Source organism: Peromyscus maniculatus, chromosome 11, assembly GCF_049852395.1.
Source record: "Peromyscus maniculatus bairdii isolate BWxNUB_F1_BW_parent chromosome 11, HU_Pman_BW_mat_3.1, whole genome shotgun sequence".
Taxonomy (NCBI): Eukaryota; Metazoa; Chordata; class Mammalia; order Rodentia; family Cricetidae; genus Peromyscus; species Peromyscus maniculatus.
In genome coordinates, this window is record NC_134862.1 from 94,120,853 (window position 1) to 94,264,297 (window position 143,445).

A 143,445-nucleotide genomic window follows, 5' to 3' on the forward strand; every position below is an offset into this window, starting at 1 on the left:
AAATCAAGAGAACTTCAGGACCAGATTAATCCAAACTGGCCTGTTAGGGAAGTTTGGCAGATAGCTAATTTTGATCTTTAGGTCAGATAAACTGCTTCCTTTAGCATTTGACAGGGAACTTCAGCAGAAGTGACCCCTTTTGACTTTGAACCAGATCTATTGGGGTCTAGTGCCAGAACTTAGTTCAAAATAATGGAATCCTGTAATTATATTTAGTAACTCCCTGTCTTTGGTTAAAATTTCTCAAGTCTCTAAGGGGCTAAGAGGAACATTGAGAGTTTATAGATCAGACAAACGAAAAGAGGGGATGAGTGTGCATAGCTGGTAGAGCGGGCAATCTTAATCAAACCAGTGCTCAGAGTGATCATGATCGCAAGCCGGGTTCTGTAAGAATTCCTAAAATCATTGCTGTCATTAGAGGAGCACAATCTTGTTGGTATGGGATGATTGCTTTTGCTCCAGGCTGTCCTCTCAACAGGAATGGGTGGGGTGAATTGAGGCTCCTCTGTGTTTGGGAGTGGTTTTGGTCCCATGGTCTTAACATCCCTGGAATTCAAGGTAATTATAGAAGAGTATGACTCGGGGAAGGGGGGGGGAGTCAAAGGCAGAAATAAAGCCAGAAGGGAACCAAATGATGCCTGCATTCATTCCACTGTAGTAATAGGTACCATGACAACTCTGCAGAATGGCTGTATATAAATGTAGCCATCTTTGGTACGGTTCAGAGGCAGGGACCCAAAGAAATAACTACCCTATAGTTGCATGAAAAGCTTAAGTCTCCCCAATGAAAACATGGACATGTTTGCTGAGATAACTGGAAAGTATGGGTAGATAGGTACTGGTTTCTGAAATCAGTCCTGCTCCTTGGACTTGGACTTGAATCCTTGGAAAATGCCCAAGGCAAACACACGCCATCACAGAGAATTTGGATTAGAAAATTCTCTGAAAGATGCTTACTTAATACACTCCAAAACAGGACGAATTAGGGCAGCCGTGGGGGGTTGGTTTTGCATCTGAGCAATCTAGTCAGGGCTCTATCCTTAAGATACTAGACATATCTCTCGGCCCAGAAGTATTTCTTGGAGCCCTTTGTAAGTCTTTTAACCATTACTGTAGTTAATTTTGTTGGTTTATTCATTCGAGACAGAATTTTTATCTTTTAAAAGGGTTGATCTGACATGTCCTATATAGGACAGGCTGGCTTGGAACCTGAGATCGATCTCCTGTCTTAGTAAACACATTTGGTTTAACCATTATTTTTAAATATGCAAAGAACTCTTTAGTTTAAAAAACCCACAGCATTTTTTTTTTTTTAGATTTTTTTAGATACTGTTTATGGAGTAACTCAAATGACCTTGAACTGAACTCAAACTCGTGGTAATCATCTTGCCTCAGACACTTATCCTTGTTTATAGATAACTCTACAGGGTTCGTTTGTCCATTTGCTAGTTTTCCTGTATGCTAAGTGTTCTACCGTTGGAATACATTCCTAGTACCGAATAATTTATTTTTAGTTGAGATAGGGCCTTGAACTCTACGTATGGACCTTGCCTCAACCCTGTCATCACCAGGTGAATTATCCTTTAACTTCTGTTGGTAGTCTGAAGACCTTCACAGAGGGAGCCTTCACTTGCTCCTAAAATGAATTTATGGAGTTTTATGGAGTTTATGATGAGATTTTTTAAAATATACCTTTAAGCATAGGGGTTAAGAGAGGGTGCTCTAAGAGAAGCGCCCACAGCAGTCACACTTCATCTTTACAATAACAGTGACGTTATTGTTTTTCAAGGGTTACTAAGGAACTTGGTCACGGGGTGTTCCTGAATTGTACTTTTATTTTCACTGTAAAAACAAGTTAACAGTATTTTGAGATTCGCAGAAGACCATATCTAAGCTCATATACGCTCAGTTCTCGAGCCTGAATTGTTATTTTAACATTCTTATTTGAAAATACTTCTATATAAAAGAAATACTGTCGACGTTGGCAGCCTTCACTACAAAGTGTTAACTGGGGAATTCTTGATTCTCAGGGGAGAGAAGCCCAGCGGGAGGATCCTTTTTCTCCCCTTGTCCCCATCCTAGGTACTGGGATTAGGTATGCACCACACGCCCTGTTTCCAAATTATTCCAGAAAATATTTTCTTTTGGCGAAAAATGAAGAAACGGAAGCTGCCCTGTCCTGTCACTGGTCGACTTTGTGTGTGTGTTTCTGTTTTTCGCACACAAGTGTCCACCAGTAACACAGTCTGGGACATGTGACACTGACCCGGGACAAACTGATCTCATGCCCCCGCTCCCCTCGCTTGACAACGTGTCGTAAAGCCCGGCGCTTTCCAACAGCGGCGTGGCACCCGACGTGGGCCCTGAGCGGCTGCCAAAGAGCGACGGGAAGACCCCTGGCGCCCGCGGTTGAAGGCGGAGCCGGCGCACTGTGATGACGAGCAGTATCGCGCGCCCAGACGGCAGGGTTCGCGGGCCGGGGGCTAAACGAAGGCTTCCACGGAGTGGGCGCGCTGTGATGACGCACACAGTAGCGTGCCTGTGACCCCCGCGGTCGTGGCGGAGGAGTGGGGGCGGAGCGAAAGCCGGCTTTGCGGGCGCATGTTTATGACGTGGCGCGGCGTGCGCACTGACACCGGCGGTGGCGGCCTGGGGGCGGGGCGAAGGCTGTGGCGGCTTCGAGCGCGGGCCCACGTTGCATCTCCTCGCTTCCAGTCGCGCCCCGAGGTTCGTGCGCCGGGAAGGCAGCTTGACCGGGTAGCCCCGCAGCCCCTGGGAGATGGCGGCCCTGTGCCTCACGGTGAACGCTGGAGACCCTCCGCTGGGTAAGGGCCGCGCCGCCGTCACCGCCACCGCCGCCGCCGCCGTGCGCGGGTTGCATCAGCCGTCGGGTGCGGGGCAGGTGCAGCGGCGGTCACGCCGCGGGGAGACTCTCGTCCCGGGACGGGCCTGAACCCCGCCTGGCCCCGGCCTCTGTCCACGCAGGGCGTCGTCTCCCGTAGTCCCGCCGTCCCGGGTGGACGTGGAGGGACAGGACGAGAGCCCTGGCGGGGAGGGTCCCTAGCGGCTTTGGAAGTGGAACTGAAAACTGCCTGTCCTGTTAACGTCCTTTTTAGCATCCTCTCCTTATTGTCGTCTGGAACCTCCCACCCCTTCCCTACCTCCCAGAGAAGACCTGAATTCACTTGCCCCACTTTCCCATACGTTGTCGAGTTGAAGTTTTAACCGAGGCAGTATTTGCTTCTGGTTGAAGGCAGTAATTACGGAGAGCCGTAGGAACGCGGCGGACTGATGCTGTCGGGTGGCTTACTACTCACCCCGTGGACGTAGTAAAGGCTGGAGTAAATGTCATCTTAGGTTCCATTCGGAATTGATTTTTTCAAAGCGGCCAACGCCATTGCTTTATAGTTTAGGATTTCTGCCTTTTCATTACTTGGGGAAATTATACAAACTCATTTAACCATGATGTGTGCAGTGTAGACGCGGAAGTACTTTTTAATGTTGAAGAAGCCCAGCCCTTTAAATACAGTTGGCCATATGGGGGGCTGATGAAATTTCTTACATGCTCAACTTTGACAAGCGTTCTGAGCCTGTTGGAATGAAAGTACATTTATTTATGGATTAATGTACTGAGATAGAGCTCAGGGCGTTTTGTATTTTAGGCAAGCACTCTGCCGCTGAGCTACGTTCTCCAGCCCTAAAAATAGAATGTAGTAACCATTTGAAATGTTTTAAAATGATAGTATTTTAGCATATTAGTTCCGGTCCCTTTACACTAACCCAACAGAAATCCATGTAGGCAAGCACTCTGCCGCTGAATTACGTTCCCCAACCCTAAAAATGGAATGTAGTAACCATTTGAAATGTTTTAAAATGATAATATTTTAGCATATTAGTTCTGGTCCCTTTACACTAACCTAACAGAAATCCATGAGCTCTAAAAGAAGTATATTTGATTCTTGGTTTGTGGCACTAGACAGTGTTGGCCTCATCGTTAATCCTGGATCCCTGAGTTCAATCCTGGCTGCTGGTTATGGTGAAACTTGACAGGTTCCTTGTTCTGTTTTATCCTGTAAGGAAGGAGGAAACCTATCCAGTACCGGTTGCCAGTATTAAGTGAGACTACAGGAAAATTCTTTCACATTTTAGATGTTCAGTACATAGATAAGCCACAGTGTTTTGTTTTATTTGTAAACTAACACTGCCTGGAAAATCACTGCGGGGGCACACTAAGTCTGTGTCCTTAGAACTCAGAACCACATTCTGCTGGTATTCTGGAAGAGAGTCTTAAATTTTGTTTTCATTTTGAACTCTAGGCCCATTAGTAAATGTACATTATTTTCTGCTTGCACCTCCTTCTCTTTATTTTAAATTCTTATGACTCTTTCAAATCAGATAAATCTTATCTTTTTTTTGTTTTGTTTTGTTTTTGTTTTTGTTTCTCTGTAGCTTTGGAGCCTGTCCTGGAACTCGCTCTGTAGCCCAGGTTGGCCTCGAACTCAGAGATCCGCCTGCCTCTGCCTCCCGAGTGCTAGGATAAAAGGCGTGTGCCACCACCGCTCGGCTTGATAAATCTTATCTTTAAGCAATAAAATTAGATTAAATAGCTAGGAAAAAACATTGCATTGTAAGGATTTTTGAACAGTTTATTTTTATGTGCATTGGTGTTTTGCCTGCATGTATATCTGTATGAGAGTAGTGGGTCCCTTGGAACTGGAGTTACAGACAGTTGTGAGCTGCCATGTGGGTGCTGGGACATGAACCTGCTCTGGAAGAGGAGCCAGTGTTCTTAACCACTAAGCCATCTCTCCATCCCCAAATTGTGAGGATTTTATGTCTTTGACATGACATTTTTGTGTGTATTAAAGTACTTTCAAACTTCAAGATGCACTCACAGAACAGAATGTTCCCCACATTCTACTTAAGAGCATACAACATATTTGATGCTTCTACACCCAGAATACTTCATAATGCATCTTCTACAAGTATTTGATCTCTCTACCTAACTTATTACAGGAACCGTACATTGATAGAATTCTTCTCCCTAATGCACAGAGACTCCATTACTGTTCTGAAGCTAATTGCTCCAATAGGACCCAACAACTAGGAGTGACCATACTTTGCTTCTTAATGTCCTGTTTGCCCAGTTTCTTTCAATGTGGAATGATTTATTAGCCTCCCCTTGGTTTTAATAGCTTTAACTTCTGAAGATGACAAACCTCTTATGTTTCCTTTAATTGGGTTGTCAGATGTTTCCCTTTGGGTGGATTCAGGCTATCCATCCTGGGCAGGGCTGGTGTAACATTCCTGCTCTACATTGCAGCCCATCAGTTGGTATGTGAATTTAATTTTCCCGTTCTAGTCTTGATCACCTAACATGTTGTTTGCCAGTTTTCCCTGATGTAGCGCTTTCCCTTTCAACCAAAGGCATTTTAATGGAGAGAACGCAGTGCCATGCAAACATTTCTCTTTTCCTGAACACCTCATTGGTTTCAACTTCTGCTGGTGCATCCTGCCTAACTTGGTTATTAAGATGTGCCTCAAATGGTGACCTTCCAACTAGACATTTTCTTTTGTATGTATTAGCATTTTTCTCGTGTTAAATTCATAACAGAATGTATGTGAAATATTTTATTTTCTGTTTAAAATTAAATTTGAAAATTGGTTTGGAACGCGCATATATTAAAGTTCACTAATATTAATTGTATGTTTTAATATACAATGGCATATATGTATAGACATATGTGGAATTTAAATCCCCATAACAATAATGCCAAATATTTTCATTATAGGAAATTCTCTCTCTTTCTCTGGCATCTAGTGCCAGTGACCTGATTTTTGTTATTTTGTTTTTGCTTTTAGGATTTTGTATATATTGAGTCATACCATATATATATATATATATATATATATATATATATATATATATATATATTTATACACAGGGTAGTGCTCTTGTGATTCATGGTGTCACCTGTAACAGTAGTTCATTCTTTTTATATGCTAGACAGGATTCCATTATAGGTATGTTAAAAATGTATCTCATTTACTTGGATTACACCGAAAGTATATGTTACCTTTTGAGAAATCTCTTGCTGTCTTAGTCTGCTTTGTGCAACTATAAGACAGTACCACAGACAGGGTAATTTGTAATGGCCAGGAATTTACTGGCTCACAACTCTGGATGATGGAAAGTCCAAGACCAATGGGCCAGTTGTAGTGGTGATCTTGCTGTCATAGATCCTTGAAGAAAGGGGGAAAATGCTTGAGGCGACACAAATCTTCATTGTATTAGTCCTTTCCTAGAAGGCTCAACTCCCCTTCCAACCCTTTCCTGATTATTGAACCTAGGACCTCAAGCATGTTCAACAAGCCTTTTACTACTGAGCTGTATCTCCAATTTTGTTCTTTAGGTTTCAGAAATGATCTTGTATATCCCAGGCTGGTATTGAACTACTGATGCTCCTGCCTCAGCTTCCAGAGTGTTTGGAATACAGGCATCATGCTTGACTCTATAGGACCCATTTCTTAATACTGTGACCATGACAACTACATTTTAACAGAGGTCAGACATGCAAACTGTAGTCAGACTTACAGGGTGAGACACACAAACCAGTGCACTTGCTTTCTCTTATAATAAGCCTTGCAAGATTACTGTGCTTTCCTTGATAGGGCCCTGCTCCCAGTGGAACATAGTATTTACATAGAAATGAGTGTCTGTGCTAGCTGTCCATCTTAATAACCAATTACAGGACAGAGGACTGGTGAGTTTACTTACTGTGTTAGGTGCTGAAGGACAGACAGCATTACCAGGGGTTTTAGAATTTGAGTGCTGAGCCATTTGACCGGCATCCAAATGCTGACTGCTGTGTTTAGCCAAGGGCACTGGGCTGGCTGCTTAACTCTGCCAGCCTCAGCTTCCTCCCTGTAAATGGGTATCTACTTCTTGAGGTTGCTAAAGAGATTAAAAGTGTGACAGTCAAGCATTCAGCATAATGCATAACATAGAGTATCCAAACACAGAGCCACTAGTCTACCCTCTTCCCTCCTCTAGGGGAGGAAAGGATGACTTGGGTGTTGCTGGCTGGAAGCTGAGCAGTTACAAGTGATTGGACTGAACTAGCAGCAGATTCTGACTAAACAGCTACTTTTCTAAGCACCAAACTTCAACTTCACTGCAGGGGTGGGGGAGTGTGGGGATGGGAGGCGGGGTGGGTGTCACACCTGATAGGACTTAATATTGGATTGTTGATTTATCCTTACTGCTCTGTGACTCAGGGTATAAATACTACCTTGTCTTTGAAGAGAAATAAATCTTTCATGCTGTCATTTTTAGAAGCTCTGCTGGCAGTGGAACATGTGAAAGGTGATGTCAGCATTTCTGTGGAAGAAGGGAAAGAGAATCTTCTTCGTGTTTCTGAGTAAGTGCTTATTTATATATCTGTTCAGTTCTGAACAGCATTTAAAATGTGCAGCTCTGAATTTTCTGGGCTTATTTTGCTTGCTAGTTAGGTGGATTGTTCCTAGAAAGATGTTTCATGGTGTGTGTGTGTGTGTGTGTGTGTGTGTGTGTGTGTGTGTGTGTGTATGCATGCATGTGCATGCTCCTGTAAGTGCATGCTTGTGGAGGCTAAAGTCCTCCTCCCCCAGCATCCTGAGTGCTGGAATTACAGGTCTGCACTGCCCTGCCAGGCTGATGACTGTCCTGAAAGTAAAAGGGGGAATTGGGATAAAGCTGAGTGGTAAGAGTGTGTCATACTTTGTGTGAGGCCCTCCCCAGCACCACAGATCGATCGATCAATCAATCAATCAATCAAACAAACAAACAAACGAATAAATGAATAAATAAGTAAAGACTTTTTTTAAATACCAGGTTAGACCTTGAGGCCCTCAGAAGTCCTTGCAGTTCTCACCAGGAGACTAAAGATCTCAGGTTGGTCCTGTCAGCTGAGCTGTATCAGTGGTACTCTTCATTTAGTGAACATAATGTCAGAGTCCACATAGTTATTTCTTCCTTGGGTTGATGAGATTACCCAAAGACTTCATGGTTTATTTATTAGAGAAGAGATTTCCATTTATTTGGGGATGAGGTCAGGTGGGCAGGAGTGAGACAGGATCTCTCTAAGTATCCCGGGCTGACCTTGAACTCTCAGCAGTCCTGTTACCACAGCCTGCCGAGGGCTGAGGTGAGCATGAGCCTCCACATAGTGTTTTACTAGACTAGGGCAGTGGGGCTGGCCTGGCAGGAAAGGCTGCATGGGTAGCTGTGTTTCTGGAGCCTGCTTTCAGCCAGTCCTTCTCCAGCCAAGCTTTCTCTCATGTTCAAAATTTTAAATCTGCTTACTGTTCAGTTTTTAACCACTGAAGATTCTGTTTCTCTGGGTCTTATAAATTTTTTGGATTTGTACTTTCTGAAATTTTCTTGCTATTACTTTCTTTTTTCTTTTTTCTTTATATTTTGTGTCTTATAAAGAATTATTTTTTTCCTTTTTTTTTTTTTTTTTTTTTTTTTTGGTATTTTGAGACAGAGTTTCTTTGTGTAACAAGCCCTGGGTGTCTGTAGACTAGGCTGGCTTCGAACTCACAGAGCCTCCCTACCTCTGCCTCCCTATTGCTGGGATCAAAGGCATGTGCCTGTAAAGAATTTATTTTTGTCGAACAGTTGTGATAGGGCTCGCTCACTCACTCACTCACTCACTCACTCACTCACTCACTCACTCACTTTGTTGTTTTCTGCTAGTGATTTCCTTTTTTTTTTTTTTTTTAATCATGTTGGGTTTGCCCAGGCTGGCCTTGAACTGAATCCAAGCAGTACTCCTGCCTGAGTTTTCTGAGTAGCTAGTCTGTAGGGGCACACCACCATACCACTGTCGCCTTTGATGGCATTTTGGTGGGGTTAGATGTGCTTTCTTCTCTTGAAAGTTGATAAAATCAGGTTTCTTATAGTGGTATATATCCTTGGCTTCTTTGCATTCACTTATTTTAAATTACTTGACTCTTCTAAATCCCAGTTACATTTTCATCACCACTGATAAGACGTAGACACTGCTAAATTCTGATAAGAAATTGACAAGATGTAAGTGAGGGGGGCAGGTACAGTGGTGCAGGTTCATAGGCGCAGTGCTCTCTAGACTGGGGGAGCAGGAGCTGGAGTTCAAGGCTAGCCCAGGATATGTGAGACCCTATCTCAAAAAACAAAGCAGCCTGTGAGGTGGCTCAGTGGCTAAAAAGTGTTGCCAAGCCTGATGTACTAAGTTCAAGTCTCAGGACCTATGTTTTAGAAGCCGAGAAACAACTCCTGCAGGTTGTCCTCTGACTTCCATATGCAAGCCATGGCATGCTTGTACTCAAAATGAATGTGTAAATTAAAATAAACTTGTACTCCAATGTATAAAATATAAAATAAATAAAATAATTAAAAGTAATAAACAAAAACTTAAAGGATGAAGTGTCATATAGAAAATCCGCTCTAAAGTAAATTAAATTCTGGTGGATATTTTAGAACAGATTAAAATTTGAAAGAAATATTTTTTACTATGGTAGATGTCTTAGTTAAGCTTTCTATTGCTGTGAAGAGACACCATGACCACAGCAACTCTTCTAAAGGACAACATTTGATTGTGGTGGCTTTTACACTTCTGGGGTTCAGTCCAGTATCATCATGGTGGGACATGGTGGCGTGTAGGCAGATGTCGTTGGTGCTGGAGAAGTAGTCGAGTGGACGTCCTACATCTTGCAGGCAACAGGAAGTCGTCTCCATGTCACACTGAGGGAAGCTTGAGCAAAGGAGACCTCAGAGCCTGCCCACATGGTGACACACTTCCTCCATCAAGCTGCACCTCCTAATAGTGCCACCCACTATGAGATTATGGGGGCCAATTACATTCAAACCAGCACAGTAGAAAAAAGAACATGGTAAATACGTTAGGGTTTCCATTTTCGCATTCCTTTGTGACTCGTAAGACTTTTGCCGAAGACTTTTGCTGAAGCAACTATAGTAATGATTTGATGCTTTAATTCCAGGAACGTGGTGTTCACTGACATAAACTCAATACTGCGTTACTTGGCTAGAGTTGCAACTACGTCTGGGCTGTATGGTACTAATCTGATGGAACACACTGAGGTAAGCAAGGGGTGTGTCTTTTCTCGGGCATGTTTGGTCTTGTGCGTTCTGATGTTTGGGAACAGTGTTGTCCTACCGTGTATTGACATGTGACATTAGTCCTTATAAGGGTTTGAACAGGTTCAAGGTTTAATCATAGGTCCAAGGTAAGCAATGTTTCTGGTTGGTTTGCTTTTTAAAACAGAGACCTAGTCTTTCAATGGAGTCCAGGCTAGCCTGTCAACTTGCTGTGTCCTGTGCTGGCCTAGGACTTGTGACTCACCTGCCCCAGACTCCTGAATGTATTACAGCTGTGTACCCTCACACTTAGTTTCCTTGCACGTTTATTTCCAGACAAATAAGCTGGAAGTGTAGTTTGGGTAGACTTCTTAGTTGGCATGCATGGGGAACAAACTTTCAGCTCTTCAGGTTCACTATCTCCCTCCAAACTGAGTGTATTTTTGGGTCACGTCATGCTCTCTTCACCTTTCTGGTCTCCTAGGATTTCATAGTTGGATTTTACTGTCTAGCTCATGCCACTCACCTTTCACATTACACGTAAGACAGCAGGCCAGGAAGATCGCCATTGCCCAGGCTCACACACGTTTGGGAGCAATAACAGACCAGCTTTCAGTGCCTCTGTGTGGATGTGGTTTTTCTCTGGTGTGTGTTCACACAGTTCAAAAATAAATAATGCTTCTTCTTTTTAGTCTTTTCAGATAAGGTCTCACTGTATAGCCCAGGCTGGTGTCCAGACTTGATCCTCTTGCCCTGCTGGGTTACAGTCATATGTCAACACGCCGGCCAGAAACTGGATTTAATGATTGACTTTTAAATTTCCTCAGTTGTATTAATTTGTCTGTGTAGGTAGTTTTAGATTAGTTAGCCCCTCTGTCAGTTATCAAGTATTTTTCTTGTTCTTTCCTGGTGTGACCCTCCATGTACCTGGAAAAAAAAGGAAGAACAAAAAAGAAATCATAGGAAAGTAACTGCAGAGATGACATTTATTTAAGTGGCATTGTTAGAGCCCAGATAACCAGAATTGTTAGACCCTAGATAACCAGAATTGAACCATGTAATGATAAATTGTACAATTCCAGGTAAGAAAAGTTCTGTTCTAGCTGAAGAAGCCAAGAATATTTTGTTGCTCCATTAACTAGCATTCTTTGTGTGGTCATTTTGCTTTAAAGCCTGAACTCTGGACTACATTCTTTTGTGTTCACAGATTGATCATTGGTTGGAGTTTAGTGCCACAAAGCTGTCTTCGTGTGATGCGCTGACTTCTGCAGTTAACGAGCTTAATCATTGCCTGTCTTTGAGAACATACCTAGTTGGAAATTCCTTGACCTTAGCAGACTTATGTGTGTGGGCCACCCTCAAAGGTATCTATAACTCTTCTTAAGATACTAGGGCTTTAGGGGGTTTATTTTGTTTTGTTTTCAGGACAGGGTTCCACTGTGTTAACTCTAGCTGTCTTGGAACTCTCTCTATAGACCCGGTTGACCTTGAACTCACAGAGATCTACCTGCTCCTACCTCTACTGTGCTGGGAATTACAGGCATGTGCCACCACCACCTGTAACACAAATTCTAATAGGTGTTTTAATAAAAATCCCAGAGCCAGATATTGGGGTAAATGCTGCAAGATCAGAGAGACAAAAGAATAAGCCACTGCCACGTCTCACCTCATCAGTTCCATGAATCCTCTGACTGAAATCCTCTGAGTCCTCACCTGAAAGGTCTCCAGCCTAAAATCTTAAGCCAAAAAGCTGTAGTTCCTGTCTTCTCACATTTTATATACCTTTCTCCGCCCAGCCATGTCACTTCCTTCTTAGTGCTGGGATTCAAGGTGTGTGCCATCACTGCCTGAGTGTTTTTCTCCTAGACTGAGTCAGTCTCATGTAGTCCAGGGTGGCTTTGAACTCACAGAGATCCAGACGGATCTCTGCCTCCCTAGTGCTAGGATTAAAGATGTGTGCTACCACTGCCTAACCTCTATGTTTAATCTAGTGGCTTGTTCTGTCCTCTGATCTTCAGGCAAATTTTATTAGGATACATAATATCACCACAACCACCTGGCTTTTTTTTTTTTTTTTTTTTTTTTTAAATAGGGATTTTGTTGTTCAGGGTTTGATATTTGAGATGGCGTTGGTTTTAAACTCTTAGGCTCAATCAACTTCCTGCCTCAGTCTGCCAAATGACTACAGGGATGCATCACTGTGCCGAAGTAGCGTTCTTTTTTTTGGTCCTTTAATACTTTGCTAGATGAAAAGTGACTGCATTTCTGCCTTTATGTATGTGTGTATAGGCAGTAACTGAGGACTTCCTTCCCGAGGGGTGGTTAATGTGGCTTCCCTGCTTTTGGTCACAGAGGTTCAGTGTCCTCTGTTGGCCCTGGCAGTCATCTTTCTCTCTCCCTGACTCTCTTGTCTCTCTTGTTGTCTTTCCCGGTAAAGAGACCCTCGTCCTAGTTAGCACTCCTGGTTAGCACTCCTGGTTAGCACTCCTAGTTAGCACTCCTAGTTAGCACTCCTACCTCAGGGGCTGCCTCGTCCCCGGTCTTGTTTCGCTCGGTGGGGATGTGAGGGCAGGTTAGTGAGGAATTTGGAGTATTAGTCCCTTTTTTCCTCTCATGAGGAATTTGGAGTGTTAGTCTTTTGGTGGGTCCCTTTTTTCCTCTCATATAATTAACTTGCAGCAGATGTGATGATGTCCTTACCAACCTGGGAAATAGTTAACTTGAAAATCAAAACAGGAAAACCTTCCTGAGGTAGAATTGATATATGAAATCCATACTTTATAGTTTGAAATGTTTGACATAATTTGTAGCTATAGTATTTTTACCACAGTGAATGTACAGACACTCAGAGTGCAGCAGTCCCAAACTCCAGTGTCTTACAGTGGTGCTGAGGCAGAGTGGGCAAGGTGCACCTAGAGGGGGGTGGGGGGGTTTGAACCCTCACTCAGTCGTGCACTTGAGAGTTCATGGAGCCAGATACAGAAGTAGTTTTGGAGTAGAGTTGCATAGGTTTTCATGACATGAGATCACTGAAGTCACAAGGCCAAAAGAGAGAGTCAGCCTTTAAAAATGTAATTTTGACTGGGCAGTGATGGTGCATGCCTTTAATCCCAGCACTCAGGAGGCAGAGGCAGATGGATCTCTGTAAGTTTGAGGCCAGCCTGGTGTACATCGTGAGTTCCAGAACAGCTAGAGCTACACAGAGGAACCCTGTCTTAACCCCCACCCCCACCCCCAAAAAAGCAGTTTTGATTGTGTAGCTTATGTCTGACTAGTGATTGTATAGAGAGCTATAATTTTTACAAGTTTACAATATGAAAAAACATGGATCACTGAAGATTACTTAAGATGATCTAGGTAGAAGGCCTTTTTTTTTTTTTTTTAATGGTTTTTCAAGACAGGGTTTGTCTGTGTAGCTTTGGAGCCTGTCCTAGAACTCAGTCTGTAGACCAGGCTGGCCTCGAACTCACAGAGATCCACCTGGCTCTGCCTCCCGAGTGCTGGGATGGTAGGGGTGCACCACTCACCTAGCCTGATCTATAAAGTATGCATTTCGTGACTCTACAAGATATGCTACACTTAGGGTTCCATTGCAGAAGACAGCTCTAAGCTAATCACTTTCACGTCAGTTAACTGTGATGGGAACTCTGCCTTAGAATTCGTCAGTTTAGTAAAGATTTAAAAATTGTGTTCACCAATAGGAAATGCTGCATGGCAGGAGCAGTTGGAGCAGAACAAGACTCTGGTCCATGTTAAACGCTGGTTTGGCTTTCTTGAAGCCCAGCAGGCCTTCCGCTCAGTCGGTACCAAGTGGGATGTTTCGGAACACAAAGCTAGAGTGGTAAGTCTTTGCGTTTTGTTTGTATTCATTTTTTTTATTTGTGTTTGTAGGTGCACATGAGCTATGGTGTGCTTGTCGAGGTCGGGTCCCCTCCCACCTGTGGGTCCAGGGACTCACCTCCTAACTTCAAGCTGGTGGCAGGTGCTTTTACCTGCTGAGACATCTCATGGTCTCTAAAAAATTTTTTTATGCTGATGTTTCAGTCTAACTGAGACTATACCTGAAAAGATTATTATTCTCACAGAAAGCTCATTTTCTGGGGATTGGAGTACAGGTCAGTGGCAGGGTATTTGCCTGGCATGGTCAGGGCCTGGTGTTGGATCCATGGCACTGCTTAAAAAAAAAAAATCAAAAAAGGTTATTTCTATTAAAAAAAAAAAGATCTTAGATTCTGTTTTTGTTTAGTCTTTGTATACCTTTAACTGTTGAACTCCATAAAGCCCTGAACTTTATGTCTATGAGATTATGTCCCGGTGCATGTTCTTCCATATGATGGAAATCATATTTTATCATTTTGTGGTGCTGGGGATTTGGCCAGCTATTAAGAGACGCCACAATCACCTGTTTTACAGCTGTTCTTCCTCCTTCATCTTCAGTCTTCACTGATTTTGAGACACTGAGTTGAATCCAGGTTTTGAAGAGCCTCTGTGAATCTGCAGAGGATGTCTTCCCCCCTTTTCAGTGTCTCTGCTCACCAGTGTTTGGTTATTCATGTTCTGCACTAGAGTTTGAGTCTTTACAGTGGACGGATGGTCCAGTCATCGTTGTGCTTATGACCAGGGTTTGTAAATGAATGTATTCCTAAACATTTAGCCATGAAGTGTCTGCGGTTTTGTTTTTTAGGCACCAGACAGAAAACAAGATGTTGGCAAATTCGTGGAGCTTCCAGGTGCAGAGATGGGGAAGGTGACAGTCAGATTCCCTCCAGAGGCCAGCGGGTAAGGAGCCGCCTCCTGCTCGCATGCAGTACATGCTTAGTGGAGGAGCTCTGCCCTCCAAGGACTTACAGCGCTGTGCTCATCCAGAGGATTTGGTTGGGGGGGAGTAAATCCAAAAAGCCTCAGTTTAATTCTTTACAACTTGTGTTAATTTGTAGTTTAATTATTTACAGCTTTGTTAATTTGTAGTTTTAGTTCATTATGGCAGTAGGAGAGACAACATCTAAATTTTGTTTTAGAACTTTAAAAGCAAATAAGAAAATACCCATAAGTAGAAAATTTTAACTATAAGAAAGTGTCCATATGCTTAGGTTTTGCTTGTATTATGAGACTTTTACAGCCTTTTTTCAGGAAGGATTTGTATTTATACTTACTCAGTCCTTTCTATTTATAGTATATGTTACAGTAACATTTATTTTTCTAAAATAAAGGTAGGGAGATTTTGGAAAACCTGTTTAGTTCTTTCCATAAATTTACAGGTTTCCCAAACCTATTAACCCTTGACACACACAGAAAATAGTATTTGACTCACTCGTAAGCGCCCACAGGTCCCACCCTACATTCCATCATGCTGAGAAGAGTCTTCTCTGTCATTCTGTTCTCTCTGAAGCTCCCTAGTCAGGCAGGTGATGATAGAATCCTCCCAAAGGTACTAATTACAGAGGTGAATCTCCCCATAGCGGCCTCCCTCAGGAGTTTAGTCCTAGGACAGCACCGCACATCATTTTATAAGTAAGATATTTGTGCTTCCTGAATTTAATTTCAGACCTTGCATTTTGTAGTTGAATTTTTTTGCCTTACTGGCATATCACATGTCTTCTTTCTGTTTTCTGTTTAATAGTTCTCTACTTGTCATTAGTAGCAGTTTGAAATGTTACATTTTGGGATGGTGGGGTGATAGTGAGACCAAGTCTGATATAGCCAAAGTTCACTTTGAACTCATTATGTAGCAAAGCTGGCTTTGAACTCCTAATCTTACTTCTGAATGCTGGGATTACAGGTATATGCCTCCACCCCAGGCAGAATTCTACATTTTATTTTGACTTTTCTAAGTTTGTCAGTTAAGATTTTGAACCGAGTGCTAGGTAGAAGAAAAAGAAAGGGCCTACAGAGACGGCTCTGTGGTTCAGAGCCTTGCCTGCTTTGCTAGAGGACTGCGGTTCACTCCCCAGCGCCTGCGTGGCAGCTCACAACTGCCTGGCACTCCAGCTCCAGGAGAGCTCTAATGTCCTCTGCTGGCTCTGCAGGTACCAGGCACATAGCCGTACACATACTTGTGGACATACACATCTGTATGTTCACCGTGTGCACGCAGATACCCAAGGCATTGAGGGTGCCAGAAATTGAACTTGGGTCCTCTGCAAGAGCAGCAAGTATCTTAACCACAGAGCCATCTCCAGCTCCTAAAATTAATTTTTTTAAAAAATGAAAGAAATGAAAGAGAAATATTAATTAAAAAATGTACAGACTTGATCAATGAATGATTGATTGATACTTGACAAAGTGAAATTTGTCACAAATAACACCTTACATGGTTTTTCCATGTACATTTTGATCCCTGATATTTTGTTACTGTGCCCTGTGAGAAGTCACAGTTGTCCTTTTGAATACCGACCTTAATGGCTTGGTAACAGGTACTTTAAAAATAATATTTGTAGCTATGCCATTTATCCTTTTTTCCCCCCACCACTGTCATTTATTAAAATGGTGAGTTTCTCTTTTTTTTTTTTTTTTTGGTTATTCGAGACAGGGTTTCTCTGTGTAGCTTTGCGCCTCTCCTGGAGCTCACTCTGTAGCCCAGGCTGGCCTCAAACTCACAGAGATCCGCCTGGCTCTGCCTCCCAAGTGCTGGGATTAAAGGCGTGAGCCACCACCGCCCGGCTGAGTTTCTCTTATTTGGGTGTTCATAATAGTATAACTTCAGAGGCCATGCTCTAATACAGTGCAGGAATTGGAGTATAACCCAGCAGCCAGTCTTGCTTAGCATTCTTACTTTGATCGCATCCCCACATGCTGTGCAAAAACTGTTTGATTTCTTTTTGTGTGTGCATGAAAACCAGAAGGCTTGACTTTGCCTCCTTGCCTTTTTTGTTTGTTTCTGATGTTTTACTTAGGCCACCCTCAGACTGTTTTTTATCTTAACTATGTAGCTGAGGGTGACCTCAAATTCCTGATTCTCTAGAGTGATGGGTTTATGTGCATGTGCCACTGTACTCATTTTGAGCAATGCTGGAATTGAACTCAGGGCTTCATGCACGCTAGGCAGGCACTCTACCAACTGAGCTACACTCCTAGCCCTTTTCTAGTGTCTTGAGAGGGGGTTTTACTATGTGTGCTCTGGCTGAGTTGGCATTTACAAGGCTAGTGTTGGACTCAGCATTTCTCCTGCGTCAGCCTCCAAGTGTTGGCATTTCAGGTGTGTTTCATCACACTTATGTGTACCTGTTACATGCAGATACTACCAGATGTTTCACATATAGTAGCCCATAAAGCTGTAACTCTTTGAGCAAAGGCACTGTTACTCTTTTATATGTGGTTTCAGAAACTGACTCACACTGTGTGTTAGTAATGTGCCAGACTTAAATCTCTGCCATCTGTTTCTAGAGTTCTAGTAACTAAAAATTATACCCACCCCCTGTGTGTGTGTGTGTGTGTGTGTGTGTGTGTGTGTGTTTGAGAGAGAGAGAGAGAGAGAGAGAGAGAGAGAGAGAGAGAGAGAGAGAGAGAGAGAGAGAGAAGGAAGAGGGGGCGGGCGGTATGGCAGAATGTAATGTGTATCACTGCCAAGTATGTATTGTAAATCTATTTTTAGAGCTGACTTGATGTCAGTTTTCTCTTGAGAAGGTTAACCTTAGGACTATTTTAAGAGTCCTGGTTGTTTCTTGAGATTTGTATTCTTAGGACTGCATACATGTTTTCCAAGTCAGACATATCTTTAAAGCATAAGAGTTTTTTCCTGTCTATCCTCAAGTGTTGTGAATAAAGCTAAGCACATTAACTAATAAAATTAAGAACATTACATTTATTTGCTTATTTGTCATATAGGCATGTATATATAGGCACACATATGCCACATGTGGGGGTCAGTTGACAGCTTAGGAGTCCATTGTCTTCCACCATTGGAGGCCCAAAAATTGTACTGAGGTTGTCAGGCTTGGTAGCAGGTGTGTTTACCAATGATCCATCTCTCCAGCCCAATATTTCTCTTCTGGACAATGGTTATAGCAGTGTTCCTGAATGCAGCACACTCATGACATTTTCACAGTGTCTCAGTTTCTCTGTGCAGCCTTGGCTACCTTGAAACTCACTTGTAGACCAGGCTGGCCTTGAACTCAGGCACTGGGATTAAAGGTGTGCACCACCATGCCCAGTTTATTTTATTTTTTAGGTTATTTTTTATCTTATGTGTATAGGTGCTTTTCTTGCATATATATCTGTGCACTACATGTATTCTCCTGGTGCCTGTGGATGCTAGAAGAGAGTGTCAGATCCCTTGGAACTGGAGTTGCAGACAGTTGTGAGCCACCTTGTGGGTGCTGGGAACACACTTGGGTCCTCTGGAAGATTAGCCAAGTGCTCTTAACCACTGATCCATCTCTCCAGCCCAGACAAAAATAGCCCTCTATTTTAAACAAGTTTGCTTGTTTGTTTGTTTTGATTTTTTTCGAGACAGGGTTTCTCTGTGTAGTTTTGGTGCCTGTCCTGAATCTAGCTCTGTAGACCAGGCTGGCTTCGAACTCAGAGATCCGCCTGGCTCTGCCTCTTGAGTGCTGGGTTAAAGGCATGCACCACCACCACCAGGCACAAGTTTATTTTTATAGTAATTTTAGATTTATAGAAAGTTGCAAAAATAGGATAGAAAGTCATATGTGTTGCATTCAGTTTTTCTTAGTGTTACTCACTTAACTATGTATTTGGGGGTTCCCTTTGTTTTTTGCTGATACATAAATTTTTTATTTTCTGTGATATCACCCAAGATACCCAAACAGTTCTTTGGTTTATATAGAAAGTTGAATCACCAATCTAAGTGCTATGTGAGTAAATGTCTAAAGAAAACGGCTTGACTTAGATCTGGGGATACAGTTGAGTGAGAATGCCTCTTTGACATTGGCAAAGCGCTGGGTTCAATATCTAGCACCACAGAAAGGTTTTGTTTGTTTGCTTGTTTTCAATTTAAAAAATAGTGCAGTGTCATAAATAAGGGTTTGTGTTTTCTTCTCCCGTATTGGTATATTAGTTGAGATCAAAGATGTGCTTCCAAACTAGGTAACTATCATAAAACATTACTTACTGTAGCTACTACAGAAACTAATAAACATCTGTGAGAGCTATTTAAACTTGCTTTGTAAGTGTTTAGCCTTGCCTTATGCCTTGTTTTCTTCCTAGTTGACAATATCTTTAGCAGTAGGATCTCAGATCCTTAGGTCAGGGTTATGTAGTCCGGGCTGTCCTGGAACATGTGATCCTCCTGTGTGCCGCCAGTGCCTCACCGCTGCATTGATGGACGAGGTCATTGCTATGCAGTACCTGTCAGCAGTGATTTTTTTTTCCCTCATTGTCAGCTGCCCATGGGAACAAACAGTATTTTCCTAGATTCTGGTTTGTAGAGTTTGGTGCTAGATTGGACCTTTGAGATCATTTAGTTAAAATGTTTTCATTGGCATCTGAGAAAATCAAAACCAAGGACAGTAATCAAAACTCACCACTTTTTCTCTGTCGCAGTAATTTTCATGTTCTCTGACATAGCCATCACCGTGACTGGCTGTCTTGGGTGCTTCTCTCTGAGTGTGAGGGTTTGTTCCCAGCAGCCGCAAAGCAGAGAGGTGGGCTACTGGGCTGTGCCGATAATGGTTTCAGAACTTTTCCTGCAAATGACCATGCCTCTTGGAGAAAGAAGATTGTTCTTAGGGTTGTTATAGTTGTATACCTTGCTCTGAGAGTTTACGCAAGGAGTTGTACCCTTTGGTTACACTGTCCATGTTCAAGTCTGTTGTTTGTCAGTCACATTTTCTGTTACAGCAGCTGTTGGTGGAAAGTAAAATGACTGGGGACTATTGTATCGGACGTCTTGTTTAGTTCTTACCTCCTCGAAGAGGTTGAGGGTAAGAATCTAGTTGAAGCCTGTTAATGAGTTTCTCTGTGAAATGTTTTTGTTTTAGTTACTTACACATTGGGCATGCAAAAGCTGCTCTTCTGAACCAGCACTACCAGGTTAACTTTAAAGGGAAACTGATCATGAGATTTGATGACACAAACCCAGAAAAGGAAAAGGAAGATTTTGAGAAGGTAATTTAAAGTGTAGTGATGGCCTTGTTCTCAGAAAAGTGGATGGAAATTAGAGTGTGGTCTGATACCTTCATGGTATGGGAATAAACTTGGTCTCATAGCGGCCTTTTCCCTCCTCATCTGTCTCTTTCATGCCTGAGACCTAAGCCAAAAACAACTGAGCTCCCATACCAAAAAACCGGAGTTAATTTTCTCTTTCTCCAGTTATCGTAGAGTTTACTTGAATACTGCATTTTCCTTTGAATACCAATTTAACTGGAAGCAGGTTTCCTCTTTTGTCACTGTCTTAAGTTTATGAATGGAATTAAAACTGCACAGGTATTGTAAGGTGTGGTTTTCTAGCCTCGTGGCACCTTTGTTCTGAAGGGCTTGCGATGTGTGCACTGAGGGACCAGTGGCCAGAGTCACAGTTCCAGCTCTCAGTAACAGAGCTCCCTTGAGATCCGCTTTCGCAGCTGGAAATCTGGAAGCCAGTGCACTGATTAGCTTTTCTTTTTTGATCTGACATCGTGCATCATCCACAATCATTTTCAGGCTAGTTAAGACTGATAGTGTTTTATTATATTTGCCCAAAATAAAAATCATGGGTTGAAAATGTGTGAGAAAATGTCTGATACACTGATGGTTTCTTTGATTCCTACTGCAGGTTATCTTGGAAGATGTCGCGATGCTGCATATTCAACCAGATCAGTTTACTTATACTTCAGATCATTTTGAAACTATAATGAAATATGCAGAGAAATTAATTCAAGAAGGGAAGGCTTATGTGGATGACACTCCTGCAGAACAGATGAAAGTGGAACGGGAGCAAAGGGCAGAGTCTAAACACAGGCAAAACTGTAAGGCACAGTTGGTGTCAGGTTTTAATTGATACGTTTTATTTTTTTTTAATGAAAGATGTTCCTTAAGACACATTTACAGCTGTTTTTCCCTCTAATTCTTCTGCCCTTCTATGTTTGTCTGATGTAGTCTTCGTGAGTGCGCGCGCGCATGCGTGTGTGTGTGCGCGTGTGTGCGCGTGTGCTTGTGTGTGTGTGTGTGTGTGTGGCCTCGTGCCTTGGCCTCCTGGTGTAGGATTGTCCGATGTGTCGTTGTGCCCTGCTTGCATTCCTCCTCCTTTTTTGGCCTGGGGAGTCTAATCTAGGGCCTGTACTTGCTAGGCCACTGAGCTTACTCCTAGTTCCTGGCCTAGCTGCTTACAACCTTGTCTGCATTAGAACTGTGTGCAGAGTCCTCACTCTAACACCTCATTTCTGTATGCAGTCTTTTGCATTTATTTCAGTTGGAGGATTTTTTTTTCTGTAGCATTTATAGTTACTTTAATTTAAATGCCCGTTAGTCCTAAAATGTTTAGTAATGCTTCGAGCACCACAGCATGCAGGTGTGTGTGTGGTCCATATGATGTAAGTTCATTATCATCTGTATTGGTGCAGAATCACCTGACTGAAGTCTGTGCTTCTTTTAATTATTTCTACACTGCTGTGATCATGTCTGACAGAAGCAGCTTAGGGCCATGGGGCTAGGCAGCCAGAAGCTTAAGAGGGTACAGTCAGCTGTTAGAGAGCAGCACTCTGTCGTTGTTGCTGGGAGCTTACAGTATGGCTTATTTATGTGCTGGTGACTTGGGAAGCATCGAGTGGGATCAGAATTGATGCTGAACTATTGCACTCAAAGATATAACCCTAATCTTGTACCGAAAGTTCTATAACCTCCCCAAACTGTGCCAGAAGCTGGGGATCAGGTGTTCACACAAGGAGCCCATGGGAGACATTTCACATTCCAACAGTCACAACCAAATAGAAAGGCTGCCATGTAGCCCAGTCTGGTGTTGAACTTGCTGTCCTGCCTCAGCGTTCCTGTGCTGGGATGACAGGTTGTATAGAGTGTGTAGATCACTGTCTTCGGTCTAAGAGACTACCTTACCTTTCTTATTTGTGACTTGTCCCTGAGCTTACAAATCAAACTTTTGTTTTGGGTGTTGGTTTTTTGTGTGTGTTTGTTTTTTCAAGACAGGGTTTCTCTGTAGCTCTTACTGTCCTGGAACTTGGTCTGTAGACCAGGCTGGCCTCAAACTCAGAAATTCCCTGCCTCTGCTTCCTGATTGGTGGGATTAAAGTGGTGTGCACCATCACCACCTGGCACAAATCAAGGTAATTTTATTCACTGCAATATGTTGTTGGAACTTCCACACTGTCTTTATATCTAAACCATCTCGTTTGAGAAGCATAGTAAGTTTAAGTTGTTATAGTAAACTTTTTTTTTAACTGCAATTTCAAAGGGAGTTAACTGGATTTTGAGAATTATATGTATTTATTTTGATTGTAAGTGAACCGTGTTATAGCTTTAGAAGTTTCCACAGGAATGTACTCTTTAGCAATTCTTTCTTATCCTGATGGAACAAGCTTTTGATATTCTGAAGCAGGTAGAGCTGGAGCCACTTAGTGTATAGAGTCCTTTTTGCTGCCAAATCCCTTTGTGTCTTGTACCACTGTCTGTTTCCTGTGATCGCTCATTTTCATGGAGCCAAGCATTTCTTGTGCCACACTGGGGAGCCTAAAGGGACTTTGAAGGAGCCCAAAGGCCAGGCCATCTGTCCCTTGCCATGATGCAGCAAAGGAAAAGAGTGATTCTACTTTAAAGATACAGTGTCAGACTTGGAAGTGGGAGAAGGGCTGACCAGTTAGTTGTGCCTTGATGGGAAATGGGGCACAGCAGGTGCGAAGGAAGGCTTCCTCTCACGCTGGGTTAGTGACATTTATTGCCTTTGTCTTTTCTGCAACATTCATAGAGTCTATTTCCTGAAGGTAGTGAAGTTTGTTGTTGGCCTGTTTGTTTCTGAAATTGAGTTTCACTGAGTAGCCCTACCTGGTCTTCATGTTCCTTCCTCCTACCCAGCCTCCTCAGTGCTGGGGACTGACTACCACCACCATGTTCTACCGCACCCAGCTATTAATGTTACAGTGTTTTTAAACTAATGGAATGTGTGTGCAATAAAAAAAAAAACCCTTGTAACAGTCAGATCAATAAGAATACACCTGTTATATTACAGCTGTTGAGAAGAATCTACAAATGTGGGAAGAAATGAAAAAAGGGAGCCCGTTTGGTCAGTCCTGTTGCCTACGAGCCAAAATTGACATGAGTAGTAACAATGGGTGCATGAGGGACCCAACCCTTTACCGATGCAAAATCCAGCCCCACCCAAGAACCGGGAGTAAATACAAGTAAGTTCAACGCTTTGCCCTGTCGGGTGGCCTGGCTTGGCTTTGCTCCCATGTGGACATGGAGAGGAGTGGGGCGGAGCAGCGGGGCCAGCACCTTTGCTCTGCGTAGGTGAGTGGCTGAGTGACCTTCTCTGGAGGAGTGCTGTGCAGCCTTGCAGGGGTGATCTTCTCAGCTCTCTGAGAACATTTCATCTAGGACAGTCCTCGACACTTTGTGAGGTTTGTGATCTTCCTGTCTGTCTTGATGAAGTGTGTAGGTATATCTTCGGATAACGATGTTTCTCTTCTGTACATTTTTTTTCTGAGCATAAATTGACACAGTAATGATAGTACAAAAATTTACAGGAATATAAACAAACCAAGAAAAGAGCATGTGTGTTTTAAAGTTTTAATTATTTTCCCTTGGGGGTGTTTACAGATTATCACATTTTTTTTTCCTTTTATTTTACAATACCATTCAGTTCTACATATCAGCCACGGATTCCCTTGTTCTCCCCCCTCCTGCCCCCCTCCTCTTCCCCCCAGCCCACTCCCCATCCCCACCTCCTCCAGGGCAAAGCCTCCCCCAAGGACTGAGATTGACCTGGTAGACTCAGTCTAGGCAGGTCCAGTCCTCTCCTCCCAGGTTGAGCCAAGCATCCCTGCATAAGCCCCAGGTTTCAAACAGCTAACTCATGCAATGAGCACAGGATCTGGTACCACTGCCTAGATGCCTCCCAAACAGATCAAGCCAATCAACTGTCTCACCCATTCAGAGGGCCTGATCCAGTTGGGGGCCCCTCAGCCATTGGTTCATAGTTCATGTGTTTCCATTCGTTTGGCTATTTGTCCCTGTGCTTTATCCAACCTTGGTTTCAACAATTCTCGCTCATATAAACCCTCCTCTTTCTCGCTAATTAGACCCCCGGCCCTCCACCCAGGGCCTAGCCGTGGATCTCTGCATCCAGATTCCTCAGTCCTTAGATGGGGTTTCTGGCACAACTATTAGGGTGTTTGGCCATCCCATCACCAGAGTAGGTCAGTTCCGGCTGTCTCTCGACCATTGATAGCAGTCTATTGTGGGGATATCTTTGTGGATTTCTGTGGGCCTCTTTAGCACTTTGTTTTCTTCCTTTTCTCATGTGGTCTTCACTTTGTTCTGTAAAATATATGTTCTCTTTCTTTTCCTTTTAATAAACTTTATTATAAAAAACTTGCACCACACCCAAATTCTGTACAACTTAATGCACCTCTATAGTTAGAATAGCCATTCTGAAGTTTGTGAAGCTTCACACTGAACTTTATACTTTCACTATTAAATATATTTGTACGTACCTGTTCACCACCAAAAATGAAAGATCTATGATAGGATTAGAACTAGGAAAACAATTAGCTTTATATCCTTTTTATAACTTGTGTCCATTACCTGCATTCAGTCCTTCCTCATCCGCTATTAGAAACTCATTCTTGTTTTCTTTTCCACATGTACCCATGTGAACATTTGTTTACACATATACATCTATTACTACTATTATTCAAGTTCTTCATATGAGAGGGAATATGTAATACATTCTAAGTCAATCCCTTTTCCTGCAATTTTTTTTATTATATCTTTTCTTTAGAGCTGAATAGTATTTCATTTTTTGTGTATACACTAAATTCATACTATTCATTCATCTGTTGATGGAGCTGATGGATGACTAGGTTAATTCCAATTATTTGATAGAGTGAGTAAAGTAGCAGTAAGCGTGGGGTATACACACACGTGTAAATGAGTGCGTGCCCAGGAGTGAAACAGCTGGGTCACATGGTAGTCCTATTTTTAATTTTTTGAAAAATCTCCGAACTGATTTCCACAACGGCTGTATAAATTTGCACTCCACCAGCAGTGAGTAAGGGTCCCTTTCTCTCTACGTCCTCTCCAACATTGGTTGTCAGATTTCATGATACTAGTCACTTGGTTTGGGATAAGGTGGTATCCTAAAGTAGTCTTAATTTGTGTTTCCCCTGTGGTAGGAATATTGAACACTTTTAAAAGTAGTTATTGACTTGTTTTATAAAAACTATTCAGTTCGTTTACTTATTTCTTGATTGGTGAGTTTATTTCCTTCGTATTTAATTTCTGCAATTTTTTTGTAAACTCTGGGTGTTAGCCTCTTGTCTGAAGTGCACTGAAGTGTAGCCAATGAAGATTTTCTCTTTGTGCATTGGGTTTTTGGTTTTGGTTTTGGGTGTTTGTTTGTTTGTTTTTTTTTTTTTTTTAAGAAAGGGTCTTATTTTTGTAATGTAAGCTCACAGTGATTCTCCTGCCTCAGCCCTGAGTGTTGGGATTATAATCATGAGCCATCTTGCTTTTGTTTTTCTTACGCTCTGAAGAAAGCCACTGCATATGAAACCACTGTACCTTCTGCAGATTGGCAGATGTGACTGACAGCTGGTTAGTGGTTTTTTTTTTTTTTTTTTTTTTGGGTTGTTGTTTTTTGTTCTTTTTGCAGGGGGAGTTGAGACAAGGACTCATTATATAGCTTAGTCTGACCTTGAACTCATGATCCTCCTGCCTCATCTCGGGTATTGGGAGTATAGATTTGCATTACCCTGCCTGGTATAATTTACATCTTGAGCTGAATCTTAAAAATTAGAAGGCATAATGTACTCATATATTTTAATAATTCAAGTGCTCCCTCCCCCTGCTCTTTGATGGTGCTGCCATAAACCTAGGACCTTACATCTACTAGGCAAGGGCCCTACCAGCTGATGCAGGGAATGTGTCCTGCTGGAGTCGAGCTGGGCAGAAGTTCAGTGATGCAGTGCTGACGTCACGTTCAGAAGATCCTGGGTTCAGTCCCCAGCACTGGTTAAAACAGAAGTTCCATCTTCAAGGAAATGTTCTGTTGCCTGCCTGTCTGCCCTCATCCCTTCCTTCTACCAGAGTTCATTCCTTCTTTCTTTGGAGCAGTGTCTGTCGCACTTTGTAGTCCAGACTGGCCCTAACGGTATATATTTGCTGTTACAGAAGTACTATGGAATTTGCCAAACTAATACTGAACTATGTATTAAATTAAATTTGTTGACTTATTCCAGTGCTTGGGAGGTGGAGGACTGCCATTAGCACAAGGCTAGCCTGGACTGTATAGTGATTTCTAGGTCAAGCAGGGCTGTATAGTGAGACTGTCTCAAAAAATAAAACGAGTGGGGCAGGAGAGATGGCCCAGAGGTTAAGAGCACTGAAAGTTCTTCTAGAGGACTTGGATTCCCAGCAGCCCACGACAGCTCACTCCAGTTCCAGAGGATCCGCCACTCCCTTCTGGCCTTAGCAGGCACTGCACTTAAACAGTGCACAGACATACATGTAGGTAAAATCCTGAAAACACATAACATAAAACTAATGTTAAAAAATATTTATTTTCTACCTCATAATACTCAAAGTATATCAAAACATTGTTAGCTGTTTTGTTTTTGTTGTTTTTCTTGGTTTGTGTGTGTGTGTGTGTGTGTGTGTGTGTGTGTGTGTGTGTGTGTGTGTGTGTTTAAATGGTGCGTTTTATGCAGCACAGGTTGGCCTGGAGTCAGTAGTGTGTGTGTGTGTGTGTGTGTGTGTGTGTGTGTGTGTGTGTGTGTGTGTGTGTTTAAATGGTGCGTTTTATGCAGCACAGGTTGGCCTGGAGTCAGTAATGATCTTTCTGCTTTCATTTTCCCAAAGGTTGGTATTACAAGCCTGAACCACCATTTTCAGGAAAAACAAAACAAAACAAACCACTCTTAGTATATAAGGAATTATATTTTAAATGAGTATGATTGCTAATGTTTACGATGGGGAAGATACAATCGTCTATGTTTATTCAAAAAAACATTCTCTTTTTTTCCCTTTAGTGTTTATCCAACATATGACTTTGCCTGCCCTATAGTGGACAGCATTGAAGGGGTTACTCATGCCTTGAGGACAACAGAATACCATGACAGAGATGAGCAGTTTTATTGGATTATTGAAGCTTTAGGCATAAGAAAACCATACATCTGGGAATACAGTCGCTTAAACCTCAACAACACAGTGCTGTCTAAAAGAAAACTCACGTGGTTTGTCAATGAAGGACTAGTAGATGGATGGTATGTCTGATATCACCTAGAGTTGACAGAGCAGTAAGGCTTTGGTGTAGCAGAGATTTTTTTTTAATTTTAACTACTTGTAGGTGTCAGGTTTGACTAGGAAGTAGTGTAGTGGATAGACCTGTAGGCCTATAAGATTCCTAATTCATCTCTGTTTCAGACAGTGCCTTAGGGTCTCCTCCCTTGATTTAGATGTTGTAAACATGGGTTGCCTGCAGTAGACCATGTAAGAAAATGAGAAGTGCACTGGGCCACACAGAGTGGCTGTAACTCTGTCATCACCCCACAGCCTCCACTCAGAAGTGACTTGAGGCAAGGGTGAAGTGGTCTCAGCTTCAGGGTTTAGCACTCACCTTATTTGCAGAACATGTTCCTGAGAGAATCAGAAAATTTCTGTAGATAGGAGTAACTTCCATGGGATTTTTGTAAGAAAGGTTAGTGGAAAATGAGAATCACCTTGTAGTCATGTACTTATATAAATGGTGCCCATATATCTGGATTTTCATGGTTATAAATCTAAAAACACTATTTTGCCTGAATTAAGAAGAATTTGTGGGCCGGGTGGTGGTGGCGCACACCTTTAATCCCAGCACTCAGGAGGCAGAGGCAGGTGGATCTTTGTGAGTTCGAGGCCAGCCTAGTCTACAGAGCGAGATCCAGGAAAGGCACAAAGCTACACAGAGAAACCCTGTCTCAAAAAACAAAAAAAAAAAAAAAAAAAAAAAAAACAAAAAACAAAAAAAAAAAAAAAAAAAGAAGAAGAATTTGTGTGTTAGCTTATACTATCAGCATAATGGTGGCCAGGAACAAACATCTATAATCTGTCACTCAAGAAATGGAGGCAGGAGAATCCTGAGTTCAATCAAAGCTAGCCTCTTTAAAAAGTAAAAAACAAAAATGATGACTAAGATTATGTATTATGTACTATAATTATGTATTAGATATATTCTGGAAAAATTCAATTTTATTATACAGCTGAATTTGATAAAAGGCAGGCTCATCTTGGGCATTATCTTTGTTTAAAAGTATAATTGTACTGACATTTTCAAATCCCTGCCAAATATCAAAACTTCCATGTATATTCTTGTATATACATTCATAAATAGTTGACATGATTCTATATCTTGCCTGGTTTTATTTGAGACAGAGTATCACTATATAGCACAGGTTGGCCTAAATCTTGCTGTATAGACCAGGCTAGCTGTGAACTCACAGAGATCACTGGCCTCTGCTTCCCAAGTGCTGCAGTTAAAGGTGTGCACCATCACACTCTGTCAAGCATTAACAAGGGACTATCAGCTATTTGATTTGAAATGGCATTTCTATAGCTAAGGCTGCCCTTGAACTCACTATGTACCTCAGGCTAACCTTAAATGTGTGATTCCTCCTGCCTCAACCTTGCAGGTGCTGCTATTACAGGCCTGTGCTACCACACTTCATTCTGAATATAATTTGTTATGCATTAGGAGTCTTCTCTCTGTAGTCAAGTGATATAAACGTGTGTTAACAATGTGTGTATTTCCCAGGGATGACCCTCGGTTTCCTACAGTACGAGGAGTTCTGAGAAGAGGGATGACAGTCGAGGGGCTGAAGCAGTTCATCGCTGCTCAGGCAAGTTAAGGTTTCTTTCCAGCTCCTCCGGATTTCCAAACATTCCTATTAATATTCCTTTTGTTGTTATCCCTGTTGTTCTGTTTTGTGTGTGTGTGTGTGTGTGTGTGTGTGTGTGTGTGTGTGTGTTGTGGTTCACTGTGAGATTTGTTCTTTTTGAGATAAGGTTTCACTCTGTAGCTCATGGTGACCTTGAACTTCTGGTGACCTTCCTGCCTTAGTTTCCTTAGTGTTGGGACTACAGATACATAATCGCATGCCATCAAGGATGGTCCCCCTCTCCCCCACACTGTCTACCCCTGGTGGCTTGGTAATTGCTCTGTAACCGGGTTGACCTTAAGTCTGTAGAGGTCTTCTTGCCTCTGTCTCCCAAGTGCTAGGCTTAGGGGCACATGCCACTGTGTCTACCTAAGAGTAAACCTTTTCTGAAGGGAGTAAGTTAACATTTTATAATAATAAAAGATTGGGACAAAAGTATTTCCATGCAGTAGGAGGGCAAGTGTCAACTCTGGCCAGCCTACACAATGGCTTCCAACAAGAAACTGCTGTTAAGGCTACACACCAAGGCTGAAATTTCAGTGGAAGTAATTGTGCAAGTATTTATTGTTCTGTTTGTTATTCTAAGCATGCTTGACTTTGAAGCAGTCTTCTCCTTAGTATTTGTTTATTTTTTTAGCTTATATTTAGCATATGTATGTGTGCATGCACATGAAGATCAGAGGACACCCTTTAGGACATTGTTTTCTCCTTCTACCATGTCAGCCCCAGGGGCTAAACTTAGGTCATTAGGCTTGGTGGCACACACCTTTACCCACTGAACCATCTCGTTAGCCTACTACTTGGTGTTTCTTATTCTTAAACTATCCTTATTGCTTTTTTAGGGCTCGTCAAGGTCTGTAGTGAACATGGAATGGGACAAAATCTGGGCATTTAACAAAAAGGTATGTGATTCTCCCCTCTGCCTCACTCTGAGTAGTAGACAATAGAACTCACTGGTGTGCCTGGAACAGAGATCAGGCCTCTGAACAGTGTTATCATTTAACAAAAACGGTACATGATCCTCTGCCTCACTCTTGAGTAGTAGACAATAGAACTCACTGGTGTGCCTGGAACAGAGATCAGGCCTCTGAACAGTGTTATCATTTAACAAAACGGTACATGATCCTCTGCCTCACTCTTGAGTAGTAGACAATAGAACTCACTGGTGTGCCTGGAACAGAGATCAGGCCTCTGAACAGTGTTATCATTTAACAAAACGGTACATGATCCTCTGCCTCACTCTTGAGTAGTAGGCAATAGAACTCACTTGTGTGCCTGTAACAGAGATCAGGCCTCTGAACAATGTTATCACTGCAGTCTTCAGGAAAATGGAATGTTTTCCTTCTTTAAATGGATAAGGGCACTAAGCCTATTAATCACCCCAGCAAGGAACAATTATTGAAGCAACAAACTCGGATTTATGGGAAATGGTAATAGTTTTTCCTTAAATTTTTTATGAACACTCTGCATTTCATTTTTCTGCTTTCAAGCTGCGAGCTCTCTGTAAGAAGGTATCACTTCATGCTTGTATTGCCTCAAACATAGCTTTTAGCATAGTACATGTTACAATCTGAGGAGTTATATATCTTTGAAGCACAATCACATTTCTGTAACGACTTACTCAATCAACCTGTTGACAGTGCATCATCCCTAGTTTGCCAAATGTGTCCTCTGTTCTTTGTGGCAAAGCAAAGGGAGACTTCTCTAACTCCATTCTGCTGTTCCCTTGTGTGCTGAGAGGACATAAGAGTTTAAAAATTACATATTGTATTGAGTTGTAATGAAGGTTGGCTAACTGTAATTGCTATGCTTTCAGCTTGAAAAAAAAAAAAAAAAACCAAAGCTTTCTTAATTGGAAAATCAAACCAGGAATCATGCATATTGATATTGTTAATCCCTAATTGGAAGCAGATGCTTGGACACTATAATAAGGCGAATCATTAGAATGCACGTTCTGCACTGCGGTTTCTGTGATTGTGTTCTGTAAATTCTTGACATTGCTGCTTGGTTGTGCTGATGTCTTGCCTCAAGTAGTTGCTTGTCTCGCATGTGTCTTGAATTTATTTAGTTTTTTACTTTTAGTGAGTTTTTTATATTAAGGAATCATTAATTGGTTCTTTCTGTTGCTGCAGTTACTAATAACAAACATGAGTAGAATTTACAGTTAATATTTGTGTAAACTCAGCCTTTATAGTTCTAAGTTTTAATCAAGCTATATGTATGTATTTATTTCACATATATGAAATGTATTTCTCTGGGTCACACGATCCCGGGGGCTCTTCCCTTCCACTTTCCTCTTTGTAGAAAAGCTGCCGAGTTTTCAGATGACTCGTGCGGTATTTGTTGTCCATGCTCTAGGCACGTGGGAGATTAGTTGGGTTTCCTTCAGTCGTCTTCCTATGATTAGAAATGAGTTTTTGGTCTTTTGCTCGTAACAATTTAGTTTCCTTCTGTCACTTGTTTTGTTTTGCCTGCTCCCCTTCCTGAATTGTTTGACTCCTGTTTCTAGGAGTCTGTGAGGTCACCAAGTTCCTTCCAGGTGTTCAAGCACTTTGTTATGTTCTTTAGCTTACTCTTGGAGACATCTTTAGCAGAACCTTTTTTGCACTGCTCTGGTGGTATGCGTTGGTGCTCCAGTGCTTTGGGAGCAGAGCTGTACACCCAGATCTCTTCACATCACCTTGGGATTCCCTTTTCTTTCTGTGATGGATCACCTATTTCCGGAATGGTTTTGATTTGCTTGTACTGGGTCTCTGTGATGCCCAGCTGGTCTTAAGTGTCTGGACTTAAGTGGTCCTCCTAGCTCAGTCCTTAGGAGCTGGGACCACAGACATGCATGCACTACCATGCTAGCTGTTCCTTCCTTCTAACCACCCTTTTGTTCTGCACTCTATATGGGATAAGGAGACCTACTCAGACCGTTTCTATGACATGTGACATATTGTATGATATGTGCTGCCTGGACCAGTCTTGAACTTGCAGACGCAAAGTAACCATCCCACTTCAGCCTCTTGAGGAACAAACAGGGTCTATGGGTGCTTACCTCTGTGCCAGGCTTATAACCTGGTGTGTGTGGTGTCTTTATTTCTGGACAGGGGCTTACTCTGTAGCCCAGGATCTTCCTGCCTCAGTCTATGGACTACCATGCCTGGCTGACCTGTTCTTTTACCTGGAAATTTTAGTATACCTTGATATATGGGTCTGTTTTCATCATATCCATTGAGTTCTAGCCTAAAATCTCACTCATTCCTTCAGTTCTGAGGTTTTCTAACACACACTCCCCTTTGTTTTTTGAGACAGTCCTAATGTGTAGTCCTGCCTGGCCTCAAACTTAGAGTGATTCTCCGGCCTCTGTCTGCCTCTCAAGTGTTGCAGTTGCAGGCAACTGTAAATCCTTTTCCTTTTTTGCTTCCCTCTCCTCTCTCCCATGTCTACGTGCAATGCACATATTCTTCAACCCAGCCTTTCTTCTCTCCGGACATGTGCAGACGTTGGGTCTCCAGTTTTATTTTCTCTTGAATTTTGGCTCTACTTTTTGATAGATCTCTTTACCTTCCTTTGCTGTTGAATTTCTCATTTTTACCGTCATGTTTCAGAGACCTTCAAATAGCTTTCTCTGCGTGTTCATGGTTTTGGCATTAGGAGTGCCATGTTATCTGTCTGTGTTCAACATGGAGTGCACAGGAATGACTGACGGGAAGTTTTTCCTGTGGGACGAGCTGGCTGGGCCGGTGAGAAGAACTCCATGTAGTCACTTTAAAAAAGTATTGAAAGGATTTCATTTTTCTTTTATTTTATGGGTATGGCTATTTGGTTCACGTGTATATCTGTGCACCAGATCCTCTGGGACTGAAGTTGCAGCCAATTGTGAGCTGCCCTGAGGGTGCTGGAGATAGAACTCAGATTTTCTCGAGGAGTAGCCAGTGCTCTTAAGCCTCGAGCCATCTCTCCCCATGTAGCAGCAGTTTTCCCGGAGGAGTTCCTTTTGTCACCCCTTGAACGTGAAGGTCCTGGCTGTCAGGGCTCTAGAGCTGATATGGGAAGTCTAGGAAGGACTACCCCACCACCATCCACTCCTTTCCTTCTCTGTTCCTGCTGTGTTTTGTTTGTGTGACGTTTGGACACCCAGTCCCTAGGTGATTCTCTTGGGAGGTTGTGGCCATAACCTCTAAGGGCCTGTGCCGTGGAGCCAGGCGCCTCTCAAGTCTTCTCCAGCCGTCCCAGCAGTGCCACTGGGCAAGGGCTGAAGCATAAACCTGGGGACGTTTCCGATTCACCTTGTAATGCCCACCGTTCTGGGCCTCTTTCGGGCCTCTTGGAACTCCGTAGATTCTTTGGAGTCTTCTGAAAACCACTGGTCCAGAGTCTTAAGAATTATATAAGTTTAGAGCCAAAGAGGACTTAAATTGCCTTCCTTCCTTCCTTTCTTCCTCCCCTCCCTCCCTCCCTCCCTCCCTCCCTCTTTCCCTTCCTCCCTCCCTCCCCCCCCTTCCTCCCTCCCGCTTTAGATTGCCCAGGCTGGTCTCAGCTCCTGGGTTGAAGTGATATTCCTGCTTCAGTTTCTAAAATAGTTAAAATTAACAGTTATGTTCTACCATTTCTCCAATTTTTTAAATAATTCATGGTTCTTCACACTTTGCTTGATAAATATTGTAGAATGATTTTAAAAAACACATTTCCAGACTTCGCCTAGACCATTTGAATCTTACTTCTCTAGGGCAGCCTAAAAGTCTGTGCAGACAGTGCCCTAGGTTATTAGCCAGCTGTGGAACCTACCCCCCTTCTTTTCTTTTCCTTTTTTTTTTTTTTTTTTTTTTTGGTTTTTTGAGACAGTCCCTGTCTAGTCCTGGCTGTCCTGGAACTCACTGTTGACCAGGCTGACCTTGAACTCACAGAGCTCTTCTTGCCTCCTGAGTGCTGGAATTAAAAGCGTCTGCCACCATGCCCACTGTTGACAGTTTTGCAGGTGAGGAAGTTAGCTGCAGGGAATGGAATTAAGCTTCTCAGAGTTGTCCTGCTTGTTTAAAGATATTTTGGAAGCTTGAATTTATCTGACTGCATTTGTCATCCATCCATCCATCCATCCATCCACCCATCCACCCACCCACCCACCCACCCACTGACCCATCCATCCATCCATCCATCCATCCATCCATCCATCCATCCATCCATCCATCCATCCATGCATTTCTTTATTAGAGGAAGGGTCTTCCCATTAACTGAGCCAGCCTCCCCGTACAAGGACCTCCAGTATGAGACACAAGCCCAGGCCTGCATCTGCCTTGTGCTCATTTTCTCCCAGGTATTTAGTATCTAACCACTTCTGTTGTGCTGACTAGTGGATACTTTTCACCAGCTTCAGAAGAGGAGGCTACTACTATTTTGGAGCTAGAATAGGTTGTTCATTCAGCTAATGTGCAGATACCTACTGGATGGCTGTCCATGCCAAGTATGTGTTAGATTTGGGAATGTAGTGGTTTCTCTGTGTATATACACATTGAGTGTCCCTTTTCCAAAACACTTGAGACCAGATGTGTTTCAGATTTCTTACTCCAGTGTAGAGACCCACCTTGTGTGTGGCTTGTAGCTCAAAAGGACTACCTTGTTTGTTCTTGTAAACTACAGGGTTGCCTTATTATAGTGACCTAATGCTACTCTGCTATGGATGGTGCTGTGGTGCTCAGCTGATTATAGAAGTGATACTTGAAACTCTTAATGTCTCTGTCCCTTCAAATGGATGTCTCTCCAGCAATGCAAGACCGAATGTCAAATTACCTTTATATCTTAATTTATAAACCCTCACAGGATTCTCCTCATTTCTAATACTGCTAGATTTAAAGAGTATTTTCAAAATATTTCTGACTTGTTTTTTTTTAGTTTCTTTTTACCTGCCAATAGTTATTTTGGGGAAGAAAATCTGTGTCTATTAGTTTGTACTTAGTTTTTTTATTTTTCGTTTTAAACTTTTCTTGAGTGACAGTTAAATAGTAAAGAAGTAACAAATAAACTAAATATGAAAGAATTAACTGATAAGAAATTAGTAAATGCAGTAACAAATAAACCAGTTAGTATTCCCATGCTGTTCCTCTTTCTTTATGGTGTGTTGCTGTGTATTCAGTATGTACATAAGGATGTTTGTTGCAGGTTATTGACCCGGTGGCTCCCCGGTATGTCGCATTGCTGAAGAAGGAAGTGATCCCGGTGAATGTCCCAGACGCGCAGGAGGAGATGAAGGAAGTACCCAGACACCCCAAGGTCGCCCTGCATTGTGGCCACGGTGTTTTCTTCTGGTTTGGGGATATTTTCTGTTTCATATCATTTGTCAAGATTTGATACCAGTTGGAACAGATCTTTGTGTGGGTTTCTTGCTGAAGTAGTTGATTTACTAGTAATGCCCAGCACATGACACACTTACTTTCTGTTATGTGGAGACAGCTTATCAATGTGTGAGGAGGCCTTTCCGCTTCCTTCTTGGAGTCATTCCGAAGGTGAGGTGTTCCAGTTCACATTCTTACCTGTGTGTGGAAGCTATGGTACCTCTTCTTTCAACATTACACCTTTGTCTTTCACTCATTAGACCCCTAACATGCGCACACACATACATGGTTGTCAATCAGTAAGTGAGTGTAATAATGAAGTAATTACATACTATTTTTAAAGTCCTGAAACTTAATGAAGAAGACATTTTTTTTCTTCATCATCATGAACTAAAATAAACTTTATTATTATAAATTGTTACTTTTCAAACTCTGAATGAAAATGAGATTAGGACGAGACTAAATTAAAACATGCATCATGCTCCTTTTTTTTCTTCTCCAAGAGGGATTAGAGACTGCTTATATTTGCAATTTTTTTATTATTTTATTTTTTGAGATTACATCATTTTCTCTTCCCTTTTCCTCCCTTCAAAATCTCCCATTAACCCCTCCTTGCTCTTTCAAACTCATGGCCTTTTTTTCATTAATTGTTGCTGTGTGTGTGTGCCTGCTGTTAGGTTTTTTTGTTAGGTAGATAGTTATATAGTATGATTCCTTAGGACCTTTTCAGACATCCTTACTCCCTCTTTCTGTCCCTTCTCACAATTAGAGCCCTCCCCCCAGTTTTCCCATTTCCACTTTCAGGTAACCTGCTCTTACCCTCCCTTATTCCCGTCCCCCTGAAATGCCCTGTTTTGTTTTTCCTGGTTTCTGCAGTTGCTTCAGGTTATGCACTCATGTCTGAACATTTGGAGCTAGGAGCCTCAAATGAGAGAGGTGTCCTTTTAAAGTCTTCATCTCTCTCTTCGTGTGATCACAGTGTAAAGCAGGACATTTTGCCTGCCTACACATACATGATACTTTTTCAGAATCTGTCTCTAAAACACAAAAGCTTTACACTTTCTGCTAAGTTGGCATCTGCTGTCTGAGAGTGTTCTGTGAGAATGACTGTTTCCTCCTTTGATCCAAAAGCAGTGAGGCTGAGGATTGCCAGACACGTTCTAGTTGTGGGGTAACTGCTGTGCCTTTAGCCCTGAAGTCGGGTTCCTTTAGACTAGAAGCATTTCGGATGGGCTGCCTGGTGTAACTATTACAGTGACTGGTGTGGATTTTCTGCTTTGAGGGCACTGTGTGCGCCTGTGTAATGAGTGTGCACTGTTTACATTCTAAGAACAGAACTGGGAACTCGGGTAACACTTGCCCTTCCTGTTGAACAAAACAAACTTTTAACTGTATCATGAAGAAACTCTGGTAAAGAACACAGTGGGGGATGGAAGGATTTGCATTCTGCACTCAGAAGTTTGTGGCTGAACTCATATCCTGCTTTTCTTCTGATCATTCAGAATCCTGATGTTGGTTTGAAGCCTGTGTGGTATAGTCCCAAGGTTTTCATAGAAGGAGCTGATGCAGAGACTTTCTCAGAGGGTGAGATGGTCACATTTATAAACTGGGGCAACATCAACATTACTAAAATACACAAGTAAGAGTTTTTTGTTTATTTTTCAACTATGTGGGGGAAAAGTTTTTCATTTTTCTTTATGTATTAAACATTATCTAATTCAGACCCTGACTAGTGTCCTTGACATTGGTGCTGCTGACTAGTAAATTTGCCCAGATGGAGGCATTAGTTTTTAGATTTATGCGTTTTATTTTTTGTATATGAATATTTTGTTTGCATGAATGTATGTGTACTGTGTGGTGCTTTGTGCCACAGGAGAGGGCATCAGATGATCCCTAACTAGAGTTATAGCTGATTCCTAGCTGCTATGTGTGCTGGGAACCAGTTTAGATATAAAAAAAATAGTTTGTTTCAAAGCCTTTTTTTTTTTTTGGTTTTTCGAGACAGGGTTTCTCTGTGTAATAGTCCTGCCTGTCCTGGAATTTGCTCTATAGCCCAGGCTGGCCTCAAACTCAAAGAGATCCACCTGCCTCTGCCTCTGCCTCTGCCTCCCAAGTGCTGGGATTAAAGGTGTGCGCCACCACTGCCCAGCTGTTTCAGAGCCTTTTGATGGCATCTCATTCAGTAATTGATGAAGGATCCTTTGGATAGGATTTATATATGTAATCTTTATATAGTTTATCTTTAGCTAAACATTTATAGTAGATTGGCCGATGTTAATGGTGAATTTTACTTTCTAGTAAATATTATGTGCTACAGGTTTTCAGATTATTTAAATGTACTATGTTTAAGAGTTACATAAGTTCTGAAATCTTAATTATGTGGTCATTGTCCTATACATGCCTGTAATTGTTAACTTAGCATTGCAGGTTTATAGTGCTTAGTAGTCCAGGTGACTTAAATTCCTAAGTGTGTTTGTGTTTTTCAGCAGATGTGTACAGACCTTGCTCCAGCAAATTAGTAGTAACTGACAGCAGTTTGCTCCATTCATAAAACTAATATCTGTCAGACATATTAAAAAATTACGATAGATGTTTGATTTGAATTTTTCCAAGAGAATTTTTCTTTCACCTTACTACAGAATAATGCAATTCTAGCAGTTTACTTTCATTCTTTTGAATGCTTTTTGATTTTTTTTTTTATCTAGAAATGCAGATGGAAAAATTGTATCTCTGGATGCAAAATTGAATTTAGAAAACAAAGACTACAAGAAAACAACCAAGATCACTTGGCTTGCTGAGACCTCCCACGCTCTCCCGATTCCAGCAGTCTGTGTCACTTATGAGCACTTGATCACAAAGCCAGTGCTGGGGAAAGACGAGGACTTCAAGCAGTACGTCAACAAGGACAGTAAGGTACCCGAAGAAACCAATCTCGTCCTTTTGTACACAAATTCAGCATTCGGAAAGCGAATTTTAAATGTTTTAGTTGCTTAGCTAAAATAGAAAGGGCTTATAGAAATTTTATTTAAATATAAATATGTACTTGGGCCTGATGTCTCATGCCAGTAATCCCAGCATTTGGGCATTGAGGCAGGAAGATCATGAATTTGTGGCAAGCCTGGGCTACAGAATCATATTGTCCCAAAAAGCAAATATGTAGCTCAGTGACAGAGCTTTAGCCTAGCATGTACAAACAGAAAAGATACAAAGAGTAATGTTCTATTTTATAAATGACGGTGAAATACAGTGAAGTTAAGTAACTTGCTCAAGGATGCAGTAAAGAGGAGAGGTGGATTAAAACCTGTGGATCCTGCTTATAGAGCCTGTGAGTGTTGCTGAACCTCCCTACTGCATTTCATAGGTATGGTGGGAGCTTATTTTCACAGGTCTGCCAGTCAAATTATGAACAAAGTTTCCTAGAGCTATTCGGTTCATCAATGTTACGTTTTAAAAATGTGAAGAATGTTCTTGCTTGTAATCCTAGCATTCCTGGGGCTGAGGAAGGAAGATTGCTAGCTCCAGGTTAGATTTGGCTTCATGGTGAGGTGTCACAAAACAAAGCCAACCAATCAAAATACTCAGCACTGGAATTAAGTGTGCATTCTCACACAAGCATTTTCATACGTGTCATGGGAATCCTACTCAAAGCAAAGGCTTTTCCAGATGAACCAGTTCTGTTTTAAGCGAGCATAGTCCAGCTGTTGGAACACTCCTTACAGTTTACAGTTATCTTAGTGCTCTGCTTTGAATACGTGCATTTGGTTCTGTATCCTTTTCATAGCATGAAGAACTAATGCTAGGGGACCCCTGCCTTAAGGATTTGAAAAAAGGAGATATCATACAACTGCAGAGAAGAGGATTCTTCATATGTGACCAGCCGTATGAACCGGTTAGGTAAATATTGTGGCCTTTTTTGTATTTGGTTTGGTGGTGATGAGGATTGAGCCCACAGTCTCAAAAGCAAGCATTCTACCCCAGCTGTCTTTTAGGTAAATAAATGTAACTTCCAAACAGAATCTCTGAAGTTCTCACAGTGAATAATTTAAAAGTTGAACTTGATTAAAACACTGTGTCTGATCAATTCCTGCTCAGTTTAATTTGATCTCCTATACTTAATATTTCAGACTTGAGTAATTAGTAAGCAACGCATACTGGACATTAATAAGTTACTAAGTTCTAAAGTGAAACATCTTGCAATTCCCCATGAGATGTGAGCAGGTCACATAAAGATCATGTGCTGGAAGCAGTGAGATGTTGAAAACAGTGCCCCTCTCTCCCCACAAAAAGACTGGAAGCAGTGTGTGTGTAGGATGATGATAGCTGATGTGGCTTTGTGCTATTCACTGTACAAGAGACGTTTGTTCAGGACTATGTAGGTTAGATTCTCAGCTCAGACTACTCTTTAGACCTCTTTTACATTAGGACAGGAGAGACCCAAAAAATCAGGCCCACTGGTAAGTAAGTGGCATTGCCACAAGAATGCACTATAATTTGAAAAGCATTAACTGTGTATCATTGAATTTATCTAGTAATTCAGTTCTAATTGCTGTTTAGATAATTTTGTTCAAATAAACTTTTGGCTATTTTCTTTTTAGCCCATATAGTTGCAAAGAAGCCCCGTGTATCTTGATATATATACCTGATGGTCACACAAAGGAAATGCCAACATCAGGATCAAAGGAAAAGACCAAAGTAGAAACCTCAAGAAAGGAGGTAAAGGCTGACTCCTACAGAGAGCTCTGAAACCTGTAAATTTTATATGCCAAGGCTTAAAAATGTCTTTTTAAGAGGTGGTGGTTTTTCTTGCCTTTGAGATTCTGGGATTGAAGAGGACACCAAGTGCTGCTCTGTGCTTTGCTGTTTGTTTCTATTATCTTTTCTGGGAAGATTTTTGTTTTGTTTTGTTTTGGTTTTGTTTTTTGAGACAGGGTTTCTTTGTGTAACCCTGGAACACACCCTGGAACACTCTCTCTGTAAATCAGTGTGGCCTCAAACTCACAGAGATCCATCTGCCTCTGCCTCCCAAGTGGTGGGAATAAAGGTGTGCACCACCACCACCCAGCGAGAACACAATTTTTTAAAGATGAACAGGATTCTTGTTATTATGTACTTTTCCATCACACACTACCCTGTAGAGAGAGCTCCCTCCTGCCATTAAGGTTCTGAAAAGAGAAAAGGAAAAGGAAGTTTCTGTGGTGTGGATGGTGGGAAAAGCTCCTTTGCCTCTTAGATGGTGAATGTGAATATTTTCTGCTTAATAATCTCTGGGAGTGAGGTAGGAAACCCGCCTAGCTGTCTGGTTTAAGAAGGGCTTTGTAGATTGAGAGGCATGTCTTGTTCTCTTCATGCAGAGTGGATTTGGAGATGGTGACAGATAGAGAGCAGTAGGGTGGGGGTCTTTTATAGGCCAGACCTATAGGCTTGTCAGATGTCCCTTTTCGTGGTTCTTTAATCTCTCAGAATTTTGAGTGTCACCCTCAGCCATATGAGTTCACAAAAGTCTCTACATAGCTAAGCTCAAAAAGCCAGTAAAATATTTATGTCTTAATTATTTAGTGCTGTTTGAAAAAATTACACAAGTAAATTGAAGAAAAGATTTTAAATATTGATTATTTATTCTTAAAATGGTATACTAATTGAAAAAAACAATAGTACTTTTATTTTTTCTTGAACCTTTGATTCTGATTACACACACTGTGCTTACTTCCTGTCCATGTTGATTTTTATGATATTTGCTTTTTAAACACAGCAGCTGTGCAAAGTAGAGCGTTTTCTGAGATGTCTCATCAAAAGTAATGTAACACACTTGTGTTAAAACTGAACTGCTGTGAGCTAGTAGCACAGTGTTTTGTCAGGCATATTGTTCGGTTTCTCTTAGATACTTAAAATATCCCATAGAGCTGCTGGGAACTTGCTGACACCTTTGGATAACCTATACAGGTGGGATCCATGGATCTTAGCAAATGGGTGGGGATCCATTGAAGACAGTAGTGTGAGGATATAAGGTTATATTGGTGGTGTGTGATCAGGCTTTATCCAGCAAGAGCTAGGGAAGGATGGGGGGTGGGTAGGAAGTAGGAGGTGGATTCAGGGTGTAGAATTAGGAAAAACCAGTAACTTCTAGATTTATTTTGGTTGACTGGGTAAATAAATAACCTGAGGCAGGAAAGACAGAAGATATAGTTCATTAGGAGAGGAAAGTCTGGCACTATTTACAGTGAGCATGTATGTCTTACACTTTATGCTAATTAGAACAGACTAAAACCTCTGAGTTTACCCAGAAGGAGAAAGAGAGAAACAACAGTTTAAGTGGCAGCATCCTTATAACTGTTTTTGTGCAATGATTATATACCAGCAATTTCAAACTTTGGGCTTCCTCCTTTCCCGACCCTTCCTCTTTCTCTGTAGCCTCATCATGCTAGGTAAGCGATCAGCCACTGAGCTATGTGTAGATGTAACCGTCTTAATTAAATAAGAAACACAGAGCCAACGCAAAGATGAAAGCCCAAGAGGTCAGAGCAATAGCTAAGAGCTAAAAACCTTACCCTTCACTGCTGTTGCTGTCCTCCTCAGCAAGAGACCTACTTCCTGTGTGTCTGTCTTCTTATAGACTTTCTGTTCTGCCTTCTTATTGGTTGTAAACCCAACCACATGACCTCGTCACTGCCTGTCTATACAGACCTCCAGATCTTCTATGGTTGGTATTGAGATTAAAGGCATGTGTCTCCATGCTGGCTGTATCCTTGACCACACAGAGATCTACCTAGCTCTGCCTCCAAGAGCTGGGATTAAAGGCATGCGCCACCACCGCCCAGCTTCTGTGATGGCTTGCTATTAGCTCTGACCCCCAAGCAACTTTATTTATTAACATACAAATAAAATCACATTTCAGTACAAATAAAATATCACCATAGCTATGTATCCCAAGCCCAGGAGCCCTTAGATACTTAAAATGATTTGATTATGTAGCTTTTTTTTTTTTTAATTTAAGTTTTTTTTTTTGTATGGTTGTTTTGCCTGTATATATGTCCAAATCACCTGTGTGTCTGGTACTCACAGATACCAAAAAAAGGTATCATTCCCTGGAATTTACAGATGGTTGTTTGCGGCCATGTTGGTGCTGGGAACTGAACCCAAGTCCTCTGTAGGAGCAATTGGTGCGTTTGACTGCTGAGTCATCTCTCCAGCCCCAATAGTTTTGTGTTTGTCAGTAGTTACCAAACTAAAATTTAAAAGCATTTGTCTATTACTGTATCCTGTATTGAGACACGATCTGGCCATGTTGCCCAGGTTGGTTTAAACTAGCCATCCTCTACCTCTTCTTCCTAATGCAGTGTTTATAAGAATAAGTGGCCATGCCAGATTGGTGAACTGGGAAGACTTTAAAAACTGCTAATTCACTTAAAATAACAAAACCCAGTTGCATATTAACATAAATAACTTTTGGTTTTTTGGGGGATGTGTGGGGTCCAGAATCTCACAGTATATTCCAGGCTGGCCTTGAACTAGCTGGCTAAGTAGCTCATGTTTGTCTTGAATTTATAATCCTACCTCAGAGTGCTGGGATTACAGGGATTACAGTCATTATTCCAGGACAAAGCTTGCTGCTCAAAGAAAGGTGTCATATTGAAGTTTGTAAATCCTTTATGTTGTTGTTGTTTGCAGGAATGCAGTTGTTTGTTTTGTTTTATTTTGAGATAGGTTCTCACCATGCAGTCCTTGTTGGCCTAGAACTTGCTATGTAAATCAGGCTGGCCTTGACCTCAGTGTGATTCCCCTGCTGTAATTAAAGGCCTGTGCCACCATACCCAGCTTGCAAATCTCTTTAATGTCTTACTTAAGCACCTCTGAAAACTTGAACTGAACACTCATCAAGAGAATAAGATCACAAAAGGCCAATTACACCTTAGTATACTATTATAACAAAATAGCTGTGTCCTTCTAGGCCCTCTTTGAAGGGGCTGCAGAAACTCTGGAGAGCTCCCTGGTCCCGTGTGCCACCCATCTTACTTATTCTCTCTGAAAGACACCAGTGTTATAGTAAGTGCTTTGGAGTGTGTGTCATAGTGGAAGTAATGGGACTGATATTAAAGAGTATAGGCTTAATACAAACCACTGAATATCTTGCTTGATGTCGTTTAGATCATAGCTGTGACCATCAAAGGTTAAACTAAGTTGAACATCCAGAGTAATACCTTCACCTGGGTACCACATGATGGTGGCTCTGTGGTGGATATGGCCTCCAGCATGGTAGTGTCATGGTGGGGAGGCTACTTAGGGTAACAGCTCAGACCTCCAGAAGTGAGGGTCTGGAAGAAAAGAAGCAAAACAACAAATATCAGAAGTGTGTGTTCAGTAGGGAAAGGAGAAGCGGCATTGCCTTTATGGTTGTAGCCTGGAAGGTCTCACAGAGTCAAGTCTGCTCTGTACTATTAGGAAGATAGTTCTAAGCCTGCCCAGATTCAGGGCAGCAGATAAGCACTTCTAGGTGGGAGGAATTTCAAAGAATGTATGGATATGCTTTGAAACCACAAACCCTAAAAAAAAATTAAAGTGCAGTTGACCATTCAAATGCAGTTGACTGGTATTTATTTGTACTCAGTATTGTAGTGAAAGATTTCTATAGTCTTAATAGTTTCCTTTTGATGATCCTTGAAGGTATTTGCCTCCAGTAAGAGACTATTACTCTCAAAATTGAAGTCTGATCTAGGACTTACTGATGCATGGTGTGTGTGTGTGTGTGTGTGTGTGTGTGTTTGTGTGTGTGTGTGTGTCTGTGTGTGTCTGTGTGTGTGTGTCTTTCTTGCTTCAGCTCCCAAGTTCTAGGATTACATTAAGTGTATGCTACCACATCTGATTCTCTCAGAGTATCTCAATGAATTCTTTGCTAATAAATAAATGACACATCTCAACTTCTAAAAAATGTTAATGATAATGCCGAATGACTTTTTACCGATTAATTTTTATTTTCTCATCAATCTAAATGGGTTAAAAATACTTAACCTTTATAACAGCATACATAGTTATTTTATGTTACATTTCTGGTATGTATGGTAATGGTGATTTATTTTTATTTATTTATTTTGTTTATTTGAGACAGGGTTTCTTTGTGTGGCTCTGGCTGTTTTGGAACTAGCTCTGTAAACCAGGCTGACCTTGAACTCTCACAGAAATCCACCTGACTCTGCCTCCTGAGTGCTGGCATTAAAGGTGTGCACCACCACTGCCTAACCTGAATAAATATTTAACACTAGACAGTAAATCTGTTTACTCCACCAGGTGCTGTGTGGTACAAGAAAGTACCAAATAATATTTAGTTCTTAGACCATCACGACCAATAAATAAATAGCAATTAGTATCCAGTTTAAATCAGAATAGATCTTCTAGCCCAGTGGTGATTTATTCTTGACCTGAATGAATGCATTATACTTTTGGTCTTCTAAAGAGAAACAGGCAGGTTCCTATGGAGTCCTCTTACCTCCCTCGGGTTTTCCTATGATGAGAATGCTGCAGTGACTGTCTGTTTACCTCTCCTTTGTCTGCTGCTGCCATTTTTGGGGGGATAAGGTTCTTAGATGTGAGCTGATTCATCTGAGCTTTTGAAAGAATTGAAATAAAAGTTTTTACAAAATATGATGAAATAGTAAGCTTGATATAAGCTTATGAGACTGTTTGACATGGATTAATACTTTACTCTTGGTTTTCTGCACCCATAGACAAGCTCTGCTTCTAAAGAAAGACCAGTGCCTGCTGTGAGTAATACTGGTGCTGCACCTGAGGATTCCTCCATCCTTTACAGCAGAGTGGCGGCTCAGGGAGAGGTGGTTCGTGAGTTGAAAGCCAAGAAAGCAGCAAAGGAAGATATAGATGCAGCTGTGAAACAGCTGTTGGCTTTAAAAGCTGAATATAAACAGAAAACTGGGCAGGAGTATAAACCTGGGAACCCCTCCACTGCAGCATCACAGAGTGCTTCTACTAAGTCGCCATCCAGCCCTGTGGAAAATGCATCTCTCTACGATAAAGTTGCTGCCCAAGGGGAAGTGGTGCGCAAGCTAAAAGCTGAAAAGGCTCCTAAGGTCAGTATGTTGGAGTCCAGAGTACATTGTAAGCAAGCCTGTGAGTTCTGTTTGAACACAGTCCCCTCTCCCCATGAAACAGTGTGTAGGCTCCCTGTAAATGAACAGTTATTGCCTGCTGTGTGCCAAGACAGAAAATAAACTCACAGTTGAGACTGGAGAGGTGACTCAGTGGTTAAAGTTGCACACTGCTTTTACAGATGATCCAAATCTGGCTTGCGGTGCCCACATCAGGCTGTTCACAGCTTCCTCTCTGATCTCAGTGTGCACCTGCTCTCGTGTGCACATACGTATCACAGTTACATACGTACACATAATTAAGAGGAAATCTTTAAAAGGAAAAAGAAATTTAAATGTTAAAGAAAAAAATCCCTCAGTTCATGGAGGTGAGGGGCGTTGGAAACAAGACAGACTCACTGTAACTTTGTGACATGAGTGTATTTGTAGTCAAGAGTGATGGGGAAGGAGAAGACAATTCATAAAGGATGTTTAAAATATTCCTTGAAGGCTTTAAAAAAAAAAAAACAAGGTCTCTATGTAGCCCTGGCTGTCCTAGAACTTATTATATAGATCAGGCTGGCCTTGAACTCACAGACTGCCGGCCTCTGCTTCCAGGGTGCTGGAATTAATGGTATAGGCCACCACACCTAGAGGTATCACTCATTGAGAGTCTGTGTTTAGTAGATGTGAAGCTTAGATTGATCCCCAGCATAGCACACACATACATTCCTGAGGTAATAGAAGCCTTTTACAGATGGCAGAGTTCACAAAGGGGCATTTTGACTGTGGAACTCCGGTTCTTAGCCCTACATGCATTAGAAGCTTTAGAAGTCTTGTTGAAACACAAGGACCATGTGGCCTCTCTTCCTTTAAGCTTCCGGAAGTCCGGGGTGTGCAAGAGAGATACCATCTGTCTTTTGTATTATTAGTTACATTTCTCATCTCTTACCAAATAACCCAACAGGCAGTGTAAGGGGGAAGGTTTATATTGTCACTCACAGTTCAGGTACTGTAAGTTCATCATGGGTAAGGCACGGGGGCAAGAGTGTCTCACAGAAGTGGGGACAGGAATTTATTCACGCCTCGGTGGACTAGGACACAGAAAGGAGAATGCAGGCACTGATCTGGCTTTCCCTCTTCCTTCTCTTAGTTTATTCTGGGCCCCTAACGGTGGATGGTGCTCCCCATCTCAGCAGACTTCCTTCAGTTAATTCTCTCTGCAAACACCATATAGACACATCCAAAGGTGTGTCTCCTAGGTGATTCTAAGTCCACTTAGGTTGGCAATGAAGAGTAACCCTCATAATGCATGTCCAATTAGTTGTTCAGGTGGTGCTGGTGCTGCCGGCCCAGGTATTGAAAAAAAGCCACCTTGCCTGGCTTTGGGTTTTTCTTTTGTTTTGTTTTTGTTTTTGTTTGTTTATATGGCAAGTATTCCTGATTTCTTCTGGTCAAAAGTCTTTGAGACATGCCATCAGCAGCCTTAGCCAATCACAGAGTAGAATCACGTTGACTCACCCATCTTTTGAATAGCCCTGAAAATAGTATAGGTTTTTAAACTGGCCATTAAACTTGGCTGTGAGACCTTATTAGCCTGAGTGGATGTGTGATCCTTGGCACCAGTGATGTGGTTGCAAGAAGAGCTGAGGGAAGAAGACATAGTTTGGGGAACAGAAAGGGGAAGGGTGGATGGAAAGGAAGTGTGGGATAGGTGGGATATGGGGTCCATTGGATGAATGAACATGAACCGAAGGGCAGTCAACATCTCAGAGGCAGGTACAAATCCACACACTCCATCATTCTGTATGTCGAGGCCATGCCTGATCCTTCCAGGTCCAGTGTGATCACAGATAGCTCTTTAAAATTTAGAAAAATTACACTTATTCCTTATGTATTTAGTGTCCGAATGATTTTTTTAAATACAGCAGCCATAACCTGGCAAAGGCTTTATGAAGCACTGAACTTTAGATTCTGTAGCCCAGTTTAGCAAACTAAGAAGTGTTGGAACACCGCCTGCCGTACTGGGTAGTCTGTGTTGTCTGTGTCTGTTCTGTGCTGTAGGTGTGGAGTTGGGTAGTTGAAATTAGACTCACAGAGCATGATCCCTGCCCTAGAGCAGAGGGTACTGAAGACTTACATTGCTAGTAGTTTTTACAAACTAATTCTGGGCTCTGTGCACTGCTACTCCAGCTAGTACCAGCTGGTGAAGTCATGACTGCTCTGGAGCTATTTCTTACAGGCTTTGGTGGTTCAACTAAGCACAGATTTCTAATTAGAAGATACTGTTTTTAAAATCCTGTGGTCTTTTGTTAAGTCTCAATATCTTCTAAACATGGACCACAAGCTTCAGCATTTTCTTCAGCTGGAAACATCGCTGGTTCTGATTCCCATTCCCTCCTACCCACCAAGTGCAAACGTCTGCTCTGGGGAGGAGTTTATTACTGTTGTGTGTAAATATTGCATGTGCTAAGGAGAAAAGGTGAACTTTTTTTTTTTTTTTTTTTTTTGGTTTTTCAAGACAGGGTTTCTCTGCGTAGCTTTGCACCTTTCCTGGAGCTCACTTGGTAGCCCAGGCTGGCCTCGAACTCACAGAGATCCGCCTGGCTCTGCCTCCCGAGTGCTGGGATTAAAGGCGTGCGCCACCACTGCCCGGCAAGGTGAACTTTTTTAAGAGAGAAAATTTGAGGTGTCCTGGCTATTTAAATAGCTAAGGGAACTAGATTTTTCTTTTTGATGTTCCCTCCATTCTCCATGTTGAAATGCTCCCATCTAGTGGCTGCTGCAGAAATAGCTTTTCATGTATTTGCATTCTAAATGAGACTAGATGAGCACTTGTATTTTTCTCCATTCTCTTCACCTCCCAATCTTGAATTTAATTTTAGGTTTAGTTTTGCATTCCTCAGATTCAGTCTGAAACCTAAGAAATTTTGTGTGGATTGTTTACATCATTATTAGTCCATATTGGTAACTATGTAAAATTTTATGTGTGTAATCCATATTTCATAAGCTCAAAACAGCCTTTGTCCATTAAGAATTTAACATCTATTAGCTCTGGGTGTTGTATATTGTTCCAAGAAGTAAGTACATCATACAGTTTCACTTAGCAAACTCTTTTTAACCCAAAAACAGTTTAAAAGCTTACTTTTCTCACCCTTTAGTTGTACCTTATGTACTGCCAGAGACACACTCAAGTGATAGGAAGTATGTGTATTCATGTATGGTGTGCATGTGTGTGAAGGTGTGTGCTTGCCAGATGTTGACTTGAGGAGGCCTCCTCTGTCTGTGTCTATCTCATTTTTTGAGACAGGGACCCACTGAAGCTGGAGCTCACTGTCTTGGCTGGACTGTCTGGCTAGCGAGCCCCTCACGCACAATGAGGTCATTGTTCCGTGCACTTGTGATGCTCTGGAGACTAGTCAAGATCACAGGATATAGTTTCTGTCTACCTCTTCCCATGTCACTGGTGGTCAAGCACTTAGTTTCTGATATGTGCTGCAAGACAGTTCTTATGAAACACTTAGTATGGCATCTGGCATAGAGTAAATATGCATTGAAATGATACATTTCTTTGTTAATAATTCTAATTTCCCTCAAGAACCTTAGGTACTTTCTAAGTCATCAGGGAAATTTGCATAGTGATTGGTAGAGTTTTTCTCTTATTTCGGAAATATGTATTAGACATGTAATCTTGGTAGAATATTCAGTAATGTAATAGATTGTTTACCTTAATTTTCTATAATATTTCAAATTTATGTTGTCAAACAAGGAATTGTTCCTTATGTAACTATCATTTGACTTCAAACTCAAGTGAATGTTTAAACGTGTGTGTGTGTGTGTGTGTGTGTGTGTGTGTATGTGTGGAGAGAGAGAGAGAATGAATGAATATGTAGGGCATATGTGGAAGTCAGAAACAACTGTGGGAGTCATTTCTCTCCTGGGTCTAAGTCAGGTCATTGGAACTTATTTCAAAAAGTATTATAGACATATTTCCAAGGGTATCCCTTGTTTTCTCCACATTTTTGTTCTTTTAGCTGATGGTGCACTCGCCTTTCTTTATTCTGTCCTCCCCTCCAATTTCTTCTGTCCCTCTCCCTGAATTCTCATTTCCTTTCTCTTTCACTTTTCATTTAACTGTGACCTTTTTCTTAAGATTCTATTGGGAAAAACTTCTTAATTCTAAAGTAATAGCAACAAGAGTCAGGTTGGGTATATAGACAGCCTTCTCTAATTTTTTTGTTCACTCCCCAACCCTCTTTTTCTTGAATCAAGGTTCCACTGTGTAGCCCAGGCTGGCCTTGAACTCAGGATCTTGTGCCTCAGCTTCCCTAGTCTGGAATTATGAACATCTACCAACACACCTAGATTTTCCTTTTGCATTTACTCCCTCCTTGTTGTTCTTGGGATGATAGACTGCAAAGTCTACAGGCAGAAAAACAAAGTAACCCAAGAAGATGTGAATTGTTATCTCCTGGATGCAGGTTCCTTGAGGTTGCTCTAGTGCTGCTCCTGCATGGCTGTGAGCTAGTCTAGTGCTGCTCCTGCATGGCTGTGAGCTAGTCTAGTGCTGCTCCTGCATGGCTGTGAGCTTGTCTAGTGCTGCTCCTGCATGGCTGTGAGCTAGTCTAGTGCTGCTCCTGCATGGCTGTGAGCTAGTCTAGTGCTGCTCCTGCATGGCTGTGAGCTTGTCTTGGGTGTACTCCCTCACTCTGTTGCGTTGACTCTGTTACCCTATGCAGTGATGTGATGGATCTGTGAGGCACTCTCTCTTCACTAAGTTTCTCAATCAGATGTTGATTTGTGGTGCATTTTGAGGTCAGGCATCCAGCTTGAGTCCTTTCCCTGTACTGCTATCTTCTGTGGTAGAGTATCAGGTGTCTCCTTGCTGAGGGTGTCATCCTTTCTGTTTATGTTGAATTATCAAATATTAAAATATGCAGGTGTGCATGTAACTTAAGACTTCAATATATTTTGTCACTTCTTTTTAGTCTTTGAAGTGGTCAGTGGAGACTGGTTTCAGAACTCAATCAGATAACAAAACAAAGGGGTGCACAGTCCCTTATAAGTAGTGTGGTATTTCCATATTGTCTGTTTATTTCCTTCTATGTATTTGTGTGCTTAGAATCCTCTTGGGATTACTTACAGTACCTAATATGATGTAAATAGTTGTCCTATTTAGGAAATAATGAAACATCGGTATATTTTCAGAATAAAGCAGTGTTTTGCCACATGCATCTTTTAATATAGAAAGTATATTTTATTCAACCCAGTCTTTGAAAGGCTTTTAGAAAGAAATTTTTCTTTCCTTGCACAATTTTTTATGATGAAGTTTTTTTTTTGTTTTGTTTTCAAATATTTTTGGTCTTTGAATACTTGGATCTTTGGATATAAATGGCTAAGTATACTTTGATAATGATTAAAGACTTTGAAATGACATTGAAATATTTATGGATGTGAAATACTTCTCTTCCTCTTTATTTTCAGGCTAAAGTAAATGAAGCTGTAGAATGCTTACTGTCCCTGAAAGCTGAATATAAAGAAAAAACTGGGAAGGAGTATGTCCCTGGTCAGCCCCCAGCACCTCAGAAGTCACATTCAAGTTCTGTCAGCAGTTCTGAGCCTGCTGGTCCGGAGACACCAGAAGCTAAAATGCTCTTTGACAGAGTGGCTTGTCAAGGAGACGTAGTCCGGAAACTCAAAGCGGAAAAGGCCTCGAAGGTCAGTGTGGGTTTGCTTTGTGTGGTCCTACTTTCTATTAATTTACATAGCCACGTGTAGCTAGGGCTGCTGTTAAGACAGTGCTCTGCATAGATCACCTATTTCTAGTGCTGTAGGCTAGTGTTGTCCCTTTTATAGTCTTTATTTTCTTAGTGTGTTTTAGCATTTTGTGTCTACATCTGTTGCCCTTAATTAATTGTTGTAAGCCTGGTAGATCTGGGTGTGTATTGTTAACGTATGCCAGGACAGTAATTCTCACTGTGTGTTGTTTTCTCTGTCCTCCTTGGTTACACTGAAGGATCAGATAGATTCAGCTGTGCAAGAACTCCTTCAGCTGAAGGCCCAGTACAAGTCACTGACAGGAACTGAGTATAAGCCTGTGTCTGCTGCTGGGGCTGAAGACAAAGATAAGAAGAAGAAAGAAAAAGAAAATAAATCTGAAAAGCAGAATAAGCCTCAGAAACAAAATGATGGCCAAGGGAAAGAGTCTTCGAAAAGCCAGGGCAGTGGGCTGTCATCGAGTGGAGCGGGAGAAGGGCAGGGGCCGAAGAAACAGACCAGGTACTAACAACCGTTCTGCGTGGACTCAGTCCCCAAGAGTCTGTCTGTAATGTGAGCAGGTCTTGGTTTACTGTCAGCAAGGCAGAGTGCTCATCCTCTGGCGTCAGTAGATAGCATCTATCAAGTTAATACAGGCAGCACATCATCTGCTCCATGTGCTTCGATGTACAAGAAGTCCCTGTACTTTCTTCCCACGTGTTGTGTTTCCTCCGCCATGGAGATGAGTTGTCACACTGTCACAGGTCGGGTATCTGTCTCACTGTTCTGTTGCTGTGACGAGACACCAAGGCAGCTTATAGAAGGAAGGAGAGTCTGTGACCACCTTGGCAGGGAGCATGGTGGCAGGCAGGCAGGCATGGTGTTGAGCAGGAGCTGAGAGCTCCCATCTGATCTGCAGGCAGAATGAGAATGAGACTGGGCCTGCGTGGGCTTTTGAAATCCCAAAGCCCAACCCCAGAGACACACCCCCTCCAACAAGGCCACACCTCCTGGTCCTTCCCAAACAGTCCTTCCCTAGACAAACAATGCTGAGTGCAGAAAGCCCTGAAGTAGGAAGCAGTTGTGATCCGAGATGTACTAGGTAAGGGGCACTAAACTAGTGAAGCTTAAATACACAGTGCTTTGTGGGCTGTCTTCTTTCAAATGAAAGTCTGTCATAAGGAGTAAATAAGAATTTTGTTCCCAATAGGATTTTGAAGTTGGTAGTTTAAGGACCAGACAGTAGATTGTATGTCCTCTTCAGTGTTTCCCTGTCTGTGTGAAGAGTGTAGCTCTCCTTCCAGAAGCACAGGCTAAAAATACTGTGATGGGCTTCCTGTCATGGCTTCCTAGAAGGAAATGCTATTACTGAGGTAGTTTGATTTTTTAGATTTCTTCAGCTGAATATCAAGTTTAACTGCTCCTCATGTTCATGTACTATCTATCTCCTTAGACAATACAGCAGCAGCTTCTCCTGGTTTTATGTATTGACTTAGCATTCGTTAAATGTATAGAACAGTGGACAAGAGGTTGGAGCCTCTCTCTTCCCTTCACCTTCTGACCACCCATGTGTAGCCCTCAGTTTCACATAGAGAAAAGAGAGAAATTGTAAATAGATTATAAATCTAAGGCCATAAAGCCTTGCTTGCAAACGGGAAAACGTGCTTCTTACAGAACGCAGTTAATAGGCAGAGAGATCTTTCTGTCATTTCGTTTCATGGTGGATTAGTTGGGGTTTTGTTGCGTTTGTTTGTTTAATTTAAATGTTTATTTTTACAAACTTCCACCTCTACATCTTCTATTCAGTATGAAATATAGGTGTATATACACTTATATGTGAATATTCATTTATCTGTATGGTCGGTAGCTGCTGTTTTTATTACTTTTATATTTTACTTTTGGTGAGACACTGATCTTTTTTTTCCCCCCCTTGAAACAGGGTTTCTCTGTGAAATAGTCCTGGATGTCCTCAAACTCACTGTGTAGACCAGGCTGGCCTCGAACTCACAGAGATCTGCCTGCCTCTGCCTCTCAGGTTCTGGGATTAAAAGCGTGCACCACCACTGCTTGGCAACACTGATCTTTTTAGTTGTTAATATCACCTGTATTGAGATTGACAAAGCTTTTTTAGTAGAGAATATATGTGAATAGACTTTGTTTTTGCCAAATATATTTTAATTGAAAAAGAATTTATAATAAATAAATGTTTTCTTTAAAGATCCTAGTTCTAAACAGATTTGTCCTTGGCAGTTTTCATGGACAACATCTAACCAACTTTTGCGAAACTCTTTTGATGCTGGGCAGGTGTGATGATGCCCATGATCTCAGTACTGCAGAGGCAGAGGCACGAAAACTGTCCAAGCGTGGGCCAGTTTGATCTACAAGTTATAGCTAAGCAGGGGCTAAATAGAGAAAACCTCCCTGTGTTAAAAAACAAAGACTGAATTGCTTTCTAGATTAAAAGCATTATTGTGGAAATGAATAGAAAAAGAAGTAAATATAAAAATGACTGAACATTACGAACTCCCCTGTTGAGCTTATATTCCTACTTTCAAATCAGCCTGCTGCGGTTTGAACGTATTCCATAGTGTGTATGCTGGGAACTTAGTGGATAGGATGTGCAGGTGGGGCCTTTGCAGCAGTAATTAGGATAAGCCAAGGTCGAGGAGATGGGGTCCAGTGATGGTGTTAAGTAAAACAAAGGAAGAGTCCCCAAGCCAGCAGCTTCCTGGTACCTTGCTGTGTCACGCCCAGCACAAGTTATGCCCCTAGAGGGCCCTCTCCACCCATGAGACCGATGCCTGCACCAGGAGCCAAGTGAGCTTCTGTCCTCTAGATGGCTTGTTCTCCAGTATAGAAAGCAGACTAAGACACAAATTACAAAGCAGGTGCCAAATGAAGAATTCATTTTTCCTTTTGCATGTCTGCAGATTGGGTCTTGAAGCAAAAAAAGAAGAAAATCTTGCCGAATGGTACTCGCAAGTGAGTATGCTTTCAGTGGGCTTTTATGTTAACATTCTCAAAGTTGGCTTTATGTTCAGATTCTAGTCTAGGGAGAAAAGTAGGCCTAACAATGTGATTTCTCCCCCTTCCTCATGTACACACATGTGCATATATATGTGTGTGTGTGTGCGCACATGCATACATGCATGCATACGTGTGTGTTCTAGCATGTGCATTTGTATGTGCACATGTGCATAAATGCATATAGGTGTTACCCTTAGAAAAGTCATTCACCTCCTTTGAGACAAGATCTCTCTTTGACCTGGCCTCACCGCTTAGGCTAGGCTGGCCGGCCAGTACACCCTAAAAGCCCTCTTGTCTCCGCTCTCCCTCCTTCCCTAGCATTGAAATTACAGGTGCACATCTCACACCATTACACTTGACATTTTAGGGGTCTGGGGATCAGTGCAAGGCAGACATTGTACCTATGCCCGTGCCATCTCCCATGATGCCCATTATAATAACTATCATGTCAGGTGTGGTGGCACATGCATGTAACCCCAACACTTGGAAGAGGAAAGCAAGAGAACTTGAGTTCCAGGCTAGCTGGCCTACATAGTGAAACTGTCTCAAAATAAAAACTAAAAAGAAAAGAAGGCTAGGGGTGTAGCTCAGTGGGACGTCTGCAGACTTCAGAGCCCTGTTGTGTTTTGCTGCTGCATGTAGGAAAGTAGGTTTTTCCTGCCCATTAAGGAGGGTGTTTCCAAGCCAGGCAAGATGGCACACACCTGTAATTCCAGCATTTGGGAGGCAGAAACAGGTGGGTCTCTGAGTTCAAGGTCAGCCTGGTCTACAGAGTTCCAGGACAGCCAGGGTTACACAGAAACCTCATTTTGATTTTTTTCTTTTTTGGTTTTTCGAGACAGGGTTTCCCTGTAGCTTTTTGCCTTTCTTGGATCTCGCTCTCTAGACCAGGCTGGCCTCGAACTCACAGAGATCCACCTGCCTCTGCCTCCCAAGTGCTGGGATTAAAGGCGTGCACCACCACCACCGCCCAGCAAAACCTCATTTTGAAAAACCAAGATAAACAAATAAATAAATGACAGTGTGTGCCGTTTCTACAGATAGGAACTTTAATTACCATATGCTCTTGCCTTTGCACTAGAATACGGGTTCAGTTTACAGGTCTTTCTCTTTAAAAGGTCATCACAAAGTCAGAGATGATTGAATACTATGATGTGAGTGGCTGCTACATTCTCCGTCCCTGGTCGTACTCCATCTGGGAATCCATTAAGGACTTCTTTGATGCTGAGATCAAGAAACTCGGAGTTGAGAACTGCTACTTCCCCATCTTTGTGTCTCAGGCTGCCTTAGAGAAGGAGAAGAGTCACATCGATGACTTTGCCCCTGAGGTACACTGGAAAAGACGGGGGTTTTCTTTTTGTGGTTTCTCTTATAAACTGAGAATTATATCTTCAGTAGAGTTAACAACCAACAAGAGACATTTGGGGCTATTCCTCCTCTTTATAATGTCCTGTTTCTTCTGCTCTGTGGCAAGTTTAGTTGTTCGTCACATCCTCTGACTGAATGACTTGTCCATTCCCTCCTGATGATAGCAGCAAGAGTTTGGACTCTTTAGTTGACACTGAGAAAACCTGAAAGTTGACATATACTTACGCTCTTCAAAAACGCTGCTTACACCATGCCCACCATACTTTCTATCTTACCAGGTTGCTTGGGTGACAAGATCTGGTAAGACAGAGTTGGCAGAGCCAATTGCCATTCGACCCACCAGTGAAACAGGTGAGAGCAGCCTGGAGCACTGGAGAAGCTCGCCGAGCTGTTAGGGCTGGGGTTGCGTCTCGCTGTTTCTCATGCTTACACTCCTTCCTGAAAACAGAGTTGACTGAAAGATGAAGGCAGAGTGAAGGTTTTAAGTTATAGATTTTATGTTAAGCCATTTAATTACAGAGTTCTTTAGCAATAGGATGTAAGTCTCTGTGTCCATCTTTCTTCTTTTTAAAGAAAAACACTTTGTTTTAGGTCCTTTATTTATTTTTTATACACTAAGCCATGAATTCATAGGGAATGGTCTCTGGCTTCACATGTATGTGGATACAGGGACAGTGCCATGTTTCCTAAAAAGCCTGGAGAATCATTTTGGCAAGTTACTGGAAGATAGCTGCCGTGGCTGAAAGGTGTTTTTCTTTTTAAAACAGCATCTATTTTTGTTCAGAGTTACAACTTTATAGAGGGAATTGTATTGGATTGTTCTTGGGATTGATTATAAATTTGCAAATGATAATCATTTAGATTTATATTCCTGTAGGTTTTTGTTTGTTTTTGAGACAGGGTTTCACTCACATCCAACTCTAGCTGACCTGGAACCTGGTATTTAGGTCAGGCTAACCTGAACTCACAGAGACCTGATTCCCAGGTGCTGGGATTAAGGTGTGCACCACCATGCTCACCTTCCCTAGGGTTTTTAGAGTGCTTTCACATGGCTGTGTTGTGTAATTTTCCTGCCATGGGAAGGCAGAGACAGCCATCAGTTGATGAAATAATTTTCCTGGAATTATACTTAGTGATGTATATACTTAGTGATGTATATACTTAGTGTGCCACCAGGGTCTGAGACTGGGCGCTGTGGCGTCCTACAGTGATTACCTGCCTTCACAGTTAGCATGCTCATTTTCTAATACTTCTAGTGTGTTTTTGTGTTTGCACTTTTGAAATTAGAACTCTAGTTTTTTTTTGGTTTTGTTGTTTTTTTTTCCTCATACCAGATTAGTTTTGTTTTAATGATTGTACATTGTAGACAAGTCATAGTTCCTGGCAAATGTGTTCTTCATTGGATGGGTAATCTGTGAATCTAACAAATTTGGATTCTGATACATAGCTGAATTCAGGAATAACATTGACATCTTTAAATTTAATAATGATATATGTAAGCCAAAGGAGAGAATTAAACGTTTAAGATGAAGAATGAAAATGATTTTACATAGAACACAGAGTATACTAGTCTTCGCCCAAATAGAACATGGAAACAATCAACACTTAGATGAAACTAGGTGAAGCACACAAGTGTGGTCCTGTTAGATAGGTTTGTCTACCTTCAGGGTTGTGATTGATAGACTAGGTAATGATGTCATTCAGGGAATCATCACAGATACTGGAGCAAACACACTTTAATTCTTTAATTCATACTAATTACATTGCAAATTTACCTCTTGTCAGCCTTAAGGAGGAAGTCAAATCATAAGTGTCTATATTTTCTTGACTTTCAGTAATGTATCCTGCATATGCAAAATGGGTGCAGTCCCACAGAGACCTGCCCATCAGGCTCAACCAGTGGTGCAATGTGGTGGTAGGTGCTCGTGCGCTGTTCCTCGGCCGCCATTGTATGTGTCCATTGCTCTGTAGAGCGTGCTTGCTGTTTTTGAGTGTGAAAGTAGTTTTCAAAGTGTTTTAGATCACAATATTTATTTTTGATTATTGGTCATGTAAAGGTGCTAATAAAAAGGGCGATTTTCCTCTACTGACTGGCTTTGTCTTTGCATCCTACAGCGCTGGGAGTTCAAGCACCCGCAGCCTTTCCTCCGCACTCGGGAGTTCCTGTGGCAGGAGGGGCACAGCGCCTTTGCCACCTTCGAGGAGGCAGCTGAGGAGGTAGGAGCAGTCCTCTACTGTGCCTGTGTCTCTAGGCCTGTTTGTTATTGTTTGCTGTGTAACACCTGTTTGAAAATAGAAAGTTAATCCAAGAGTAAACAGATTTTAAAAACTGCTTATTAAAATTTTACTAGTAAATTTACTATTTAAAATTTTTGTATGATAAACAGTTAGATTTTAATTTATAGAAAAATTAGTCATATGATTGAAATTAATCATTTTTTAAGGTTTTCACTTCGATTAGTGTATCTCTCTCAAGCACTCTTCTCCGACATTCTAAATTTATTTGCACTTAAATGTTACTCAGCCTCACAGTGCTTTTTTGTTGAACATCTTCTTTAAGTCTCGAATTGACTTCTTTAACCTTTCCATAATTTTATTATTGTTTGTAGCCATTTTCACAAACAGTTTGAAATAGTGTAGACTGATGAGCCTTTACTGAATGAACATGCCATGAATGTTGTTACAGGTCTTGCAGATCCTTGAGTTATATGCTCGAGTGTATGAAGAGCTCTTGGCAATCCCGGTTGTGAGAGGAAGAAAGACTGAAAAGGAGAAGTTTGCAGGAGGAGACTATACGACCACAATCGAAGCCTTCATATCTGCCAGCGGACGGGCCATCCAGGTATGGAAGCGCTGTGCTGCATGGCAGCTGGACGCACAGCCCACGGCGTGGCTGCGGTGTGTGCTGCTTTGTTAGTGCCTGACAGCCAGCGCAGAGAGCAGTAGTGAGGTTTTGAACAATAAAATCGCTAGTGTGCACTCTAGTATGCCCTTCCTCGAGGTGGATCCAGATGGAGACAGTGAGCGACTGAAGGGACATCTGCTCTCTGTCATTGCAGCATTACAGTCAAGTGGGGGCGACGTCACCTGGTAAAAACAATGCACATACCACAGTGGAATATTAGCCATGGAAGGAGTGAAGTCTGTCATTTGCAGTACCATAGATAAAATTGAAGATGTTTGTGTTAAGTGAAATAACCAAGGCATGGCATGATCTTAGTTGTATGTGAACTCCAAGGAAGTGACCGTATATAACTTGAGAACAGAACAGTGGTCCCTAGAAGTTGGGAAGAAGTGAGTTGGTTAGTAGGCACTAAATTTTAGTCCTGTAGGAGTAAAATGTTACACCGTGGCCAGTGGTGGTGGGAGAAACCTATGGTCACAGCACTCCAAGGATCTTGAGTATGTGGCTAGTGTGAGCTACAGAACAAGACACTGTCTTTGGGGGAAAGAACAGTCTGGCCTGTTATTGTGCAGGAGGGTAACTATCAGTAGTAATGCACTGTGCATTTTTAAAATACTCAAAGGATTTTGCAAGTTTTTATCAGAAAGAAATGGATTCTTGAGATGAGTTTAACTTGATTTAAACATTACAAAATGGGTGTGTGTTGCCTCATTATGTTGACTACTGGGGAAGAAGTACAGTGCTGGTTTAGCATGCATAGAGCCATTGATCACCAATTTTTATTGATATATTGATGATCAGTACTCCATTAAACTGGGTTCAGTCATGGTGCACACCTATAATCCCCTGGAAGTGGAGGCAAGAGGATCAGGTATTCCGGGCTACTGTCAACTCCATAGTGAGTTCTAGGGCCATGTGGGCCGTATGAGGGAGGCCCTTCCCAAAAGAAAGGGGAAGGGGCGGGAGACGAGAACAGTGGTGGAGAGCACCAAGTGCTTTCCAGGCCTGTCTGCATCTCCACAGCGGTGCAGGTGGGGTTCGTCCTGAATCCCCAGGCAGAGCTCAGGTAAAGCCTTACTTATGGAGTTATTCCTGTCGGAAGGGGCTGCCCAGAGCAAAACTGGTACTTTTTTTAACCAGTCCTTCTCTCTTGTCATGTCAGTCATATTGGTATCTTAAGCATTGATGCCAGAAAAGGAGATAAAACAATAGATGTGGTGGTTTTCTAAAGTATGTGATATTGTCGTCATTATTTTTCAAAGGAATAATAGTTTAAAATTAAAGCTTGTGTTTCTCTCCTTACTTTAGGGAGCAACATCACACCATTTAGGCCAGAATTTTTCCAAAATGTGTGAAATAGTTTTTGAGGATCCAAAGACACCAGGAGAGAAGCAGTTTGCTTTCCAGTGCTCCTGGGGCCTGACAACTCGGACTATTGGGGTGATGATCATGGTTCATGGGGACAATATGGGTTTGGTGTTACCACCCCGTGTGGCCTCTGTTCAGGTGAGGAAAATGTTCCTCTTTATCATTCCTTTTGTGAGAGTATAGACCATGTTTACAAAGGACCTTTGAAAGGGTACAGAAACAATAGAAAATACAGCCTAGACCATTATATTGTGTAAAGATACGTATGTTTGTATTATTTATTATCTCAAGAATTTTAAAAATTACTTTGTTGAAATCTTATTTTAATTTTTTTCTTAAGTTTGCTAATTTTATTTTGAGTGAATGTTTTGTCTGCCTGTATGTCTGTGGACTATGTGCATGCTTGGTTCCAAACAAGGTCAGAAGACGGCATTGAATTCCACGGAACTGGAATTAGAGATGGTTGTGAACCACCATGTGGATGCTCTTAACTGTGGAGCCATTTTTCTAGCCCTAAAACTTTGTTAGAAATAAGTTTTTGAAATTATTTAGAATTGTTTAAATAAAATATAGTAGGTTAAATGAAATGCATTTAGTGTTGGTAAGTGATAATTAACTAATTAGTACATGTTGGAGACAGATTAGAAATTACACCGATTGATTTGTGGTAAGATTTAGTTACTGGAAAATAGACTGAGGATTGTGTTAGTAATAAACCAGTTCATGCTGTAGCCCTGAAAAGGTTAAATCAAACCTCTAAGCAAGACTGGGAAGCAGCTCACACTAGCTGTCTGTGGTCATGGCTAAAAGACCTGGGGCTGGAGAGATGACTTGGTGGGTAAGATAGCATACCACTGCTCTTACAGAGGACTGAGGTGCAGTTCTCAGTGATCATGTGTTTACAACCTCCCTTAATGCCAGCTCCAGGGAGTGTCTGTGGTGGTCTGAAAGAAAATGGCCCATAAAGGGAGTGGCACTATTAAGAGGTATGGCCTTAGTGGAGGAAGTGTGTCACCTTGGAGGTAGGCTTTGAGGTCTCATATATGTTCAAGCCATACCCAGTGTCTTAGTTCACTTCCTGTTGCCTTTGAATCAGATGTAAGGCCTCTCAGCTCCAGCACCATGTCAGCCTGAGTGCTGTCTTGCTTCCCACCATGGTGATAATGTATTTAGCCTCTGAACTGTAAGTGAGCCACCCCAATTAAATGCTTTCCTTTATAAGAGTTGCTATGGTTATGGTGTCTCTTCATAGCAATAAAAACCCTGAGTAAGACAGAATCCAGTGCCTTTAGCCACACTGGGTACACACACACACACACATACACACACACTCACACTCACACTCAATTAAACCAAATGCTGGATGTCGTGGCACACATCTTTAATTCTAGTACATTGGAGGTAGGGCCAGACCAATCTCTGTGAGTTCCAGGCCAACATTGTCTATATACAGAGTTTAGAGAAAGAATAGGCCTGTCAGGGCTACATAGTGAGATTCTGTCTCAGAGACAGACAGAGAGACCCCAGCAAGTTACAGAACAACACATCCTTGCTTGTTCTCTTCATGCAGACTTAAACACCTAAACTTATTTTGGGGGAGGGCAGGGTTTGAGACAGGGTTTCTCTGTGTAGCCCTTGCTGTCCTGGAACTTGCTCTGTAGATCTAGCTAGCCTTGAACTCAGAGATCTGCCTGCGTCTGCTTCCCGAGTGCTGAGGTTAAAGGCACATTACCACCACCACCTGGCTCCTAAAACTTTTAGGTCAGTTTTGCTGACTTTTCCCAAGAAATATTTGGAGAAATGGGAGACCATCTCTTCAGAGGAAAGTGGAAGCTTGGAGATGTAGTGGACAGTGACAGAGAGATGAAGAACTATGGTTTTCCCAAAGGTGATAAAAAGGAAAGGGAGGAGATTCCAGTGCTCCTCAGATGCCACTGGAGATGTAGAAACATCCAGGTGATGTGACCTCAGCAGTCAGTCACAGACAGACATAGAGAACAGAAAGCGGCTACCCTGAAGGAGAGACACACTGGGAAACAGAGAGGGGGCCTGGCAGGGCACAGGCTCAGAATAAGGATGGTAAGGAAGAGGATGGGATGAGGGGTAAATGGCTGTCGTGTACTGTGTGCGCTCCTGCAGTTGAGCTGCACATGTGAAATCCACGTGCAGCCCAAGATCACATCGCTGCAGCACTGCAGGTTTTCGTGTAGCCCCTGAGATTCTTTGTAGAAAAAGGGCTTTTAAAGCAATGCAAAGTGCAGTATTTCAAGACATTATTATGTACAGTTGGATTTTTAAGGCCCTTTGATGTTGGTTCATCCTAAATATTTAATGTTTTTTTGTTAGTAGTACTTTGTTTTTAATATAGTGGCCCAACAGCAAATTTTAAGAATTTTTGTCAGTAGTAAGATTTGAAATTTTTAGGTTGCTTCATGTTGTAGATTGTTTTATTTTGTTTAAAGATTCAGTGTGTGTGTGTGTGTGTGTGTGTGTGTGTGTGTGTGTGTGTGTGTGTGTCTAAGTGTATGTTTGTGCTTTGCACGTGTGTTGGAGCACTCAAAGGTTAGAAAAGGAGTTGGACTCCCTGGACTTACTTATAGATGATTGTGAGTCCTGGGAACTGAACCTGGGTCCTGCAAGAGCAGTAAGTGTTCTCAGCCACTGAGCCATCTCTCCAGCACCATGTTTTTAATTGTAGTGATATTATGTATATTTAAAAGACTGTGTCGGTGGCATGTTTTTGCTTCTGTAAGGTTCATTTCTGTAGGATCTAGCTGATTCGTTATTGTAGATGTCATTATGTGTATGTGGTGTGTCTTTGGCTGGACTCTAGGTGGTGGTCATTCCGTGTGGAATCACAAACGCCCTCTCTGAAGAAGACAGAGAGGCACTGATGGCAAAATGCAACGAGTATCGAAGGCGGCTACATGGCGCTAACATTCGAGTCCGAGTTGATCTACGAGACAACTACTCTCCAGGCTGGAAGTTCAATCACTGGGAGCTGAAGGTACGCTGGGGTCCTGCACTGGAGAGATCTGGATTTCTGCAACTTAAGGGTTTTTATTACCTCCCCACATTTATAGTTGTGAATTCTGAACACCAGTATAGGCCATACTGTGTAACGGGTTTCTAGAGTGTGTGCTCGATAAACTAATTTCTGTGGTGGTTCAGGAGTGAGTAGCTTGGGAGAACCTTTGGCATGTGCTTGGTCCTGCCTTTGATTTCCGGTACTGTGCCTTGTCTCCCTAAAAGTTTTACGGAAGCCAGTTTTTATTATGTTAGAATAAAAATGATCTTCAAGTGTTTGTTTATATAACATATAAGCCTCATTTGGTGGGTATGTTACAGTGCTTGTACCTGGAGTTCAGTCACTGGCATCGGGAGGTGTGGGTGATGATGGACTCTTCACAGGTTCCCCCACATCTGCAGTCTGGTCCGCATTGCTGCATATTCCTTGCTGTTGTTTCTAACTCTGCATACAAAGCCTATCTAAACTCCGGTTGAATGTTTTTGGTGTGTTTTCATTTCCTGCACAGCTTTATTATTAGGTAGTGTATGCCCTTTATTCTACTTTTCAAACTTTTACCATTTACCGTTTGCTTTAAGCTATGATAGAGAATATTAACTTAGTCTAGGAATTAGGAGGAGGAGTAGAACTTAAGAATGGATGCTTGATGTGTTGGGGTTATTCAGAATTAACCATCTCGAATTACAAAGCCACTAACATTTATCATCTCATTTTAAAAATGGCTCCTATGGTAAATCTGTGCTGAGGATCAGCCCTGCTGCTGACCCTGCTTTTTTTTTGTGCTCCCTACCTTCAGGGAGGACCTTAAAGACAGTCAGCCTGTCCTCTGTGATTTGTCTTTAGCTGCAGCCTTTCATTCACCTAGGAATAGCTGTGATACCAGCAGCTGCTTCTCGAAGCCAGTTCATGTGTGAAACTTGCTGTTAGCTGAACCAAAATGATTTAAATGCCATCTATTTCTGAATCCTCCACTTCCCTCCCCTCTTTACTTCCTTCCCCCAAAGATAGGGCTTTATGTCTTTCACTCTATCCCCGGGAACCTGTTCATGAGGGCCCAGTGGGCCTGCTGGACTTCACTTAAGTTCCCCTTTGTCTTTGACATGAGAACTACTCAGCAGCCATGCTGTACTAAGAAGCACCTGCTTCATCGTGTCAGAGCCCTAAATTGGTTTTAAAGCAGTGGTTCTCAACCTGTGAGCGGTGACCCCTTTGGGGGTAGAGCGAACCTCCTCTCACAGGGGTTGCATATCATTTATCCTGCATATCAGATATTAGTAGCAAAAATACAGTTATGAAGAGGCAATGAAATAGTTTTGTGGATGAGGGTGACCACAACGTGAGGAACTGTATTAAAGGATAGTAACATTAGGAAGGTTAAGAATCACTGTTTTAAAGGATCTTTCACTAAAATTTAAGACCTACTGTTTTTCAGATAGGGTTCCAGACCCTACAAATGCAAGGTCTCCCTGGACCTTAAAGGCTTGTGGAAATACACAAGACTTGAATATGCAGGAGTCTTATACTTGCCTATAGCCAATTCTTAAGTTCCCTCATGGAAACCTGAGATCATAGTGGTTCTCAGACTTTGTCTAACGCCAACAGTCTGTGCACCTTCAAATACGGATCTCAGCCTATCCTTTAACTTCCAGTAACAAGAAACTGGTGAAGCCTGGCAGGAGTGCTTTAACCAGCCCAGCAGGTGATTCTTGTGCATGCTGGAGTTCCATCGAGAGCCAAGGCATCCCAGCCAAAGCACACGTTTACCAGGAATGAGTCTGGGGTGAACCAGTGTGCTGACCCCCTCAGTGCCTTTGGGGGGTTATCTTTGGTTTCAGGCTGCCTCTGTGTTCCTCCATGTACCACGTGCCATCTGTGAGGAAATGGGAATGCCCATATTCACATGGTCCTCTACCAAGAGATTGCTTAGTTCTGACAACAGAGGCGGTAGACACTTTCCTTCTGTACTGAAATAAGTTCTGTAGTGTGTCAGGAATGTCGCCTGCTCTTTTCTTACTTGGTTATGAGTGCTTTTTGACTGTTAGATGATTTACAGTAGATAAAGCCATGAAATAGTCTATATTCAACTTGAGAGACACATGCACAATTTTTTTTTCCACATAAGTTTTTAATTTTTGATTTGGTTTATTTGGTAAAAATATCCATTCCAATAAAATATCTTCCCTCTGCATTAATATTCCTGTTGGAGAATGCCTAGAAGGTAAAATAACCAAATGCAATCCAGCTTTGGATCAATAAGATCTATGTGCCCTTCATGTACTTTTTTTTCTACCAAGGCCAATTCTTTCTCAGCTTCAGGTGATAATTCTCTTGGACTATTTTAAGTCCTTGTCACCTTCTAAGGTTTTGAACAAATTATTTAGTTCATCATTTTTTACCCCAACAATAGTTCTTTTTTTTTTTTTTCCTTTTATTTTATTTTACAATACCATTCAGTTCTACATATCAGCCATGGGTTCCCCTGTTCTCCCCCCTCCCACCCTCTCCCCTTACCCCCAGCCCACCCCCCATTCCCACCTCCTCTAGGGCAAAGCCTCCCCCGAGGACTGCGATCAGCCTGGTAGACTCAGTCCAGGCAGGTCTAGTCCCCTCCTCCCAGACTGAGCCAAGCGTCCCTGCATAAGTCCCAGGTTTCAAACAGCCAACTCATGCAATGAGTACAGGACTTGGTCCCACTGCCTAGTTGCCTCCCAAACTGATCAAGCCAATCAACTGTCACACCTATTCAGAGGGCCTGATCCAGCTGGGGGCCCCTCAGCCTTTGGTTCATAGTTCATGTGTTTCCATTCGTTTGACTATTTTTTTTTAATAATTGAGTAAAACTGAAATTTATTATAAGCCACAGTCGTCCTAGGGACCTCCATGCTATATATATAGCCTCCATGGTTCTATGGGTTGTGGTCTGATTGCTCTTTATTTTATATCTAGAATCCACTTACGAGTGAGTACATACCATGACTGTCTTTCTGGGTTTGGGTTACCTCACTCAGGATGATTTTTTCTAGTTCCATCCATTTGCCTCACATGCACAATTTTAACTGCCTGTTCTTTTTTATAGGGAGTTCCAATCAGACTTGAGGTGGGGCCACGTGATATGAAGAACTGTCAGTTTGTAGCTGTTAGACGAGATACTGGAGAGAAGTTGACAATTGCTGAAAAAGAAGCTGAGGCCAAACTTCAGGAGATTTTGGAAGACATCCAGCTTAACCTTTTCACAAGGTAGCTCTGGTTTACCGGTGTCTCCTTTCTTCAGTTTTCACCTGACGGTTGAGAGAAGGACAAAGGATGGATTGGGGATTATTGCAGCTGGAAGCAGCCTTTCTCCCTGAGCTCCGGGGCCACTTCGTTTCTTATTCCATTTGTAGTTTTGACTTGTGGGTTTTCCTACGTATGTGTTTCCTATGAAACTGTGGTCTGTTGTTGAACTCATTGGGGGTAACTTGAGATCCAGGTTCTTGTATTAAGTCATTGGTTCTTAAGTGCTGGGCACAGATTGGTAGAGTCCAGGAAGCTTTAGTAAATATCAGCACCTTCCCTGAGAGACTAATTGTAGTGGTCTACAGATCAGCCAGCAGCTGTAGTTTCAAAAGCGCCCCAGTGATGGCGGGAAAGACGACTCAGTGGGTGCTGCTCCTACAGAGGACCTGAGTTTGGTTCCCGCAGCCACAACAGGCAGCTCACAACTAGCTGTAATTTCCAGTATTCGTGCTGTCTGTCTGTCTGTCTGTCTGTCTGTCTGTCTGTCTGTCTGTCTCTCTCTCTCTCTCTCTCTCTCTCTCTCTCTCTCTCTCTCTCTCACACACACACACACACACACACACACACACACACACACACACACACACAAAGTTAAAAGATAAAATAAACGGGATTGGAGAGATGCCTCAGCCGATAAAAGCACTTACTTCAGACCTGAGTTCAGTTCCATAACTGGGTTCAGAGCCTTACAACTGCCTGTAACTCTAGTTTTAAGGAATCGGGTTCCCCCTTAGAGCCTCTGTAGGAACTGGGCCAGAGATAGTATACACACATACATTCAGGTATTCACAAATGCACATAAGATAAAAATAAATAAATCTTAAGAAATGAAAAGCTCCCCAGAGGATTATGGGTAGCCAAGGCTGAGAGCCTCTTGATTGCTTTGGGAATATGAGACAGTCAAGGCGCTGGGGCTGGCGTAACCTGTAAGAAGGTTTGTCCCTCTGCCTCTCTGAAGCAGTGAGGAAGGTGACTGTCCCTAGGGATAGAAACTTGGGGTCAGGGAAGGTGGCCCATGATATATTTATTTTTTGCCTTACAATACTCTATGCCTAATATACACTGGGTTTATTTAATTATTCTCATTGTGTAGACCAGGCTAGCCTCAAATTCATAGAGACCTACCTGTCTCTATTGCCTGAGTGCTGGGATTAAAGGCATGCAGCACCATACCAGGCCACACTGGGTCTCAAAAATCTGATTGGGCGAGAATAAACTAATTTTAGTCTCGCCTTTGTTGCTTGATTGGGTGTTTCTAGGCAGCTGATATGCAGCTCTCTCTGGATTTGTTTCATAAAAGTGTCTTGATGGATTTGCTTGATGTATAGATAACATGATGTGTTTGAAGTCTGTCTGCACTGGGAACAGGGAGTGTTTTGGGGTGAGGCATTGGGAAGCTCCTTACCCTTATTGTTCTCTCAGATACCAGGGTCCTGTTCTTGCTGTTCTCAGTCTCCTGGAATTTGAGGAGTAGAGATTGCTGGACCTCTTGTGTGCATGGCAAGTTTCTCACATGTAGGCTTGAGGCGATGCTGGAATAAGGTGGCTGGCTTAGTCATGGCCACTGCTAGTCAGGGGATTAATACTCACATTGAGTTCTTCTGACTTTCATTTACTAGTTCATTAAGTCTTGTTTGTCTTGGGATTAAAAAAATCCTGTCATGTTTGTAAGAAAAGTTATGTATTTTCTGATTTATTTTGGTAGGGCTTCTGAAGACCTTAAAACTCATATGGTTGTATCTAATACATTGGAAGACTTTCAGAAGGTACTAGATTCTGGAAAGGTAAGAGACTTTCAACCAAATTGTCTTGGTTTTGTTTGTTTTCTGGGGGTTAGGCATTGGCCCAGGGCTCTGACTGTGCTCGGCAGTGCTCTACCCCTGAACTACACCTCCACCACTGTTCAGTAAGTCATAGTTTAAAACTCCTCAACTTACACTTTGTGTTAATTTCTTTCTAAGCAGTCAAATGAAAGGATTGTATATTATTCAGCTCTGTATTATTGGAGTGAATCACTTATGGACTTTAGTATTCTGATATACGTGTTAAATACGCAACCAGTCCTGTGTCTCCAGATTACAAATGAGAAAACCATGGGCCAGAGTCTAAACAAATTAGCCCATAGGATTAGACAGATGCCAGAAGTTAGATCTCTCTACCACAGTTTAATGTTCTTCCTCCTCAGATTTTTAAAACTCCTTGTTGAAAATAAAAGACCAAGTTTTCTTTTTACAATGATAGCCTAATAATGCATGTCTTGTTACTGGTGCAGAGGAATACATCTCTCTGACTCTTTTACTGAGCTGTAAAATAGATGATCTCAGAATTCCTAGAGGATCCCTACTTCCTCAGCACTTGACTTTGGTTTACTGTTATTCTGGCCTTTGACCTTTCTGTGTTCTGTGGTGTTCCCTTGACTCATGTTACATGCTTTTAGTAGAAGAGTAGAGGTTATGTGGCCATCTTCGAGCATGGGGTTTCCCTTCCTGTGCGATTTATGCATGCATTATTTTCTTTTTGCTTCATTTGGCTTTTTCCTGAGTATTGAGGATTGGATTCAAGGCTTTGGCATGCTGATGCATGCTGATGCAAGCCCTTTACCACTGAGCTGTAGTACCAGCCCACTTCTTTATATTTTGAGTAAAGGTCTCCTTAAATTGCCTAGGTTGACCCTTGAACTCTCTATAGCCCAGACAATCCTTGAACTTGCAATCTCCCTGCTCCAGTCTTCTGAGGAGCTAGGATGAGAGGCTTGTGCCACAAGATTCACAGGGTGTTAGTGGGTCATATATTTGATTCTAATATTAGATAAATTAAGGGTGTGAGATTTTAAAGTGGAGCAGGGCTATTTTAGTTTCATGTCTAAAGAACACATAGGAAAATAAGTAGATTGTGTCTATTATATTCAGTAGTCAGTGCCCCTCCCCTCTTGCTTCATGTGGGTTATCTTCAGTGTGCTGACTGACCGTCAAACGATCTTTGAGGCTATCGTAAGTAAAAGTGTATTTACTAGGAAAGGATCTTTGGAACTTAAATTTAGGTAAATCGTTACTTTTTCCCTCTCCACTTTTATTTATTGGTTTATCTGTTTTATTTATCTATTAAAGAGTGAGGAGACTAATTTGTTGGCTGATTTTCAAGTACACCCTTTCTCCTTTTCATCTTAGTTTATTTGCTGTATTTATTGATCGTGCTAGGGGTTGAATCTCTCAGGCTTCAGGCATGCTAGGCAAGAGCCCTACCTCTGGAGCTACTTGTTATTTCGCAGTAAAGAGACAGACTCTCACTAAGTCACCCAGACTAGGCTTGAACTCACTGCTAAGCTAGTCTTTGAACTTTGGTTCCTCTTGCCTCAGCCCCTAAGTAGCTAAAATTATCTCCCTGTCCCACCAGGCTCTGGCAGAATCACTTATGAGTCCAAATACAAATTTCTTCATGTGCTACAGCCATTGTTATTTTATATATTAAACACTATTTTTAATAAATGTTCTTTTTTATGCATTTTGTTTGCAAATATTAAGGGTTTGCAGCTCTCATACAGGGAAGTAACTGTTACTTTGGCTTAATTCTTGGGTCTTTTGTCTCCATTTTCCTGGCACAAAGAGTTTCTGTATTAAGACTTCTCTGAATGTGTCCTGTCACTGGTCTCTTCCCCCTTTCTCTCTCTCCACTCCCTGGCTTGCAGGACACACCTAGAAATGTATTACTTCTGTTTATCCAAATAGCAGTTGGTAAATTTCAGAAATCAGACTGGCACATTCACCGAGTGAGCATAAGAGCGTTTGCCCTTCCTTGGAGTTAAGGTCCATCTGAAGAAGTTTCTGTTTCTGTAATTTCCTCCTCCCCATCTGCTTTTACTTCTTAGAGGGGAAGCCTTCTGAAACATGTTCACTAGATCCCAAGGGCACAGAAGGCTGTGCAGAGGAGCTTTCTTGCTTGTTTCGGAGACACTGCTCTGTAGATCAGGATTTGAACTCATGATCCTTGCAAGTGAACTCTAAGAATGTAGAACACTGCTAATCCATGAGAAGCTGGCGAGCAGCTCTGCCGCCCCTCTGCTCTCAGCCGCCCCTCATCTTTCCCACGTCTGCGGTGTGAGTGAGCGCGTGCCACAGCACGCAGAGGCTGGAGAGTTCCCTGGGATTGGAGTTGCCTTGTCTGGCTTCACCTGCCAGCCAGGTCGCCAGCCCTCGTTGGCTCTTGGGTTTCCATTGTCTAGATCCTAGATGGCCTTCATCTGCTACTTCTGACACTGTACTGCTGCTCTTCTCTCCCCAACATTAGCATTAGCACTGATCTCTAGGAATTATGTAGTTGCTATTGCAAACAGTTCCCATTTAGGTATGAAAAATAACTGGCAAACCTTAATGCTGACCTGTCAGACATTTCATTTTATTGAAAGAAAAGCCAGGCTAGAGGTTTTCTCCCTCCTCTCCTTCTCACCCCCCTTTTTGGGGCCCACTGTGGACTGAGCAGTGTCTGTGTGCATGCTGGGTAAGCATCTCCCACTGGACTCCTGCCTGCCCATTGTGTCTGACTTTTATTTGGAGATGGGCACATTTGGACTTGCTTTGTGCGGCCTTGTCAGGCCTTGAACCTGTGATCCTTCTGCCTCAGCCTCCCAAGTAGCTGGGATTACAGGCCAGCCCAAGATTTTCAAATATGAGGTGAATTTCAAACTTCCAACAAAATATCAAGTCTTGACTTGGCCCATTATTCAAAGAAAAATTGAAAAGTTGATTATCTGTTTTTGTTTGTTTTGTTTTTTGTGTTTGTTTTTCTAGACAGGGTTTCTCTGTGTAGCCTTGATTGTCCTGAAACAGGCTGGTCTTGAATTCAGATACCCATCTGCCTCTGCCCCCTGAGTGCTGGGATTAAAGGTGTACACTACCACGCCTGGCAAAGGTTGACTTTCCTGATAAAAAGTGATTTTTGTCTTTTACAAGCATTTGTGCTTTAAAGTTATTCACTTGCCCCTCACATGTTAGACATGTGGGATTGAGTGAGGCCTGCCTGCCTGTCAGCTGTTACTGTTGTGTTACCTCGAAATCATTTTACTCTTAATCACCTCCCTCCCATCCTCCTGACAGCCAGGTCTGTAAAACAGGCCACAGTCAGGACCTGAAGAGGATCTACAGCAGAGTTCATGGCACCCAGGGTGCTGCAAGGATGGTCTGTGTCTAGTTTCCGAGTATGGGTTTGGGGTAGTGTAAAAACCATTCTTTGTTCTCTTGTCTACTTCTGAGCAAAGTTCCAGTGTTTGCAAAGGTACCATGGCTCCAAAAGAACCGGGACACCTACCCCTTTACTTGAAAGGTAAAAAGAGACCTGAAGTGCTCCTGTCGGGAGTTCTAATGACAGGTGCTTTTTCTGTTCTTATTAGATTGCACAGATTCCATTCTGTGGGGAAATTGACTGTGAAGACTGGATCAAAAAGACAACTGCCAGGTAAATGTGACTCCCCCTAGACCCGCACTGAGGAGGCCGCAGTGCGCAGCAGCAGTGAACGGACTTCTTGTCTCTTTAATTCCAGGGATCAGGATGTGGAACCTGGGGCTCCGTCCATGGGAGCCAAAAGCCTCTGTATTCCTTTCAACCCTCTGTGTGAGCTGCAGCCAGGAGCCATGTGTGTCTGTGGCAAAAACCCTGCCAAGTTCTACACCTTGTTTGGTCGGAGTTACTGATGGACGAAACAGAAGCCACTCGCTCATCCTCATTTTTTTAAAACCAGTGATACTAATATCTTCTCAGATGCAGTTTTTCTTTTTCATTTTTTAAAAGTTCTAAAAAGAAATCACATGAGATAAACAGCTATTCTTATGCCTAAATTAACAGTGGGAAATACTTTTCTGTAAACAGCCTGGGTAATAAACACCACGAACTAATTATATTTTATGTATTCAGTTCATCCTGCAATAGCAGAATCATACACACAGGGTGGTCATTGAAAGCCAGGTAGGCAGGGGTACGCTCTCCCTGACTGTCTTAAGAAGCCAGCATCTTGGCTGTTTCCCCACCATGTGGGTCTCACGGAGCTCACGAAGGACAAGCCTGCAAGCCTGGTGTGCACGTCTGATTCTGGTCTCGGCACGCCCGGTACTTCTGGTCCTGTTGTCACCGGACTCCTGTCGCCCTCTGTGTACCCACCCCACCAGACTTCTTGGTTGTTGGCTTTTCTTCCTGGCCCCTCTTAGGTATCCGTCCTGTCCATACGTGGCCTCCTTACAGGTCAGCAGCGTCACTCTTTTCACAGAGTCAGGCAGCATTGATAGACTAATAACTCATTTTTACCAGCAGCTCGGAGCTCTAACCCACATTGAGCTCTCCTGGGATGTATGTTTCGTCCACATCTCAGGTCAGCATGTTCCCCAATCTCATTTACCCTCCATCTCTGGCCCTTTCCTCCTTCTTGGAAGAGTAACACTGACAGAATTAACTTTGTTACAAAACCAGAAGCCGGGTTCGTCCCAGGCTGTCTCCTGCTAGCGTATTGTTAGGCTGGCAAAGCAGGCTGTTGATGCTTTGTCTTTAGGGCTTAGACCTTCGTAGGTGTGAGACCATCACGCCAGTCTCCATGTTTCAAGAGTGTTTTTGTTTTTCCCAATGTAGTTTATTACGATAGTTTTTCTTCCCCCTGAAATCATTTTATAGTTCTCATCATTTATAGCCCAAAGTGTGAACACTTTAGCCTAATATGGCTCATTAACCTGTTCAGTGTCCTTCAGTTCAACACAGCCTTCTACACTTCTCATGCAAACTCTATTTCCTATCTGCCTGTTTGCCTAGAAGGCCTTTTGTACCTCATTTGGAGCCTTCTTAGTACATTCTTTAAAAAAAAAAAAAGAAGAAGAAGAAGAAAGATTCATGTATTTATTTGTGGGGGGAGTGTGTGCTTGCCAAGGCACATGTATGGAGATCAGAGGACAGTTTGATGGAATCAGCTATCTCTGCCATGTGGATAGTGTGGATTGAGCCCAGGTCACCAGGCTTTGTGGCATGTGCCTCTGCTGAGACAACCTTACCAGGTAGCCCAGGCTAGCCTGAAGTTGTGACCCTCCTATCCCATCCTCTTCTGAGAACTAGTAAATACCTTATTTCAGCACTTCATTTCCAGGTCAGTTTCCCAGGGTGAAAACCAAGAATAGCCTTTAGAAAGAAGGTTAGAGTTGTGAGCCATGCTCTGAAGAATGAGTAAGATTTCAGTATTAATAGAGGGAAGGGAATGAGAAGCAAAGACAGGTTGTGCTATCTGTGAGCAACGGGAAATGCCCCAGGAAGCTGCAGGTTAAATACAGCACACAGCCCAAGAAGGCTCCGTGAGTAACGTGCTTGTAGGACAAGCTTGTAGACCTGAGTTCTAGTCCCAGCTGGGAAGGCAGAGACAGGAGGATCCTGGAACTTACTGGCTCACCAGTCTAGCCAGTTAGTGAGCTCTAGTGTCTCAGAAAGTAAAACAGTGAGCACCTGATGCTGGACTCTGGCCTCCACACACTGGAAGTAAACAGAGCATGCCTGTCTGAGTCACATACTTGTGCTCTCAATCAATTTCTTGCTGGCTGTGGCAGTTCTGAGTGTCTGTCCTGCTCTTCCATCCTTACTTAGACCAATGTAAACCGCTTCTTAGGAAATGGAGAGAAGTCAGGTTCCTCTACCTTGTAGAAGAAGGTCATTAGAACAGCGCCAAGGACATCATCTACAGTTGGTACAGATTTCATACCACAGGGTCAGCTGGAAGCTGCTGCTAATATGTGGCTTTAGTCATAATAAAGTTTGTCATCTAAAAAGTGTGTATGTTGCTTTGGAGAAAAACTAGTAGAAACTAAAGGGGTAAAGTTTTTTGTTTTGTTTTTCTGATTCATGACAAAAACATAAAATGTAGATCATACATTTTATATTGTGTACTGTGACACAGGTCATGGGGGCGGAGATCTCAGGAGCTCTTTTTTTTTTTAAGCTTGTGTGTAAAACTAACACTGAACAGCCTGGGATCTCCTCCCCGCCCGCCTGCCCTCCAGGTCATTATTTAAAGGAACACTAGTTACATTAAGGTAGGGATTGTTCACTGAAATCATGTCTGGTAAAATGGCTTGTTTCTGAATTGTTCAGCTGGAGGTCAGCTAAAATATCAAAACCTTTTCAACTCCATGCTGGTCTTCCAGGCTTCACACCCTCCACGATCCTAGCACTTGAGAAACTAAGGCAGGAAGGTCATGAGTTTGACGTCAGCTTGAGCTATGTGGTGAGTGTGAAACTACCAAAGTGAAACGTGCTGGTGCTTTTTAAGAGGGTGTAGGATCCCCAAAAGCCAGACATAGTTATCCCTTGGAATCTATGGAGGACTTGGCCCTATGATACCACCACTACCAAAGTGCACCAGTGCTCAGGTCCCATGTAGAGATGGCAAAGTATTTGCATGCAATCTGAACTCCTGGCATACACTTTAAAATTATCTTCAGGTCATCTATAGCATCCAGTGCTGTGTAATTAGTTGCTACATTGTTTAAGTCTCCATGTTCAGTACAAATGAAGTTTTCAGTTTTTAACCTGAAGTTGGTTGAATCTTCAGGTGTGGAACCGATGATTTAGAGACAGACTATATCAATTAGAGTCACAAAAGTGGTTACTTGCCTAGTGCTCACGGCAGCAGAAGACAACAAGGCATATGGATTACTCTGCTCCAAGGGTCCACTAGGGCACCTGTGTTACACACCTTTGCAATTTCTACTCGTTCATGAAAACTTTAGTTTCCTTGTGTCAGTGGATCACATACATGAAGGCCTTATGGGAACTGGACAGCAGGAGCAATTGATTGGACTGCTCGTGGCCCAGATCTGAGTCTTGATGCAGAAAAATGTTTCATACAACAACTGAGAAGGCATCCATGGTACCCACTGTAGCATCAAGAACGACGTGGGAGACAGACATTGCTACTCATTCATTTTCAGACAGTCTGCTCCTAACTTGTCACTCGTACTGTCTAGAAGACGATTGCCAGAACCACGTGATGACAGGAGAGAAAGGACCCCTACAAGTACTCCTGACGCAGACATGCTAACCCCCACCCAGTAGATGTAATTAAAACAGTTTTCTAATTCAAAAAAGCTGTATAGTTGGTGGCTATTCCAAACAATATAGGCCACTGTTAGTTTAGATACTTGACAACTAATAAACTTTAAAAGCTGTAAGTGCCTAAGGGATGCAATTTTTTAAAGTGAGAATCCAAACTTGCATCAGTTAACTCATTATTTGGCTTTCTTCCTGAAACATCGTCACTCACTGCCTCCTCCAGATTGAGGGTCTGAACCTCTCCTGACCATTGGCAATGACTTTCTTGTCTTTCTTACAAAGACTCTTGGAAGAGGGGTGCTTACTTTGGTCAGTGGGCAAAGCAGTGGGGATGGCCTTTTACTTGGTATAGCCCTGGAATGACAACCCTCGAATGTCCCATTTCACACAGATTACATTCAAAAACTGCACACCTAGGAAACAAGATATGGCCGTTGATGCCAAGTGGCTTCTTTTGTTAAAGCTGTTACTGCATGCTGCCAGAAGCTGGAAAAGCTCTGGCTATGGGTAAGCTTTTACAGGAAGGAAAGCCACGAAGCCCTGTAATTAAACGCATCCAAACAAACAATTCCCAAGTCTACACCTGAAGCCAGTGTCTTCCGCTTCCACAAACCCGGACTCACGTGACATCTCTTGCTTAATTGCCCTTTAAACTACTTTATGGCTTTATAGCAGCCTATAAAAGGTGCTTTCCAAATATGACAGGCGCTGAAAGGCTGAAGGGGAGAGTTATCCAGGACTCGTAATCTCTAAGTCTATGCGCTAGGAGCTCTTCTTGCCTTCCTGAGAAAGAGGAGCTGCGGCAGCCATGGGGCGATACTCCGGCCGAAGCTTCCGTCTGATCCTCATGTGCGTGGTCAGCATCCTTCTATTTGTGCTGGAGCTAGTGGTCTCACACATAGGCAACTCCCTCTCCCTGGCCTCGGATGCCTTCGCGGTCCTCTCTCACGTGCTGTCCATGATCATCGGACTGTTTGGCGTGCGGGCCAGCCATATCAGGCAGCACAGGAAGAGCACGTTCGGCTTTCTCCGGGCAGATGTTGTGGGGGCGTTTGGCAATTCCATTTTTGCTGTGGCCCTGATGTTCAGCATCCTGGTAGAAGCCATCAAAAGGTACATCAGCCCCCAGAAGACGGAGGAGGCCCTGCTGGTTCTCAGTGCCGGAGTCATCGGGCTGTTCTTCAATGTTCTTAACTATGTCATCTTCTTAGATTGCTGTTATTGCTCAAGGACCAAGCCCCAGAGAAACACCGGAGCAGGTAAATATCTCCCTCTGGACAGCAGAGGCAAATTGGCTGAGTCTGGCAGGTGCTCTTCCTGTTTGAGGGGCCTCTGAAGGTGCTGTAAAGCAGAGGGCCTGTTTTTTTTTAATGTGGGTCTCTTGTTCCTATGACTACAGTGGGATCGCTTTCAGTCTGAAGTTCCTTGTGAGCAGAAGCAGCAATGCTTAGAAGCAGCATGCTTTAGGAGTCCTTCTTTACTTTTTATCCACAGAGAGTAAAAGTGTGTTCAGACAGGTGGCGTGGAACTACAGAGCAACTGAAAAGTCTCCCTATGTGTCTCACTTTGGTTTATCCAGCTGGGATGTGGCTGAGTTTGAATACAAAGTTAATATATTAATGTTTCCATAAAATGTTTAAAAAATGCTGGGTTAACAAACCGGCTCAGAGAGACCAAGGTATCAGACAGTACATCAAGAAGGATGTCAGAAAGTGAGGAGAAAAACAGTATGATGTAGGGAGTCTCGTTTATGAATAGAAATATTAACGTGATTATGAGCATTTGTCATTGAGAAGACCAGAACATACTTTTAAATCTTGAGAAACATCTTTAAGAGTGGGTACCCAGTTAACTGGGTTATCTGTCACAAGATCAAACTAAATTTTGGAAGAGAACAAGGAGTGCCCTTTACTAAGTGGAACCATTTTCTTTATTCCCATGAAAGGGTTTTTTAAAGTATAGATATGTGTGTGTGTACTTACATGTGTGGGAGAGAGAGTTTTTTTGAGAAATTTCCAGTGTGTCTTTTAGGAGTTCTATAATGTGAGCAGAACAGATTGGCAGGTCCAGCCATGGCCGTAGCAATGGTAGGAGTCTTCACTGTATTGTGTGTATCCACCCCCATCTCCCCCACCCCCAATCATATGACTGGGCAGAAACTTAATAAAGGCTATTTTTTAAAAAATATTCACAATATAGAATCTAGAATCACTTAATTCTTGAAGGGACTTGTTTGATGATGGCCATCTTTCTTCTCAGAGTCTGGGGGCCTCGCCATGTAACTTCGCAGCCTTCATTGTAGTCCAGCTGTTTCTGCTGGAGTCGCTCGGTCCTTAGCCACCTCTGTTGGCAGATTCGTGTTCTGAGAGTGCCTGTGTTGTACACCAGCTAGAGAGGTGAACAGATGAGCATCTAGATCTGCATTCAGCTTAGTGTTTAAAATTAGTCAGGGCCCATCCCCTTTAAAAGACAACCATCAATTAACTGGAAACCTTATGTCTTGGCTGTATCAAGCATGGTATAAAAACTGCTGCTTGGGGCTCTAGGTCAGAAATGCAGTCTGGTGTGTATGTGTCATTGTCAGATAGAAAGGTAAGGCATGAAGACCGTCAGATGGTTCATGTTGGCTGGGGTGTGCCATGTCTTTTGCTGCTCCTAGCAATTCTAAATTTGCTTTTACTCTGGGATACAACACAGCAGAAGCTGTTAGGAGACTCGGTCGGACACACAGTGTCACTGGTGCACACAAGCACAGCTCTACTTTACGAAGTGGGTTGTTTGTAGTTAACTCTTAGCTCTCAGGTGGGAAATGGTCTATTCCAGTGTTTGTGTCTGATCTAAGACACTCACTCGTCAGGGGCTTGGCACAGCACTTCACCCTGGGGGCGGGTATAGGCATAGCTGCACGCTGGCTTGTCTTCTTTTGACTATATTCTGTGCTAAAGCTAAGCATAATAAGGGCCACAGACATTGGGATCGTTCTGGTTCTGTTACCTTTTGGTGTTACTTAATCTGTTAGAAATTTCAGGGTTTCTTCTGCCTTCCTGTTTGCTTAAAGTAGCTACTGGGTTTATTACCATTGATATATCAAAATTTGCATTTATCAATGTTTTGAAGTCACATTTTAATGCCCATATTACTTAAATGAATTTAATGAGTATTTATATAAGTTAAATTTTATAAATTAGTATTAGCCCAGTATCAGTTGGCTCATATTTTAAGAAGAGCTATGACTTAATCATCCATACTAACATAACAAGGGTTATAAACTACAGGGGAAAAAAAGTCTTTTATTTATGTGTTTTAGACAGGATCTTGCTATATAGCCCAGGTTGGCCTTGAACTTGTGATTCTCATGCTTCAGTTAGCCAAGTGCTGGATTTTCAGGTGTGTACTACCTTGTCAAGTAAGGGGAGAAAAACAATCTCTATGAGCATATAACCCCAGCTTCTGTGCTTTTGAGGTGCTTGTGAACAGAAGAATTCTGGCAGGAACCCATCTCTTTTGTGGATTCTAAAGCCAGGGAGGGTTTTTACTTAGCAAGCCTTTTGATTCTGTGGCTGTTTTAGCCAGTTGAGTGTAGAAGCTGATGCCGGTTATACCTGATGATTAAGATAATAGAAAAGAAAACATAAGAGGACCACTGCCTTTAAATCAAGTGAAGTGCTAGCAGATAATCTGTTAACACAACACATCCCTGATTCCAGGGCCAAGGTGTGCTGGAGAACCAGCCATGCACAGCCAGCAAAGTTTTTTACCCTGGGGGGGGGGGATTAACAATATCTTGGATGTTATCTGGGCATAGGTGGTGCACACCTTTAATCCCAGCACTTAGGAGGCAGAGGTAGGCAGATATCTGTGAGTTCCAGGACAGCCAAGGCTACACAGAAACCCTGTCTCAAAAACAAAACCAAAAAGGGAGAGAGAGAAGGGGAGGGGGAAGGAGGAAGAGAAAAGACAGAAAAGGAGGAAGCTGGGGAGACAACTAGCTGGTCTCCTCTGGGTTTAGATCCACATACTGTTTCTCCCCTTTACCCCTTTCCCTGCTTGGTTCCCCTAACCACGATCATACATAAAACCACCAACATTTGGACTTTAAGCTTATTTTGTCTGTCTTCCCCTTAAGTTTCTGTTTTCACTCTGCTTTTCATTTTAGCTAAAAATGCCAGCTCTACCATCTCCTAGCTTCTTCACATGCTGTTTTGTGTCTGTAGGTCTGACGTCCTCCCTTCCTGATTGAAGGCTTCCCTATGCCCCAACCTCCTTCCTCCTCCGTCTCCCCCTCCATTCTGTCCCTCCCTCTCATGCCTCTTGCCTTTTTGAGGGCTCTTACTCTGCAGTCTGAGCTGGCCTGCACCCCTTGGCTGTTCTGCCTGTACCTCAAGGGCTGGGATTACAGGGGTATACTTCACATTCTGCCTTATAAATTACCTGTGCATCAAATAATTTATGTATACATTATATATATACACATATATGTATAATGTATAATGTGTTTGTTTTTCACAAATACCTTTCCTTAATAGTTAATTGATTTTGTTTTGATTCCAAATTGCTCCTTCCCCTCCTCCCTCTCCCTCCCCTCCCTCCCTCTCCCTCCCCTCCTTCCCTCTCCCTCCCCTCCCTCCCTGTTCCTCCCCTCCCTCCCCTCCCTCCCCTCCCTCCCTCTCCCTCCCCTCCCTCCTCTCCCTCCTCTCCCTCCCTCCCCTCCCTCCCCTCCCTCCCCTCCCTCCCCTCCCTCCCCTCCCTTCCTCCCCTCCCTACTCCTTCTTTTCCTTCCCCTGACTCTGTACCCTGCAACAGCACTTTCTTTGGTTCACATGCTGCGGAAGCAGTGGCTTCACAGGACCTGTCGAGGGTGGTCTTGGCAGGTCCGATGATCTTCTGGTCTGTTGCTTGTTCAACTTCTAGATAAACCCCACCATCTGTGATGATCTTCTGGTCTGTTGCTTGTTCAGCTTCTAGATAAACCCCACCGTCTGTCCCACGGCCAGTGCTGTGGATAGCAGAGCCAAACGGGATTCCTTTCTTGAGAGGGAAGCCGGGCTCGGGGTATAGGGGAGGCAAGGGAGAACTTGCTGCTTTTCCTTCGGAGGCAAATACTACGGAGTAAGTTAGGTGTGAGAGCCTCCGCAGGCTGCGTGTGGTGGCTCGTCCTGTATGCCCAGCACTTTGGAATCTAAGGCAGGAGGATCATGAGTTCAAGGCCACCCTGAGCCACATTGTAAGAACATTGCAAAAACAGAAACACAAAAGGAAAAGAAAAAAGTGCATATTAGAAGAACCTGATACTTCAAACTGGAAAGGCGGGAAGGGGGTGGTGGGACTCCTGGGCAGCGGTGCTGGCCGTTCACCAGTCACTTTAAGGAACATGAAGCTTAAGTTCCGAGGAGCAGCCACTCTGTTTTGCCTATTTTTGTTCACAAGTTTGGATCAGTCTGCTTTCATAGGAAGATTCAGTGGCAGATGTGAGCACACGCCGTATGGCTCTCCTCGCCTTACACCAGATGCTGGTGAGATTCCCAGCATCCCTCTCTCTGTGTTCCTGACTCTTGGCTAAGCTCACTTCTCTCCTTCTGCCCATTAAAGGGTTCTGGAGCAGTTCCAGGAAGTGAATAGGGAAGTCTTAAGGAAGGTTGGGGAATTGGTGCCTTTTCAAATGTGAGATCAGGTTCATCAGAGGGGGAAGGAAACAGAAGCTCAGGCCCACATTCTTGGCTGTTTTATTCTAGTGTGTGGGGTATTCCCTGACTGTTACCTGAATTAAATGTTAATGAAGAGTAGGTGTCTGACACTGTGAGAGTGTACTTACAGCCCAGGCATATGCAGTTGGAGAAATGTGTGTTTTGCAAAAATAATTAGCTAGGGAGAACATTGCCTATCTCCATTTTTCACAGAGGCTCCAAAAGAAAGACCCAAGCAAGGGGAAATAACTGCAGATGGGAAAAGCTATTTGGCAGTGGTCACAGAGGAGCACCGGGAAAGGACAAATAAGTTTCTTAGACCTCAGTTACTTCATCTGTAAGGTGGGAATCTCCGCCTCATGGATGGTGTGAAGACAAAATTGTATTACAAATGCAGCGTTCAGCATAACATTTCTAGAACACTCGGTAACTCAGTAAAGGGTAGTGATGGTGGTACCAGATTGCCATGGTTGTTCAGATAAAAAAAAAAAAAAAAAAAAAAAAAAAACAGGACCAGGCGGTGGTGGCACATGCCTTTAATCTCAGCACTCCGGAGGCAGAGCCAGGCAGATCTCTGTGAGTTTGAGGCCAGCCTGGTCTACAGAGTGAGATCCAGGACAGGCACCAAAACTACACAGAGAAACCCCATCTCGAAAAAAACAAAAAACAAACAAACAAAACAAAACAAAAAACCACCACCAACAATAACAACAACAACAAAAACAGATTATAAAGGAGATATTGGTAAGATCAGAGCCAAACACGATAGTGCACCCAAGAGGCAGAGGCAGGAGGATTGTGATTTTGAGACTACCCAAGGCTAAAAGCAAATAGAAAGAACCATCAGAAAGGAGGGAGGAAAGAAAAGAAAAACAGTAAAGCTCACTGTGTGCACAGGGCCCTTGCTCACACAGCTGTGGGATGGCAGCCGACCTCACCTTTGGCCAGTGTTCCTATAATTGTTTATTAGTTGTATTTTGATCAGTGCAGACCCACCGCCTCCCCTAGAAATCACATAGAATGTGTGTGTGAGGGCTGATGGGGTGAGGGGCAGTCCTACCAGGGTGAAGCCGAGGAGCACAGCCTCAGAGCTGGAAAACAAACCTCTGGACCTTCTTCTGTGGTTGACAGATTTGGTGTCAAAGAGGATGCTTGACCATTGTGAACCAACTCTGTTTTGGGGATCTTGGTGTTTTTATTTTGAGAAACCATAATAAGTTTGTGGTACATTATTTTCCAAAGAAATTTCCCAGTTGTTAGGTTTCCTCTCAGTGTTATTTTTACCACCATCATCATTATTAAATTATTTTGAAATGTGTCTTCCCATGTTGCCCGGGCTGGCCTTGGTCTGCTCAGTCTCCTAAGCCAATGGGACTACAGGCATGTGCAGGAGAAAGTGCTTTCCTGGCACGGTGGAGAACCCAGCGTTGAACTCAGATCACTTGGCTTGGCAGCAAGTACCTTACCCACTGAGCCATCATACTGGGCACACACACATCTAGAGAGTGTGTGTGTGTGTGTGTGTGTATAATCTTTAACAGCTTAAAATACAAATAATTCCCTTTTGCAAAGTGTTCTCGTGTGCTTGGCACAGGAGCGCACGTCTGTCCTCTCAGCTGTCCAGAAGGTTGACATCATTTCAGCCTGGAGTTTGAGAATAGCCCGGCCACACGCACAGTGTGTCTGCTAAAAGCACTGATACAGATGTGACCCATGGGGATCTCCTGGCAGGTCTCCAGACAGATGTTTGTGTGTCTTCCTTTCTTCTTTTTGATGCCTATTAACTTGCCCATTAGCTTTGGATAGAAAGGACTTTAGGTTCATAGTTCCATATGTTGTGCATAAGGTCAGCATGAGTTGGACTCTGTAGTGTATTTTATTTTATTTTATTTTTTTTAAGTGACATGAAGTTGGGAGGGAGAGATGCTGTGAGGGCAGGAGAAGTTGCGTATGTGTATAAATATTTCAAAGAATAAACAAAAACCGTTATTTTTGTCGAAATTAAAAAATTACAAAGACAATACCAAGAGGCTTCCCAGACACTTCGTCTAGTTTGCCCCAGTGACACCATAACATTAACAAAATCAAAACCAAGAAACGGACATTTGGAGTTTGTGAACATATCACATGTAGATCTGTAACTGCCACCCAAACCAAGATCTAGGCCTGTGAGAGCCCCGGACAGCCCTCCTGCTGCTGTTCACCAGCCACACCCACCACTCTGTGCCCTGGAAACCATTAATCCGCCCTCCATCTTGGTAGTCTTTTTATTTCAAGAATGCTGTGTTGATATGCTGGCCATCCCATGCAACCTTTGAAAATGGCTTTTCTCTTTCAGGACAATGCTCTTAAGACCCATCAAAGCTGCTCAGACATCCGCGGCTGGTGTCCTTTGTATGGACGTCCGTTGAGTGCTTTTCAGCCTCTCAGCTCATTTTCATTGGCTGTTAAACCACTTATATTTAATGCCGTTGTTGGAGGACAGGGTTCGTGTCTACTGTTTTCAGTTTGGTCTTTTAAATTTTTTTCTCTTTTTCCTTTTTTGCTTTCCTTGAATGTTTTCACAGTTGTGTTCTTGAGTTTTCTGCTGTATTTCTGAGGACATCTTGGCGTGCGGCCCTGCTAGTAGTTGCTTTAGGTGTTTTATACACCATTCTAAATTGCTGTGAACTTCCAGGGTGAGTGAACCAAGGGCATCCTTATTTTACTTTTTCTTCCCCATGCTGTTCTTTGCCCCCTCGTCTCCTGCCTTCCTCCCCTCCCTTCCTGTTTCCTCCCTTCTCCCTCCTTCCCCTCTTCCTATTTCTATTTTCTAGTGCTACGATAAGGTATTTTTGGCCTGGCATGCTGGCACACGCCTTTAATCCCAGCACTTGGGAGGCAGAGACAGATGGATCTCTGGGAGTTTGAGACCAGCCTGGTCTACAGAGTGAGTTCCAGGATAGCCAGGGCTAACCCAGAGAAATCATGTCTCAAAATAGAAAAAAAAAAAAAAGATAGGGTACATTCTATTATTTTATCTTCAAATTCAGTGATTCCTCACTCTGAATTCTCATCTCTGCTGCTGAGCCCATCCATTGAGTTCTTATTTGGGTCCTTATATTTTTTACTGTTAAAGTTTCTGATTCGTTTTTTTAAAAATTGTGTTTATGTTGTTTGTGTACACACATGTTGAGTTCCAGGAGTGAGTTCCAGGAAAGGTGCAAAGCTACACAGAGAAACCCTGTCTTGAAAAACCAAAAAAAAAAAAAAAAAAAAAAAAATCCTTATTTACCAGATAATTCCAACACACCTGCCACCTCAGATTCAGTGTCTTGTACATGCAAGTTGCGTTTTTCCTAGTTTTTAGTAGAAAGAGAGACTTTCTGTTGGGCCTGGACGTTTAGGTATTGTGAGATTCTGGCTCATCCCCCCCGACAGGCTGGTGACCCAAAGCCCTGGTGCTTACTGCCAGTTGGTGGCAGAAGTCCAAGGTTTGTCCCTGGGCTTCTGTGAGTTGGCAGGGGCAGGAGTCCTGCCCCCTCATTAGGATCTCAACACTGACACCTGGCAGGGAGGAGCTTTAATTTTAACTATCTATTCATCTTCTTCATATTTTCCTGTTTTTTTTATTTTGGGGATCAAAACCAGGGCTTGACAAGATTTTTCCTTTCCAATAAGCTTATACATTTTACAGCTGGTTCACGTGGCCTCCGTACCTCTGTTGTTTACCGTGTTCGCTGTTTCTCTCTGGGTGTCTTGTTTCATGACTTTCTGTTTTTGAGGCTGGGTTTGCCTGTGTAACCCAGGCTGGCCTTGAACCTTCCACCTTCCTTTCTGTGCTTCCTAAGAATTAGAGCCATAGGTGTGGGCCACCCCAGATGGTTTGTGTGCTTTGCAATTTTCCATTGTGAACTAATGGTTAGTGATTTTTTTCTGAGACTTTGTTTTGTTGAAATGTAGGATATAAGCATAGATTTTAAAGATTTTTGCATGTTTTTACTTGATTTTAAAAAATTGTACATAAGAATTTGGCCTGTGTGCTGATGTCTGTGCCACCTGCATAGCTGGTGCCCACAGAGGCCAGAAGAGGGCACTGGATTCCCTGGGACTGGAATTACAGACAGTTGTGAGTAGCCACATGGTGCTGGGAATTGAACTAGGGTCCTGTGGAAGAGCAGCCTGTTCTCTTAACTGCTGGGCCATCTCTCCAGCCCTACACAGGTACATTTTCAAACACAGATCTGCTGGTGTGGTGGCGTACACATTTAGTCCCAGCACTTGGGGAGCAGAGGCAGCCTGGTCTACATAGCCAGTTCCAGGATGCCTAGGGTTACCTAGGGCATCAAAAAATAACAAAACAAAAACAAAACCAAGGGCTGGAGAGATGGCTCAGCGGTTAAGAGCGCTGAATGCTCTTCCAGAGGACCCAGGTTCAATTCCTAGCAACCACATGGCAGCTCACAACTGTCTGTAACTCCAGTTCCAGGGGACCCAACACCCTCACACAGACATACACACACTAACGACATAAAATAAAAATAAATAAATTCTAAACAAAACAAAACAAAATAAAGCCCACAGGGGCTTTGGTGCAGAACTAGCTCAGGTACATTTAAACAATTTGCCTGATATTTCTTGTTGTTACCATTTTATGGACAGTCTGTATTTTGTCCACACTCCCACATCACCTTCAGCTGCCACGCAGACATTTTTCTCTCTGCCCACCACCGAGGCTAATATATACACCTCTACTTGCTGCGCTCTTCAGAGCAGCGGGATTCTCTGTGTTTAACTGTTGTGTTTGAGACTGAATTTTCCGCTAAGGATTCTGTCCTCGTAAGAGGTTTGGTGCACCTCTCCACTTTGCATCCCCCAACCTTTAATCTTTTCAGCTGCATACAGTCATGTCTGTTAAAACCAAGAGATGAGGTATTTTTCTTGTTGGACTGTTACAGCTATCTCCAAGTCAGACTCCAGCCTCAGCTTACCATTCTAGATTTTACTTTTACTTTGGTTTTGGCTTTTAAAATTTTATTTACTTTTATTTATGTGTGCGGGTGTTTTGCCTGCATGTGTGTCTGCATTATGTGACTGCCTGGTGCCCTCAGAGCCAGGAAGAGGGCATTGGATCCCATTGAATGAGAGTTATGGATGGTTGTGAGCCACTATGTGGTTGCTAGGAATTAAATGCTTGCAAGACCAGAAAGTGTTCTTAACCATTGAACCATCTCACCAGCTTTGACAAAATGACCTAAAGGGAGACCATTTATTATAGGTAAATTTAGTTCCCCACAACTCAGCATTTCTTGCAAGCCAGATGCTCATGACTGCTGACAAGGATCATTTTAGAAATGTGGCAATGTCAGACCTGGGGAGACGATTCAGTGAGTAAGAAAAGGAGAATGCTCAAACAAGAAGACCTCGGAATCCCCAGCACCCATATACAAAGGCCAGGTCAGGCTGCTCCAGCACCTGTAACCCAGTGGATAGAGACAGGAGGACCACCAGGACTACAGGAGCCGCTGGCTGATAGCCTGGCCCTTGAGTTAGAGAAAGCTTGTCTCAAAGAAGTGAGGCTGAGCATGACAGGTCAGAAAAATGTCCTCTTCCTCTGGCCTCCATTCCTACCACAGGCAGTGTGAGCCACACACCTGCACATGGGCACATCATGCACACTCATGAGCATGCAGACACATACACAATTCAGTAGTGTGAGAAAAAGAGTTTCTTCCACTTTGCCGTTCTCTCCAAGTTGTAGATCTAATTCTAATGTTTATTGTGTTACTGTCCCCCCCCCCCCCCACACACCTTGTAGATAGCTTGTTTTCTCGTGTTCTGTGTGTGCCAGAACTGGTCAAGGTCCAGGCCTGCACAGTGCTCAGGTCTAGTGGATCTGTGAGCACAGCATGTTGTATGTAGATGTTCCTTTATGTGACCCGGATCCTTCCCACCGAGTGATGCTTAAGTCCCGTGTAACTGCGGAGGTTAGCAATGGTGTCCTGGGGCTCAGATTTTGCGGAACTCTCTGTACAATGAGAGAAGAGGGAGAGAAGGGGGCAATGGGGAGGGAGGAGGAGGGAAGGGGAAGGAAAGGAGGAAAAGAAATGGGACAGAACGAAAGAAGGGAGGAAGAAACGGAGGGAGGAGAACACTGGGCTTCTTTTCGACCTTGTACCCTGTCTGACTCCCTCTGTTCACCAGCCTCCGTCAGAACCGGTGGGTCCTGTGTTTCTGCTTCCTCGGGAAGCAGCTCCCTAAAGTTTGTTTCAGTGTTAGGCTCATAGTCACTTCAAGAGCGGAACTTGTCTGGAACCTTCCAGGCTCGGGTACCACTTGTGTTCTGTGCTTCACCAGGCACTGCACACCAGCTCTGAGGCTGGAGACTGGCCTCCTGTGCTCTGCTCTGTGCTCTCCCGAAGGCTCGGCTGGGTGCTAGTGGCCTGGCGGTTTAATTAAGCTCTACACTTGGCCTCCTTCCTGCGCCCGCCATATGGAAGGCTGGTGCCCTTATTGGACTGTCTTCCTCGTCTTTGTTCTTTTCTGGGTCAGACGTTTGTTTTTCAAACATAGGTTTTCTTGTTGTTGTTTTCTAATCACAAGGAGAGGAATGAAGTCAATGTCTTATGGGTCGGCCAAAAGCAACTGCTGTCCAAACAAATCGTGTCAGCTCTCACCCTGAGCTGGATATTCTCACTCAAAAGGCATTTTCTAGTTAAACCTAGCCTTTACCCTAGGCCCAATCCGAAGGATCACCGCCCTGCCTTGGTCCCAATCAGTATTCCCTGTATGTGTCCCAGTAGTGCCAATTCTTTCTTGTTTTGTTTGCTATACCGTAAGCATTTTATGCTCGTTTCTCTGGGCTTTGCTTAAATAGCTCCAAGTTCCACAGATGCTCCTGGGAAGTGGCCACCTGGCTCTTCTGGTCACTCTCTAATAAAACACCTCCAGTTTATACCCAGATTTTCTGCAGTTTCAGGCTTGGAAAGGACACAGTGCGAACAGCCTGCCTGTACACACAGTGTCTGAGCTCTCACCTGGGGAGACTCAGAAGCTAGGAGTGGCCTGGTAGACCGAGGACACTTGGTGACTGGATGCTACAGTCACTTACATCTGGCACATGGTCTGGTAGGTCTTGATGCTCAGGACCTCTGGCCAGACAGCCGACAGATGACCTGTCCATGTGGCTTCCTCATGCTGGATAGAGCAGCCTCAGGACATGGCTGGAGGTGGCACAGGATTCTAAGCCCAGCTTTCAGGCAATCAAAGTTGAAGCATCCCTGTCTTTTCAAATCTGAGGCTGTGGTGATGAGAGGGAAGGAGTGTCAAGCCTGTAGCCCCCACATCTGGATGCAAGCCAGGAAGTCACTGTGCAGAAGAAAAGATGGAGAGGAGGCATCTTCAAAAAACATTCTACACAACAAATCCTTTCCATGGGCAAAATGCACTCGACTCTCCCACCGATTCCTGAAAGTCTAGGATCTTATCATCCTAAATGACCCTGGGATACAGATTCCACAGATTAAACTCCTCGAGGTGCCCCTGGCTGGAAGATCTTTGAACTAAAGGAGCAAACAGGCTGCTGTCTACACACACGACTACCCAACACAGTGAGGGGACCCCACAGGACCCTGGAGTCACGCCCCAGGTGTGTCTGTTTTAGACAGCATCCACACCTTTAGGGTGATGACTGTGAAATCACTTCCGGAGTCTGGTTCTCTCTTACAGGGTAGAGGATGGCTGCAGTCCAGATTGCTTTCCAAAGTCTTGCCTTTCTGTCTCTGAAAGATTGCTCTGGTTGCCAGTCCCCAGGCTGGCCTGAGCTAATTCCCTTTGAAGAGTTTTCAGATATGGGCACACTTCTTTTTATTATTTGCATTTTCTAGGCCTACAGAAGCTCCCTCTACCTCAATTTGTTGGATGTTTCTGGAGGAGCAAATGACTTACTTTTGAGAGAGAGAGAGAGAGAGAGAGAGAGAGAGAGAGAGAGAGAGAGAGAGAGAGAGACTATTAGCTGTTCTTCTGTAAGCAGTGAGCTGCTGAGACCTGTCAAAACTACTGTTTGGTGTAGCTTGAGTTTTCCTGCCTTGCCCACAGTCAGGACAAATCTCTGTCACCCGCCAGTCCCACAGGCGCTCAGACCCAACCAAGTAAACACAGAGACTTATATTGCTTACAAACTGTATGGCCGTGGCAGGCTTCTTGCTAACTGTTCTTATAGCTTAAATTAATCCATTTCTATAAATCTATACCTTGCCACGTGGCTGGTGGCTTACCAGTGTCTTCACATGCTGCTGGTCATGGCGGCAGCTGGCAGTGTCTCTCCACCTCAGCCTTCTGCTTCCCAGAATTTTCTCTCCTTGTCCCACCTACTTCCCGCCTGGCCATTGGCCAATCAGTGTTTTATTTATTGACCAATCAGAACAATTTGACATACAGACCATCCCAAGCAGTTTGGCCTACCCTTACTTTGGACATGCCTGGCAGCCCTGCTTCTGTGTCTCCATCATCTCTATCCTCTGTGTCTCTATCATCTCCACCCTCTGTGTCTCCATCATCTCTATCCTCTGTGTCTCCATCATCTCTATTCTCTGTGTCTCCATCATCTCTATCCGCTGTCTCCATCATCTCTATCCTCTGTGTCTCCAACATCTCTATCCCCACAGGCTTCTTTGAACTCTAGATACTCCGAATTATCTGTCTTCACCAGAGTGTGTTGGAGAATCAGCCTCATCTGCCCATTCCCAGACCCCCCACCCCAACCCCCAGGGCACATCTTGCTTCAGCTATTTTCCCTCTCTAAGAGCTCAGTTCTTTGTGAGCAGGTGAGTCTGAAAGGGAAGTCCCAGAAGACTCACTATAAGTCCCTGATTCCATGTGAGGGATGGATTGGATGGATAGCAAGGAGGCTGTTTCTCAAGTCCTCCCTCTTCTTTTTCTGGGTACCACTACTCAGTCACTGAGTTCCTGGGACCAGCCTCACCCTGCCTCACAGTCTACCTCCTCACCCCTTAAGTCCGTGTATGCTATTCCTCAACCTCTTCTGTCTGTTTATACTCATTGCTAGCTTCCTCTGCCTTCATGGTACACTTTAGATTCCTTAGCATGGCACACAAAGCCCTCCACGACAAGCTCATGATCTGGTCATAACCATCACACACACCCTCCCAAAGGATTTAACCCCATTTTCATGTCTTAGCTGTTAAAATAACTATCAAACAGAACAGCATGCTGGGTATTATGCTCCATGCCAGTAATCCCAGCACTGAGGAGGTGAGGGCAGGAAGACTGATGTTTGAAGCCAGTCTAGGCTGCAAAGAGAAAACCCTGTCTCAAAAACAAATGAACCAATGGTATCCAAATGGCTCAGTGGTTAAGAGCACTGAGGGCCTGTGTTCAATTCTCAGGCCCGACATGGCAGCTCACAACCTTCTGTAAGTCCAGTTCCAGGGGATACTATGCCCTCTTCTGACCTGTGGGTACCAGGCACTCGTGTGATGTGCAGACATACATGTGTGCCAAACACCTATATACAATAACATTAAAAAAAATACTTTTTTAAGGAACACAAATGAACCAATAAACAAACTGAGTAGGAGTAACTTGTTATCTTCCTTTCATAAAGCCTGCAAATAATCTCATCCAGAGACTAGAAGACAGGTTTCCACAAACATTTGTTAAGCTGAATCCATCTAGGCAACAAGGTCATGGATAGGGGTTTTTTTATATCTTCTTCCTCCTCATCTCTCTTTTCCTTCTCTCTCTCCTCTTCCATCCCCTCCCTTGTCTCTCCTAGATAGGTGCTCTACCACTAAGCTCTACCTCAAGGCCGAGTTCCTTTTAATCGAGTCCCTGAATGCATTTCTTCCAGGTATTTTAAAACTTAGATTATTTTATTTAATGTGTATTGAGTGTTTTGTCCCTCTGCTCTTGTGTGCACCATATGTGTGTCTGTGCCCGAGGAGGCCATAAGAAGGCATCCGATCCCCTGGAACTAGAGTTACAGATGGTTGTGAGCTGCCATGTGGGAGCTGAGAACTGAACCCGGGTCCCCTGGAAAAGCAGCCAGTGCTCTTAACTGCTGAGCCATCTTTCCAGTTCCTCCTACTTTCATTTTGTTTTGAATTGTTTTATGAATGTTTTGCCAACATATGTATCCATGCACGTCTTGTGCCCCTGGAGCTCAGAATCAGAAGTCAGATCCCCTGGAGCTAGAGTTAGAGATGGTTGTGAACTACCACATGGGTGATGGGAATTGAACCTAGGTCCTCTGGAAGAGGAGAAGGTTTATTGTAGATAAAAGGGAGAGCATAGGCAGAGGCAAGGACACCTGGGAGAGTCCAGAATGAATGTGGCCAGAGGGGAAAAGAACCCTGACCAAGAGGGGAGGCCTGGGCCAAGAGACTGGCCTCCCCCAGAAGGCTGAGTTATAGAGGGCCCAGAGGACCTGGGGGAGGGAAGCCCAGCCCAATACCTAGGCTGGAGAGTTAAGGGTAGGGGGCAGGGTATGCTAGCCAGGAAGGTCCTGTAACAGGTAGAGACTGAGGGATGCAGGGAGAACCTGGCAGCCAGCCCAGCATCCACTTTGATTTAAAAGGGCACCTCAGCCATTTGCCCCAAGTTTGAGACCTAACAGTAGTGGTACAGGGATTGAGGACAGTGTCTCGAACATGCCAGGCAGGCACTGTGCCTCTGAGCTACATTTCCTCGCCCTTTAAATCCATTTAAATTTGTAAAATACTCTGTTAACCATTAACTAATTAGTTCTAAGCCAATTAAGCTAATTAGATGAATTGGACTAAGGGTAAGTGGATGATTTTATGAAAAAATGTAATGTTCCAAATACCTCTCAAAGAAACTTTTCGATGCTACTTAGTCAGTGGAAGTCGAGTTCCAGGGAGGTTGACAGTGAGCCGTTAATGGGAGGGGGTACCTACAGCTTACCTACTGGTGTTGTGCCAGGTGTGAACATGTGCTATTATATGATGTGATTCCCTGTGGAAGAGGGTGATACCCCATGTCTACATTATAAATGGGAACACAAAGGACATCCTGACTCACATCTGACAGAGCTGGGGGACTGGCTGTGAGATCTTCATGCCTCTGTAATCTGGGTCCTTGTACTGTCCTACCCTGGATATGTAACCAGTGCACTGGGTACATGAAGGCACTTGTCAGGAGGCTTTAATTAATTAAAGATTTTGAGGCAGGGTTTCCCTATGTCGCCTAGGATGGTGTGAGACTCACTATGTAGCAGAGGCTGACCTGGAACTCATGATACTTCTCACTTTGCCTCACAAATGCTGGGATATACCAGCATTCACCACCAGGCTCAGCCAACAGGGATTATTCGAACAGTTATTTCTCATAATTTCTTGGGCAAATGGCCATTTTCATTTTTGTGTAGTCTAAAGTTTCAGGGAAGTCTAGCAGTTGAAGAAAGCTGCTTGTACGAGTTATTTCTGATGGCTTCAAGTAACACATGAAATCTTTTTTGTAAATTATGAAACAATATAGAATTTTACTTGCATTAAAACTATTGTGAGGTTTAGAATGAATACCAAGGTGACATTTTGTATGCAGAAGGTTCCACAAGCAACCACACAGAGGCTTAATATTAATGATAAATGCTCAGCCAATAGCTAAGGCTTGTTACTACCTAACTCTCACTTTTAAATTAACCCTTATTTCTTGTCTATGCTTTGCCACGTGGCTTGGTACCTTTTCTCAGTACGGCATTCTCATCTTGCTTCTCTCTGTGTCCGCTTGCTAGCCCAGACTACACCCTCCTTCTTCCCAGAATCCTCAGTTTGGCACTACCCCCCCAACCTTATTCTGTTTAGCTATTGAGTCAGCTTCTTTAGTAAACCAATCATAGAGACATATATCCACACAGTGTGTAGGAAAATTCCATGGCATTTTTGACCTTTAAAAAAAAAACTTTGAATATTCTTTCTCCTTCATTTGAATTAGAAGTAGTCTCATAGCTGACCCCCCCCCCCCCCCCCGCCCCCCGTCCCGTCCCCATCAGACTTCACATGATGTCAGTGAGTAGTGTTGAACTCTGAATGGGAAGTACTTTCTCATTTCCTGGTTTGGCCTCTAATACCCCCTCTTCTCCCCCCAAACCACACCCACACCTTCACAGGCCTTGAGCAGCGTTCCCCATGACAGTGACTCGGTTACCCTTCTCTTTGCTGTAAATAATACCTGACCAGATCAACTTAGGGAAGGAAGGGTTGGATTTGGCGGAGACCTTGAGCAGTGCGTCATGGTGAGGAAGCCTTGTGGCAGGAGGTAAGGCAGCTGGGCTTTGAGCCCTCAGTCAGGAATCAGAGAGAATTCAGTGCTGGTATTCAACTCACTTTCTCCTTTTTAAGCAGTCTGGGACCCCAGATCATGGGATGGTGCTGCCCGACTTTCCACCTCAGTTAACTCAACCTAGATACTTTCTCATATGAAGCATTCCCTAAACCATTCTAGGCCCTTGCAGATTAACAGGCAATACTCACTAATCATGGTGGTTTTCTGGGACTGCCCTTGTTATCCAGAGAAGGGATGAGACTGACAGTCCAAAGTCAGTGTTCGTAACCACAAGTGAATCCCAGGTAGATGCTCTCTGCTCTCAAACCGGGGACAGGCCAAAGGACGGTCTCAGCTTTACCAATGACCTGTTCAAAGTGGTGCTGACTGCTGCCTGGCTTTATCCTTGTTCACATCCCATACTTCAGTCATAAAAATAGTCACATCAACTCAAGAACCTCTCAAATTCAGTGTATTCTGAAATACTTTGAGGGAAACTCTTCATCATCCTTGATGCTCTGTACAAATCTATGCCTTAAAAAAAAAAAGTCTTAGCAGGGCAGTGGTGGCATACACCTTTAATCCCAGCACTTGGGAGGCAGAGGCAGGCTGATCTCTGAGTTTGAGGACAGCCTAGTCTACAGAGCAAGTTCAGTGACATGGGGCTCCATGTTTTGAATCTGTGGAAATATTGTCATTCTGATGATTTGTCTCCTATAGTTGCAGAGATTTCAAATTGTCTTTTTTTTTTTTTCTTTTTGGTTTTTCAAGACAGGGTTCCTCTGTGTAGTTTTGGTGCCTGTCCTGGATCTCACTCTGTAGACCAGGCTGGCCTCGAACTTTCAGAGATCCACCTGTCTCTGCCTCCTGAGTGCTGGGATTAAAGGCGTGCGCCACCACCACCCGGCTCTTATTTGTTTTTAAGTTATTATTATTATTATTATTATTATTATTATTATTATTATTATTATTATTATTTGTGTGTGTGTGTGTGTGCACAGGGGCCATAGCACACATGTGAATGTCAGAGGACAGTTTGGTGCAGTGGTTTCTCTCCTTCCACATTTACCTTTGTTCCGAAGATTGAACTCAGGTCACCACTCTCGCTTGTGAAGGGCCTTTACCTGCTGAGCCATCCCACCAGTCCTGAAATTGTTTACTTAATGCTTACATAAACCTCTCTGCTTCTTAGGTGAAGCTGAAAGCAGTTATTTAAAGTTTCTCTATAAGTCACCATAGACCAGAGATACAGTGTTCATAACACAGAGGATCCCCGATAGCCTGGCCTCTCTGCCCCTCAAATGCATCAGACAGACTCAAAGCTCCGAGTCCCTTGGTGAAAGGACCTGTCCACCTCCTCCGGCTGGATTACAAAACTCAGCGGAGGGGTTACTCACGAACACTTACTTACCCATGGACCCTCCTTACGAACTTTCATTTCCCTTACGTGAGTCTCATGACAGCCCTATGAGTTAGATGCTGTGACAACTGTAACCCCAATGAGGAAGGAGATGTGAGGACCTTGTCCAGGTCACATTCACATGACTTGTAGCAAATACTAGAGGTCAGATTTAATTCGAAGTCAGCCCAACTCCAAAGACCATGATTGGTTGATTTATTTTTAATTTATATTTTCTCTCTCTCTCTCTCTCTCTCTCTCTCTCTCTCTCTCTCTCTCTCTCTCTCTCTCTCTCTCTCTTCACATGGGTGGAGGCCACGGTGCTCAGGTGGAGGTCAGAGAGGACAACTTGTGGGAGTTCTCTCCTTCCACCTTGTAGGTTTCCAGGATTGAACTTGGATTCATGAGGCTTGAGGCCAAATTCCTTTACCTGCTGAGCCATCTTACAAACTGCCTTATTTATTTTTAAAGTCACATTTTAAAACTGATATATAAAAACAAAATGCCAAGATGGAAAGAATTTTGAGTATAATCATCTCTGAATTTACAAACTGTAACGCATCAAGTTTGGGGCATTCAAAAAGGGAATTTGTAATCTCAGTACTGGGAGTCAAAGATAGGAAGATTGAGTTCGAAACCAGCCTGGGCTACACAGCAAGACCCTATCTCAAAGTAAAAACAAATGAAAATGCTATAAAACAAAAGGATTGAACCAGATCAATCTGGTATAAGTGAAGAAAATAAGCTTTGGGCATTCTACACCTAGGTCAGCGCTCACAACCTGTTATTTATAGATTGTGTAATCTTGGCCTGGTGACTTAAAAAACTCCAGGCTTCAACTTCTTTAGAAACAAAACAATTTGTAATAAAACATTATTTAATATGTTCACAATACTGCGTGAGGATACTGGGAGGTGGAATGAGATAACGCCTATAAAATGCTCAGTCCAGAGATACAAATCAGAGCTCAATAAATAAAAAGCTATTGAAACATTCATTGTAAGACGGCCTGTGTCTGTCAAGGAACTTAGGCCATATAATGGAAGTTAGTCAAAGCACTTTTCTGGGGGCTGGGGAGATGACCCAGTCAGCAATGTGCCTTCTGTGCAAGGGCGAGGACCCGAGTTCAATCCCAGCAACTACGTCAGAAGTGGGGCACATTCTGCACATCCTGTGACCTCAGTGGTGGAGCAGACAGGTGGATCTCCGCAGCTCCCAGCCAGCCAGCCTAGCTAATCATCAGGGAGTTTGGGGTTCAATGAGAGACTCTGTTCTCTCCCCACCCCCTGCCCCCCAAAGTGGGACTGATTAGGGAAGACAGCCTCAACCACACGAGTGTACATGTGCACACACATCTAATGCAAACATAATATGTACATAACATGCCACACACACATAACAGCGCCACATACACATCCCACTTTTCTACAGTACATTTTGTTGGAACACTTACCTCTCCTTATGGTCAGGAACTGGCTGAGGACAGGGACATCAGACATCTGTGACACCTCCTGGTCCTCAACCTCTGGCTTTTCTTAATGTATTGCTCCTGGGCCAGTGACACAGTTCTTATCTTCCCTTGGCTGGGAGAATGACTAACCAGGAGGCAGGAGAGATAGGTTTCTGCTGATTTCTTTTTTTCTCTCCCAGCTGTGAATGAACAAGAAATACAATCAGCCAGGAACACTTTAGCCCTGCCAGGTGAGTTACAAAGGGCCCACTCTCTCATCAGACAGTTGTTTTGTTCAGTGCTGGGGCTTGAACCCAGGGCCTTGCATGTGCTAGGCAAGTGCTCTGTCACTGAGCTGTACTCTCAGTCCCATTCTTGCGGTCATACATCAAATGTTTTGAGGACAGTGTAAGGTATATGCTGGGAAGAGTGCTTGGATGCATTTCTGGTTAGAGTAGCGTTTTATCTGCTGACCAATAGTGATTCTATTACATGTGTACTGCATGACTGCTAATCACACTAGCAATTATAATCCTAGCATTTGTTGAGTTCATACTGTATACTAGGTACTGTTACAAGCACTTTACACATCAGTTTGTTTAGTCCTTGCTATACAATCATCAATCCCACTTTACAGTAATGAAAACGGATCCAGATGATTAAGGAACTTGTTCAAAGCCTCTATAGCTTAAAATTTTTCATTGTCTATACCTTCTTAGTTCTTCTACATTATTGATAACTTTTTATTTAGTTATTTAGAGGATTTCCTCAAGTTCTCGTGTAGCGCTGTGTCTCCTGGAGATCTTTTTTATTCATTCGTTTGTTTATTTATTTATTTATTTAAAGACAAGCTCACAGTTGACTTGTCACAGTGGTCCACCTGCCCCAGCCTACCAAATATTGGGATTACAGGCTTGAGCCATCTGCCTGGGGTTTATCTAGTGATAAGGTAGGACCTTCAAATCGGGGATATTTTAATACCATTGATCGGAACCTTTAGAAAAAGATGGGAACATACTTTAAGATCAAGATAATGAGTGGAGCAGGAAGGCAGAATGTTACATAGGCAGCCCTGCTTAAACACAGTAGGCCACAAAAGAAAACCAAAAAAAGGGGGTTGGAAAGATGGTTCAGCAGACAAAGGTGTTTGGCACCAAGCCTGATGATCCGAGTTCGAGACTAACCACCACGGGGAAGGAGAGAGTCGAGTCCCAAAAGTTGTCCTCTGGCTTCCACTTGTGTAAGCTGTAGCAACAAATTTAACCCAAATTATTTCTAAGTTAAATGTTTTGCTAGTGGATTCCAGTCTCAAGCTAACCCTCTGGAACAGTAGAGTTAAGACCTGCGCTACTATGACTTGCTGGTGGCTTTGTTTTGCGGGAGGCACCGTATTCATCTTTCAAGCTCCAAACCGCTGCATTTTTCTTGGTGGGGTGGTGAAAGCTTATGGGGAGACACGGAGGAGGTTACCCTGCTTAGCCTTCAGACCTTCGTAAAATGAGAATGAGGCACAAGGTTCTCCACCCACCTCCCGCTGAAGTGACCAACAGCAACCTTTCCGAAGGAGCTGCTGTGTGGAATGTCCTGGACACGTTCCCTTTGAGTGACTGTCATTTGGAAGCGGGCCTCTTTGGAAGGAACAATTTGGGTCAATCAGTTGAACTAGGATCATCGGGTCATCTATGGAGTCAGTAGAAATTCTTTCCGGCATATTAGGAAAGGAGACTAAGCCTGGCTTCTTCGATGGCCAAGGGACTTGTATCTTCCACCGTGTCCAGGCCTTGGGGTGCTGCACCAGCTCTCCGCGCTTATGCTTACAGTGCTGTGGCAGCCATGCCCCCCGGGGCTGCCCACCTTTCGCTCCTCTGCAGAAAGATCAACATGGAGATCCCCCAAAGAGGAGAGGGGGAATACTATGCCATGAGGGAGTAACAGAACGGATCCTCACTTTGTGAAGAGGAAGAGAGGATAAAGAGCTTTGACGGTGGGCGCAGGATTGGGGGGGTTAAGTGAGGAATGAGATACCATTAACCAAAGGAAAAGCAGGAAACGCCTTGAAGGGCAATTGGCCCCACCAGCTCATATGGAATCTGCCCTGCAACTCGCGTCTGGGCACGTAGGCACGGGTGTGCAGTGATCACTCCCACTGCAGCCCAGGTCCTTATCAGCGGCATTCACAGATCTGTAGTGGCCCGGCGGCGTGGGGTTGGGGAGAGCTGGAGGAGGTGGGGGGGGACCATCCCGCCTCTCCGTGAGGGCGGAGGTGGGGATCTAAGAAGATTGGCACCCCGATGCGCCCCTCCTCCCGGCGGCTCTCCTCTCCAACCCAGTCCTAGAAGGAGACACAGGCCGGTGGCCACCTGCCAAGTCAGGCTTGGGCGGCGAGGGAGGAGGGGCAGGGGCCCCGGGAGGTGGCCTTTGCGATACCGGGGCCACTCCTGCCGACTCTGGCCGCGCGGGCGCGAGCTGGCTGTACAAAAGGCCCCGGCGGGGCAGGGCGGGCCTGCGGCGGGAGGTGGGCTCTAGACCCCCCACCTGTTGCGGGGCGCTGCGGGCTGCAGAGATGGGCCGCTACTCGGGCAAGACGTGCCGGCTGCTGTTCATGCTGGTGCTCACCGTGGCCTTCTTCGTGGCGGAGCTGGTGTCGGGGTACCTGGGCAACTCCATCGCGCTGCTCTCGGACTCGTTCAACATGCTGTCTGACCTGATCTCCCTGTGCGTGGGCCTGGGCTCGGGCTACATCGCGCGGCGTGGTACCCGCGGCTCCGGCGCCACCTACGGCTATGCTCGGGCGGAGGTGGTGGGCGCGCTCAGCAACGCGGTCTTCCTCACCGCGCTCTGCTTCACCATCTTCGTGGAGGCCGTGCTGCGCCTCGCGAGGCCCGAGCGCATCGACGATCCCGAGCTGGTGCTCATCGTGGGCACCCTGGGGCTGGCAGTCAACGTGGTGGGGCTGCTCATCTTCCAGGACTGCGGAGCCTGCTTTGCGGTCTGCACGCGGCGGCGGCGCCGGACCCGCCCTCCGCCACCGCCGCCCCAGGGGGACCCTTGCGGCGCTTTGGGGAGCCACCAAGGGGCTGCGGCAGCCACAGCCCCCGGCTCAGATGCAGTAGTGACTCTCCGGGGGGCCTCGGCCGGAAGAAAGCTGCAGGAGGGCGCGACCGTGTTCTCGAATGTAGCAGGTGCCTTTCAGTTGCATCCTTCCGGACTGGGACTGCTTTGTCCTTCCCTCCATCCTCCATCCTGCCCCAGGCATCTGGTCCCTTTTTCTCATCCACTCTCTCTTGCTCCTTTTGTTTCCTGACTGATTTAAAATAATAATAATAATAATAATAATAATAATAATAATAATAATAATCCTCTTCGTAGCCTGTTCTGCCCCTCTTGTAACTTAACTTTCCTTCCTCCCCTCCCTCCTCCTCTCCCTTCTTCCTTCTCGGCCTTCTTTCTCCCCCTCTCCCCCGTTTCTCCCTCCCTCCTTTCCTCCTTGACCCCGCAGTCCTTATCCGCTTCCCTCTCCTTGTGGCCGTATTGATCTTGGAAATCAATTCTTACTATTGGGCAATAGAGAGCACTCCCTACCCCTCCCCTCCCCGGTGCTATCTGGACTGTTTCCTCCCTTGACAAATCAATGTTAGGGCTCTCCTCTGCCCCTTGGGCGGTGTGGATTTGGGGGACAGGTGTGGGCTTATACTCGTCCCGTTTTAAATTTGAAAAGTGTGTGTGAAGTCCAAGGGTGGACCGCGGGCTTCCTCTGGGTTGACCCGTCTGGGCTAAGTGTGGGAGAGGTGGGCACTCCCGTAGGCTAAGAGGAATTGAAAATAACCAAACTGCATTTTGAGTTCACTGGTTCTTTTTGTTTGTAGAACTTATACACAACACAAGGTTTCTTCTTTGAATGCAGGTGATTCCCTGAACACCCAGAATGAGCCAGAGGAGACGACGAAAAAAGAGAAAAAGTCTGAAGCACTGAACATCAGAGGTAGGTTGTCTCTGGATTCGCTGCGGACCCTTTCCCGTAGTTCATGGCGCGCTGCAACGGTGACAGAAAGTCCTGCTTTAGTAAGGCAACAGTTTGTTGGAAAGTAGGTCAGTTACCTGCAGACTATGACCCTCTTCTCTTGCCTAATCATTGCATTGATTCTGAGGGAAAAACTAGTTGCTAATGATTTATCTTTGCTCTAATTAAGCCACGCCACAGCTGCCTGCTGCATGTTCTTCTGGGTTACACATATTATGTCATGTTCCACTGATCCCCACATGTCAGTGTCATGGTCTCCTAAATTCCACATAAAAGTGTTGCATCCCCCTGAGTATCAAAAATGAGTGTCCTCGTCTCCTGACCTCCACATTATCAGTGAATTGTTCTCCTGAGCTCGATATATGTATCATGTTCTCCTGATCCCACATATCAAGGATGTGTTCTCTTGACTTCCACATGTCATGTTATTCTCATATCCACACATGTAACATGTTCTCCTGATGTCCACACATCAATCACAGCATGTTCTCTTGACCTCCACATTATCAGTGAAATGTTCTGATCTCCACATGGGAATGCCATGTTCTCCTGATCCCCACATAGCAATACAATGTTCTCCTAAATGCTACATATATGTCATGATCTTCTTAAATCCACATATGTATCAAGTTCTCCTAATCCCTATACGTCAATATCATGTTCTACTGATCTCCATATATCAGTGTCATGTCTCCTGATGTCCACGTATGAGTGTCATGTTCTGCTGATCTTCACACATATGTCATGTTCTGCTGATCTTCACATATGTGTCTTGTTCTCCTGATTCCCATACATCAGCATCATGTTCTCATGAACTCTACCACTCAGGGACAGGTTGGTCTGATCTGATCTCCACACATCAATGTCACATGACTGCTATACTTGGTTTTCTACTTTCATGAATACTACTGACATACAATGCATCCTATTTATTTAAGAAGATGTGTGTGTGTGTGTGTGTGTGTGTGTGTGTGTGTGTGTGTGTGTGTGTGTGTTTTGCTGGGGATGGAACCCAGGGCCTTGTACATGTTAAACACATGTTGTACCTTTGGTCCATACCCAAAGCCCCATTGCAGCTTATTTTAACTGGCTATGATTTGTTTGTTTTGAGACAGGGTACTCTTATATAGCCATGGCTGGCCTGGTACTCAATATGTAGCACAGGTTGACCGTGAACTTGTGGCAATCCTCCTTTCTTAGCTCCCTCACTGCTGGAATTACAGCATATTTACCACTATGCTTGGTGTTGACTGTGATTTTGCTAAAGGTGGAAAAAAACAAACAAATCATAACCAGTTAAAATAAGCTGCAAGTCTAGCACTCATGTGACACTGATGTGTGGAGATCGGATGGGTACCAACTGTTGAGTCCTCTGTTCGTAGCAGGGTGTATGGGAGCCGCACCACAGCACTGTAGGTGTGTGCCACTGCAGGCAGCTGGGGGGGGGGCAGGGCAATCAGCCAGAGTCGCCAAACTAGGAAGTAGCAGAGGCTACCTCTCTCTTCCCCTGTAAGGCATCTTCCACTCACAGCCTCCCTGGAATCCTGCCCGTGTGGCAATGTTCTCCTGGGGCTGCCTGCTGCACTCACTCTCCTCCTCAGGAACCCCCTTCACTCCACAGTGTTCTCATCAAGAAACCCCCCCCTTCCCCAAAATGTCACCGACACACCCAGCTCAGAGTCTGGCCTGTGTGCCTTCACTCAGTGGGCGACTGTGACAGCAGCCAGGTACTACTGTACCTTTCAGAAAAGCTAGAAGAAAAGGCTTGGAATATATATACTTTTTAATTTTTACCGTAAAGAAAAGGAAAAGAAAGCAAGGTTCCGAGAACTAGATATTTGACTTAATATTGCATAGGATGCACATCTATCAGAATAGCACAGGGAGCTTGGCTTGGTGGTACGGAACCGTCACCTGAGCACTCCAGAAGCATGGACTGGAGGCCACCCCGACAATCTAGTCAGGACCTGTGTCAAAACAGATAAAGGGAAGAAATGACCAAAACCAACATTTCCCCCAAACAAGTCAAAACAGTCCTCAACATGTTCAATTTTTATTTTTCAGTTAAAATGAAACTTTTTCTTCCCATCTTGCCAGGGAACTGTGTTCTCAAGACAGTGGACACTCCTTCTTCACACTTTGTTTGACTAGGAAACAAGATGTTATCAGGTGGGGGCGAGGCTTTGTGGTAGGGTGTTCGCCTGGATTGTTGTAGATCCTGAGTTTATCCCAGCACTGAAGATACATTTTATGTGTATACAGAGAGACGAGGGGGTACATTTAGTGTTAATGATTTCAACAGTTGTGTTGTATTGTTGGTGCTGGGGCTTGAACCTATGGCTTTATGCATGCTCCATACATACTCTACACTTAGAATCTTTTCCCCATCCACAGCTTTTTTTTTAAAATCAGCTGAAGTTCATGATAATTTGGGCCCTAATTCTGCTTAGCAGAGTTTAGACACCATTAGGATGGACTGAAACAGAATAGAAAAGAGAAATACATCATAAGGATGGGATTTGTTTATTTTATTTTATTTATTTATTTATTTTTGCTTCAACTTGTATCTCCATGTGGGCTGGGATGCAACACAAAACTTTTAGTGTAGGCTGTGGGGACCAGAAGTGTGGGAGCCGCTGTTGTGTGGGATTCTCAGTGGCCAAGCGTGGGAAACCTGGGGTGGGAACCGGAGCTTGTGTAGGGCAGGATGCGGCAGCCCTCTATCCAGGCTTAGAGCCATCCATCCTCCCCTCATGCTCTGCTGTGGCCGTTCTCAAGAGATTCCCACTCTGTAGTCCAGGTTGGCCTTGCAGCTAGCTGGGGTTCTCCTTAAAGTCCTGAGTGCTGGGCTTAGAGAGCCAAGCTGCTGCTCCGGCTTTCCCCTCTGGCTGCATGTCTTTGAGCCTCCACTATCTGCCTCTAGGAAGTGAGGGTGTGACCCCCATTACATTTAAATGAGGCTGAGTCCTGAGATAGTGGCACTAAGAATGAGCAGGAGACAGTAGGTTTGTCCTCTTTGGACAGTGACATTTGGTCCTGTCACCAAGAAAGCAAAGGCTTCCTTAGTTTGTGTCAGGGGAACAGGTGGGTAGGGCAACCTTCTGGGAAGGTTCTGAATTTTCTTTCCTGTGGCTGGGGAAAGGGGCTGGGGAGGGTGGGAGACAGAGAGCTAGAAAGTGGGACTGTCTCCTGTATATATTGAATCAGTGTTCTGTTGCTTTAAGTAACCACTCCATAAAAAAAGGCATGGGGACAATGCCATTTACCAAGGGTGTCCCTCAGAGGCTAGGATGTGTGAGCAGCTCAATTCAAACACCTTCCGGGTCAGACTATTCAAGTCTCATCCATGAGCAAGCAATTAGCAATTGGAATCATTACCAGCTCTACTGAGTGAACATTTTGGATACCTGGGGTGACCAGGCAGACCTTCATTTACTATATATTTTCTTCTAGAACAGTCCTTTAACAACGACTATGTGCATTCAAATCACCCGGGCAATCTTGTTCAAATGCTCGCTTGGCTTTGGTGGTTGTGTGATCTTTGTCAAATGGCTTAGCTGTTCAGTGCCTCAATTGCCCCCTTTGTAGAGTGGAGAGGGAATCTCAGGTGGACCTTGAGGGGCGGGGCTCCCTCCTGCCTCTCCCTTTTCCTCTGGTTTCTGTTAGCACTGTTTGACACGTGGTTCTTTCCTGTGCCGTATGTTTTGCTGTTTCTATTTCTTCTAAGAGACTGTTTTCTTCAAGTTTAGCTCCTTCCTTCCCATGAGGACTGGCTTGCTGGTGGTGGTGGGTGGGTGGGCGTACTGGGTGTATTTTAATCCCACTATAAGCTCTCGAAGTTCATGCACCCTGACTAGAGTCCCCATCTAAATGCTCAAGCTTACTGGTTCTCTCGATGACTTCGTTGGCTGGTTTTGCTCCCTGTATTTCTGATCATATATAACAGAGATTCAGCACTCTATTTTATTTTACTGGGTCTTCTTTTTTAAAATATATATATATTATTTTACAATACCATTCAGTTCTACATATCAGCCATGGGTTCCCCTATTCTCCCCCCTCCCACCCCCTCCCCTTACCCCCAGCCCACCCTCCATTCCCACCTCCTCCAGGACAAGTCCTCCCCCGAGGACTGCGATCAACTTGGTAGACTCAGTCCAGGGAGGTCCAGTCCCTTCCTCCCAGACTGAGCCAAGTGTCCCTGCATAAGTTCCAGGTTTCAAACAGCCAACTCATGCAATGAGCACAGGACTTGGTCTCACTGCCTAGTTGCCTCCCAAACTGATCAAGCCAATCAACTGTTTCACCTATTCAGAGGGCCTGATCCAGCTGGGGGCCCCTCAGCCTTTGGTTCATAGTTCATGTGTTTCCATTCATTTGGCTATTTTTTTTAATAATTGAGTAAAACTGAAATTTATTATATGCCACAGTCGTCCTAGGGACCTCCGTGCTATATATATAGCCTCTATGGTTCTATGGGTTGTGGTCTGATTGTTCTTTATTTTATATCTAGAATCCACCAATGAGTGAGTACATACCATAACTGTCTTTCTGGGTTTGGGTTACCTCACTCAGGATGATTTTTTCTAGTTCCATCCATTTGCCTGCAAATTTCATGCTTTCATTGTTTTTCTCTGCTGAGTTTACTGGGTCTTCTTATCTAACCTTGGCTGGCCTGTGACTCACAGATATCTGTCTGCCTATGCTTCCACATTTCTGGAATTAAAGGCATGTTCCACCACACCCTCTTTTAGAGCCAAATACCCTGTGCCCAGCAGCACTGTTGGCCTGACACACCACCTACCTCCAACACTGTCTTGCTGGGGTCCCCACACTGTTTCTGTAAAGTATCAGGTGCTGGGTGGCCTTTTCTCCGCCTTTATGGCCTAGGCAGTTTCATAGTTTTTTAAATTTTTGTTCATGTTTTTCTGAGACAGGGTCTTAGTATATGGCCTAAAGAGGCCTGGAAGTCTCTTTGTAGCCCAGGCTGGCCTGAAAATCTCCATGTAGCCCAACCTGACCCTGAATTTTCTATCCTTCAGCCTCAGCCTTCTGGGTAGTTAGATTGTAGGTGAATACCATCATGCCCAGCCACAGGTAATCTTTTTAAAAAGTCATATTTATTTATTGCATGTATAATAAATATATGCATGCACATGTGCACATGTGTAGAGGTCAGAGGACGACTTGCAGGAGTCAGGTTGCTCCTTCTTTCTACCACGCCGGTCTGGGGGATCGAACTTCAGTCACCAGGCTTGGCAGCAGGGACCTTTGTCTCGGAAGCATCGGCACAGTCTGTTGACAGGTGTCCTTAATGTGAACCTGGTAATTTAAAGTTCTTGATTGGTGTGATTTTGTGGGGTGTGCTGGGTCATGTGAATGACACCCCTTTCTCAGATCTAGACAGGACCCATGTGAGACTGAGCCTGTTTCTAATAAGTTCTTCCGCTTCTGCTGCTGCTGGTGCTCTGATTTCGAGGAGCAAGATTCTGGTGTTCCTTTCAGGAACGCAAATACTTTGTGTCTCCATTTTTAATCCCTCTGGCCAGATTTTCACTGAATTTACTGAATTCTAACTTAATCCACAGCCCAGATCTTCTTTGCTGAAGATTGAAGACTTTCTGCAATTAATTGGCTGAGACCTTCAGAACATACAGCTTTAACCCTTACACACAGAGTTTTAATTTTACGTGATTGTGACAAATGGCTTTTTATTCAGAGGAAACTTCATCAGCATCCCTGCTGTTTAGACCTTCTTAAACTGAGCACCATGAAAAGGGGGAGTGGGTTGAGGGTTGAGGGGAGCCAGAGACCCAAAAGAACCACTCTTGATGTCCATAGTTCTGTCTGAAACTGTACCCCGGGGCAGAATGCTTGCCTGGCATGGGTGAGATGCTGGGTTCCACCCCCGACACTGTAACCATAAAAACATCAAGAAACAATGATGGGACCTCCATCATGCTGAGCTCATGAGGGACTCAGAGGGGAGCCCCACCCCATACCTGTCTCATGGACTGTAATAAGGATGCAAACTTTGAAACCAGGCACGGTGAGGCATGCCTCAGTCCCAGCACTGGGATGCCAAAGCTGGAAGATTTGGATTTGGAGGCCAGCTGGGGCTACACCATGAGACTTTTTCTCTAATACAAAATGAAACAAAAGTTTAAAAGAATTTAATGTCAGATGCGTGTCTGAAAGAACAACACATCATTTGCTCAGCTGTTTCCCATCATGATGCCCTTTGATGGGTGGTGGGGGATAGTGATGTGGCAGTATTGGCTGGTGATACAGTGAGTGACAGCTAGCCCAGGTTCTTCCCAGGTTGTTCCTCTTCCTGGGCTCTCTGGGTCCTGGGTTTATTTTTCTTTCTTTCTTTCTTTTTGATTAAAAAAATGTTTTTGAAGTTGGGTGGTGGCGGCACACACCTTTAATCCCAGCACTCGGGAGGCAGAGCCAGGCAGATCTCTGTGAGTTCAAGGCCAGCCTAGTCTACAGAGTGAGATTCAGGACAGGCACCAAAACTACACAGAGAAACCCTGTCTCAAAAAAAAATTTTTTTTGAAATTAAAATATAATTATATCATTTACCTTTAAAATCATTTTCATTACGTGTGTGTGTGTGTGTGTGTGTGTGTGTGAGAGAGAGAGAGAGAGAGAGAGAGAGAGAGAGAGAGAGAGAGAGAGCACAAATGTGTGGGTATGCATGTGGAAGTTAGAGGCCACAGGCCATCTTACTCTGCACGTGGGTCCTGGGAACCAACCCCAGGTAACAGGTGCCCCCATTAGCTTGAACCACCACATGGTCCTGGCCCGAAATTTTGCTTTCTGAGTCATTGCTATTGTTATTTTGTTTAAGATGGTCTCACTCTGTAGCCTAGGCTGTCCTCCTGCCTCAGCCTCCGAATGCTGAGATCATAGGTGTATATCACACACTGGGCTTGTTTTAAAAAGTTCTGACCTACTCAGTGCTCTAACAAAAAGCATCAGCGAACATCTGTGAGCTCAGATCACGGGTCATCATGTGGCTCCAACACTTGGCTCTGGGATTCACTGGTCTGCCTTCCTTCCTGACAGGTGTTCTCTTGCATGTGATGGGAGATGCCTTGGGGTCCGTGGTCGTGGTCATCACGGCCATCATATTCTATGTCCATCCCCTGAGACGCGAAGACCCGTGTAACTGGCAGTGCTACATTGACCCCAGCTTGACTGTTATCATGGTCATCATTATTTTGTCATCTGCTTTCCCACTGATCAAGGAGACTGCTGTCATCCTGTTGCAGATGGTCCCCAAAGGAGTTAACATGGAAGAGCTGAGTAAGTAGACTGCATGCGGATGGGTACCACCAACACTTTAACATCACTCGATCCAGAGGGTTATGATCACAGAGCATTGCTTGATTGGTGTTTTCTGAAGCACTCTAGATCTTCATGTGATGGGGGCATGCTTCATGTGTCTTGCAGACTGGGATGATAATTCACAGCTCCAAGAACCAAAGGTCCTTTGTAGTATGATTCTGAGAATGTAAAGATTGGCCAAAACGCACTGCTGGGCGGTTTGACCTCACGACAAGGATGCGTTTTAATTCTACTAAAGCCACTCTGCAAGACCTAGATTTTTTTTAACCCTCTTTTTTATATATACCTTTATACCTCCCCCACAAAAGATGAGTCATTCATGGTATAGATAATGCCTTTCAGTTAGTTGACATTCATGGGTTGGAAAGTTACTTGGTGGCAAATTACAATGTAAAAAGGCTGTGTTAAAGGGCCCTTCCTCAGTCTAGAGTGAAGTCTTCTTATTTTCTTTGCTCACATAGAAGTCAGAGTCTCCCCTCAGTTATGTGCCTCAGAGGTGAAAGGTTTCAGAGACTTTGAATATATGCTTAGAAGTAGCATTCTGGTAAGTGCTTATGATCCATGCTGCTAAACTAGCCCATCTTGCTGTCTGTCTGCCTGTCTGCCTATCTACCTGTCTGTCTATCTATCTATCATCTATCTACATACCTACCTATCTCTATCATCTATCTATTCATCTATTGATCTATCAATCAATTTCATCTACATATCTATTTATCTCTGTATCATCTACATATCTATTTATCATCTATCAATTACCTATTTATCTATCTATAATCTATGTATCTATGTATCTCCTATCTATCTGCCTATCTATCATCTATTTGTCTATGTATGTATGTATGCATGCATGCATGTATGTATGTATGTATGTATGATCTATCTATCTGTCTGTCTGTCTATCTAGCTATCTATCTAAACTGAGATAGAGTCTCCCTATGTTGACCTGACTGGCATGGAACTTGCTATGTAGAACAGGCTATCTTGGAACAGATTATGCACATGTAGATGTAGCCCAGGCTGCTTCAGAACTTACTGGTCTTGAACTTGCAGTCTTTTTGCCTCAGGCTCTTAAGTTACTTATAGGCTAACACTGTGTGGTGTAGAAAATCAGAGGGAAGGGTGGTTATGGGAAGATGAACCCTTGAGGGACAGTTCTTCTTCTGTGGGCTGTGATAAACACACAGCCTTGGTGGGCATGGTTAGTCATGCAGGCCCCTCTCAGGCTTCTATTCCAGCTCTCACTATTGGCTCTTGTCTGCTCCTGTCTGTTGTAGTGAGCAAGCTCTCTAGCGTGCCTGGAATTAGCAGTGTTCACGAAGTGCATATCTGGGAACTGATAAGTGGGAAGATCATCGCTACCCTGCATGTCAAGTACCAGAAGGGCGCGGAGTACCAGGATGCCAGCAGAAAAATCCGAGAGATCTTTCACCATGCTGGAATCCACAGTGTGACCGTCCAGTTCGAAATGGTGGACTTGAAGGAAGCCCTGGAGCAGAAGGACTTCTTGCTGACCTGCAGTGCCCCCTGCATCTCCCAGAGCTGTGCCAAGAAACTGTGCTGTCCTCCGGGGACGCTGCCACTGGCTCTCGTCAATGGCTGTGCAGAGCACAATGGTGGACCCCATCTAGATGCTCAGGAAGTGGCCATTGATATGGCTTCAGATGGCTGTCCGGGGGAACAGGGACAGACTCTTAGTAAGACTCAAGAGGAACATCATTATGAAAACAGTACTCATTTTTAGTGGGTTTCCACACAAAACCAGACTGACTGGACAGGCACTTTGGGTCGCCAGCTCTGCTTGTGGAAAGAGCTTTGTTGGTGTGTACCCTGTCAGTAGGGGTCAGATGTTTGGGATGTTCGTGGAACAAGCCTGCTGATTTTCATGCGGTCACCCCTTTCCATTACCCTGGGCGTCTCATGCTTCCCTGTGACAATTTTAGTGTGAACGTGGGTTTCCTCAAGCAGACTGCACTAGTGTGTGTATCAGGGATGTTGAAGGCTGGGACTCAGTAACTGTGGCACAGGACTGAAAGTCAGTCTTGTCTAGTGGTGCTGGGGAATTGAACAGAGGGCTCATGTGTGCTAAGGAACTGCTCTGTTACAGAGATGCACTATGGCCCTTGTTTTCAAACTGTTTAGAATTTCTAGCTGACTCTCAAATGAGCTCAAAGCTTAAATGAGTAGGAAAAAAATTGAGGCACATGAACTATATTTTCCTCTCTTCCCCTCAAAGATCATAAAAGATGGAAGTCGGCTATCTGTGGCACTTCAGAAATATATATTGTAGGTCCATTCTTGGACCATGAGAAACAGACACCTAATAAAAAATGCAAAATGCTTAGTTGTTAAGGTGGACAAACAGAAAGCCTCTTAAGACAGAAAATGCTCTCAACACATTAGAGGAGGTAGATTTTACTGGCGTGGAGGGGAAAGTGGGTTCTGGACCATCTCTTCATTCTGTGAGGTGTAAGGTGGCTACCGTTTACTTTCTGCTGAGAGCTAAGCTGAGCTGTGGTGTGTTGCTGATGTTTAATCATGTAACACATTCATTACACTCAGAAGTGTGGGGACAGACTTCTACTTTCTTATTTACTTATTTACCATTTCTGAGTGTCTCCAGGTAGGATTGTTGGCGCTTATTGTTCTGATAATGATTTTCTTGTCCAGATTTCCCCACAGTCTTCTCTTTACGATCACATTGATCCATGTAGTATTGACCAGGGGGAGATGAATATTCCAGGGACAGGAAAAATATTCATTCCTGCTTAATGAATAAGCTAGCCTGCCTTTGCTTTAATTAGGTATATTTTAAAGTATTTATTATAGTTGCCAACTAGTAACTGTATGGAAAAGTTGTATCCAATCGAGAAATGAAAAGTAATTTGATTGCTGCTTTTAATGTGTTTGATGGCACTTAGAGTTTTTTGTCTGTGACCCATGTTACCAAGTTCAAATAAATTGTTTATGATTTGATTCAGACACATAACGGAACTGTATTGGTAGGAGAAAGTGCAGAAATGTCTGTCATGTGTTTAACACCTTACCTTGTTTGGGCATCCTTGTTTAATCAAAGCCTCATAGGTATGACGTGGGATGCCTGACTGAGGGAGCCAGCATGGAGTTTGAGCAGCTCCAAAGCTGATGGAAAGTTATCTTGTCCTAGGCTGTCAGCTTTGGTCGTATTGAGAAACTACACAGGACTCATCAGAAGTGGGAATGGTCACAGAAATGGCACCCAGAGTTTTCAGTGCAAACACCATTTTAGAGAAACCGTCTTTCCTGGGTGTAGTGGCATATGCCTGTAGCCCCAGCTACTCAGGAAGTTGAGGAAGGAGAGTCACTTGAACCTGCGAGTCCAGGCAAAATAGTGAGACTCAGTTTTTGTTTGTTTGCTTGTTCTTTAGCTATTAGTCTTAAATTTGGAGGTTGTTGGGCAGCTATGGTCAGGAATATAGGAACTTCTTTGTTCCTTTTAAGTTGGTTAGATCAATCATCCTTAAGTAAATAGAAAACTATCTAAAACCTTTCTAATTACTAGAAGTTTTTGTGTTAGATATATGCACTTTATAAGCTGGGAGCAAAGACAAAATTTCTACTTTGGGCATCAAATGTAACAGACTAGTGGATTCCCTAGGAACCCAGCATGGTGATGTGTGAGCAAATTCCTCCACGTAAACACTGTTTAATGCCTTAGTTGAAGCCAAAATAGAAATTTGTCTCTTACTTAAAAATCTGAATTCATATCACTGCCTTATTATTAAAGGAGAAACTAAAATTTTACAGCTTTCCTGCTACTAGCTAAAGGAATGTATTCTAGTTTGCATGTAAATAACAATCTTTAATCTCTAAAGTATTTTTCTGGAAAGAAAATACATTTAATTCTGACATAATTAAACATAACCTGAGAAAATTGATCTTGATTGATGCTTGCATAGCAAATTATAGACAGAAGCCAGTATGATATATGGCTTTTTGAAGACAGCCAAAAGTGCATTTAATAATGTGCAAACAAGTCAAGAGGATGCAATGTTTCTGCTACATGATTGTATTCAACACCGCCAGCCCTGGATGTGTGGTATTTTTGCTTAGGGTTTCCTGGACCATTGATTGTCTTGTTTGTTTGTTTGTTTGTTTGTTTGTTTTACTTCTCTGAGGGCAGTGCATGATATTTTCCCCTCCTGAATCAGCAATCAGATATGCATCTGGTGGACAAGACAACACACTTTCTTTGAGCTTAGGCAAACGGTGACACTCAGTTCGTGTTCCTGCATGCTTAGGTTGCTCCTAGAACTCCGAGCTCCAGCCCTCCTGCCTGCTCTTCCTTCCATCCTGCTTGTCTTCTTCATTTCCCCCCTAACGTGGTGGTGACCAACCAATGTCAGGGCCTCCAAGGTTTCCAGGCATATGCTCGACTCTTGAGCTATAGCCCCAGCCTCACAGACTTTTTTTTTATAACATTCATTACACCCTCTGCGGGGCGTCAGGACTAGGTGTCCTGCGTGCCAACTTGTCCTCTATCCTTCGGGTATTTTCCTTGCTTTCCTGTCTTTGGTTCTCTATGGATAACACATCACTTCCTTCCAGCACTTCAGCACCAGTTATAGGAACCGATCCCTTTGTTTCATTTCCTATCTTCTAATCTCAGTTTTAAAAATTGGGATCTTTGTTTCTTGACACTTGGTTATTCAAACACCCACAGGGCTACCAATTGCCATTGTGCGTGTGTGTACACGCCCTATAAATTAGGCACTCCAAGATTCAATGGAGTGCATGTTTGTCTTTGTCAGGGTGTCTCCACCTTGACACGCTGGCATTTTGAGTTGGGTGTTTTAGACCATATTAGGTATTGCATGTTATTTAGTGGCAATATTGGCTTCTAATCCCAGATCCCAAATCATCTCCCCAACCTATGACAACTTAGAATTCCTCTAGACATTCCCTCCTACTTCTCAACTACTAGCTGTAACTGTGTTTGAACAGTATTGATGGACCCTTTCCCACCCCAAGTCCAACAATGTTTTTAGTATCATCCATTCCGCAGGATTCACTACCCTGTATCCCAGATTGGCCCCAAACTCTCCATCCCACAGCCTCAAGCTCCTGAATCCAGGGGTTAAAGGCATTCACCACCACACTTGGATTAGGATTCACTGTTTACAAGCAATATTTTAAAAAGTATTTCATTTGTTGTGTCGAGGCTAGAAACTAGCCACAGCCTTGCTACGTGGGCATCCACTCAATGGCTGAACTACCCTAAGAGCCAAGCATGTGGTAACCCAAGCCAAGCAGTTCAAGTTAGCCTCAGTGAGTTTGAGGCTAGCCTTTCTACATGAGGTTTCAGTTTGGTCACACTTTGATTTGGGTTTTGCATTCCGTTAGAGATCACGGGCTGACGTGTGCCTTCTCTATCGCCCTGTCCTTGCGTGACCTTGTCACCTTTTTGTGCTTCTGAGCTTATTTCCAGTCGAGTGACCTTGAGTGGGAACAAGGTTATCAAGCCAGCCAGGAAAGGAGTTTCTTAAACGGAACTTGCGTCAGACAAGAATCCTCAGTGTATAAAATGTTCTTAGCATTTGGAGCAGCTCTGTTGTTTTCCTCTCCCCTAATCACCCCACCCCCACCCCCACCCCACCCCCACCCCACCCCCACCCCAGACCTTTCTTATTTACATGGAACTTTCTTTGCTAAGCTTCGGGCCAGGCACCGAACCTACTCTGAAATGTAATGAGTATAATCTAGGAAAAAAAAAATGATTGTCAAGGGAGAGCCATCCCTTCTGGAGGCCTGAGGTTATGTTACAGTATTGTGGAGTTTTGTTGCTTAAAATCCTCCTTTTATTCTCAAGGGCACGTCTGCCAACGTGTAACTGTCACATTTCGGGGGGTGGGGGGATTGTTAAAAGGTTAAGGTGAAGAGTTTCAGTAACTCCTTGCTAATTGCACGTGAATCCCCCACAACGATGTACATATACTTACCTGTTGCAGGTGAAAAATGTTCAATGGTGCTGTAAATGAAACGTTTTTGTGGAATTAAACAGACAGCTCGAAGCAGCTGAACTTGTGGAGTCTTTGTCATTTGTGGTGGCTAATTCCGGCTTTTTTTGGGGGGTGGGGTGGGGTGGATAATTCATTACTTAATAACACCCAGGTCTGGTTTTCACGACTGGCTAGTCTTTTTATACTCTGGCTCCCCATGACTTCCTGCAGCATCGCAGGCCTTGTCTATTGGTTTTCCATCACTGTAACAGGTACCCGAGATAGTCATCTTATAGGGAGACCACTTCTCATCTCGGGTCGGAGTTTTGGAGGTTCTGGTCCATGAACAATGGGCCCTGCTGTCTGGGAGCCTGCGGATGAGACAGCACATCGTGCTGGGAGTCTGTGGTGGTGCCAAGTCACTTCTCACCTCATAGCTGGGAGGCAAAAAGAGGAGTGGAGCCACGTCCTCACTCTTGGCTTGACTGGCTTACCCCAGAGCTGGGGAATCTGTAGGCCCCACCTCTTAATATTTCTAGCACCTTCCAGTTCGTAACAGGCTGGGAATGATACATGGACACATGGGATTTGAGGAACATTCTCCCAAGTGGGAGATTGTGTCTTAAAAAATAAAGTGGAGAATGATTGAGGAAGACACTTGACATTGACCACTGGCCTAAACACACACACATATACACACACATAGAGAAACACATAAACATACACACAAACACAGAAACACACATAAACACACACATACATAAACACATGCACAAACACACACATACACACATAAACACACACACACACACACACACACACACACACACACACACACGAACCAGCACTCAATACACAAAGGTCTGCATTCTTTTGAGAAGTGTCTTGCCTGATGTGAACCCACCCTGCACTCTGAGCTCTGTTCACAGTGACTGAGGACTGTCTTCCAGCTGCTCACAGAGGCCCCAGACACCCTAAAGCCACCGTCAGTGCTGAGGGCCCCTCTTCCCCTTCAGTTGATAAGCATCACCCAGAGACCTGAAGAACTCTGGTGTGTGAGAGGGTAACGAGTTAGGAAATGTCGTCTCATGTGGACTGGGTGTGACATTGTGGCCTGCTGCCTGCATGCCAAAAAGACATTTCACCTTTTCAATCGCAGTGACCAGGGTTCGAGAGATGGCTCAGCAACCAAGGGCTCTTGCTGCTCTTGCAGGTTGCCAGCACCCCTGTGGAGGCTTACGGCCTCCTGGAACTCCGGTTCCCATAGATACGACCCACTCTTCTGTCGCAGGTGCTGCACGCATGCGTACCACGCATACCTGCAGGCAAACACACCTCCAATAGAAACGGGCATTTCCCACATTGCTTCCTCTCTGTGCTTCCTCCTCGGTGTCAGCTGTGACTTTGGCCCCGCTGTGGACTACAGACTTCAGCCCTTGACCTCCTGCTCATGATTCTGAGACTCGCCCTGTGTGTGGAAGCAAACTGTGTCTTGCCCGTTGTGAGGCAAGGGCCCTTCCCGTCGCCTGTTTTTTCACTATGATGTGTCAGGGCCGGGAGAAGGATGGCTGATCTAAAGCCAAAAACAAACAAACAAACAAACAAACCCTCACATTGGCTCTACCAAAAGTAAATTTGCGTGGGACTCCGAATCGTTTGCTGTGTCTTTCCAGAGAGGGCGGGGAACACGCAGAGAGGGGCCTCAACACAGGCTGGGGCGGGTCACAAGAGCAAGCAAGCCTCTTATCACTGTCAGGGAACTGGGTTCTCCCCACCCCCAGGTGATCACGCCCGAGGGCTGGCTGTGGCCATATTCCTATCCTCAAAGTCATTCAGAAAGAAAGCAACACAACGTTGTGGGGGAGGAGCGATGTTTATTTAATACTTGTGGTATGGCTTTCGCTTTCAGTATAAAAAAAACTTGCACTCACTGGCACATCCTAGGTGGAGAGACCCGAAGGGACTCACGGTGCCGTTGAACTTGGGTTGTGGAAGACTGTATAGGAGAAGTATTATTTAGACAATTAACGTGTTCTCAAGGATGTCTATGAAGTAGAGGGTGTGAGCATTCCACCTGGGATTAAATCCCAGCGCTTTCACGTTACCTTTCTGACCATCAGGAGCGCCTCGTCAGAGGACACACAGACTCCTCAGACCTCACCTTCACCTTCTGTGTGAAGGGGCAGAGCATCTCCTCTTCCTTGTGAGAGTGTGACTGAAAATGGCCAGGGTGGAAGAGCTTCCTCGTGGAGCATCGGTCTCTTTAAAGCCCTAACATTAGTAAATAAAACCGCAGACATATAATGATCCTTATTTTTAACTCACTGCTCACAGTGGCAACGCCAACACATTTCACATAGACCGATACTCAATTAGATATTTGATTAATCAATCAATTATTTGTTTATCCAGGGGACAGGTCTCAAATAGCTTAGGTTGGCCTCACGCTCAAGATGGAGCCCCAAATGACCTTGAATTCCTCATCTTCCTGCCTTTGCTCACTGAAAGTGCTGGGATTACCGGCAGGGACTGAGTTACTCGCCTGGTTTGCAATGAGGGTTTAAGTTCCCTGAAGGTGGAGGGCAATAATCAAAGAAATGCAGACCTGATCACACGCCAGAGACATTCAGGGGAGCTTATTCCTAGGAGATCGAAATGCACGTCATGCTGCTGGGCCTCCAGGAGATACCAGGGCTCAAGCCTAGCTGCCTCTCCTTCCCAGCCAGACGCGGGACACCTTTAACAGATTCCCGATGCAGTAAATGAACCCAGGCTTCCAAGTCAGGGGCACAAAACACTTCATCTCAATCTGGTGGACCTCCACGCTGGCAAGGCCCTTCAGCCAGTCACTCCAGGAGCATGCCTGGGTTAAACAAGACAAACCATAGGGCAGCTTGGCAAGAGGGGAATCCAAAGGATAGTTGTAAGTAAGGTTCAGGCTCCTGCTTGGTGATGTGAGCCAAGGTTCTTGGTAACAGGCCTTTGCTCTGGCTTGGTTGCTGCCAGCAAGTGGGGCCATTTCTGTGACTGGGCATCTGTAAGTCTGACTGGAAGGGGAAGGAGAGACTGAGGAAACGCTCACATCTCAGCTGGAGCAGTGGCCACTGGTTATCCAGGATGAGGATGAGGTCTGTTGTTCTGGGGTTCTGGCTCTTTTTCAGTTTACACATGCTTATAGTCTGAACTTGCTTCTTGCCTTATATTGTCATGGTCACAGGGTCCCTCCTCCTTCTCCTCTTTTTAATTTTTTCTTCTCTCTCTCTCTCTCTCTCTCTCTCTCTCTCCCTCTCTCTGTCTGTCTGTCTGTCTGTCTGTCTCTGTCTCTTTTTTTAAGACAGGCTTTCTCTGTGAAGTCCTGTCTGTCTTGGAACTCTCTGTAGCCCAGGCTGGCCGCAAACTCAGAGATCCTCCTGCCTCTGCCTCCCGAGTGCTGGGATCAAGGGCGTGGGCCATCATGCCCAGCACAGGGTCGCTTCTTGACTGGTGCTGATAATCTAAGAGTGGGGCTCCGCTTTTCCTTTGATCATGTTTTCAACACTAATATCTGCAATGGTGTCTATCTATCTATCTATCTATCTATCTATCTATCTATCTATCTATCATCTATCTGTCTATCTATCTATCTATCTATCTATCTATCTATCTATCTATCTATCTATCTATCTATCTATCTTCCTATCATCTATCTGTCTATTATCTGTCTATCATCTATCTATCTATTATCTGTCTGTTTATTATCTATCTATCTATCTATCTATCTATCTATCTATCTATCTATCTATCTATCTATCTATCATCTGTCTGTCTATCATCTGTCTGTCTGTCTTTTGAGACATAGCCTCATTACATGTCCTTGGCTGGCCTGTAACTCTATGCCCAGGCTGCTGATGTATAGGATAGTCTTTGGATAGTCAAACTGCCTCCATCTTCAGGAGTTCTGCTGGGTGACAGTCATCACAGCTGGGCTTGCTGACTGTTTGCCTTCACTCAAAGAAGGATCAGGTGGGGGCATCATGGAATCTGCAGCTGAGTATCCAGCCACTCTGCCACCCAGCTGTATGCAATTCTGCCCTAATTCAAGAGGTCTCCTCTGGAGCCTGGGGGGAGGAGCTAGAGGCTGTAGGTAGGGAGGGACTAGAGGGGGGGTGCTTTTACCTGGTGGCTACCAGAAAGAGGGACTGCCATCATCCCTGCTGAGGAAAGACTTTCGAACTTGACCCTTCTCAGCAGAGCACCCACACTCCTGTAAGTAACCCCTCACCTGTGCTCTGTAAGGAAGCAACTCATTAGTCTCCCAGCAGGAGCTTTAGTGGACTAGCAGCTCGGTTTGATGTTGGGACCTCAGGAGGAGGGGTAGATACTGTTTATGCCCACTGCACAAGGAGAGCTGGCCTCAAGCTCACAGGAAGGTGGGAGCTACCACATCCAGCTTATGTTGGTCCATTTTAATGAAGCAGGTGACGAGCGTTCAAATCCTGGCTCAAAAACCACTTAGAAGCTTGTGATTTGGGCATGCCAGTGTCTTCTGCAGCAGAAGAGTGAGATGGAAGGGTATGTGAGGGTTAAGTGAGATGCTGCACACAGCTAGCAGAGCCAGGGAAGGGTAAAGGGCTGTGAATGTGATGAGCATTCCTGTAGGGTTCTGCTCCAGCTGTCTCGAGCTTTAGGACTTTAGGACTACATGAAATGCATTGCTTCTGTTCTGTCTTCCTCTTCTTCCTCTTCTCCTCTTCCTCCTCCTCTTTTTCTTCTTCTCCTCCTCCTTTTTTAAGATTTATTTATTATGTATATAGTATTCTGTCTTCATGTATACCTGCAGGTCAGAAGAGGGTGCCAGATCTCATTACAGATGGTTGTGAGCCATTGTGGGAATTGAATCTAGAACCTCTGGAAGAGCAGCAGTGCTCTTACCTGCTGAGCCATCTCTCCAGCCCTCTGTCTCCTATATAACTGGTAAAAAAATAACTTCAAAGCCAGGCATAGTGGTGAATAACTGTAATTCCAGCTTTTAGAAATCTGAGACAGGAGGATGGAGGGTTCCAGGCCAGCCTGGGCTACAAAGTGAGACCTGGTTTCCAAAACCAAAAAACAAGTATGCAAACAAAACCCCGCACATAAGGGCTTTAACTATTATAAGACCTGCAGACTCCTAAGGTTTTTTTTTTTTTTTCCTTTGTTCTCACTTATTCTACTGCCCGAACCTTCCATTGATGTTACCATTGTGGGTATTTGAGTTAGGGGAACACAGACGGAGTCAACACGGACCTCGTCACCGTGGAGGCACACACAGCTCGTGAGAAGCCGGACTCACTCAACACCCAGGGACGCTGATGCCCACCCCTGTGTGAGAGCATGGGTGCAGATTGCAAGGTGCAGGCCATGCTTTCCCCCCCTCATTTGCATCACGCTGGTGCGTTGTCTTTTGACACTGTCCTGCATCGGGGGCTCCCCTAGATGTCCTGAGTCACGCCCTACTCTCTAACAGAAAGAAGAAGGGTCAGTAAGATATCTGGGGCTCCCTCGAGTCAACCTCGTGTTGGGGAGGAGATGTCCTATCAGCTCTTTGCACTGGCCCAGGCACAGGCTGCCACACCCACATCCATTTCAAGCCATCAAATTGGAAACAGATGTTTTCATCCCTGTTGCTCATTCGATAAGAGCGTCCTTTGTTCTGCTTTGGGGGCTGGTGCCGTCTCCTGCTGTTGTTCCCCACTTCATTTTTTAGTTTTCTTTTCAAAGCCTCTCTTAAAACATTTTGATTTCTTACTAAATGCCAATGGAACAAAACAGAGCAGGCATGTACAAAAGCATCTCAGAAAATTCCAGACAGCAGAGGGAAACAGCTCAGTGCGATCATCATGCATGTTTTGGTTTTCGGTTCTTCTTTCAAAAACAGTTAACTGTACATTCCGGGTCTTTTCAAGACAGAACTTATTTTTCTTCACATTCACATAATATTCCATTCTGCAGAAATACCAATTAGATAGCCAGTCTTCTGTTGATGGACTTTATCTCCTTTAAGGAATTGTGTGGACTTTAAACACCCTGGCTTGCCTCTAGTTGCTGTGTGCGTGTGGATTTTTGCTTGGTGACAACTACAGTGTACTTTATACTGTTCCCCCTCTCTGCTTCTAAATTCGAGCATGTGCTATTTATGCGAGCTCAGAAAAAGTTCATAACAACAGTTTTCATCTCACACTTCCCTTCTTTTCATGCCAAGGGCACTTACTGCTACTCCTAGGCCACTGGATGATTTTCCCTTATGGTGATATTTTATTTGTACTGAAATGTGATTTTATTTGTATGTTAATAAATAAAGTTGCCCAAGAGGTCAGAGCAAAAGCTAAGAGCTAAAAACCTTACCCTTCACTGCCACTGCTGTCCTCCTCAGCAAGAGACCTACTTCCTGTCTGTTTGTCTTTTTGCTCTGACCTCTTGGGCTTTTTAACTTTGCTATTGGCTCAATGTTTCTTATTTAACAAGACGGTTGCATCTACATTCACTTTTCAAATAAATAGCATGTTTTGAGAACAGAGATTACATCTTAATAATAATAACAACATTGACTCGACATTCTTGGATGAGATGACAGATTCTTTTTTTTTTTTTTTTTTACAGTCTGGAGGTTGAATGTCTGAAATTGGCATCACTAGGTCAAAATCATGGTCCTGATAGATGTACATACTTGCTAAGGCTGCCATGACAAAAAGCCATAGGCTGGTTAACCTAAACAGTAGACATTTCCAGGGACTCAGCATTTCTGTATTTCTGTATATGTGATCTCTCCTCTCTCTCTCTCTCTCTCTCTCTCTCTCTCTCTCTCTCTCTCTCTCTCTCTCTCTCTGTGTGTGTGTGTGTGCCCGTGCGCACACGTACACACAAGCCAGAGTATGGCATTGGTGTCCTGCTCTACCTTATTCCTTCCAGACAGGGTCTCTCACTGCCAGCAAGTTCCAGCAATCCTCCTGTCTCTACCATTCACAGTACGGGGGTTACAGGTGTGAATAGCCACGACTGGACTTGCACGTGGGTAACACAGAGCCATCTCTTCACCTCATTTTCATTTTCACCAAGGAAGAAAGGGTTAGAGAGATTTGCTTAGGTCTGTGGAGCCAGGATGGGAAACAAGATCTCAGATAACAGTGCCCCTGTCCTGTTCCCCAGCCCTGGATGTCCCCTCTTCTGAACCCATGGAGACATCTAACACACACTGAATGTTTAATGAAAATGCAGTAGCATGACGGACAGTGGTGAGGACAGCCCGTCCCAGGGGTCAAGGCCCCAGCGGCGGCAGCGGCAGCGGCGGTGTACCTGAACGAGTTTCTTTGAAGCCAAGTGTCTGACCATGACCACGGCTGAGTTTCCATTAGATCTACCCAACTTCCTTCCCCCTCCCTCCCTCCACCTTCTTGAATTTATTCTTTAAGAATGTTGCCCACATTCATATGTATTGTTTTCATATCCACCCTTATTCCTTTCCCAGCTCTCAGTGGATCCCCCACCCCAACCGATGCCCACATATGTTACCCTCAGCATGTCCCTTTTCCAACTTCAATTCTTTTTATTTTATTTTTTAATATCTCAGCAAATCCAATTAGCGCTGCCTATATGTGGATGAGTGTGGGGTCATCTAACAGAGCATGTCGCAGCAGTCACACTCCCAGAGGAAAATGTTTATTTTGTTTCCGACTGCCATCAATTGCCAAAAGTCCTAGTGGTGGGACCTCACGAGCTTCTGCCCTATCCATACTGCAGTTTTGAGGGGTGGCTCCATTGTGTGCTGGTCTTTCCCAAGCAGCCACAGTCGCTGTGAGTTCCTGAGTGTGGCGGCCTTGCCATGCTGAGAAGCCAGCATTTTGTGACATTCCTCCCGTCCTTTGGTTTGTACAGTCTCTCCGCAGGAGAGTCGGGGAGTGCAGGGCCCCGGTGAGGACGGAGAGCTGGATTGGTAGAACTTTTCTTTTAGCAGTCTCTCCTCAGCACACAGCCTTTGAGAAATCATAAAAAGGAAAAAGATAAAGCCGTTGGGCGGAGGAGGTGAAATGACGTTCTCAGAAAAAAAGACACATCTGTGGAAAGACTCCTAAGGGTTACTGACTGATTAAAACTACAGTAACTGTGAAGAGCTAGAATGTTGCAGCTCCAGAGCCAAATTGGCTTGAACTTTCTTTACTTCCCTCAAATAGCCATGCATTAGAAGATGCCCACCTGTTTCCTCCAACATCTTTGTGACTATGACGTAAAATCCTTGCTGGAATGTGCAAGTGAACTCCTAGCTTTCACCAGCCTGTCAGATCATCTGAGGCAGACACCAGAGACTCTCATTCCCCTGTAGCCCAGGTACCTGCTGAGTGTACCACTGTACTAGAAACTATGGCTGGCTTCCTATTTTCCTTGTTCTGTTCCTCTGGAAACTCTGTGAAACTCTTCCTACATTGGGACATGGAATTTGGGGTAATCAGATGTGTAAGGGTTTCTTTTCCTGTAGTAAAAATACCGTGACCAGAAGCAACTTGGGGAAGAAAGGGTTTATTTTATCTTATCCTCCTAGGTAAGTCTGTCACTGAGGGAAGTCAGGACAGGACCCTGGAGGCAGGAGCAGATGCAGAGGCCATGGACGGTTGCTGCTCACTGGCTTGCTCCTCGTGGCTTGCTTAGTTTGCTTTCTTATAGAGCCCAGGACCACCAGCCCAGGGATGGCATCACCCACAATGGGCTGGGCCCGCCCACATCAATCATCAATCAAGAACATCCATCATAGGCTTGCCCATAGGCCAGTCTGGTGGGGGCATTTTCTCAGTTTAGGTTCCCTCTTCCTAAATGACTCTAGCTTGTGTCAAGTTGACATAAAACCAGCCAGCACACCTGGATCTCATGTTCTGGGGGCATGGTCACTTGTCTTTGGCTCCAGAATAAACGGTCTTTTAGATGAGAGCTGTGTTTTTGTATGAACCACAGAAAGGTGAAGAGGCTTGTGAAATGGCCGTGTTAGGCTAGAAGACCAAGGCTGAAGCTTGGGAAATCAGAGGATGACTTTGCAGAACCACGGGTTGGTAATTGGTATTTAAGTATGAGAGCCTATTAATTATCCTTATCAAAATAGTTTCATTAGCATGCATAATTGCCTTGTCATAAAAGAGGGCTTGCATTGTGAACTGCCAGGCAAGCAACTCCCCCCCCCCCCCATGACTTTAAAACAACGTGCAGCAAACTCTTCCCTAAGGAAAGAAAACATCTCAGGCTAAGTTCAGCCCGAATCTGGCGAGGGAGGTGGGCTGTAGGGAGCATCTGGGGCAGAGAGGTCGTCTTTCCTGTTCTTGTGAGCATCTCTAAATGTCATCTGTCATCTGTCACTCTGTTCTGAACTACAAGTTCGTACAGTGTAAGTTATAAAAGATTGATTGGGTGATAATTAGGAGACTTTAGATTCTAGAATGTGCATGCTGCGTGACAGCCCCAGTGGGGGTGGTGTGGACAGGAGAGGAAGGAGACTGAGGGCAGGGCAGGCCTGGAGACCGTGGCAAGGCCATCTTAGTGAAGAGAAAGCAGCGAGGGGGATTAGCTGACCCTTGTCGTTGGGAGTTCACCTGACAGGAACCACAGTGCAGGCTCTGGGATGGAGTCACAGGAGAAGGCTGGGGTGACAGGAGTTTGCATGTTGTGCTCATAGTGACACCCAGTCAGCAGTAACTACCTCAAGTCTGTCTTTAGATAGAGTCTTACCCAGGGTGGTCATGACCTCCAAATCCTCCTGCCTCAGCCTCCCAAGTGCTGGGCTGTCAGGTGTGTGCCACGACAGCCAGCTCTACTCCCGAGTCTTAATGTGGGAAAAACACGTTTGGATCGGGGAGAATTCACGGCAGCCTGAAGAGGACATACTTACAAACACCTTGAAAGGGAGTGAATAAGGGACATTTTCCAGCGGGGGTGTGATGACATCATGAGCTGAGTACTGACACCTTCAGGATATGTGGACAACCTTGGATATGGTTATTGTTGGCCGCATTATGCTTTTTGTTTTCAGGTTTACTTTAGGAGATATATAATATTGATCATTTTATTTTCCATTTTACCTTTCCTTAAATTCAAGTGAAAAATTTAGTTAAAATTATTAAATTTGTATGTGTGTGTGTGTGTGTGTGTGTGTGTGTGTGTGTGTGTGTGTTCTCCATCGTATGGTTCCCCTGGCATGGAACTCAGGCTGTCAGTCTTGACAGTAATCTCCTTTACCTGCTCAACCATCTTGCCAGCCCCAGTTCAAATTTGCAAATAAGATTTTTAAGACGCCTCCCTCCTTCTTTAAGTTGTAAGTAGGAGCATTTAGAAGCCCGACTCCAGTGTTTGCAAAGATCTGGGAAGAGTACCGTTTTTATGAATGAACAACATAGCAACATGAAAAACTAAAACTAGGATGTGAGTTCCACAGAATAAACACGAACATCATATTTGCCTTGTGAACCTAGTTAAAAGGCATGTTAAAATGGCAGCTCTAGGCTAATGAAAAAGAAAATTGCAGAAACAGGAACTGAATCAACATTTGCTGTTGGGCTAACCACAGATTTACCCCCAAGTCCCCTCTTTCTCACCTGACCCCCTTGGGAATGCAGATGCTTGCAGCACTTGGGAATTTTCTAGTTTGAGAGAGGCAGTTTGGGAGAGGCTTTGTTTACACAGGCAGGGCTCAGGGCTCAGGGCAGCAGGGCGCGGGGCGGCAGGGCGCAGGGCGGCAGGGCGGCAGGGCGCAGGGCGGCAGGACTTAGGGCAGCAGGCGCGCGCGCGCGCACACACACACAGACACACACAGACACAGACACACACACACAGACACACACACACACACACACACACACACACACACACACACACACACACACACACACACACGTTTCTCCTTGCCGCCATCTGACTTTAATACGCATTGACTGTGACCACTGTCTTGAAATAAAAAAGAACAGGACAAACACAAGCCCGGCCTTGGGATATAAGCCCTGATTCCATCAGGCTTCCGTGGTGTTTTGAAGGTGGTTTGAGTTCTTCAGAATTCCCATGTTCACAGATCAGTCTTTGAGAGGCCTTACAGAGAGGCGGTGGGAACCCCAAGTGCGGAAGCCTTATGGGAGGTTTTGGGAGAATGGTCTCGAAGGGGCTTGTGAGAACCTGGTCTTTTCTCCCCTTCGATCCCTAGCTTGTTTTGTGTCTCACCCACTGTCATGTGCTGCTGTCATCAAAGACCCAAAGCCATGCGGTCACTCTGTCTTTACTGGAACTCCCAGAACGGTGAGCTAAAGCCACCCTTTCCCTGTTAGGACTTACATGCCTCCGGTATTCTGTTATAGCACCAGAAAGCTGACTAACACAGCTATTTGGTGAGAGTCAGAAACGAGATATTTAATAACTACAGGTCAAACTGTGTTATTTAAAGATATTTCTAGAAAGTTTATACTATTTGAAGCTAAAATAGTTCCTAATGGTGCACAGCATTCTGACTATTCCTTACTGACAAACATCAGCATGTTTATGAAATTCTAACAGCTGATAGTGACCTAGGGAGTGTATTATTTTGGCTTATCTTCTAGTCTTCATGCACTTTCAAATGACATTTTCAATAATCATATTGTTTTAACTGACATTCATATATGTTCTGGGTAGAATCATGTCTCTCCGTTTGATTTTTGAGAATGAGCAAATGTATTTTGTGAGAGTCAGGACCCTCATCTCAAACTATGACACAAGGAGGCAGGCAGGAGTTTCATTTTATAGGGAAAATCAGACTTGGATAAGAATTTTTATATAAAATTCTATATCATCAAAATTTGAAGGAATAGTAGAAAATGTGCATTCTATGAGGAACGCTCACGTATTTTCAAACTCTCTTAAATTAACAAGTCCTAGATTTACTTTGCCTCTTTTCTTTTACTTTGTAGTCCTGGGAGGATGGGTCTCATCATATAACTCATGGTGGCCCTGAACTCACAGTCACTCCTGGTATAATTTCTTTTCAGAGCTGAGGAGTGAACTCAGGCCCTTGTGCATTTGAGGGAAGAATTCTACCACAGAATCTTGCCCCTGGACTTCTCTCCCCTTCCTTCCTCCACTCCAGAGATCCAGTGGTCTCCACACAGACTTTCCTGGTCTTTTCCTCCGTGGCTATTTTGTGCTTCTCTGCCCCAAAGGCCTCTGCACAGCTGTGGCTTGTGGTGAGAATTTTGATTCCATTCCTCTAACTACATTCCCTGGGGCTTCTGTTTGTTTCTCCTACATCCTTTGTGCTGGGAGTTTTACGGTCTGTTCTGAAAACCACTAGTGTCTTTTGTACTAAAAACAGGGTTTTGATGTTTCCCAGGCTTGGCTTGGACCCAGGGTCCGCTCACTTCAGCTGAGTACTGGAGTTACAGGCTTGTCCCACTCAAGTTTTCTTAAGGACCTCGCTTGCCTCCTGACAGGTACCTGGATTCACTTGTGGCTGCCTGGGCACAGGTAGAGGTTGACACTGGGAATTCCCCATTACCTTAGACATTCTGTGTGCATCTATGTACGCATGTGGGTATGTAGGTGGCACAGTGCTCATGTCGAGTTCAGAGGACAACATGTGGGTGTTATTTCCTTCTACCATGTGGGTCTGGGTGACTGAACATAGATCACCACCTTAGGGGCAGGCACCTTCACCCACTACTGTCCGAACTGCCTGCTTTTCATACATTTACTTACAGGAAAAGTTTGATTGCAAAAAGTTGTTTTAAAATTTTTTATTCTATGTGTGTGCTGGCAAGTACTGTGTGTGTGTGTGTGTGTGTGTGTGTGTGTGTGTGTGTGATGTGTGTGTGATGTGTGTGTGTGATGTGTGTGTGGTGTGTGTGTGATGTGTGTGTGTGTGATGTGTGTGTGATGTGTGTGATGTGTGTGTGTGATGTGTGTGTGATGTGTGTGTGATGTGTGTGATGTGTGTGTGTGATATGTGTGTGTGTGATGTGTGTGTGTGATGTGTGTGTGTGTGATGTGTGTATGTGTGATTGTGTGTGTGTGATGTGTGTGTGTGTGTGTGTGTCTGTGTGTGTGTGAAAGAATATCACTTGGGAGTCTCACCTTCTGCCTTGTTATATTTGCCGCTCTACAGCTTACCCCAGGCTAGCTGACCTGCAAACTTGCGGGCAGTTCCTCTGTCTTGGCTTCCTACTTCTCCAGGGGAGAGTCCTAGCTTTACAGATGTACACGTCCACATCTGGCTTTCTGCGTGAACTCTAGGAATCAAATTCACGCCCCCAGACTTGTGCACTGAGCCATCTCCCCAAGTCCCCTCTGACCCCAAGATTTTGATTGTGTTAATTAATATTGAGCATTTCCATGGTGCTTTACACATATCAATTCACCTTATTCTCAAAACTGTAAGAGGTAGGAGCACTTTGCATATCAGTTTTTTAAATATTCAGAAATAGATACATAGGTCCAGTCAACTTCCCAAAGACAAACCCAGAGGAAAAAAGACTAACTTAATAGATTAACTTCAGAAATATATGCCGTCCACTAAGCCATTCTCTCTCTGTGGAAAGAGACCGGAGACAGTACCTGTACGGATGCCAGTACAGATCATGAGGGAGGCATTTGAGTGACTGAAACCCAGGGGGAACTAAGCCATGGGACATGTATGGATTTGGAGACAAAGCTTAGACACTGAATCTGGTGATGAGTATTTGGGGTAATAGTTAAGTTCAAATTATAGACAAATACGAAGGATTCACCTTTGGTTTTTAACTCATGTGAGTTTATCCCCTTCCTGTTGTTCTCAAGGTTTTGCTTATTTCCTGGGCGCGTGTGTGCGTATGTGTGTGTGTGTGTGTGTGTGTGTGTGTGTGTGTGTGTGTGTGTGTGTGTAGTGTCTATAAAACCTCAGGACCAGTGATTACTGAAAGGGTTAGAAAAAGCATCTTCTACCAGTGTGCACACAGCATTAAAGAACTCAATAAGAACACACATTTGGCTGGAGAAATGGCTCAGCAGCTAAGAGCAATGGCTGCTCTTACGGAGGATTCAGGAACCACACGGCAGCACATAACCATTTGTAACACCAGTTCCAGGGGATCTGATGCCATCTTCTGACCTCAGGTTCCAGGCATGCACACAGTGCACAGACATACATGCAGGCAAAACACTCAATACACACAAAAATAAAACAACAACAACAACAACAACAACTTTGGCACAGGGTGGGGAGGAGGAGGTCCTGGAAAGTGGGCTCAGTGCTTAAGAATACTTGCTGTTCTTGCAGAACCCTTGAGTTTGGTTTCACATGCATAGCAGCCCACAGACACCTGAACTTCAGATCCATGGATCTGAAATCCTGTTCTGTCCTCCCTGGAGACCAGGCATGCTCATGATACACAAACATACATGCAAACACTCAAACACATAAAATATGCGATTATGGCTCAGTCAGTAAATGCTAGCCACATAAGCATGAGCACATAGGCTGTAGCCCCAGAGCTCACCTAAAAAAGCCTGTATTCCAACGCTGGGGAGAGAGATGGGAGCATTTATAGGCCTTGCTGAGTCAGCAAGCCAGCCCTGCTGAATCAGCAACCTCTCTACATTCAGTGAGAGACCTTGTCTCAAAAAATGAGGTGGTGCTGGGTGTGTTGGTGCACGCCATTAATCTCGGCACTTAGGAGACAGAAGCAGGAAGATCTCTGAGTTTGAGGCCATTCTGGTCTACTTAGTGAGTTCCAGGGCTACATAGTTAGACCCCATCTTAAAAAAAAATAAATGAAGTGGAGAGCATTCAACTCCCAACGTTGACCTCTGGCCTCTGCATAAACATGTATACACACCCACACACGCATGTTCCCATACACAGACAGCTATACATGCAAGCACATGCTCTTGCATTCTACTTCTGTCTCTCGTAGCCATTGACCTTGAAGATCTACCTCTGCCTCAGCAAAGGTCTCTCTCTCCTGTTCTCATCCATTGACTGGCACCTGGTCAGCCTTGTTGCTGCTGGCCTCCCTCACACAGTTGCAGGGTGGCTACAACCAGGAAGGGAGTATTTAGCACTTTTGAGTGGAGCGCTTGCATTTCCGTGACAGAGCAGGAAGTGGGAGAGAGGAAGAGCCCATAGGCAGAGCAGGAAGTGGGGACAGAGGAAGAGCCCATAGGCAGAGCAGGAAGTGGGACAGAGGAAGAGCCCATAGGATCATTTGCATTCTGCAGACAGATCCCGGCGAGCATCATAATTGGTTTGTTCACTTTGTGAGTGGTTATAAAAGTTCTTCGCTTGTGAGATGTGGTGGTGGGTGGAGACAATTGAGATTCAAAATAAGAAATACCTATAGCAGCATTCTAGTAAAATATTTCCAGATATTATAACTTTGAACTCATTATCCCACACAAATGGCTGTGGACTGTTTGCCCGAGTGATTGCAAGGAGGTCTGGTACAGATAGAGCCGTTTCATTCTCCACAAATGATTAAACTTCCATGACTCACACAAAGGGCAATTATGTTTTAAAGAAAAGGATTGATACACTAGGAATTTTGGAAATAGCCACATATTCTGGTGCAGTCCGTGAAGGTGAGATTTTGAACATGCTGAGCGGAAGGGCTTTTTACAGCCTCCTTATATGTGAATGTATAGCCAGGTCATAAAGGTCACCACATGTTTGCCTTCATTTCTTTTGCATTGTGGGCCAGGGAGGAGCTGGGGACAAAGCTGGCTCCTCCTGCGCCGGTCTGCCCTCCCACTTGAGACCGTCATGTGACCTTGAGTATACGTGAACACACTCAGGACTCAAGTTTCTTATCAATAAATCAATATAATTAAGGCTCTACCTGCCTTACACATTAGGGTGGGGTTATCATGTAAGGTAACATGCATGAGTGTTTTGAGCACTGAGAAGTGTCAGGGCACATTCGTATCCCTGTCACCCACATCGTTTAAGCAGGTACGGGGTTTCCCTTGCAAGTTGTATGAGCTTTTCCTCGGCTTCTCTGTAAAGCTTAACTCCAAATGCTGCAGGAGCTGGTTCTAAGGCCGTGGGAGCCTCTTTGGCTACCAGAAGGTAATGTCTTTGCTTAAATCTTTTGACTTGTTTGACCAACACACAATGAACCCCATTCATCTGTGGAAATCCTGTAAAAATTGTAGTGTGAAGAACAAAGGAGTCACTCACAACATTGTCCACTATCTCCTGGGGTTTTTCCATTATTGTAACAGTTGGATCATTGTGTGTGATTACCAATATTAGGTGCAAAAAAAACCCATCAGTGGATTTTTAGCTCTGTGTGTGTATACGTGTGTGTATGTTTGTTTGTGTGTGTGTTTAAAGCATGTAAGAAAAAGCTAGAGCAGACACACTTCCTTGGGGAACATGGACTTTAAAGGAGTGCAGAGACGTGTTCTCAGGGTCCCTGGCTCTGTGCACATGACATGTGCTTGTGTGTTTTCTGCAGAGAGAAGCTGGGGTTTGCATTGGATTCTGAAAGGAAGTGTAACTGAGAAAAACAAGGGCCAACTACTTGAGAACTGAACTGAGTCTAGGAGCATGCCAATATGTGGACAGGTGGAACAAATGATACACAGGTTATTATGCAGTGGATTTAGGAAAGAAAATATCTCTCTCCTCTCTCTGTCTCTCTCGGTCTCTGTCTCTCTCTGTGTATGCACATGCATGCACATCCCCTCTCACACACACTCAAGCCATGAAATACAAACAGTGTGAATGATAGGCTGTCATTCTGAAATCTATCACTTTGAACAACAAATATTCATGTGGATGGGAGTGTTTTAAAAATTTTGGGGGAAGAGAAGACTGAGTCAAGTCCCAAGCTCCCCCAGCTTTCTGTTGACTGTGCTTAAATGGATGGAGAGCACCAATTTATCAAATACTGCAAACGATGTGGTAAGGAGCTGTGATGTCCATCTCCCTGCCAACTGAGATAGCTCCAGAAGATGGCCTTAGTCCTGAACCCTAACTCAACTGTTGACTCTAGTAATGTCACCTTAATCCTACTACTTCAGAAGGTTTTCTGAATGCAATGGAAAGTTCAAGTGAACTTCTGTAGCTTTGGGGAAACAAAGAGTGTGAAAGTGGTGTTTGGGCCAATGACTTCCTTTCCCTTTTCCCACCCACTCCATCAGCAAGCTCAACTGTTTCCTTAGCATTATTCATTGAGTCCCTGTTCTGCCTGTTACCATATGTTCTGGTATCTTTTCTATTGCTGTGATAAATACCCTGACTAAAAGCAACTTAGGGGGGTAAAGGGCTTATTTCATCTTGCACACCATAGTCCGTCATTGAGGGAGACCAAGGCAAGAGCTTGAAGTAGAAACCATGGAGGAATGCTTCTTGATTGATCACTCTCAGGCTCATGCAGCCCAGGTCTACCTGTCTAGGGAATGCAGCTACCAAGAGTGGACTGAGCCCTCACCCATCAATTAACAACTAAGCTATCCCCCCACACACAACAGACATGCCCATAGGCCAATCTGATGTAGGCAGTTCCTCCATGTAGGCATTCCTCAGATGACTCTAGGCTGTGTCAACTTGACAGTGACAGCTAACTAGGACACCATATAAAGAATTTAAAAGTTTGGTAACCAGGTGCCTTGTTGCTATTCAACTGGGGAATCAGGCGACAAGAGATCACCACCAACCTTCCTCTAAAATAACGCAAACTCTTGATAATGAGCACCCAGGCTGCTTCACTTTTGTTTGTTTCTAAGAACCAGAACTATTTTCTTCCTACCTTTCCTTATCCCTGAGTAGAATCAGACAGATTTGGCTTCCGGTGACAGTTTATCAATAGGTTGGCTGTAATGAACTGGAGAATGAACATTGCTTCATTTCAGTTTTCCTACTGTGCAAAAATGGGAATGAGTATCCATTGGTTTTGTAGGAGAAGCATCTTGAGCCAGAGAGATGAGCAGCCACAGTAAATGGGCAGGTGAGTAGGTAGCTGAGGGATATGGGTTGAGAGGCCCCATCTGATGGTTTCTGTTTCACCAAGAAGTGAACGAACCTCTAATCAGGAGGTACAGCCAGGTGAGGCCAGAGGAGTGTTGAAAATCAGAGTTGCTCCGAAGCATGTGGGAGTGGGTTGGGGCCAGCTGGGAGGGGAGACGTAGTGAGGTGAGAGGGCAGATGTGGGGGTGAGGGAAGAAGAGTCAGAAACCAAAGTTTAAGACTGGAGGTGAAAGAGTTCCTGGTGAGAGGGTGGGTCACAGGGGTGACAGAGTTCCTGGTGGGAGGGTGGGTCACAGGGGTGATAGAGTTCCCGGGGGAGGGTGGGTCACAGGGGTGACAGAGTTCCCGGGGGGAGGGTGGGTCACAGGGGTGACAGAGTTCCCGGGGGAGGGTGGGTGGCTGTAGTGGAGAAGAAGGTCATTGGAACCCAGGAACTAGAGCATGGGCTATGGGATGGGTCGTCCCCTTGGGCAGTGCAATTTACCAGGATTATGGCAAAACAAGAAGACGGTGAAGGGTCAGTGAGACGGCGCAGCGGATCAGTCACTTGCCTGAAGCCTGGTGGCCTGAGTTCAGTCTCGGGAACTCACAATGGCGAAAGGAGAGACCCGAATGACTCCTACAAGCTGCCCTCTGACCTCACACATGCTATGGCACACCTGCATACTCCCTTCCATAAATAAATAAATGTAAAAAATAAAAAGATATAGTGAAGATGCAGCAGAATCTTTTAAAAATTTAGAGGGAAGAGAAACGGAGAGGAAACAGGCATCAGCTAGGAGCAGGGATTATTAAAAGGTGGCGTCATTGAAGGACCCCGCTGCTTGTCTGTCTCTATTTCAAAGTTTCCACCTTCACAAAAGTCTGCTCACGCTAGTGAGAACTCTCCAACTGGTTCTGCTGTCTGCAGAAGTTCCACGTTCAAGGTTAGAATTCATGTGAACACCCTGTACTTTTCCTTTCCATACTTAGTGTCTAATATAACCCTCTTCCATCTCTTGAGTCAGCCGGAAGGGTCCTCTACCCTTCCCTTCCTATCAACCCTCTCTCAGGCCTCCTTGGGTACGTCTACCCACACTGTCTCTCGGGCTGCTGTGGCTTGCTTAATTTCATCTAAATGCCGCAGGCTGTATGAAGTTGGTGAGGTTTCCTGGCTGAGATGCTGTTGCTTTCTGGATCCTTGTGCGCAGATGCTGTGCATGCCTGTGTGTGGTCACGTTGTTTCAGCTGCTGCCTGGATGTTGGATGCGCCTGGGAGGGTCTCATATCTAGGCCTCTGCTCTGAGATTCTCTTTCAGCTGGCCTTAGCTGGAGTCTTTCTCAGCTGCCTCTGGGTATATATAATACCATCAATAATTTAAACATTTTGCTTAGATTTATTTTTGTGTGTGTGTGTATGCCTGAGTCTACGTCTGTGTATCACAAGTGTGCAAGAGCTCATAGAGGTTAGAAGAGGGAGTCAGATCTCCTGGAAGTGGAGTTATAGGTGTTTGTGAGGTGCCATCTGGGTGCTGCGAGGTGAACCCTGGTCCTCCAAAAAAGCAGGGATGCTCTTAACCCTTGAGCCATCTCTCCAGTCCTAACGTTAACAGTCTAATAAGTGTTTCTGTTAAGAACTGTGAAGATATTATTGGTCACTGTGCTTATGAAATTAATATGCTGTTATCTCCTCCCCCAACTTCAGTTGGGGAAACTGAGGCCAGACAAATGAGTGTTGTTCAGAAAATCCACGTGTTATGTAGCCAAACCAGGAAAAAAAAACAGAGGCACTCAGACAATTGGTAAGTATCTGAACTGGTTAATTCTTTGAAAACATACATACATACACATATACATACCTACATAAATAGATGGTATGTATTTAAGAACTCAATGATTTCTTTTTCTTTGAAACGAACAAGTTTTCTCTCTGCTTTCCAGGTATTCAAAATACCTGGACTTCTCCTTCCTTGTCAATTTTATTGCCAGGTGAAATTTTACATGGAACAAGTCAACAACATACTGTGATTTTAGTCTAACACTTTATTAGATGTTTGAACTTGTTTTAAATGTTGTTTTATGACCCCATGAAAGGAAACCTTTATTTGTTTCTGAGAATCACGTCTATGAATTTTATATTTGGGGTTAAAGGTTTTGCTTTGGCTACCTAGGGACTCCAGATTTCCGTGTAAGGCATAACTGAACACTGCTAACCTGGCCTCTCATGTTTCCTTTTCTCTAAAGTCTCAGAAGGCTCTTGGGGCATCTCACTGACATCCTAGTCCCATGCTCTAGAATCTGGAGCCCAAATTTGTAACTTAATTTAAGAATATGAAGCAAATTATAGCCTGAGTATCAATTTCTTTCTTTTAAAAAAGACTTTATTTTATTTATGTTTCTGTGCGTGTCTGTGTGAGTGTGTGCCTGTGAAGCCAGAAGAGAAGGATGGATTCGTGGGCCCTCTGCAAAGGCAGTCATTGTTCTGAATCAAGGAACAATCTCTCTAGCCCCTTCAAAATTTCTTTCTTTTAATAGTTCTCAAGTTAGGAGTCAGTAGTTCCTGACTCCCGTAAATACTTGCATCAGCGTTTTGCGTTGTAAAAAGTAGCCCCTCTCCATCCCCCAAGATTGTTTACAGTGTTGTTTTTTTTTTTTTGTAAAGAAATAAGAAATAAAATAATAATAAAAGAAATAAGAAAGAAATAAAAGCATGAAAATCAGAGCAGGTTCTTCAGAGTCCCAGGCAATTCATCACAGTGGCCCATGTCTTAGTACTTTTAGTTTACATTTTAATTGAAGGATTGTTTTCATTCAAAAAATGGGCCAGTGGGCTGGAAAGCTAACTCCATGGTTAAGGCCATGCACTGCTCTTGCTGAGATGCTACACCCTCCAGGGGATCTGACTTTTTATTTTTTTATCCTTCAGACCCCTTATGTTCCTTTTAAACTATGGAGGCATTTGCTATTTTAGTTCTCCTTTTTATATTTAGGCAAAAGTTCATCAATGTTATTTTGCTTTTCCAAAAATCCCAGTTGTACTGTTTTCTGGTCCCTCGCTGATTTTTGTATATTATTATTGTTATTCCTTCTGCGGAGGCAGATTTGCTTGCTCTAGTTTTTCTGAGTGGCGAGGCCGGCTTCGCTTCGGCATCCTCCTCTGATGATGTAGGTGTTGGCTGCTCTACGCTTTCTTCTTCATGTTGCTCTTGCTGTGTCCAGTTAGCTCCGCCGCGCTTTGTTTTCATTTGTTTGAAGATATTTTCCAGTTCCACTCCAGAGGTTTCGACCCATGGCTTACTCAGAATGATTGCTGAATTCCCATGCATATTTGAATTTCCCAGAATTCCTTCTGCTATTGTTTTTTAGCTTCATTCCACTGTGGTTGGGAAAGACAAGTGGCTATTTTAATTTCTTAAATTTGTTCTGTATTTGTCTGTTAGGACTGTTTTGCCCATACTCTTTTTTTTTTTCTTTTTTTGAGACAAGTTTTCTCTGTATAACAGTTCTGGCTGTCCTGGAACCTTCTCTGTAGACCAGGCTGGCCCCTAACTCACAGAGACTCATCTGCCTCTGCCTCCAAAGTCCTGGGATTAAAGGCGTGCACCACTACCACTGCCCAGCCATACTTTCTTAAGACCACTGTTCCATTGTTATTTTTCTGCCTAAGTGTTTTACCCGTTGAAACTGAGGTTGACTACTATCCTTGTATTTCTGTCTTTGCTGTCAATTTCATCTTTATGTATGTTTAGGTTGTGTGATGTCAGGTGAATATGTATTTTATAATTGTTTAATCTTCCTGGTCAGTTGACCATTTATTGTTACATAATATAAAAAAGTCATAAGATGCACAGAAAGAATTATAGGCAAGCAAACATTTCTTCCTGACATATCTTCCCGGTTGCATTTTGTGAGGATGGACATGTTTACCCATATATGTCATCTGGCTGGCCCTCAGACAACTCCTTCCCCAGCTCGGGGCCAGCCACGCTGTTACTGGAACTTGCAAGCTGTAACATTTTTATAGAGGGGTGTTGGGATTAAAGAAGGGGTAACTATTACTGCCAGGGTGTCCCAACCCAGGGATGAGTCAGTGCTATGAGGTGCCCAGGGGACCTCATAGGAACAGGAACAAATGGTCACTCCAGAGACAATCACAAATTTTGGAGGGGGCCTTTTACCCCATAGATGTATAATTCCAGTCCAAAGTTGCAAGCACCCCGTGTGGAGAATATTTTTATGCTCAACTCTTAAATTATGCCACTTTTTTTTTCCTTCAAAACAAGGTTTCTCTCTGTAACAGATCTGGCTGTCCTGGAACTCGCTTTGTAGACCAGGCCGGCCTTGAACTCACAGAAATCTGCCTGTCTCTGCCTCCTGAGTGCTGGGATTAAAGGCATCCACCACCACTGCCCAGCTAAATGATGCCACTCTTATGCCTCCCCTTGTCCTATAAGGGACTCGACTCCTTGTCCCTTTCTGAGGGTCCCTGCCCATGCCCTTGGCTAGCAAAATTGAAACAAGACCAGTATTTGAGGAAGGAACTGAAGAGACTGGTATTTGGCACAAGACACCCCAAGACCAAGTTCTCAGCACAAAGGAGATTCATTTGCCCCAGAGGGACAGAGGGCTGGGAATAAGAGACAAAGACAGGAGATAGAGGATGAGGGAGAAGGGGAAGGGATATTTGTCCTGGGGGGGGAGAAAGGTCTGCCTCTGGATAGAGAGGAGACAGACATGGCCCACAGGCAAATGGCAGTTAATAAAGGTAAAAGGGGAAAACTCGTGTTCGGATGAGGTGTTTCATTTTGATTGGACAGGTTAATTAGGACAGCCACCAGGAGGCTTTTGATTGCTGGGCTTCAATACTTTGACAGCTGGGCCTTGGTAGCCAGTCTCAGGAGGAGGAAATGGCCAAGTGAGGGAATAGACCTTGGTGGCTAGCTTTAGGAATGTAATCTAATGGTTTTTATCAAGGCACTGGGAAGGAGAAGGGCAAGGACTGCCAGACCAAGACAGCCATGCTGGGGCCGGCTAGAGTCCCTTCAGGACCAGCAGATGTCTCCACATCCATCGTCATGTTTTCACTGCTCCTGTCCACAGGTACCCATGCTGTCATGGGTGCCCACGTGTGTGGGTCTCTTCTGGCCCAGACACAGTCTTGGAGTCTGTGTGGGGTGTTATCACAAGGCGAGCTTGTTTGGGTTAGGAGGCAGGACCCTGTCCAGTGCCCCAACACCACAGGAATGAAATTATACAGGGCTCTCCATGGGGACAGTCTTTCTGGTTAGGGTTCAAGGAGAGTGACCTGTAGGAGAGAAAAGCTGTCCAGGTTAATTTGGTAATTAATTATTTGGTCAGAGAGGGAGGAGTCAAGAAGTCTCTAGACCAGACTGTCAACCGAGTTTCCGGCATTGGGGAGGGGGTCTAGGCCTGCAAGGCAGATAAGCAGATTGCATAGTGTTGCAGAGAATATGCTCATCTGGTCCCGGGTGAAGAACTGGGATGCTCCTTGTACCCAAAGGATACCACGGTGTTTTTTTGTTTTTTGTTTTTTTTTTGGTTTTTCGAGACAGGGTTTCTCTGTGTAGCTTTGCGCCTTTCCTGGGACTCACTTGGTAGCCCAGGCTGGCCTTGAACTCACAGAAATCCGCCTGGCTCTGCCTCCCGAGCGCTGGGATTAAAGGCTTGCGCCACCACCGCCCGGCATCCATGGGTTTTTAGGAGAGCCAGGACCCTATAGGGCCCGGGCCAGCCACAGGTCTTCATCACATGCCGGAAAAGCAGAAATTGGGATGCACTCAGGGGAATCTAGGGTATCTGGAAGGGAAGGGGCATGAAGTGGTCAGCAATTATTCCTCAGTGATTGGTAGGAGCTTGAAAATGGGAAGCCTAGAAATTTTGAGCTTGGTGAGAAGTGTGGAATGAAATTGTGGGGAAGCCCTCTTGAGTCTGGAAAGGTGGACCCAAGAGTTGATGTTATTTGATTTTGTGGCACTCGGGGGTGAGTAAGATGACTTTGCGGGGGCCCTGCCGTTTAGATGCATCTGAGATGAACAGTGTCCCCTATTTGGAGATCAGGGGAAAAGGGTATCAGGCAGGGGAAGAGAGTGCGACAGAGTCAGTATGATTCCAAACCTGCGTGCTGGGAAAGGACAGGGCCTCTGAGGTAGGGGTGGCGAAAGTTGAGGTGTGTCTGCTGAGATTGGGAGGGGTCTCATCTCATACATGCGTTCAAATGGACTGATTAGGGAGGTGTTTTTCTTTTCTTTTTTCAAGCCTCTGAGTTTGAGCAGGGCCAAGGGTAGGGGTTTTCCTGAGTCTTTTTAGTTCTATAGTGAGTTTGGCAAGGGTCTCTTTTATGGCCCTGTTCCCCACTGCACTTTCCCTACTGGTGAGACGCTTATATTATTTAAACTGCTTGGCCTAATGGCTCAGGCTCCTAGCTATCTAGTTCTTACATCTTAAATTAACCCATTTCTATAAATCTATACCTTGCCACGTGGCTCATGGCTTACCGGTAGCTTTACATGTTGCTTCTCCTGGTGGCATCTGGCAGCATCTCCTGACTCAGCCTTCCACTTCCCAGAATCTGGCTTGGCTACTGAAGGACTTGAAGTATCTCAGACTAGATGGGCAGAGGTCTGGTTTTGGGTGGGGATGCTGCTTGAGTCCAGGCTAAGGAGGAAAATGGTGGATTTTCTCAAGGGAGGGATGTACATGGAAACCTCAAGCTCAGACAAGAGATCTCAGCCTAATAGTGAGACTGGGCAATGGAGCACTAGAAGAAAGGAATGAGTGAGGGTTAGGTGTACAGAATGGACTATGGGGAATGCCCGAGACTCCTGTTTTGTTAAATTAGTAGATTGAGTTGGTCCATGCCATTCTGTGAGTAAGAGGAAAGAGGCCCCTGTGTGCAGTGTGAAAGAAATCTTCCTATCAGGCACCATACTGTTAACCCTAAGTTCTGATGAGTTGGGGGCCAAGAACTCTGGCCCCTTCATTGGACCAAGGCATTGGCTGAGGATAGTCAGTGGAGGGGTGTGTGTGTGTGTGTGTGTGTGTGTGTGTGTGTGTGTGTGTGTGTGGTGGGGGGGCAATACCAGTGTGACCCAACATATTGTCCATCTTCCAGTGGCCCCATCATCCACAATTGGGACAAGTGTTGGAGGGTGGCTGTGGGTTAGGGCACTCCATCCACATTGGTCTTGTTATTGCCTCAGTGAGGTGGGATAAGAAAAGAGTGTAGTTTCCAATGGGCCCTGAGTGACTTTTTTCAGTTTGTCAAAGTTGGCTCCTGAGTGGGCATTTTGTGGCATGTCCTAAGCTAAATAAGTTACAATGAACTGTAAGCCTTCTGTCCCAGTGCCAGTGTGCTGGTCATTATAATTTGGGTCCCTTAAAGGGGTTGCCTCCCCCTGAGGGGAAGGTGTCATTTTGTTGATGGAGTTTATCAGCATGGTCCCAGATATGGTCTTCCAGATATGGTCCTTGTCATCTTGGGTGAGGGTAGAGGTCAGGACATAATGCATATCATGCCAGGTGAGGCGATAGAGTTGAGTCCTGGGTGAACTGTTTTTGGACACGGAATGGGTTCTCTGAGAGTGATCCAGGTTTTTGTTCTACCGTGTCCATTTCCGCTAGTGTGAAGGGTTTGAGGGAAGAACTGGACTTGAGGAGAGAGGCGGGAGAACAGCAAATCACCTGCCATTTCCTCTGAGAAAGTTGCCTAGGTCTATAAGAATGTCAAAACCCAAAGTTCTGAATGGGGACCAGCGATGGGCATTGTTGAGGGGTGGGGTATTGGGGCCAGACTTGAGTGGATGATTGAGTGAGTTTTGTGGGCTGGAACCCACGAAGAAGTAGCTTTTTAAAAATATCTTGGAGACAAGCCAGGAAGAGTCAAATTTGAAAGGAAAGGCGGGACTGTTAGAGAGTGTAATCCTGAGGCATACCCCTGGTTTAGGGAGAAGATGGAGATGGACCTGAGTATTAGGAGGTAGCATCCCTGTGCTCGTAAGGCTCAGAGGAATCACAAAGTTAAACATGGGAGGTTCCTGGAACCCCCAAGCCTTTGTTATTGAGAGGAGTGAAGAGCTCCGAAAGTTTCCCGGGGTCTGCCCAGGCCCCCTCTGAGTCAGACCCAGACAGTTACCTCATCCTGCAGAATTTGGGTGGTAGATGGCAGGGACCAAACAGCGGGAGGCCTCTCAGCCTGGAGACCAGAGTGTCTGAGAGGAAGAGGTCTGATGAAGATGGAGGGGAGGACTTGGAAGAGAGCAGGGGAATGGGGTCAGGCTGGGTTTACACAGAGTATCAGTAAAGTCTCAGGAACAGAAGTTCCATCTTTGGGACTTGCACTGCTCACAGAGGCAGAGGCCACAAAGACCAGAGGTCTCAGATGGCAACTGTTTAGCCTATATAAGCTTAGAGGACATCTATGCTTCCCAAGAAATGGCCCTGGGGAGAGGAGAAGGAAGGTTTTCTGCCCAGAAGATCCAAAAAGGGTCCTGGGTGGTGGTGATATTTTGCTTGTGCTCTAACAAATAAAGCTTGCCTGGAGATCAGAGTGCTAAGCTAGCCACTAGTTAACCATAGAGGCCAGGCAGTGGTGGCTCACACCTTTAATCCCAGCACTTGGGAGGAGGAAACAGGAAGTTCAAGGCCACCCTGGGCTACAGGCGATTGATCGAGTCTGAAAGAGAAACAGAGCCAGGTGGTGGAGGCTCATGCCTTTGATCCCAGCACTTGGAAGGCACATGCCTTTGATTCCAGCACTTGGGAGGCACATGCCTTTGATCCCAGCACTTGGGAGGCACATGCCTTTAATCCCAGTACTAAGGAGGTGGAGACAGGAAGTGATATGGCTGGGTGGAGAGAGGAATATAAGATGGAAGGAGATAGGAGCTCAGCCCCTTCCAGTCTGAGGATTTGGTAGAGGTAAGACGTTTTTCTAGTGGCTTACTCCTTTACTTCTGTGGTCTTTCAGCATTTACCCCTTTATCTGACTCTGGGTTTTTATTATTAAGACCAATTAGAGTTCGCGCTACACTGAGTTTAGAAGAAGTGAAGCACAGAAGAGGCAGACTCAATGTCAACAGGCTAAGACCATTTACTGGAGCAGCGAGGGCCCTAGCCTCCCTGTGGGATGAAGGTTGAGCACGTTGAGAGGAACAGAGGACATAGATACATACACAGGTAGCTCCCAGGAAGGTACAGCTGTTTTTGTGGTTTGACAGGAAGCAAAGTGAGCTGTTTTTATTACCCAAGCACGTTGTTTCCACAGGCGAAATGGAATGGTCAGGCTGGGGTTAAACAATTCTTCAAGACCTAGGGTTATCACCCAAGTCAGCTTGACTCAAGTCTTCATGACCTGAGGCTATAACCCTAGCCCTAGCCCTAGCCCTACCCAACAGCCTTGGGATTTCCTCTGTGGACTACCGATTCATCAAGATGCTACCTCCATGGTATGGCAAGCTCCAAAGATACACACTATCACCAAATGGCTGTCTTATGTTCTGGATCATCAGCAGTGGTTAGGTTTTATCATGGCCTCTTAGATGGACGCCTTTGAGGCACTCTGACTGCCAGCCCTTGTTACTCCTTTGTCAGCTTGAAGCAGTTAAGAGCAATTGGTGTCCTTAAACACCTAACAGTAGCTAGGGTAACCTGTGACCTGGGGGATGAGGGACTATGAGACAGAGTCTCTCGTTGGCAGATAAATAGGGAGAAAGGGCCATGATGAGAGAGTAAAGATGGTGAACTTCCAAGATGGCCGGCTTCTTCCTTATCCTCTTGTCATGAGACAAAGGCCTGACATCTTAAAACAAAGGCCTTGTAGACATTTTCCTCTCACCAGTAGGCCCTCTACTGATGGACTGGCACAGCAAGGTGAAGGCCAGTTGAGGAGAGGTTACCCAGCAGCTGTGGGCCAATCAACTGTCTTTCTTCAAACTGACCAACCCTGAGTTAGGGGAGGAAGCCTCTTAAACGCCCAGCCCTCGGAAGAGAATGGGTTTCTCCGAGTCCCCCCTCTGCTTTGCAGAATGTGGTTTTTCTCTGTGTGCCTGCTGCATACCCTGCATACCTGTGTTTTCTCACCCACCCCACCCCGCCCAAAATGCAAAATGAAGGTGCAAATATAACGCTGCTTAGATGTGGTCTGTAGAACAGTCAGGTTCACAGAAGCGGAGAGTAGAATGCTGGTGGCCAGGGGCTGGGAGAAGGGCATAGGGAATTATTGCTGATTGGGGGTGCATTTTTTAGTGGAGAACACAGGACATTTTGGGAGACAGATAGTGGTGACCACTCTACAACCCGAGGGTATTTATGGCTGTGGACTGTATATCTGGAAATAGTTAAAAGAGGAAAAAGGTAAGACGGGTCATAGGTATTTCACCACAGTAAAAGAGTATTTATGCTGCTGAGTGACACATTTGCTGACGTGAACAATTCAGTGGAGTGAGAAACTGGTGACTCCACACAGAAGTGGCTTTCGCAAGGGGACCTAAGAGTTCTAATGTCTGCAGTGAGCAGGGGCTGGCAGTGAACGTGTAATGATGGCCATCGTCCCTTCCTCCTCCTCCTCCTCCTCCTCCTTCTCTTCCTCCTTCAAATGTAGCTCAGGCTGGTCTGGAACTCAGTCCTCCTGCCTTATCTTCTTCACCATTTGCTTTCTGGCCTATGCCACCACAAGCAGCACCATCATTTTTATATGCTGGGGCAAACCGGCCCCAGGTTGTAATTGAGAAACATGGCTCGGGTTCCAGACAGTAGAAGGCAATCAATCACTCATGTAAGTTGAGTGCTTACTGTACAGTGGGTAGCTTACACTCAACTCCAAGAACCCTAGACAAAGTAGGAGCTACTATTGCGACAGTTTTATAGATGTGGAAACTGAGGCACAGAAATAAGCACCTTGCCTATGGTGACACACTGAAAATTTAGGAAGTGGTAGCCTAGGGACTTGAGCAAAGGCAAACCGATTCTAGAGCCCCAGGACTTCACAAATGTTTACAGAGAGAAATGTCACCCACCACATTGTGAGCGGTGTATAGACTGATCCAGAAAGTTCTCCACAATAGCATCAGTACTGTGTTCACTTTGTGGGCAGTGCATTTGGCTCTAGCAAAGCATGGTGATTTATTTTTTTAAATCCATTCCTTTGAGAAAAAGGAGGGTCTTTGTTTCTGTTCCCTGGGAACCGAGCAGCTCCTTGCTCTGTGTATAGAGTTAGTGCACAGCTCAACAGAACTTGAGTCATCCTGGCTAGAAAGACGCAGGCTGGTCTTCAAAGGCTTCAGTTCCCTGGGTGACTGTGCTGTGGAGAAGCAGAATCCTGCCCTTGAATCGCTCCCCAGGCGGGCTTTATGTAGTCTGGGAAAGCAGGGGATGCCCTGTGATTCTTAAGGAAACTGGTGTAATTTTGCATTGCACAACAGACTCCTAAGACATGCAGCCTTTTCCAGGAGGATTTCCTTAGAGGGAAGGGGGTTAGGCTGTACCAGTCTGATTTCACCAGGCTGCAGAAGCTGATAAAGACAGGAGTAGCTGAATGGGAAGGGGGTTAGGCTGTACCAGTCTAATTTCACCAGGCTGCAGAAGCTGTTAAAGACAGGTGTAACTGAATGGTAGACTCTATGAAGTTGACCAGGAATCTTTATGGCCCCTTAGGCATCCCTTCCTAGTTTTACCTTATGAGAGCATGGCTCTGGTCTATGATGACGTGAGTCATAGCTGAGATTACATCCCTCTAACGACTTTGTTAGGGTTGTTATGAAATGAATACTACTGTCATAGGCTGAGATTGACTCCATGGTTAGGAAGAATATAAAAGATCTAATTCAGGTTTGCAAATTACTCCAAGACACTATAATAAAATTTCACCAGTATGTATCTAACCAGCAATGGTATAGCTGGGTCATATGGTGGTTTAATTTTTAGTTTTTGAGGAAGCTCCATATTGATTTTCATGAAGGCTTCACTTGTCTATTCCCATTAGCAGGTTACAAAGGTTACC

At 44.1% G+C, this 143,445-nt stretch overlaps 2 protein-coding genes across 5 annotated transcripts; both read left to right on the plus strand.

The window, feature by feature from the left end:
* Positions 1-2,520: 2,520 nt before the first annotated feature.
* Positions 2,521-72,148, plus strand: Eprs1 (glutamyl-prolyl-tRNA synthetase 1). 2 transcript variants are annotated; one of them, XM_042258789.2, is made up of 33 exons: positions 2,594-2,825; positions 7,337-7,421; positions 10,024-10,123; positions 11,328-11,484; positions 13,822-13,961; positions 14,805-14,899; positions 20,059-20,185; positions 20,832-21,024; positions 23,235-23,406; positions 27,256-27,489; positions 29,016-29,100; positions 29,982-30,041; positions 30,630-30,650; positions 35,284-35,394; positions 36,959-37,095; positions 38,162-38,369; positions 39,238-39,350; positions 40,052-40,169; positions 45,173-45,532; positions 51,014-51,247; positions 51,546-51,808; positions 54,217-54,268; positions 55,432-55,641; positions 55,960-56,032; positions 57,517-57,596; positions 57,797-57,898; positions 58,368-58,523; positions 59,895-60,092; positions 62,788-62,961; positions 66,059-66,219; positions 67,964-68,042; positions 71,642-71,706; positions 71,792-72,148. In XM_042258789.2, the coding sequence occupies exons 1-33, from the start codon at positions 2,780-2,782 to the stop codon at positions 71,940-71,942; spliced, it is 4,560 nt and encodes a 1,519-aa protein (XP_042114723.2). In that variant the 5' UTR covers positions 2,594-2,779; the 3' UTR covers positions 71,943-72,148. The 2 variants fall into 2 exon arrangements, with proteins under 2 accessions (XP_042114724.2, XP_042114723.2); XM_042258790.2 differs by lacking the exon at positions 30,630-30,650 and having other exon boundaries at positions 2,521-2,825.
* Positions 72,149-76,107: 3,959 nt separating this feature from the next.
* On the plus strand, positions 76,108-111,433 carry Slc30a10 (solute carrier family 30 member 10). 3 transcript variants are annotated; one of them, XM_076548151.1, is made up of 4 exons: positions 76,108-76,583; positions 100,044-100,121; positions 107,235-107,474; positions 108,794-110,498. In XM_076548151.1, the coding sequence occupies exons 1-4, from the start codon at positions 76,133-76,135 to the stop codon at positions 109,258-109,260; spliced, it is 1,236 nt and encodes a 411-aa protein (XP_076404266.1). In that variant the 5' UTR covers positions 76,108-76,132; the 3' UTR covers positions 109,261-110,498. The 3 variants fall into 3 exon arrangements, with proteins under 3 accessions (XP_076404266.1, XP_006972127.1, XP_076404267.1); XM_006972065.4 differs by lacking the exon at positions 76,108-76,583 and adding an exon at positions 98,454-99,321 and having other exon boundaries at positions 108,794-111,433; XM_076548152.1 differs by lacking the exon at positions 76,108-76,583 and adding an exon at positions 99,637-99,819.
* The last annotated feature ends 32,012 nt before the right edge of the window (positions 111,434-143,445 follow it).

Excerpts from the sequence above, each read along its gene's own strand:
- Slc30a10 (XM_006972065.4), top strand. The coding sequence starts at position 98,703 with ATGGGCCGCTACTCGGGCAAGACGTGCCGGCTGCTGTTCATGCTGGTG. Across the intron at positions 100,122-107,234 it reads TGAAGCACTGAACATCAGAG|GTGTTCTCTTGCATGTGATG; the intron begins GTAGGTTGTCTC and ends CCTTCCTGACAG. Across the intron at positions 107,475-108,793 it reads AGTTAACATGGAAGAGCTGA|TGAGCAAGCTCTCTAGCGTG; the intron begins GTAAGTAGACTG and ends TGTCTGTTGTAG.
- Eprs1 (XM_042258789.2), top strand. The coding sequence starts at position 2,780 with ATGGCGGCCCTGTGCCTCACGGTGAACGCTGGAGACCCTCCGCTGG. Across the intron at positions 45,533-51,013 it reads AAGCTGAAAAGGCTCCTAAG|GCTAAAGTAAATGAAGCTGT; the intron begins GTCAGTATGTTG and ends CTTTATTTTCAG. Across the intron at positions 60,093-62,787 it reads CCCGTGTGGCCTCTGTTCAG|GTGGTGGTCATTCCGTGTGG; the intron begins GTGAGGAAAATG and ends GCTGGACTCTAG.